The 144,179-nt window shown below is 41.2% G+C and overlaps 1 protein-coding gene across 4 annotated transcripts; it reads left to right on the top strand.

Annotated features, from left to right (window-relative positions):
• Positions 1–54,038: 54,038 nt before the first annotated feature.
• Positions 54,039–122,521, top strand: LOC138739120 (palmitoyl-protein thioesterase ABHD10, mitochondrial-like). 4 transcript variants are annotated; one of them, XM_069890617.1, is made up of 9 exons: positions 54,143–54,223; positions 59,947–60,114; positions 71,934–72,114; positions 75,362–75,473; positions 85,041–85,178; positions 89,886–90,138; positions 102,335–102,418; positions 119,234–119,283; positions 122,433–122,521. In XM_069890617.1, exons 2-8 carry the CDS (start codon positions 60,072–60,074, stop codon positions 119,245–119,247), a joined length of 825 nt encoding a protein of 274 aa, XP_069746718.1. In that variant the 5' UTR covers positions 54,143–54,223; positions 59,947–60,071; the 3' UTR covers positions 119,248–119,283; positions 122,433–122,521. The 4 variants fall into 4 exon arrangements, with proteins under 4 accessions (XP_069746720.1, XP_069746717.1, XP_069746719.1 ...); XM_069890616.1 differs by lacking the exon at positions 59,947–60,114 and having other exon boundaries at positions 54,045–54,223; XM_069890619.1 differs by lacking the exons at positions 59,947–60,114; positions 85,041–85,178 and having other exon boundaries at positions 54,039–54,223.
• The last annotated feature ends 21,658 nt before the right edge of the window (positions 122,522–144,179 follow it).

Below are 144,179 nucleotides of genomic sequence, written 5' to 3'. Positions count from 1 at the left end.
AATAGTGGTTTCACTGGATGCAGAGAAGGCTTTTGATAGAGTTGAATGGAAGTTTTTGTTTAAAGTACTTGAGAAATTTGGTTTTGGTTCTTTATTTATTGGATTGATAAAGGCTTTATATAATAGTCCGAAGGTTAGAATTGCTGTCAATGGGCGGATTTCAGAATCTTTTAATTTAACAAGGTCTACTAGACAGGGATGCCCATTGTCGCCTGCTTTATTTGCTATAGTTATTGAACCTTTGGCACAATTAATACGCCAAAATGAAAATGTTAAAGGTATGAGAGTTTTGAATGAGGAATATAAGATTAATTTATTTGCTGATGATGTTCTATTATATTTGGTGGATCCAGGTATTTCTTTACCAGCAATTCAAAAATGTTTAGAAAACTATGGTCAATTATCTCATTATAAAGTAAATTGGGCTAAAAGTGAAATTCTATCAATTTGTAAAGATGATTATTCAATATATAAAAGTATTACCAATTTGAAGTGGACTACACAAATTAAATATTTAGGAATTAATGTTAATATGGAGTTTCAAGACTTATATTCAATTCATTATCTTCCTTTAATAAAAAGGATTAAATTAGATTTGATTAGGTGGAAGGATTTACCTTTGGGTTTATTAGGGAGGATTAATACTATAAAAATGAATATCTTTCCTTGAATACAATATTTATTTCAATCAATTCCTTATTTTTTAAATAAAAGGATTTATATAAATCAATTAGAGACTTCTTATGGAAGGGAAAATTTCCGAGGATGGCGATGAGAAAGTTGATGTGGGATTTCCAATTTGGAGGTTTGAGATTACTGAATTTTCAGCATTATTATGAAGCAGCTCAATTTAAATTTCTTAGTGCATTAATGAATATAGATGATCCGCCCAGTTAGGCAAAGGTAGAAATGGCGGTTATTTTCGAAAAATCTCCTCATGAGTTTTTGTTTCAATGGAATAATAATTTATTACGAACTTATGATGTACCAGTATTGAAGCATTTATTGAATTTATGGACAAGTAAACTTAACAAATTGGGGCTCAAAAATAAATGGTCTGGACGATTGCCATTATATAATAATCAACTTGTTCCTTTTACGGTCTCCAATATCACCTTGAAACAATGGGAAAGGAAGGGAATAAAGAACTTATCTGATTGTTTTTCTGAGGGATGTTTTTGTTCCTTTGATGAATTACAAAGAAAATTTGGTATTAGTGGAAATTCTGTATTTGTGTATTATCAATTAAGATTTTTTGTAAAACAGATATGTGGTCGTCATATGATCTTATTGCCTGATTCTAATTTTGAGGAATATGTACTTTCAATACCAAAAAAGGGATATATATCTGATTTGTATTGTATTTTACAAGAAACCGAAAGTAAAAAAGATTGGGATAAAGATAAATTGAAATGGGAAAAAGATTTAGGTTTTACAATAGCTGAAGAAGCCTGGATGGAAATTTGTCAGAATAGTATTCAGAAATTAATTAATGCTAGATTAGCAATGATTAATTATAATTTTATACATCAGTTATATTTAACACCGGAGAAACTAAAAAAGTTTGGCCTTAGTAAGTCGGATTGCTGTTTTCGTTGTGACCAGGTGGCTAATCTAATACTTTTTTGCATACTGTCTGGCTTTGTGATCAGTTGCCACAGTTCTGGAAAGGTATTCAATCTATACTTAATAGTTTATATAATATCCGTCTTGTATTAGATCCTAATATATTTTTATTAGGGAATATGCAATCACTAATTGATTTAGGTTTAAAGGATTATCAGATTTCATTTATCTATTTAGCTTTAGCTGTGGCCAAGAAATGTATAGCACTTACTTGGAAAGATAGAAATATATTAACTTTAGATAGGTGGTATTTGGAGATGAAATCCTGTTTGACCATGGAAAGGATATCTTTTTCAATTCAGGATAGGATGTCTTTTTATAGGTCAAAGTGGACTCCGTTTGTTAAATACATGCATTTAACTTTGCTTTAAATATGTTTTTAAGTGTGATATTTTAGTATTGATAACTTTTTTTTGTTAGTATCTTTACCTGTTATGTTTTATCTTTCTTTTTGTAATGGGCTTTTTTTTTTCTTATATATAATATTGTATATTTTATTAACTCTTCACTCTTTATTTGGGGGGGGGGGTTAGACTAATTTTAAGTTAGGTTATTAATGTGGTGTAATAATCATTGCGGGGGGGGGGGTTAGTTTATTTAGTTTACCGATGTGGTACTGTAATTTTATTATCTTACTTTTATTCTTTTTAACTGTAATCCTTTATTTTATTCATGTTATAAAATCTTAAATAAAGTTTAAAAAAATAAAATTGGCAGTTCAAAATGCTGGGAAACAACAAGGCCCATTAATGATTGGAAATAATAATGTTCTTCTATGCAGATTTGAGTACTGCCATTGTTAAGAGAAGGAAATAATTGAATCCAGCAAAATCAGTTTTATGGTTGAAAGGGTACAAATTTGCCTTTTAGTATCCAGCAGTTCTTAAAGTTTTCTTTGGAGAAATTAATCACATTTTTTTGCAAATGAATCTTAAGCCTTGGAATTTGATAATTCTCTACCTATTAATAAGCAGGGTCTGGATGACAGGAATTCCTCCGAGCTCATGAATGAGATGGTGGCCCTAGCAGATGGGCACAGCGACGGTTATTCTTTCCAGCAAATGAGGGTGAGTCAAGACAGATCAAAAGAAGAATCTTCAATGGGTTGTTGAAAATTGACTGAAATGTATGACAATCAAGTGAAAAAAGATCTTGAAGAAGCTTACCATAAATGATGAACAGATTGACATTTATTTTTGATATTCTGTCTGGGAGAGGTGGGCATTTTTTTCTGTTTTCTCCTTCTGAGGCTGTGTGCCATCAAGTGGCATAGGCAACATCACATAATAAGGGGGATTAGTGCTGATCTTATCAGTACTTTTTCTGGGGGGGGGGTATCTTTTTTATATATTTTCTCTTTTTTGGGGATTTCTTGCTTTTCTATATTTGGAGATGTTTTTTGTTTTTAAAATTAGCTGTGGAGCTGAGGTCTGCCAGAGCGGGAAATGAGAATTATATATTCTTAAAATTATATTATGGTGGTAAATAATTTGAATTATATAACATTTAATATGAATGGGCTCAATAACACAATTAAGAGGAAGAAAGTTTTAGCTTATATTAAAAAGTTGAAAGTTAATTTTTTTTGCAGGAAACTCATTTAATAGAGAAAGAAAATCAAAAGTTGAAAAGGGAATGGGTTGGTCAAGTTATTGCTTCATCTTTTAATTCTAAGGTGAGAGGAGTAGTTATTTTAATTAATAAAAAAGTTTCTATTTAAATTCCAATCACTGGTTATTAATCCTGTGGGAAGATTTGTTTTGGTGATTTTTCAAACTTATTCAGAGTTTTGGACTCGTGAATATTTATGCATCTAATATAGATGATAAGAAATCTATTCAAGACACCTTCTTTTATCTTGCAGAAGCAAATGGAGATGTAATAATTGTTGTTTAGATTCATGGTTAGATAAATCACAAGAATCATTAACTAAAACAAAAACTGCAAAAAAGAATTTTGGCATTAATGGAAGATTTAAATTTAGTAGCTATTTGGAGAAAATTAAATCCAACGGAAAGAGATTACTTACTTTATTCAACTAAGATTAAGAAAGATTGCTTGAAATAAGTAGACAAATTAGAGAAAAAAATAGGGATTTTAGAGAAAAATTTACAAAAAGGCCCATCTGATTAAAAAAATATATACAATTAATAGATAAGAAAATGTATTATAATTCAATGCAAACATGTAGAACAGAGAAATTAATTGAGAGAAAGAAACATTATGAATTGGGAGAAATAGCACATAAGGTTTTGACCTGACATCGAGCCCTCATGAGGTTATGGTGATTGTGGGTCTGGACAGCATATCAGCCCCCATGCTGGACTTGCCTGTGATGTGGTGAATGTCCATGGTGTACACTGAGATGTAGGGGAGGTGACACTGTTGCCTTGCTGACCACAGGTCTGAGACCTTGCTGAGTGCATAGGTTTGTGGTCTGTGTAGGCAGTGAAAACCCTTCCCTCTAGCATGTACCGGAAATGCTGTATCGCCAGGTACAAGGGCAACAGTTCATGGTCGAACACCCTGTATTTTAGCTCTGGCATTCAGAGATACTTATTGAAAAAAGCAAGGGGGCGCTAGTGCTCGTTGACCCATTACTCCAGCACTGCGCCCATTGGTCTGTCTGACGCATCTGTTGTAAGGGCCAGTGGGGAGGTTGAGTCTGAGTGTGCCAGCATCGTGGCCCTTGCCAGTGCCGTTTTCGTGGCATGGAAGGCTTCTGTGGCATCTGGCATCCACTGGAGCGTCTTGCCACCAAGCTTGATGAGGTTGAACAGGGGCTACATGAGGGTGGCCGCACCCAGTAGGAAGCAATGGTAGAAGTTTACCATCCCCAGGAACTCCTGCAGGCCTTTGGTCGTGCTCAGTTTGGGGAAATTTTTAATGGCCTCTACCTTGTCTGGCAGTGGTGTGGCTCCCTCTGGAGTGATGTGGTGTACCAAGAAGTCTATTGTCTTTGACTTGAACTGGCACTTGGCCGGGTTTACCTTGTGCGCAAACTGCTGTAGTCTGTCAAACAGGAGGGTCAGATGTGTCCTGTGAATGCTGGCATCAGGGCTAGTGATGAGGATGTCATCTAAATAGACGAAGATGAAATTGAGGTCCTTGCCGACCACATCCATGAGTTCCTAGAACATTTGGGCCACGTTTTTTAGTCTGAAGGGCATCCGCAGGAACTTGAAAAGGATGAAGGGTGTAATGATTGCCATTTTCGAAATGTTGTTGGGGTGTACTGGGATCTGGTGGTATCCTTTGATGAGGTTCACCTTGGAGAAAACTCTGCAGCCATGTGGTCTCATTGTGTAGTCCTGGATGTGTAGATGGGGTATCTGTCTGGGACTGTTGCCTCATTCAGCCGCCAACTGCCGGAGCTTTTCTGTCCCATGTGGAGTGGGGAGGCCCACGGGCTGATTGAACAGCAGACAATCCCCAGTTCTTCCATGGTGGCAAACTTGGCCTTGGTTTGTTGGAGCTTGTCTTGCAGGAGGCACCAGGCCTGTGTGTGCACTGGGGCCCAGCAGTCTCTATGTGACGGGTTAGAGTCATGGAAGTTGGGTCCAGTGAGGTTGGGTACCTGGCCAGAAGACAGGCATACTCACATCGGTCTAGGACATGGATCCCTAGTGGCAGGAAGGAACGTTGCTGCAGAGTGAGGGGCAGAGACTGGAACGTGGTAGCATTCACTAACCGACATCTCATCATGTCCACCAGCAGTTCGTGTGCCCGTAGGAAGTCCGTTCCAAGTAGGGCCTGTCCCACGGCCACAATTGTGCCCTACCACTGGAAGACCGTGTCTGCAATGTGGAGGATGGCCAGGTGGGTCCTATAGCTCAGGATCGAGGATCGGTTGGCTGCTTACAGGGGGAGGCCCTTAGAGTTGTGTCTAGCCTTGAAATACGTCAACGGGACAAGGATGATTTCTGCACCTGTGTTGACTAGGAAGTCCCTCTTCATCTGTTGGTCTCTGAGGTAGAGTAGGCCTTTCAGAGTCAACTACTGAGGCCCCTATCAGCAACCAGCTTTCCTGTTATCTGTCGCTGGTAGTCGGGTTGAGAACTGGGGGGGTGCACCGCTGGGCGTTCTGGCCCCATCGGTGGTGTTAGAAACAGTATTCACCGTACTTCTCTGTGCGTCTGTCGCATTGCTGCTGTGCCGCAGCCACTATTGGGGTTTATGGTGGGCTGGTTATGATGGCAGCACCAATGGTGTAGACGGGCTGCATGTGGAGGGAGTTCTCTGTAGGGTGAGGAAGAGTCTGTCTGCCTCCTTGGCTACCAGGTGTGGGGCGCTGAAATCCATGCCAGAAACCACTGAGGAGACGTGTACTGGCAGCTTGGAAAGGAACAGGACCTCGAAAAGGATGTATGCCCATCTGCTAGGGCCACCATCTCATTCATGAGCTCGGAGGAATTCCTGTCATCCAGACCCTACATGTTTAAGATCTGTATTTTATCCTTTGTTGAATAAATAAAGTTTAAAAAAACACACACACATAAAAACATATTGGAAAAGCACTGAAGGGACAAAAACACAGTTCAAAAAACTAACACCTCAACCCAGCACAATATCTCACTGCTGAGTGTGTTAATCCTTTAAATAGTGCACAGCAAAAATTGCACAAATCAGTGAGCTCGTGCCAGCTGAGTTCTAAGAAGTCGAGAGGGAACCTCCAGAATTACTCATACTTATGCTCCATTGGCAGGTTCTCCATAAAGGAGCTTACTTTGGCTTGAGTGGTGGGGTCCAGAGAGCTGACAACGTGCCAGCATTTGGTGTCCTCTGAGATGATTCCCCTGATGTGGAATTGGGACTCAGCCAGTTGCAGCCAGTTCTTGGGCTGATTTGCCCAGAAGGGCGGTAAATGCACGCCCACCGCATTGGTCGCAGCTGTAGTAGTAGCTGATTCTTGCATTCTGATGCATTCGATGTGGGTTCCAAGACAATGGAACCGTTGGGGTCACCACTGTAGCAACTGCTGCGGCAGTGCTACGGAATGAAGGAACATCCACACGGTATGATGGTGAATAAAAAAAAAGACTTCTGGAAGCCTAACAATCTTTTTTTAAATTTTTTTTATTTTTCACACTATGAACCATATTAACCAAAATACACAGAAACATTTCCCTCTTGAATATACAGTGTCAATTTTCCCCTTTCCCCCTCCCTTCCCTCCCCCCTTCCCACCGCCCTCCCTACCCACTAAACGTTCAACATATATAATACAATAAACCCATTAAACAATGTCATCACACAATGAAAATAAACAAGAAAATTGTATCATCTACTTTTACACACTGGGTCAGTTCATTTTGTCTTCTTCTCATTCTGTCTTTTTAGGGGGTGGAGGTCCACGGTAGGCCCTCTCTGTTGAGTTCCATGTACGGTTCCCAAATTTGTTCGAATACTGTGATGTTATTTCTTAAATTATATGGTATTTTTTCCAATGGAACACATTTATTGAGAGTACAGCCATGGTACATAGAAATGAATAGAAGCCCAACAATCTTGATGTTATTGTGATAACTCTGGTTGTTCAGCCACTCCATCTTTTCAATTTCCCAACCGGTAAAGGAGTCCTCAATATGATCCATTCTTTCCTTATACTGATCCACCTGATCTTTACAGTCAAAAAAAGCTTCTGCAAACTTAAATTTATCTTGCACATTATCAACAGCCCTCAAACATTTATTAACATCCGTTTTAACTGTCGAGCCATCAGATTTCACTGTTGAAAATTCACCACATATATCATTGAAATGTATGGGTTTGGAAATATAATATTTTTTTTAGATGGGATTGGCCTTCTCTGTGGCATCTAATTATTAATTATTATTGATTTATATGTATTTTTGCTCCATTTTTGTTTGTTTTCTTTTTGGGGAGCAGATATTAGTGGGGGGAGGTCGGGAGGGAGGGATGGGGAGGGGAAAGGGGCTATATCGGGAGAAAATCTTGTAACGATATACTTTAATTTTTATCTGTATTTTATCCTTTGTTGAATAAATAAAGTTTAAAAAAATACACACACATAAAAACATATTGGAAAAGCACTGAAGGGACAAAAACACAGTTCAAAAAACTAACACCTCAACCCAGCACAATATCTCACTGCTGAGTGTGTTAATCCTTTAAATAGTGCACAGCAAAAATTGCACAAATCAGTGTTTCATTCCAAGAATGACGCACATTAACAACCAAGTGGCGAGTGAGTGAGCAGCATTAACGTTACTCCCTCCCATAGTTACGTTGGACACACACATCATTTCAGCATTGAGAGGAATGAGGTGGGGGGGGGGGGGAGAACCAGTAATTGACCTCACCATCTCACTGCTCTCCATGTGGCCACTACCGTGATGTGCCCCTCCTCCTACAGTATGAAGGCCAGGGCCCCCAGCACATTTGTTCCATTGCCCACTCCTGCCCAGGGGACCTGAGGCCACAAATACCTCTAACAGTGTTAATAGTCCCTTTCTCTGAATGTATTCTAGGATCAAGGTTTTAAAGGAACAGTCCCTTTATATTGACAGGGGAAAGTTTACATTTGGGGCTGCTTGGGCCACAATTGTTGATGGGACAGCCAAAAGGGAACCAGTTGTTGTCCCCCCCCCCCCCCCCTTTCTAAGATTGTCTGTAGCCCACAGTATAGACCCTGGAACAAGAATGCCTTCCTTTCCATTCCATTCCTCCAGTTCAACTCATAAGAGCAATTTGGAGTTACTTGGGACAAGAGACAAGTCACATTCCCCAGTTTAATCTGCTGCAATGTCCAACCTATTCAACCTCTCCCAGAGATGTCCATTGTCCATTATACCATTGTTTCAGAGGCCCTTTACATGCTGATCTTCCTCAGGAACCAGGGCTTGTTCATTAATATTGAAAAGGTGCAGTGCTCCAGCCAGAATGCCCTGTTTCTGGGAATACAATGGTGCCCAGGCCAAAGAGATATTTCTGAGATGGCCAAGAATGAAACTTTGAATTTTGCCAACCCCTCAAATAAAACCAACACCCAGAGCCTCGTGGGCCTCCTAAGTCATTGGCAGCAGCACATACTCCACCTTACCATACTCTTTAAACCACCCTATAGAGTCTCCCATAAGAAACCCACATTCCTATGGGGACGAGAACAGGCTGTTTTTGACACAGCAAAGCAAGCTTTTGAACAAGCACTGCCACTCACTCCCCATCAGGTAGGTGTTCCTTTTAAATTACAGATCTCGGCCAGCGAGGCGGTCGCCGATTGGAACCACTGGCAGAAGATCCAAGGGTGCAGAGTACTATTAGTCATCTGGACAAAATCTCCACCTGGTGCTGCCGCTCACTAAAACCCATTTGATACTGGGACATTGGCCAACACTTTCCTTAGGGTCGCTTATGATTTTGCTAGTGCCACCGAACTAACTACTGACCATCAAGACAGTTTGTCAGGTATTATGCAAAAAAGTCTCAGCAAGAAGACAACTGTTGCTATGGAAACTTTATCACTGGATATTCTATCCTATCAAGCCTTTGTAAAAAAATTTTAATGGCACTCTTAGCTGTGATTTTTACTAAGAATAATCTCTAAGCACACTCAGAGAAACTGAACATACAATTTATAGGTACATAATCACAGTCTGAGGATGCAAAGTTACAGTTTGTAAGTTGGTCACAGTAGGAAACATTGTATATATTTTGTTTCACAATGACATCATCACCCCAGAACTCCCATTAACTGAAAAACAGCTCATGGGGTGGAAGCTATGGGACCCTTTATTTAAAAACACTAAATTGGCTAACTTTACATCCTGACTCCTCCTGGCTATCGTTACAGGGATCCAACACCGGCACTTGGAACACCCGTTGAAAGAGAATGTGAGAGGGAACAGCATCCTGGTGTCAGACATCAGCCCAGAAAAAAGAGCACCCAGGTACATCAGGTGGCCTGTCCCCACCTCACCATGGGGAAGCACAGTGACAGGCATCTGGGCTCTGTTCGTAGATAGCACCCAAGCATGTGGCCAAGACGTGGGATGCGCAAGCCAAGAGAGGGCTTTGGCATGTGGTGGATGACCATGCACTGCCTGCTTGCAGACATTGGCAGTAGGGGTGCTCACATTTGCTAGCTAAGCTGGAGAAACCAGGCATAGGAGTCAGTGACCAAATAAATTCCTTTTTCTATCCTTCCCTCTCACACTGGGGAGCAGCTCCCACAACACCCTGCCCCATTGGTAACACCACAACCCTGCTTGATCAGGGGTGAGGGGACTGGTGAGGTGTTGTGATTGAATTTGATTATGTGCTTTGTCCAGCATTTGGAAGTCACTGGTGTATATATTGATGCACTTGATTTGTATTGATTTTTTAAATGTCTTTTGTTTTTACTTATAACATATACATGGAGTTATTGATTGTCTCATGATTGGTGATTGTAACCTCTGAGGGGTGGATTGTACTGGGAAGGGTTGTGGCTGTCATGTGACAGCACTGCCCCTATGGGGGACACACAAGCTGCCAATCAAAGTTTGGTTCCACCCCACCCATTAGTGCACATCTTGCTGTTAGTACCATGTAAATAACCTGGACTGCACTCTCCAGCCTGCCTGTACTTGACCTTGGGCCATTGGCTGTTGTAATTGGATTAACCCTCCTTGCACTGAGCCATTGGCCCCTGGTAAATCATCTGGGCTTGTCCCTCCAGCACTATAAAGCTGTCATGTGCTCTTGGTTCTTTCTCTTTACCATCTTAGTACCACCCTGCTTCACTACAGGCCTAAAAATGTGGAAGGTTGCTGAAGAAACTGTTGGTAAGATGTGCACCGTTCAAAGGGTTGGGAGTGTCCCTTGTAGCATAGAGTTGTGCCTGCACTGAGTCAAGGGGTGGTGGAGTATCGTACTGATTTTTTTCTTTATCATTGCATGTACCAGTTCATTGTGTGTGTGTGTGTGAGTGTGCTCGCGCGTGCATGCACTGCATCAGTTACCATTTCCCACACTTGCCTTCTGTAAATGAAATCCTTCACTACAAAAAAAAACTGTTTTCAGAGTGTTATCTTTGAGACCTACCAAACCTGTTTCATCACTCACAACAATAGGCCCCAAATAGCCCTCGGGATACTGAGGAGCAGTTAAGCAGGCAGATTTTGGAATGGTGCAGGAAATGCAGGGTTGCAGTTATGGGTAATTTCAACTTCCCTAATATTTACTGACACTTCCTGACTGCAAAAGGGATAGATGGGATTGAATTTGACAGGTGTGTTCAACAAGGATTCCTGACACAATATGTGGACCAGCTGATGAGAGGAGAGGTCATGCTGGATCAAATTTGGGGTAAAAATACTTAGTCAGCCTTTCTTGTACGATAAAAGAGGAATAGAGTTATAACACCTGCTGTATCTTAGAGATACCTCTCTTTGTCCTGAACCTAGCAGCATCAGGCCAATCAGGGTATTAGTGTAGCTTATGTGCATGATGTAGAGAAGGAACCAATTAACAATAAGCAGTCAGCCATGGATATACCTTATGTCCACAAGCAAAATAAGTTTTATTGTATGCAGTAAAAGTTTGACATCAAATTTCTCCCAGCTTGGTATGGTATATAACATTTAATAGAAGATGTCATGTTATATCCTGCTGGCCTCCACATGTTTCTGTTCTTACTTTCACTTGTCTGTAATCGGTTCTGTCTCAAGATCCATTCTAACACTTCCTGCATGGGGTAGGGGCTGTGTCTTGAGGGGATATCTCCCATTGAGTTGGTTGGAATATGGGAATAGATTCAACGGCAAGAAACATTCATCTTATCAGCATGTAAGTAATATGCATGTAAAAAGGTTTTATGCTGCCACCCAAAATTACTCTTCATTCACGACTCTGGCATTCAGTTCAAATATCAAGATATTTTAGCTAAGCCTTTCATTTCAAATTGGTGTATCCAATGAGGCTGTCCTTCAAGGTTTATTGTGGTCAGTGTTGCTAACAGGACTTGAATGGCCCTTTCCACCAAGGTCTCAAGTTCCTCCTATCCCAACTCTTTACAAGGACATAAATTCCAAGCTCGAAGTTAAGATATTCACCCCTTAGATATGTTGGATCACCATCCTTTAGGTGGGCTTGGTGTACCTGTGAATGCACAATTCAAGGTTTTAGTTAGATTATTCAAATATTTACTCATGTAATCGCCTGGTGATCATAAATCCATTCCTACTGGCAGTGTGGGCTTTTTCCCCCCAAGGTGTCCGTATTGGCCATCCATAGGCTATCTCTGCAGTAGATAGCCCAGACTTAGCCTGCGGTGTTACCTACATATTAAACAATGCTAGGGGTAGCACTTTCAGCCAATTCAACCCTGCTTTCTCAGTCAATTTTGCCGGCTTATTTTTAATATTCCATTCATACATTCCACTATCATTGCCACCTGGGGCCAATGGGAGCAATGGAATGCTAGATCCCGAATTCCTTATATAATTCTTCATTTATCCTGGCTACAAAGTGAGGACCATTATCTGAACTCAATGCCTCAGGCAGTTCACAGCAGGGAATTATTTCTCTTAACAAAATCTAACTTAACAGTCAACCCAGTATTGTTGGGGGTTGGGTTAGCCTCCATCCACCCATTTCCCTAGATTCCCAAGTTGATGCCAAAAAGTTACACATTACTACTAATTTAACCAATTTTTTTGCAGACATTGAACTTTTTACTACACTGTTAAGATCACTTTATCCATATAATATGTTGTTAACATGAGCAATGTGAGCAATGTTCTTACTGACAAAACTACTCATCACTTTCTCATCCTCTCTCATTGCAATTGTTTATCCGATATCTGAACTGCCTACTGCTGCATTTTGTCAATATCCCTCAAATCATTTTCATGTTCTGTCTAGGAGTCAAAGTCATATTCAGTTTTTACTCTTAATTGTCTCATTTGTCCTCAAAACTTGCTGCTTTGCTACTTCGACCTATACAGATCCTGTTCTCTTTGGTTTTCTCGTCTCCTGTTGCTGAGTTTGCTGCATTTTAAGGACTGCCTGTCAGAAATAGTATGACCTTGTTAAAGTAGCAGTAATGTTCCACTTAACTACTTACTGATTGGATTACCTTTAACAGTTTGCAGGAACTGCAGGTAATGACTGAATGTTTGAAGCTCTATTTGAACTAGGTTTATGCTTCAAAGGAAAATAAACTCGAGCTTAAAAGGTCACCATCATAAAGAAAATTGGTGTTTTTACAAAAACAAGGATTTAAAAGTGAATATTCTCAGATGAAACAAACAGCAGTACAAACCTACACTGCAGCATGCATTTTGAAATGGAATTTTCTCAACACATTTTGTAGATACTTTCAAATTGCAGCACCCACGTAGCCCTCCTGGGTGGGACCCGGGTGCAATTACTGGGTCTTGGGTGTAGGATACACCTTTCAAATCAAAGGGAGACCTGCCTGTTAAATTGCGAGCCCAGCAATTTAAGGGGGATCCCACCCCCACAATGATGCAGTGAATGATGTGTCGTGCACTCACCGGAAGTGCAAACGGGAAGGATGTTGAGATGCTGGTGATGCAACTGTGCAGTGCTGTTGCACAACAGGCAAGTATTTTGACCACCTCTGTCAGGTGCATGCTGCAATCAATTGAAGGACAGTAAGGTATAATTGCTACGCAATTTAAGAGATGGCTGCAAGAGGATGAGGATAGCCAGACTGAACTTGTCATACGGAGATGTAGGGGGGTGGCTTATGTGCACTTCTAGCAACGCATGATTGAAACCAGAGTGAGGAGGAAGATGGATAAAGCACAGGGGCCAGTACTGTGGGGGAACATAGAATCTAAATTTGATAACGTAGAGTGACGGACGCATTTCCGAATGTCAAAAAGCACCTTCACCTTCATTTGCAACCTAATGTTTGAGGTGTCAGGTGACAAACTTCAGAAGACTTCTGGAACATCATGTCCAATTTGCCATCATATTGTGAATATCGCACCATCGGTGTTCTTTTCGGTGTTGGTTTATGCACTGTGTGGATGGTCGTGACATAGGTGACTTGCACCTTGAGGTTGATCCTCATGAAGCATTTCATTCAGCTACCAAATGAGACACACCTGCAGGAAGCTATAAACAGGTTTTCAGATAAAGAATATCCAATGTGCGCTGGGGCGATCAACAGCATACATATTCTCATCATGGCCCCACAAGATTATGAATCATCCTTTTACAGCTGTAATGGGTGACACTCTATAATCCTTCAAGTTGTCATGGACAGTAAGGGAATTCTGCTCTCTTTAATAAGTATCTGCCTGTGGAAGTAGGTGCCCACAGGTTGTCACTCATTGAATTGTGCTGTTTGCTTTCAGCTTCACAGATGTTTGTGTTGGATGGCCTGGCTGCACTCATGATGCTTGGGTGTTAGCCAACTCGCCCTTTACAGGAAGACCGAAGATGCAGGTGGATATCTGTTCCCACAGGAAGTAAATATCTAAACACAATGGGCAGAAAGTCTGCGTGGCTGAAACAAATAAATTGGTCCACCATGACACACATGCACAAAGTGGATGTTAAATGTGTGCATGTAATAACCCACACTAGAATGCTTCCATCAGCTCTGTCTCCGCTCCATCCTCAACATAACATATAATATAACATAACAATTACAGCACAGAAAAAGGCCATTAGGCCCTTCTAGTCTGCACCAAACCAAACAATCCTCTCTAGTCCTACCTACCTGCACAATGACCATAACCCTCCACCTTCTTCTCATCCATATACGTGTCCAGCTTTTTCTTAAATAATAAAATTGACTCTGCCGCCACTATTTCTCCCGGAAGCTCATTCCACACCGCTACCACTCTCTGAGTAAAGAAGTTCCCCCTCATGTTACCTCTAAACCCCTGCCCTTTAACTCTTAACTCATGTCCTCCTGTTTCAATCTCTCCTACTCTTAACGGAAATAGTCTATCCACATCCACTCTGTCTATCCCTTTCATAATCTTAAATACTTCTATCAAATCCCCTCTCAACCTTCTACGCTCCAAAGAATAAAGACCTAATCTGCCCAATCTCTCCCTGTACTCTAGATGCTTAAACCCAGGTAACATTCTGGTAAATCTTCTCTGCACTCTCTCCACTCTGTTTATATCCTTCCTATAATTAGGCGACCAGAACTACACACAGAACTCTAAATTAGGCCGCACCAACGGCTTATACAATCTCAACATCACTTCCCAACTCCTATATTCCATGCAATGATTGATAAAGGCCAGCATACTAAAAGCCTTCTTCACCACCCTATTCACATGAGTTTCTACCTTCAGGGAACGATGTACCATTACTCCTAAATCCTTCTGCTCTTCTGTATTCATCAATGCTCTCCCATTTACTACGTATGTCCTATTCTGATTCTTCTTACCAAAATGAAGCACCTCACACTTATCAGCATTAAATTCCATCTGCCATTTTTCAGCCCACTTTTCTAAGCAGCCCAAATCCCTTTGCAATCCTTGAAAACCTTCTTCATTATCCACTATTCCACCTATCTTAGTATCATCTGCATATTTACTAATCCAATTCACCACCCCATCATCTAGATCATTAATGTATATAACGAACAACAATGGGCCCAATACAGATCCCTGAGGCACACCACTGGTCACCGGCCTCCAAACTGACAGACAATTTTCCACTACCACTCTCTGGCCTCTCCCTTTCAGCCAATGTTCAATCCATTTGACTATCACAAAATTTATACCTAAAGACTGCACCTTCCTAACTAACCTTCCATGTGGTACCTTATCGAAGGCCTTACTGAAGTCCATATAGACAACATCCACCGCGTTACCCTCATCCACATTCCTAGTCACCTCTTCAAAAAATTCAATCAGATTGGTCAAACAGGACCTTCCGCTCACAAATCCGTGTTGAGTGCTCCTGATCAGACCCTGTCTATCCAGATATTTATAAGTACTATCTCTAAGAACTTTCTCCATTAATTTACCTACCACAGACGTCAAACTTACAGGCCGATAATTGCCAGGCTTCCTCCTTGAACCCTTTTTAAATAACGGAACCACATGCGCAATATGCCAATTCTCCGGCACTATCCCCATCTCTAATGACATTTGGAAAATTACTGTCAGAGCCTCTGCTATTTCCTCCTTTACATCTCTCAATATCCTGGGGAAGATCCCGTCTGGTCCTGAAGACTTATCCACCTTTATATTCCTCAAAAGCCCTAACACTACATCTTTCATAATCACTATATTCTCCATATTTACCCAATTTGCTTTTTTTATCTCACATATCCCAATAAACTTCTCCTTGCTGAATACCGAAGAAAAGAAACTGTTCAATATCTCCCCCATTTCTCTAGGCTCCACACACAGTTTTCCGCTCTGATTCTCTAAGGGACCAATTTTGTCTCTCGCTTTCCTTTTACCATTAACATATTTGTAGAACCCTTTTGGATTAATTTTCACCCTGCTTGCTATAGTCTCCTCGTACCTTCTTTTAGCTTTCCTAATTCCTCTCTTAAGATTCCTCTAACATTCAATGCATTTTTCAAACATCTCCTTAATTCCATGCTTCTTATACCTAATGTACGCCTCCCTTTTTCTTCGAACCAAGTTTCCAATATTCCTTGAAAGCCACGGCTCTCTCAAACCTTTTGCCCCTCCTTTTAACCTAACAGGAACATAAAGCTTTTGCACTCTCAAAATCTGATCTTTAAAAGACTTCCATATCTCTACTACATCCTGCCTATAAAACAAATTGTCCCAATGCACACCCTGTAAGTCCTTTCGCATCTCCTCAAATCTAGCTTTTCCCCAATTAAAAACCTCAACCTTTGGCCCTGACTTATCTCTTTCCATAATGACATTGAAGCTCATGGCATTATGATCACTGGACCCGAAGTGCTCGCCAACACTAACCTCCGTCACTTGACCCATCCCATTTGCCAACAGTAGATCTAACACTGCTCCTTCTCTGGTCGGCACCTCTACATATTGTTATGAAAAACTATCTTGCACACATTTCACAAACTCTAACCCATCCAGCCCTTTCACAGAATGTGTTTCCCAATCTATATGTGGAAAATTTAAATCTCCCATAATTACAACCCTGTGCTTATCACAAATATCCACTATCTCCCTACAGATTTGCTCCTCTAGGTCTCGGTCCCCTCCGGGTGGTCTATAATACACCCCTACATGTGTAACCTCTCCTTTCCCACTCCTCAGTTCTACCCAAATAGCCTCCGTGGACGAGTCCTCTAATCTATCCTGCCTAAGCACCGCTGTGATATTCTCCCTGACAAGCAATGCAACACCACCTCCTCTTGCCCCTCTGACTCTATCACACCTAAAGCAACGAAACCCAGGGATATTCAGCTGCCAATCACATCCCTCCTGCAACCATGTCTCACTAATCGCTACCACATCACACTTCCAAGTATCAATCCACACCTTCAGCTCATCCACCTTTTTTACAATACTCCTGGCATTAAAAATATATGAATTTCAGAGATTTCCCAATTCTTAATCCCTGTTTTCCCTCATCTTTAATAACAACATTTTTTCCTTTTCCTGCCAATAGCCCTTCATCTTCTTCCAGAGCATTTCCTTTCTCTATCACCTGCCCATCCATATTCAAATACTTACTACAAACTTTCTTTGTTTGCATTCTAACCTTCTCCTTACTGCTCTGTACTATTTTGCTCCCTCCCCCCAACCATTCTAGTTTCAAGGATCCTGAGTAGCCCTAGCAAATACCCCTGCCAGGATTCTGGTCCCCCTGGGATTTAAGTGTAACCCGTCCTTACTGTACAGGTCACATCTTCCCCAAAAAAGGTCCCAGTGATCCAGAAACTTGAAACCCTGCCCCTTACTCCACCCCTTCAGCCATGTGTTAATCCTCAACCTCATTCTATTTCTATTCTCACTGTCACATGGCACAGGGAGTAATCCAGAGATTACCCCCTTTGCGGTCCTTCTTTTTAACTCCCTACCTAACTGCCTGTACTCACTTTTTAGGACCTCTTCTCTATTCCTCCCTATGTCATTGGTACCTACATGTACCACGACCTCTGGCTCCTGTCCCTCCCACTTTAGGATATCCGGGACACGAGCAGCAACATCCCGGACCCTGGCACCAGGGAGGCAAACCACCATCTGGTTCTCCTTGCTGCGTCCACAGAATCCCCTATCTGTCCTCTTAACTATGGAGTCCCCTACCACTATTGCCCTCCTCTTCCTTTCCCTATCTTTCTGAGATACAGGGGCTGACCCCGTGCCAGAGGCACAGCCACTGCTGCTCCCCCCAACTTTGATGTCCTCCTCAACAGTACTCAAAGAGGCATACTTATTGCTGAGGGTTACAGTCATAGGGCTCCTCTCTGGCACCTTACGTTTTTTCTGTCCCTCTCCTAACTGTTACCCATCTTTCCTCCTCCCGTGGCCCTGGCGTGACCACCTGGCTGTAACTCCTGTCTATGACTTCCTCTGTTTCCCTAACCAGCCTGAGGTCATCGAGCTGCAGCTCTAGTTCCCTAACACGATTCCTAAGAATCTGCAGCTCGACACACCTAGTGCAGATATGGACATTCATTGGAGTGACTTCATCACCAACATTGAAGTACTCGAGTCCGCAAGCATCGAATCCACGCTGCTGAAGACCCAACTGTGGTGGGTGGGTCACGTCTCCAGAATGGAGGACCATCGCCTTCCCAAGATTGTGTTATATGGTGAGCTCTCCACTGGCCACCAAGACAGAGGTGCAGCAAAGAAGAGGTAAAATGACTGCTTAAAGAAATCTCTTGGTGCCTCCCACATTGACCACTGCCAGTGGGCTGATATCACCTCCAACTGTGCATCTTGGCACCTCACAGTTCGACGGGCTGCAACCTCCTTTGAAGAAGACCGCAGAGCCCACCTCACTGACAAAAGACAAAGGAGGAAAAACCCAAAACCCAACCCCAACCAACCAATTTTCCCTTGCAGCCACTGCAACCGTGCCTGCCTGTCCCACATCGGACTTGTCAGTCACCAATGAGCCTGCAGCAGACGTGGACATACCCCTCCATAAATTTTCATCCACGAAGCCAAGCCAAAGAAAGAAAAGAAGAAATAACCCACAAGCTATATGCGATACTCACACCTCTTCATTGGACTGCTTACAGGTGTCCACGCATGTTGACAGCATTGAAATTCTATCACATCTGGTCGGGGACCATGTCTAACCCTTCAAGAATTGGCTTATTAAGGGGTTCACACAGCATCATGCTCTCAAGTGGAAATACAACCATCATCTGAGCTTGGCACGGATAGTGGTTGAGAATGTCTTTGGTTGCCTTAAGGGGAGATGAACGCACTTCAGCAAGCTGATGGGCATGAGTGCATCTTTCCTTTCTGACGTTGTTATTGCCTGCTATATCCTGCATAACATTTGTGAGATTAACTAGGATCACTACCTGCCTGAGTGGAACATCACTGCAGAGAAGGCACTCCCTCAACCAGAGAGAAATCTTTTGCATGATTCCACAGTGCGTATTGCCCATGCTATCCATGATGCTATTGTGTCAACTATGTAAAGATCAGGGATATTAAACAATGTAAACTGCGACATAATGTCAAAGATCAGCTTTATTGAATTACTTAACAAGGCAGGTAGTTCAATGTTAAAATTTTGCCAAAAAAAACAGCTCAATAATTAGGTGTCCCAGCACATTGCAGAATGTTAAAAATCAACCAGTGCAAATTTACAATTATAAAGTGGTGTGGCTGCCTCCATTTTTTGTGGATTACTTACCACATGCATTAGTACCATCTATTGTAAACATAAGCTGATCTAATGCCATACATTCTTTAAGTGTGCTTCAAACTAAGATCTCAAATAAAAAGTTTCATCTGACACCCTCGCGTGACAGTCTTTTAATGCAACAAAACTGTAAACATTTTCCTTGCAATAATGCCCTATGCTGAACATCAGTAAAAATGATACACAAGGCAATAAATAGCAATCTCACATATATTATTTCAATCCATCGTTAGCAATTGCTTATGAACCTCTGTGCATTCATGTTGTATGCAGCAATGTAAGCTAACATAAGACAGCATTGGTTTATCTAATACCCCTGCATGAAAGACTTCCAACGTAAACATTTCACCTGCCAAAAATGAGCGTCAAAAAAATATGATGGACTGTGCAATGAAATACAAAACCCTCATTTACTGACCAGTTATAGTATTGCATTAGAGTAAAGGATGAGGAGGAGGGGAAAGGAAATACACAATCTCCCCTTGGAACTGGTTGCTCTCCACAGTAACGGGATGGTGCCCTTGCTATGGGTTGGCGTGAAGATAAGGGGGGATATTGTAGTTGGGCCTGCATCAGGTGAAGTGTAGAGGTGTAAGGTTGCTGGGAGGAGTGGCGTGAAGGGTAAATAGTGGTTGTGTGGCGGCCCCTCGCAGTCCCCTCACAGTCCCCTTGGGGTGCCTCAAAATGAAGGATGAATGCGAGGATCCACCAGGCTGCAAGAGGCCTGCAGTGTTACCCTCCAATTGGGCACAACTAAAGAAGCCTAACTGGGCGATCAAGTGTTTCATCTTGTATTTGTATGTGTGAGTTCTTAAGACAACACATGGATGAAGGAAAAGGTTCTTTACTTTTAAGTTGTTATGAACAGCACGTGAGGCATGTCATGAGGCTTCAAGTCTCCATTACAGATCCGCATACTGTGCTTCTCCTGCTCTGTGTCAGCCCCTGGTGGCAGCCAAGTCTAATCAAACAGTAAGGCATTGCTAGTTGCCTTGCAACCACGCTCACTATCATTACATCTCCCTTAAAACAAAAGTAGCTTACTTTTAACTAACATGTTTTCTTTGTATAACTCTGCAATTTTAACATTTAATACCAAGAACTTACATTTTCATTATTATCAACATTATTAACATTTTTTAAACTTGTTTTGTGTGTTCACATTTACATACACTAAAACTTGAAGAGTGAATAAGATAGCACTACTTCATTCTATAACAGGAGTCTTTCCATTTGCTCAATGAGTCTCTTAGGAGGATTCACGTGTCTTGAAGATCTCCTAATTGATTGTCCTTGAATCTGAGTTGTGCCTCAGACGATGTCTTCTCAGACGTGCATTCAATTTGTTCAATAGTATCCATCTTTCCATCTACTGTGGCTGGTCCCATTTGAAGATCTCGACGATTTCTTCACAGAACAGTACCTTCATCTGTCTGAATGGTGTATGATCATGGTTGGACCTCACTAAGGCCAGTTCCCTCTGAGTTCATAAGTTTGTTTTATCTTTTAGCCTTACTTAGTCACCAGTGTAGAGTTCTGGTGGGTTTTTTTGTTCCTTTGTCAATTTAATACTTTTGCTTTTCTTTCTGTTGTTCTTTGAACTTCCTCACCTTTCTCCCCCTTTTTTATTTTTAGGAGATTCCCCTGAATGGGTAGGTTTGATCTTAACCTACGTCCCTAAGGAGTTGTGCTGTTGACATACCACACTCGAGCAACATTGTGCAGTATACTAGTATGCTCTGGTAGAAGTCTGTTCCACTGTCTTTTGCCTTGTTCATCAGTCTTTTCACTGTCTGTACTAATTTTTCCACTAGACCATTGGACTGTGGAAAATGAGGACTTGATGTGGTGTGTACAAAGTTGCACTCTTTGGCAAACTGTTGGAACTTTAAATTGAAAAACTGGGGTTCATTGTCAGTGAAGACCTCGCTTGCCACACCATGTCTGGAGAATATGGCTTTCTTACCTGTTAATACAGTATCTGCAGTGGTGGTGTTCAGTTTACACACCTCTGGATACAGGGAAAAATAGTCTGTGACTACAAGATAGTCCTTCCTTTGACATTTAAATAGGTCAGTCCCTACCTTCTGGTAAGGTCTGTATGGTGCTGGGTGTGGCTTTATTGGTTCTGCAGGATTGCTTGTTTGATATTTCCAGCATATTGTACAGTTTGACACTTCATTTGTTATATTATTGTTGATTCTTGGCCAGTACATAACCTCCCATGCTCTTTTCTTACACTTTTCGATTCCGAGATGTCCTCCATGGATCCTTTTTAGCATCTCTTTTCTCAGACTCTTTGGGAAAAGGATTTTGCTTCCTTTGTAGATGATGTCTTCAACCACTGATAGTTCAACCTTGCAGTTCCAGTATTCTGAAACATCAGATGAGCAGCCCTGCTTCATGTTGGGCCTTACATCCAAGATGTTTTTTCTCAGTTGTCTCAGTGTTTCATCTTTATAACTGTATAACAAGTACTTATGGCAACAGGCCATATCGGCCCCTCTAGCCCGCATCGATTTAAGGATCTCAGTCGTATCTTCGCTCAATTTGAGGTGGAAGCAGAAGAGCTGGATGCAACACACTCACTGGCCCCTAATGATCAAGTCCTCACTGGGCAAGAACATAAGGTAAGAGGAGTGCTTAGAGCGGTGAACCCAAGGAATGCCACCGGCCCTAATGGTGTGACAGGGAAGGTGCTGAAGGAGTGTGTGAACCATCTCTCTGAGGTCTTCATGAAGATTTTCAACAGGTCCCTGTCAAAATCTATCATCCCGCCATGCCAAAAGGCTGCTAGAAGAAGGTTATCAAAGGCCTCAGGCACTATCATCCAATTGCTTTAACACTGTTCATCATGAAGTGCTTCAAGAGGCTGGTTTTGCAGCATATTAAAGACAGTCTCTCATCCACCCTTGATCCATATCAGTTTACAGGGCTAATAGATCTACTGTGAATGTTATTGCCACTGTTCTTCACTTAACATTGACCCACTTAGAACAACAGGGATGCTATGTAAGATTGTTTTTTTATAGACTTTAGTTCTGCTTTTACCACTGTTATTCCAGGCAGACTGGTTGGTAAACTTGGTGACTTAGGATTTTCCAGGTCTATTTGTCTATGGATCAAGAACTTCCCAGACTGTAAAAATAGGCAATCACTTAGTACTGGTTCCCTGCAGGGCTGTGTGTTGAGCCTAATATTGTACTCTCGTTATACCTACGTGTGTGTCTCACAGTATTCGTCTAATACCACCATAAAATTTGTGGATGGCACTACTATGGTTGGGCTCATTTCAAGGGGCGATGAATCAGCCGAAAGGGAAGAAGTCCAGAGACTTCTTAGAAAACAATCTGGTATTGAATTCTTTGAAGACAAGAGAGCTTGTAATGGATTTCAGGAGGAACAGTATGGCCCCAACTCCATTGTATTTTAATGGGGACTATGAGGAAAGGATCACAACTTTTAAGTTTCTGCGAACATATTAAAACCACCGCTATAGTCAAGAAGGCACAGCAATGTCTCAAGTTCCTGAGAATGTTTAGGAAAATCAATCTATGGGAGAAGGTGTCCTTCTATCGCTGATCTATTGAAAGCATGCTGACTTACTGCATTCCTGTGTGGTTTGTTGGCAGTACAACGGCAGATAAGAGGGATCTTCAATATGGCCCAGAAGATCATTGGGTGCTTCTTGCCCCCTTTTCAGTATTTATTTTGAACTCGCTGTATCAGGAAGGCAGCCAATATCCTTAAGAATTCTACTTACCTGGGTCATCATTTTTTTGGCCTACAGCCCTTGGGTAGATGATCTAGGTCCATTAAATCACAGATGGCAGATTCAAGAACAGTTTCTATCCCAGAGCCATTCGAGAATTAAACTCAGCCAATTAGTATATTTTGGTTTTTTTTCTTTTGTTTTTATTGTTTTTATATGTTGTATTTGTGAGTACCATGGGTTGTGTTTTTAATTTCATTGTGTTTTCTTTCGCAATGACAATAAATTTCTTACTTATCTACTTATTTCTCTTTAAATATCACAATACATACTGCCAGGAATCTGCTTGAATTTCTCTTTTCCTGAACAAATCCATGCAGGTCTTCAAATGGGTGAGGTGTGCAAGATGATCTGCAGTCACTACTCTGGTAGCACATCACTTTGGCTTGGCTTCGCGGACGAAGATTTATGGAGGGGGTAAAAAGTCCACGTCAGCTGCAGGCTCGTTTGTGGCTGACCAGTCCGATGCGGGACAGGCAGACACGATTGCAGCGGTTGCAAGGGAAAATTGGTTGGTTGGGGTTGGGTGTTGGGTTTTTCCTCCTTTGCCTTTTGTCAGTGAGGTGGGCTCTGCGGTCTTCTTCAAAGGAGGCTGCTGCCCGCCAAACTGTGAGGCGCCAAGATGCACGGTTTGAGGCGTTATCACATACTGCACATACTGGAGGTTTAAAGGCTGGATCATGTCCTTTTCCCTAATAAGCATACAGTATGATCACACTTTAGCAGATGAATTGCTACAGATGAAATTCAGCAGCTACAAGTTCACTAGAAACATGTTTTAAACACTCGGTTAAATGATCGCCACTCCAGACTTCCCCCTCTATATTCAAAATTAATGCAACCGTGCTACCGTAGTGATGCACACATGCAAGCACTGATGCCACTGGAGTAAGTGGGTCAGCCATTTTTGTTTTCAAATTGGCCATGGAGGACACCTGGGTAGGTTTAACTGGGTTCCCTGTGCACTTTTGAGGTAGGTCAGGGATTTGGTTGGGTTCTGACCGGGTTGACCCGGTTGGACCCTTTCAAATTGCCACGTCACTGGGGCACTAACCATACAAATTGCCCTGTTAACCCCATTTTACATGAAAGGGCCTATTGTTATATATGTACGTCTCAATCCGAACCCATTCTTAATGTCCTCATTTGAGGCAGTCTGGGTCAAAACAACCAAAAAGAAAAAAATACTTTTCATCCAAGGCATTTCCCTTCAAAGCCCTTACACAAACAAAACTACAGCATGCAGTTAAGCTTGTAATGAAAGCGTACCAACTCTAAATTTGCAAAGTTGTCATGTTGCATTTCCAATGATCCCAACAGATCGACTGATATCAACATTGTTCTGGCCCAAATAATTAACATGAAACTTCTAACCCTCTGCTTTGAATACTCAATAGGCCCTTTTATAGAGAAAAAAAGGTGAATGCAAAGACAGAGATTCTCCATCTTTACATCGCTCCACTTCCTCCATAAAATGAATCCCGCTTTAATCGGTTGCAAAGGGGAGGGCTGATGATGTCACGATGATGCCATCAGCCCATGACCCAGGAGCACAAATTTTTTAATACCCATATGGTTAATAGAGGTTTTTATGTTGTGCAGGAGATCTGCCTAAGTCCAAAGACTGCTTGCACAGATCTCCACTAGTTCTCTTACCTGGTCTTTGCATGGTGTGGTGTGTAAGTTTGACATCATGATGGCAGGTGGCACTACTGCACCACTCGCCCCACTTCCCTCAGCTCTGGAAGCTGGCTCTCGACTCAGCTCTGCATAAAGGGACTGGGGGATCCGCCTTATAGGTCGTCATCAATAAAAGGTAACACCGCTTTTTTTTCCACGAGATGGCTATTATGCAGGGATTCAAATAAAAAGGCCTAAAGACTCTGCTTCTACTGTCATTTGACGAAGAGTTCCAAAGTAGTCAACCTTCTGAAACCAATAAATGTCTACTATTTTGAGGAAAAAAATTATTGCAGAAGAGCAAACCTGATGATCAGACAATGGTGTTCACTTTCTAACGTGTTGAATTAATGTATGACATTTTCAGAAGCAAAAAAAAATAGACACTAATAAATCAATTCTTTTTATATTGCCTAAAAAATTTCTCAATATTTATAGCAAGTGCTAGGTATTTTATCTGAAATGTTAATTCAGTCTCACATTTTGTCGATGCTGCCAGACAGCTGAATATTATCAGAATACACATGTTCCTTATTTCAATTTTAACCATTCTTGATTTTTAAATATCCCATTTAACTTTTATTCCAATATAGATTATAATTAAGTAATGCATATTACAGGGCTTCAGTTGTGACACTTGAAAGCCATCACTTAGCACCTTCTAGTTTGTCATCCAGCTTATCCAAATAACTTAGCTGGTTATTTTAAATTTGTTGAAATGTGTCCACTTGAACCTCCTATATCAACATTTTTTTGGTACAATTAAAGAGCAAAATATAATTTCAAACAGGCATTTGTTGAAAGTTGAAAATATATATTGTTACAAATACTGTATTTGTAACTCCTGGAGAAAAGTTTAATTTCAGAATCTTCAACAAAAAAATACTGCACAGGGGTCAGTAGATAGGGCGGGACCTGCCAATCATCATCAGGTTCACTATGGTTACCGAACAAAGTCAATATGCCAGACCTGTAATTAGAATCCCAAAGGATGTTCTTATTCTCTATTCCTTTTTCCCTTTCTTTTTCAGCTTATTGTGCTTTTCTCTCTCATGTGTGTTATTCCTCCTGCTGGCCAGCATAGTTTTATCACTCTTCTGAGCTGCCTTATCATTCATTTTTTTTTCATTTCTTTGCTACACTTAATTGTCCCTCCAATCGCCTGATTCTATATCCTAAGTTACTCCTTTTGTTTATGTTCACTTTCTTTTCTCCGTTGTTGTCTATCGTGCCAGCCACACTCTGACTGCAGTACCTGCCAAGTCTTTTGTTTTCCATCCTGAGTACATACCATTACCCTCTACAACTTGCATTATCCTTCCAACTTTTACTCTTTGCTTCTTCCCACTTCTTCTGGGCTTCTCCTTTCCATTCCTCAGTCCTTTTCTTCCATTTTTTTTGCTCCATCCTTTTTCCATAATAATGGCTCTACTTTCTCTATCACCCTCACAGACCATGTACCACTGATCAGCCATTCTTTGCTATCTAACCTTTTTATTAATGCTGCTGAAAATGGTCGATGTTCTTTTTGATATTCTAGGTGCAAATAAACACATTTGTTGCACCAGGATTCCCCCATCACTTTTATTTAATGCTTGTCCCATTTTCACTACGTGCCTACTATTTGAATGACAATGCTTTCCTCGCTGTTGATCGAAATATACTTTATCCCATGCTTTAGTTATTTTGTTCATCTTCCAGACAAACCCTGTAGTACTACTATAGTCTTCCAAACAAACTTATTCCAGACTGGGTTTACGTAACACATGGTCAACTGCCATTCCTCTATCACTTTTATCCATAGCCTGTCCTATTTCACTAGCCTCCTTTCCATATTGATCACTACAATTAAAATTTACCCAGGCTACAGGCCTATGTGACAAAACTCAAAACTCCAACACTTTTGTCCATAGTCTGTCCCATTCTGTGTTTGTATGAAGGATAGAAGGATGACAAAAATGAAGGTGCGGCCACGAAAGGATAAAGGAGGCAACATGTGCCTGAAGTGGAGGAGTTTTGGGAGGTACTAAATGAATATTCACAAGGCAAAAGAATCTTGATCAGAGTGAGGTCAGAATAGAACAGGCTTGTGTGTTGGACAATGTAGAGATTAAGGAAGAGGGAGTGTTGGATCTTCTTGATATGTCCGGGGCCGGATGCGATATACCCCAGGATGCTGTGGGAAGTGAGGGAAGAGATAGCTGGAGCTATGATCTTTGAGTCCTCTTTGGCCATAGGGGAGGTGTCAGAGGATATAGTCTCCTTGTTTAAAAAAAAAGGGTAATAGTGAGAATTGTGGGTATTATAGACCAGTGAGTCTTATGTCAGTGGTGTGCAAACTATTATAGAGGATTCTTAAGGATAGGCTCGATGAGCATTTGGAGAAGTACAGTCGACTCAAAGATAGTCAGCATGGCTTGTGAAGATCATTCCCCACGAGCCTAATTAAGTTGTTTGTGGATGTAACAAAATAAATTGATGAGGGTAGGGTGGTATAGACTTTAGCAAGGCATTTGACAAGGTCCTCCTAGTTCAAAAAAGTAATGAGTCATGGAATCTATGCAACGTTGGCTGTGTGGGCTAAATATTGACTTGCAGGTAGAAAGCAGAGAGTAGTAGTGGAAGGAAAGCATACTGCCTGGAGGTCAGTGACTATTGGAATACTGCAAGGATAAATGACCTGGGTGAAGAGGCAGAAGGATGGGTCAGTGAGTTTGCAGATGATACGAAAATTAGAGGAGTTGTGGATGGAGCTGAAGGTTGTCGAAGGTTACAAGAGGATTTAGACAGGATGCAGAGTTGGGTGGAGAAGTGGCAGATAGATTTCAATCTGGATAAGTGTGAGGTGATGCATTTTGGGAAGACAAAGCAGAAGGCTGAGTACAAGGTTAATGGTCAGTTACAGGTGAACAGAGGGGCCTTGGGGTCCAAATCAATACATCCCTCAAGGTCACCATGCAGATTGATAGGATAGTTAAGAAGGCCAGTGGGATGTTGGACTTCATTAATGGGGGATTGAATTCAAGAGTGGAGAAGTCATTTTCCAACTATACAAATCTCTGACTACACTTGGAGTATTGTGTTCAGTTCTGGTCACCTCATTAGAGGAAGGATGTAGAAGCTATGGAGGGGTTGCAGAGGGGATTTACCAGGATATTTCCTGGATTGGAAAATAAGTCTTATGAGGCAAGGTGAGCAGAGCTAGGACTTTTGGAGCATAGAAGGGTAAGTGGAGGCGCAATAGAGGTCTACAAGATTATAAGAGCTAGTGATAGGTTGGACAGCCAGTGCTAGTTTCGCAATGAAGGAATAGTAAACATCAGAGGACATGCGTACAGAGTGAAGGGAGGTAAGTTTAGGGGAGAGTTGTGGGAGCCTGAAATGCCTTGTCAGGGATGGTGTGGAAGCTGAAACATTAGAGGCATTTAGGAGATACTTGGACAGCCACATGGATGAAATAAAAATAGAGGGTTATTGTGGAGGGAGGATTTAGTAATTATTTTTAAAGAATATATGGGTTGACACAACATCGTAGGCTGAAGGGCCAGTTCTGCGCTGCAGTGTTCCATGTTCTGTGTTCCATGTCTTCAGTAGCATTGTATAAAATGTCTTCTGGCTGCTCCCCTTCTCTCTTGAGAATCTGAAACTGACTGGAGACATCCTTAATACTGGAATCGGGGAGGCAACAGTCTGCTCTGTTATTTACAACCAGTCTCACCCCTCCACAATATCCAAAATCATATGTGGAGGGGAATGGCCACAGGAGAATCCTGCAATCCCAGTCTATCACCTCTAACTTTCCTGGTGATCACTCAACCATCATCTGCCTGTACTGTCAGCATGAACATCCTTCAATTAAACTCTCAGAATCATACATACTCTTGAATAAATCTTCACGAAGAGTGCAGGTGTATCTGTGGAATTCATTGGCACAGATAGCTGTGGAGGTCAATTCATTGGGAATATTTAATTTAATTTAAAGATACAGTATGGTAACAGGCCCTTCTGGCCCACATGCTCATGCCACCCTTGTGACCGATTGGATTAGTAAGGGTTATGAGGAGAAGGCAGGATAATGGGGATGAGAGGAAGAATAGATCAGCCGTGAGTCAAATGGTAGAGCAGATGTGATGGACCAAATGGCCTAATTGTGCTCCTATGAATCATGGTCTTATAGAATACACCTGTAGCTCCAATTGCTTTGAAACATTCCATTTCAAGACTCTTGCACAAACAATATCAGAGAGATTGCTAAAGACAAACTTGTCAGTGATATTAGTTGATTATATTAAGACATGTATGTGTATCGTACTAGATATAAAGGATTAATAATGCATGAGGGAATCATCAAAGCATCTTATTACGCTGTAGCTGTGAATAAAACATGCTGGCTGTGACATTCCATACTTCCTCATAGGTATATTAATGTGAAAGTACATGAAGTACCATTGATTTTGTTAAGTGATATCTGTGAATTGCAATTCCATACAATCATCTTCCGTTCAATTAATCAAACAGCATATGTTTACTGTACATTTCATTACTTTTACGCACATTGCCTGACAAACAGGAAGTAGTGATCTCACAAAGTGTTATGCCAGACTTTTTTCATTTGTTCCTCTTAAGTGGTTTTGCTGGAAAAAGCACGGGTACATTCATGCTCAATTACCATTAGCCACATCATCTAAACGGATTAAGCATGGTTTGGCAACTAAATTCAGTTAAGTTGAGCTTTAGGATATATTTAAGACCCAGATCCTTTGGATATGTCCTGGAAATTTCAGGTCAGAACAGATTATGCTCAAATGCCCAAAAAGGATCATCATTTAAAATGGTAATCTGCTCAGTTAACAGTAATTACACAATAGAAAGTGGGTTTAATCACTACTCCCAGCTCCCTTTTAACAAATTTATATGACATTTATAGTTCTGTAATTTTTCAAGAAATGCTTGGTTTGCTCCTGGAAAGGCAACGAGTTTAAGCTGACAGTACAGGCAGATGATGGTTGAGTGATCACTAGGAAAGGTAGAGGTGATAGACTGGGATAGCAGGATTCTCCTGTGGCCATTCCCCTCATCATATGATTTTGGATATTAATATTGTGGTTTTGTTTTTGAAGAGGTTTCCACATGCTAGGCTGAACTCCGGGGAAACAGCCATTGTAGATTGGAGATACATTTACATTAGGGATGTCTAATCTTCCACTGTAAAATTCTTGCCCAAGTCCTACATTGAACTTGCACTGATTGAGATCTTGGCTTTTGGGGATTTTAGTGATCCAATTCCCTGAGTGGAGAAAAAAAACCTATTAAGCTGAAAATAGCTGAAAAAATAGACCATTTAGCATTGAAGCAACTTATTACCTTGAACCAACAAGATTGTACTCAATAAAGTCATAGAGTTGTAGAGAGTAGAAACAGCAGCCCACCATATCCATGCTAACCCTTTTTGTGTCACTGCATGAGAGATTGATGTTAAGGATGGAAGGAGAGGTGAGAACTTCAATACAATCATTATCACTTTAAAGAGGTGATGCTGGACAAATTAGTAGGCCTAAGGGTAATTAAGTCCCTTGTCCTTATTGAATGCATCCCAGGATCATGAACAAAAAGCAGAATTTATAGTAGAATTGTTTGAGGTAATCTATCAACATTCTCTGGACTCTGGGAAGCTCCTAGTGGATTAAAAGACAGCAAATGTGACACTATTATTTAAATAAATGAGGTAGACTATGGCAGGCTAGTTAGCTTAACATCCTGTGGTGAACTGCTATTAATCTGGTTCCACCCCGTCCTGTGACTGTACCCGTGGCTCCTCCCTCTTGACCCTGTATAAAGGCTCCAACACCACAACTCCTCCCCAGAAAGCCTGGGTTACAGCACAGTTTATTGTAAATGAAAGCCTATAGTTCCATAACTTTAGTCTTTGGAGTATTGATAGCAGACATCAATTTTATTTACAATAAAAAAAATTTCCAACAATGGAACAACTCTTGATGTTTGATAAGCTGGAGATCGACCCACAATCACCAGAAGCCCCTCAGAATGCTTTGAACTCTAGCTACGCTGCTTTGAGGTCTTCCTACAGAACTCCACCAGAGTTAGGGCCACAGGGGCAAAAAAGCTGCACCTAGTCTTCTCCTGAGTTGGACATCAAGGTTTCCCAATGATCAGGGACACCTCAACGGAGGCAATGAACATACACAAGGAGCAGTATAGGGAGGAAGTCGATGAGGTGTATGCCTGGCACAAGCTGGTTACTGGCAGTCAGTGACCAGGTGAATCGAGCGACGAGTTCCTCCTGGCTCTGCGGGGACTCGCATGAGCATACAACTTCAACATTTCATTGGATACCTCATGCCTTAATCTTCCAGACCACCCTATCTTGCACAATATCATCAAGTGCCTTACAGAAGTCCATACAGGCAATAACTCTTGCTGCATGCAATGGGGTTGGGGAGGTTATTGAAGATGTGCAGGGATTTCTTTTCACAGATAGTGCTAGGTGCCTGGAACAGCTTGCCAGGAAGAGTAGTTGGACCAAACACCGTTGAGACATTTAAGAGCATGAATATGAGGGGAAAACTGGTATCTGTGTCAAATGAAAGCAACTGAGTTTAACTTTAACTTGGGCATTTTGTTTCGCACACACTCTTAGGACAAAGGACCTCTTCCTCTGCACTATTTTATGTTCTATGCTTTAATTTGTGTATAATCTCTCAACTCATTGTCCTTCATGTCATCCTAGATGAATGCAGATGAGAAGAATTAATTTACTGAAGGTCCTTGCCTGGTTAAATACGGATTATCCATTTGGTTCCTAAGGGCACCCACTCTTCTCTAGCTACCCTTCTGCTCCTATTATACAATGACCTGGGATTCTCCTTAATCTTACCTGCTAAGGTTATTTCATGACCTCTTTTTCCCTCGTATTATTGGATATTTTCTATATTTCTCAACAGACCTAGATTGCATTGATTGTCAGGATGCAGTTAATGATGTCCTCAGGGATTTGCACCTGTTAGCAACCTTACATAATTATTTTAAAAAATAATTCAGATGAGGGATGTTTTTCTGAATTTGTTAGAAGAACTAAATTACGTGGCACACTGAAGAGTACAGCTACATGCATTTATTGCACACTGGGAAATTTAGTTCTTTGTTATGTATGCATAATACACACCCGCTCTTCTATCTTCCCTCTAATTTTTGCTTCCTTGTATGCCATATCTTTTGCTTTCACATTGGCTTTTACTGCTGTGACATTTTTCAACTTGAATATTTCCTCTTTTTTCATATGTATTTATCTTGGACCTTCTCATTTCTTGCAGAAACCCCGTCCATTGCTGCTCTGCCATCTTGCCTACTAGTGCTCTCTTCCAATCTACTTGCCATTGTATTTTCCTTTGCTCCACTGAAATATTGACACATCGACTCCTTGTTAAATCTCAAATTGAATGTGATTACTGCCCCCTAATGTTTCCTTTACTCTAAATTCTCTAATCACCTAGGGTGCTTTATACATCACCCAATCTGGTACAGCCGATTCCCTCATGGGCTCATCAAAAAGCCATCACAGGCATTCTACAAATTCTCTCTCTAGTGACCCAGTCCCAATCTGGTTTTCCCAATCTACTTGCATGTTAAAATCCTCCATGACTACCATAACATTGCCCTTCTGTCCCACCTTTTCTATATGCTGTTGCAATTTGTTATCCACATCACAGCTAAGATTTGGAGGTCTGTGTAAAATGGCCAAAAGTGGGTTTTTTTTTACCCTTGCCATTTCTTACCTCAACCCACTATTCTATATCTTCTGATACCATGTCAACTCTTTCTATTGATGTAACATTATTCCCTACCTACAAAGTCACATCACCTGCTTACCTGCCTATCCTTTTGACATGCTGTGTATCCTTGAACATTCAGCTCCAAATGACATCCATTCTTTAGCCACAACTCCATAATGACCACAACATCATACCTGGCCTTGTGTAGCTGTACTACAAACTCATCCACTTTATTTCTTATGCTGCATGCATTTATATACAAAATATTTAGCCCTATATCTGTCACATTTGACTCTGTGTCCCTGTTGCATTGCAATGCATCCCAATGGCTGCAATTTTGTCCTATCTGTCCTTTCACACAAACTCCTACCAGCTGTCCCTATTTGTGCACCAACAATCTCTTCCCCTGCTTCTTCACTTTAGTTCCCACCCCCCTGAAAATCAAGTTTAACCAGCACCCCACCCCCACCCCCAAACACCCCTCTCCCCCACAACATTAGCAAACCACCCTGCCAGGATATTGGTTCCCGACAAGTTCATGTACAACCCGTCCCATTTGACAGGCCGCTCCTTCGCCATAAAAGGTTCTGATGATCCAAGAATTTGAAACCCTGCCCCCTGCACCATCTCAGCCACACATTTGTCTGCACACTTTTTCTGTTCTGACCTTCCTTAGCTCGTGGCACTGGGACTAATCCAGAGATTACCACTTTGGAGGTTCTGCTCTTCAACCTCTTTGGTAACTCTCTAATCTTATTTTGCAGGAACTCTACCCCACTCCTTCCCATGTCATTGATACCAATATGTTCCATGACCTCTTTCTGCTCAGTCTTCCCCTTAAGAATATTCTACACCTGCTCAGAGACATCTTGGATCTGAGCACCCACACCACCATCCAATCTGGTAGCAAAACACTATCCTGGAGTATCTTTAGCGAATGCAAAATCTCCTGTTGTTCCCTTGACTATCGAAATCCCTATGATAATTGCTCTGCCTGACTTCATCCTTCCCTTCTGAGGATCAGAACGAACCATGGTTCTATTGGTCTGGCTGTTTCTGCCTTGCCCCAGGGAGGTCATCTGCCAGCAATATCCAAAGGGGTTACATGTGGCTGAGGGAATGGACACAGGGGTACCCTGCACTGCCTGTCTCTCCCCTTTTCTTATCCTGTTACCTAGCTACCTTCCTCCTTCCTCCTAGGTGTGATTGCAACACTATAATTCCAGTCTCTCACCCCCTCAGCCTCCCGAATAATCCGGCATTCATCCAACTCCAGCTCCAATTCCCTTACACAGACCATCAGGAGCTGCATTTGGGTGCACTTCTCGCAGATGAAGTCATGAGGGATAGTGTTGGCTTTCCTGACATAGAAACATAGAAGATAGGAGCAGGAGTAGGTCATTCGACCCTTCGAGCCTGCTCCGCCATTCAACGAGATCATGGCTGATCTTAAAGTTCAGTACCCCGTCCCCGCCTTCTCTCCATAACCTTTAATACCCTTATACTGAAGAAATATATCTAATTCCCTCTTAAATATATTTAATGAATCTGCCTCTACTGCCCTCTGTGGTAATGAATTCCACAGATTCACCACCCTCTGGGTCAAGAAATTCCTCCTCATCTCGGTCCTAAATGGTTTGCCTATTATCCTCAAACCATGGCCCCGGGTTCTGAATTTTCCCATCATTGGAAACATCCCATCTGCATCCATTCTGTCCAGTCCTGCCAGAATTTTATATGTCTCTATGAGATCCCCTCTCAATCTTCAATCTGCATTCTGCAAGATAAGCATGTCCCTGCCCTGTAAAAACACAATGCTAGAGAAACTCAGCTGGTCAAACTCTGGTGAGTTTCTCCAGCATCGTGTTTTCACTTCAACCATGATGCTGCAGACTTCTGTGTTTAACTTCATGTCTCTGCCCTGGCTGCCATTTCCACTGTCTATTAAGGAGCAAAGAGTTAGAAAAATCTGCCCTTGCCTTGCCTCAACTCTTACACCTCCACATCACCCTCTGCTCAGCAAAGCTTCTCTAACCAAAGCCTCAAAGTCCCACTCCTACACTGGGCCGCTCTACACAGGCTGTTCTGCTTGAGATTCCCCTCTTTTTATTGACTACTATTAATTAGCCAACGGAGAAACTTAAGCGAGTACCTACCTTTCCTGCTGCTTTTCAACAGCTTTTAAATTGCTTGCTACATCTCTCACACCAAGTCCTATCACACAGTCCCCAATGAGATTTATAACCAACATTTTGGGCCTGAGCCCTTCATCAAGATATAAGCAAACAACAGGCAGGTACCTGAATAAAAATGTAGGGGGAGAAGGGAAGAAGGGACAGTACATGAGGCCATGGACAGACAAGTCAGCATGGGAATGGAGCATCCTCTGCAATTTTCACCAAGAATGTGATCCCACCACCAGACAAATCCTCCCCATCTGCAAGAACCACTCCCTTCATGACTCTCTTGCCCACATTCCTTCCCACCAATTTCCCCTTGGTACCTTCCCCTGTGACTGCAGAAAATGCTACACACGTGACCACACCTCCTCCATCACCACCGTTCAGAGCCCAAAACAGTCCTTCCAAGTGAGGCAGCCCTTCACTTATGAATCTGCAGGGTTCATGTACTGCATAGTGTGCTCTGGTTATGGTCTCATCTATGTTGGATAGACTGAACACAGATTGCGAGATTATTTTGTTGAGGACCTTTGCTCTGTCCACTGTAATATGGGCGAGTCTTCCAGCGGTAACCCATTTCAATTGCCTAAAGATGAGCACTTAACGGCACCAGGACAGCTTCTTCCCCGCTGCCATTTGATTCCTGAATGATCAACGAACCAAAGTCACTGCCTTACGTTGACTTTCCGTAACCTATTTTTATTTATTGTTGTAAGGTAATTGCGCTCTGATGCTGCTGCAAAACAACGAATTTTGTGACTTGTTCGTGACAATAAATTCCTGATTCTGAGTAATGTATATTCTCGTGTAAAAGTCAATTATTTCGGACCAATTTTTCAGGTCAAATTTGTGTGGGGGTCGACTTTTACATGGGTTATACTTTTGACCGCGTTAAGAACCTAAATCATTCAAGGTGTCAGGAGCTTGGATGGCCAGGACCATGTGGTAAGTCCTCATTCAGGATGTCGAGAGCTCAGATGGGTGGGCGACCTAGAAGAGAGCCTGTGGCTGGGGCATCAGAAGCTCTGGTGAACATCTGGAACTACTGGAAGATCACCATATCCTTGAATAATGCCCTTTAGTCTGCCTGAAACCTGTTTGTCTTTGAGCACATGGAGAGGGTGGAGCGGGAATGCTTCTGACTCACACATTCCAGTTTGAGGGATGTACTCAGCTTTGGCGCACACAACACAAGGGCACTGTGGGGAAGGACCAGGGACTAGAGTCCTTTTGTTACTGGACTTCAAAGGACAGACAAAAAGGAAGCCCATCAAAAGGGGGAGTAACAACAAAATGCTAAGGTGGTGGCAATGATGCTAAAGAGAGTGAATATAACAACGTACAGTGATGAAAATGTATAGATACAACACTAAGACTTAACAGTTTTCCTTTTGCAAATAATTTATAGTGTGTAAAGTCCACTTTGGTCAAAAAAAATTGAGTCCAAGAGTCAAGGTGTCACGTTACAACTGTAAAAGGGATTGGTGAGTTTGCATCTGGAATATTGGATATCATACAATAGGAAAGATGTGAATAAGCCAGAAAGGGTGCAGAGAAGATGAACAAGGATTTTACAAGGACTTAAAGCCTTACATTATGAGGGGATTTAGGAAGGATGATTCAGAGTGTTCTTGTAGAATTTTTTTTAATCATCAGGGTTATAGATCGGTGGAAGATCACAATCTCTTCTTACAGTTTAGAGGAATCTTAAACAAGATGACATAGGTGTGATGTTGTAGCGGCAAACCAGCCCTGCTCGTCACGCGTGGTCAGCGGGGTAGTCATGGCAAAGATAGCATCGTGTGACCTTCTCTACCTGTCCAGACCCGGAAGAGGACCTGAGCACTTGTGTCAGCATCACACAAGCTCCGTAACACAAGGGGCGAGCCAGAGATAGCCTTAAAGACTGCAGCGTGGATTTCAAAGTAAAGCAGTTGTATTACTTGAGCTCTCAGCCTGTTGTCTCAGTCTTTTCGCTGTGCTCGCACAAAACTCGCTACAATGTTTCTTTTATTGTAATAAAGAAACTTGGGGTCTTTTAAAACAACTAAACTTTATTAGCTAAAGTACAAGAGACAGTGTGGAGGCAGTCATCTTGAATCCAACCCAAACTAACACCAACTAGTCTCCAACTCCCTCAGAAGGATCACTAGCACTCTATCATTACATCCCTTTCCTTGAGATATTTAATCTAACGACATGACATACTAATACAGTATTCATTTCAAATTAAAATTCAACATAAATGTAAACACAAACATGAGCAACACAAACTTTTTGAGTGTGCAGTTTTTTTTTTCTTTTAGAGATTCAGACTGTTAGGTCCTTTGATAACTCATGTAGGTCTTCTTAACACAGGTTCTTGTGTCGGCTTTGTAGGTCCACTACTGTTTAGCACTGGTGATGTTTCCTCTGTTGCTGTGCAGGCTGGATCTTCTGCATTTTTCTGTTCCTGCAGTGTCTCTTGCATTTTCAGCAGGCTCTTTCGATTCCTCCTCAGTATTTGACCATCCTCTGTTCTGACAGTGTAGGATCCTGGATTTACTTCCTCCAGAACAGTGGCCTTTTTGTCCCAAGTGTTGGAGTCTCTGAGTCTCACTGTGGCTCTAAGCTTCTTGCTGACTTGTCATAGTTTGCTTTTTGTCTCCAATGCAGATGCTTTTGTTTCCATTTCACTTCTTTGATATCTCTGTTCTTGCCTGGGTCTGTAGGGTGGGGAAGTGTGGTGCATAGACTATGTCCCATCAGAAGCTCAGTTGGGACATGCCTTGTTCAAGTGGCAAAGCTCTGAAACTCAATAGAGCTAGATAAGGATCTGAGCCCCTGTCTAGTGCTTTCTTAAGCAGCTGTTTAACTATGTGAACTCCTTTTTCTGCTTTGCTGTATGACCGTGGATGCAGAGGACTTGAAGTCACATGTCAAAAATCATACCCTTCTGCAAAGTTCCAGAATTCTCTTCAGTTGCAGCATGGTCCATTGTCACTGTAGATAATTTCTTTTATACTTTTTTTTATTGAGTTTAATATATAAATCCTTCATAGAAAATCTACAATATAACAAATAGCATGTCATATCATATACATATCATAAATTAAGATAAATGTAATTCAAAAAACCTATCCATATTTGTTTATTTAACATTATTTCTTAAAAATAATTCTGGTTAGAGGTCATGTAAGTTGCATTATACAATCTTTTGGTCAAGACACAGAGCAATTTCTGTCTAATTTGATGATATGATCTAAGACCACCATAATTAAACCTGTATATAACCAGTTACCTAAAAAAAAGACAAACAAAAAGAAAAAAAAACTCACTATAGACAATTTGAGGGATTCCATGTCTTGCAAAGATTGATTTCATATATTTGATCACACAGACATATCCGGCAATCTCCGGATAGTTCAATAGATAATCAATAACCAGCAAGTAATTCTTTCCATCCACGTGGAACAGATCAGTCCCAACTTTCTGCCATGATTCTACTGGTAAGTCAGTTATTATCATGAATTCCTTTGGCTGCTTTGTGTGATGTTTCAAACAAGTTTCACAGCTGGAAACCATCCTGTCAATGTCAGCATTTATCCCTGGTCAATAAACAGCACTTCTGGCCCTCTTCTTGCATTTTTCCATTTCAAGGTGCCCCTTATGCACCCTTTTCAGCACCTTTTGTCGCAGGGATTGAAGAATGACAATTCTGCCCATTGAAAACAATCAGCTCAGCACTGATGTTGTAGTATTGCATATAATTTGCACTTGAATGTCTCTCCATCTTTTTGTTGTTTCCTATATCACATTTTTGTTATGTGTGTGAACAAACACGGTGGCCATGGCTATCCATTCATTTTCACTGGCTTTTGCAATATCACCGAACTTTTTTGCCTGCTGCAGAACTAATTCACTGGCATGACAGCTCCAGCTAAGAAGCTCTGTCTCTCGCAGCAACCTCTCTCTCACTTTCTTGTCAATTATCCAGAACACAGTTTGATCCCGGATCATTGAATCTTGCAGCAATCCAAAATTGCATGTTCTTGCTTTCAATTTCAAGTCTGTAAAAAAGCTCTCTCCCTGCAACTGAGTGCTCGAGCAAAACACATATCTCTCAAACGTTTCATTTTACTTTGGTGAACAGTGTTCACCAAACATCTTGATAACATACACATGTAAAACAAATAAATAAATGTAAGCACATAAATAAATATAAGCAAACTGACTGTGCAATACTGAGAGAATTTTTTAAAAAAAATCAATAAAGTGCAAAAGTAAGAGTCCATAAATGCTCAGGGCCATTGATGCCCCTATACCAGACATGATGCAGCCTGTCAGAACACTTTCCACCGCATAGTTGTAGAAATATGCCAGAGTTTCTGATGCTTGATTCATTTAGTTTTTTGAGCATTCTATGTTATGTTCCAGATTCACGCATTTGCAGAGACTTGTCAGCGAACTATTCAAATACATTTTATTCCAGATCTTCAAAATAAATCTATTTACACAAAGCAGGCTGCAAAACAAGAACTTATTTGTATAATGTAAAGCAGGCTTCCCAAATTTTTTAGCTCATGGAACCCTTTTTGGGAGCACTTGAAAATCACAGAACCCCGTAGTTATGAACCTGAAGCCAACCAGAAGTAGAATAGCATCAACTTCCGGTTCGAACGTGGTTGAGTCTAATTTAAATTAAATTATTTTTCTTAAACAGTAAGCAATCTGAGGCAGTGCTTGCAAAATCCCATTTCTTCAGAATTTTATTATTTTCTTTCAACTGAATATTAACCAAATTACAAATACAAAAATCACCGACCTCCCAGACCCCCAATGCCCTTCAACTCCAGAAGCGGGTTTCCAGCCCGTCCCCAGACGCCCATAGGCCGGATTTCCCAATGCCTCTGATGCGGGTATCCACCTCAGCTCCGGCTGCCTGCAAGTTGAGCTCTTGATGCCTCCAATATGGGTTTGCATTGCAACCCCTGCTGCTCAAAGGCCTGAGCTACCAACATCTCCATTGCTAACCCCTGTCCCCGCCAACCAGGTGCTGGAACCACTGTCACCTCCTCCGGTGATCCCAACTGCAAACACACAATAGCCCCGACGCCTCTATCGATGCAGGTCGACCAACACCATTCCGGCGCCCACATCCCTCAGCGAGAGGGAGCAAGAGAGTGAATGAGAAAAGGAGTTGAGGAGGAGGTAGTTTAAGTTTTAAAAATGTGGCCAGCCTCACTCCAAAAAAAATCTGAGTCTCATTGGTTGAAAATGTCATCTTGAGGCCTGACATCTGTGCTAACGTCTGTGCTGCTGACATCAGGCCTTAAGGCCCCATTTTGTTTTGTTAGCATTGAGGCAACTGTTTAGAAACACAGGAAAAAATAATTTAAATTTAACTTAAATAAAAAGTTATTACAAGTTCCACAGAACATTGTTTGGGAAACGCTGATTTAAAGGAATATTAACATATTATAATTATAGATAAAATCATACATTTGAATCTGTTTAACAACTATTTCAGCAAAAATATTGCCAAACAGCATTTTCTAGTTTTATGACAAATCTTCAGCATGTTTTTGCTTTTTGACCATTCATGACTAGTTTAGTTTAGTTTATTTATTTATATAGGACATTTAAAACAACTCATGTTGACCAAAGTGCTGTACAGATCAAAAAGATATCACAATTATGCAACTATTTAAAGTACAGAATAAAATAAATAAGAGTTTAGAACACAAGGTAACAATCAGGTGCATGAGAAGGATTCAAAATGCTAGTGAATAAAAGTACTTCTTCAATCTGGATATAAAAGAGTTGATGAAAAGAGCCAATTTGATAAAAGGAGGAATGTTGTTCCACAGTTTGGGTGCTGCAATAGCGAAGGCACAATCTCCTCTGAATTTACGATTTGAGCGCGGAACAGCCAAGTGCCCCAAGTTAGCCGACTTGAGGGGTCTTGAAGTGGAATAAGGAGTTAGGAGAGCCATGATATAAGATGGGGCTAGCCCATTAAGGGCTTTATAGACAAACAGGAGAACTTTAAAATCATTTCTGAGCTGTACTGGCAGCCAATTGAGGGAGGCCAGAATAAGTGTTATATGGTCCCTCTTGGCACCTGTCAGTAGTCTGGCTGCAGCATGGGATAATGCAGACTGACTAATCCCAGTATATAGAGAGTTAGCATAGTCTAAATGGGAGAATATAAGGGCATGGATAACTTCCTCAAGATCTTTAAATAAAAGGAATAATTTTATTTTGGCAATAGTGCGAAGCTGAAAAAAGCTAGCTTTTACTACCGCATTAACTTGTTTGTTGAACTTGAAGGTGAAATCAAACATCACACCAAGGAATTTGACGTGTGGTTTAATGAAGGTGGATAAGTTACCAAGGGTACTGGAGATAATTTTGGTAGAATTAGGGGGAACCAAATGGGATAACCTCAAATTTGCCCTTGTTTACCTCTAAGAGGTTTTGAGCCATCCAACACTTTATGTCCTTGAGACAGTTTAGTAAGACTGGGTATCTTTGATTGGTCATTAGGTTTCAAGGGGAGATAGAGCTGAGTCTCATCAGCATAGCAGATTTTTTGAATGATATGACCAAGGGGAGGCAGGTATAAAGAAAAGAGAATGGAGCCTAGGATAAACCCTTGTGGAACCACGCAGGAAAAGATAGCTAAAGAAGATGAAAATTTACCCATATTAACTGATATTAACATATCATTAAGATATGGTTTAAACCAGTTCAAGGCCATGCCATTGACACTGACCCCCATACTGGAGATGGTCTATTAAAATAGTATGATTTACAGTATCAAACGCTGTTCTAAGGTCCAGGAAAATTAGAATGGTAGAGCCACCTGAGTCAGTAGAAAGCACATAATTATACACTTTTAGGAAGGCTGACTCATTGCTATGGTGGGCCTTATAACCTGACTGAAATCTTTTTGATATGTTGTTTGGATGTAGGTGGGGCAACAACTGGCTAAGAACAACTTTTTCAAGGATCTTTGACAGGAATGGAAGTTTAAAAATAGGTCTGTAATTTTGGGTGGGGTCTAAATTGTTTTTTTTTCAGGAGGGGATGGACCACAGCATGCTTGAAACAAACTGGAACAGTACCAGTGCCCAGGGAACTGTTAATAATAGAGGATGCTAGGAACGGCTATGTGGAAAACATCCTTCAGGATGGAAGTAGGGATAATGTAGAGGGGGCAGGTTTTAGGTTTCATGGAGGACACAAAGTTTCTAAGGGTGGGTAGTGTGATGGAGCTAAAACAGTCCAGGTTAGGTGAACAGAACTATGGTACAGTTGGGTTATGTTTTGGGGGTGGGAGGGGGGGGTGTGGGAATATTTTTCCTGATGCTCTGAACTTTGTTTATCAGAGTTGGTATTAGGTGTGGGACCAATGACTGAGTTGATGGTACTGAACATGACCTTGGGACGATGGAAGTTGTTGGAAATTAGGTTAGCAAAATATTTTTCACTTTTGGCTTTTACTGCTTCCTGGTATATGTGCAGGTTCTTTTTCAAAAATTCTGGGGAAATTTATAGTTTATCCCACTTCCACTTTTGTTCAACTATCCTGCACTCCTCCTCAGAGCTTTGGTGGTATTATTAAGCCAAGGCACAGTCTTAAGTTTAGGGTTTTTCCACTTTAAGTGGGGCTACGGGATTCAGGATAGAAGACCAGGTGGTATTAAATAGGGAAGTAAGTTCCTCAATGTTGAGGTGAGGAGGGAATGGCTCAATAGTGGAAGTATTTGGAGCCACTATAAGAGCCTCTGAGAACTTATTAGCAGTCCACAATTTGGTTAAGACTGTAGAATTTTGATACAATATGTTAACTGTGAGATGTTTTAGCACCTGCAAATTGGAGAAGCAATACCTAATATTCCATGTGGGCACTCTCCAACCGGATGGCATTAACATCGACTTCTCTGATTTCATTAGGCCACTCCCCTGTCTCTCTCTCTCTCTCCCTCTTACTCATTCACCTGTCTCCTTTCCTCCAGCTCTCCACCCCTTTCCCTCTCCATTCAGAGAGCCATCCCTTCCCCCATCACCTTAGCTTTTTTATTCCTTTATGCCCTCTCACCCATATCTACCTATGATCTCTTGCCTGTGGGCCTGTGCTCCTGCCCCTTCCCCCACCAGATTATTCAGACATCTATCTGTGTTTTGGCTCGTATACTGATGAAGGGCCCAGGGCCGAAACATTGGTTATTATGTATTTCTTTATCATTGCTACATAAAGAACACTGAGTAACTTGCTGAGTTTCTCCAGCATTTTTGTGTGAACTACAATCGAAGCATCTGCAGTCTTTCTTGTTTAACCCTTGTTTTAGCATTGTGCCCACTTGTTCCAATAATTTCACGGAAAGATGCATCTACTACAGGTGATTTGTGATGGCAAGGTCAAGTAGTTAACGTGTTAGTACACTCACTGTTATTACCAAACCAGCCTGGCCACTATAAGCTTCGAAACTCATCCAGAGTGCTACGAACAGAATGTTGGAAATGAACTTTGATATTGTTTTAGAATATGTTCTGTGCCATTGCCTCTTACTCATCTGTTGTTGTTAAATGTTTTTAATGTGGGCAGGAGAGGGTTGAGGAAGAAGAGCAGATAATATGCATGAAATGCTTTTGAGGCTACATCCACCACTTGGTAACCATCAAACCATTCTTTGATGTGATCTTATCCATCACATAAACATGCCCTTTATTTAACATAGTCATACTGACCTCGGCCCATTTACACTAATTTCGTACACCTGCATTAGATCCATAACTTCTGTGTCTTGCCGATTCAAATGTCTGACTAGTTATTTCCCATTGAATCTGATTCATCACTTCCTTTTGCAGCATGTTTCACATGTCAACAACTCTATTTTAAAAAAAAACTTCCCCTCAAATCCTTCTTCTTACCTTAAACTTATGACTTCTTATACCCATACCCATATCATGGGAATAAGATTTTGACCTCTTAAAAAATTTATATCCTTCTATCAGATCACCTTCAAACTTCTTTGTGCAGGGTAAATAACCCCAGTGTATCCCATCTCTTCCCTCAACTGAAATCCTCCAATCCAGAAAACATGAGCTATATGTGTGTGGGGACAGGTCTACCCATGGATTTCACGTTGGTGTCTGTTTCATTGTCTGTAAGATATGTCTGCAAGAATGACAATGTGATGATGTTGCTTGATAAGTCTGTGGGACAGCTTTCTCTCTTTCAATACATATTGGTATGGAGGTGGGAGCATCTCTGATATGCCCAAATTTGGTGCCAATTGATCCATCCAATTTGCTTTAATGTGATTATGAAACAACTGAGTATCTTGTGCCACTTCATTGTCAACTGCATTTCAGAATCAATCCATGTGTGATTCTTTACTGATGCAAACATATATGGGCCAGTGGACCAGTCCCCTCATGGATGGCAGATTTCTACATGTCAAACAATTTAAGAACTGGAAGGATTTTTGCAACAATACAGCAGTTTTGTAATTTGAATTTGTTTTTTGTGTGTGGTAATTCCAGTTATTAAATTCCAGGAATTGAAGGCTTAATGGCATAGTGCCAGAGAGCTCACTTCAATCCTAGCCTTGGGTGCTATTTGTGGAATGCGCACATTCTCCCTGAGTTTCTTCCCACATCCTAAATACATGCAGGTTAGTAGGTTCTGAATGGGCAGAGCCAGCTCTCCAGCGCATGACATCCTGTTTTGCGGAAACTGCCAAAATGTTTGGCCTGGAAGTCAGCCTGAAGAAAACTGAGGTCCTCCATCAGCCAGCTCCCCACCATGACCACCATCCCCCCCCACATCTCCATCGGGCACACTGAACTCAAAACGGTCAACCAGTTTACCTACCTCGGCTGCACCATTTCATCTGATGCAAGGATCGACAAAGAGATAGACAACAGACTCGCCAAGGCAAATAGCACCTTTGGAAGACTACACAAGTGTCTGGAAAAACAACCACCTGAAGAAGCACACAAAGATCAGCATGTACAGAGCCGTTGTTATACCCACGCTCCTGTTTGGCTCCGAATCATGGGTCCTCTACGGCTCCTAGAACGCTTCCATCAGCGCTGTCTCCCCTCCATCCTCAACATTCATTGGAATGACTTCATCACCAACATCGAAGTACTCGAGCTGGCAGAGTCCGCAAGCATCGAATCCATGCTGCTGAAGACCCAACTGCGCTGGGTGGGTCACATCTCCAGAATGGAGGACCATCGCCTTCCCAAGATCGTGTTATATGGCGAGCTCTCCACTGGTCACCGTGACAGAGGTGCACCAAAGAAGAGGTACAAGGACTGCTTAAAGAAATCTCTTGGTGCCTGCCACATTGACCACAGCCAATGGGCTGATATCGCCTCCAACCATGCATCTTGGCGCCTCACAGTTCGGCGGGCAGCAACCTCCTTTGAAGCATAGGATTAATGTAAATGGGTAGTTGTTGATGGTTGGGAGGAACTTGGACTGAATGCCCTGATTCTGTGCTGTACAACACTGTTAACATAGTACCTTTGTTTAATAGAGATTAACATTACAAAAACAGGTCCTTCAACCTTAATTCATCCATGTTGACAGCAATGAGTAATATAATGCAAAGTTATTGTCGTATTCATACATGCAATGCACAGATGCACCAAAACTCTTACTTGTTGCAGCCTCACAGGTACGTAATATACAATTTGCCATGACAGGAAAAGAGATATATAATGATAGATAAATAATCACCAGTTGACTTAAGGCAAGAAGAGAAAAAAGGCATTTCAATAGTGTAATGCTATACTGGTGGTCCCAGTATAGTTTAGTGTTAGGATTGGGCTCGTACAGGGACATTCAAGAGTCTGATCATGGTTCGATATAAACTGTTCTTAAATTGAGCTGGACTTCAGACTTTTGTACCTTCTGCCTGAAAGTAGCCACCCAGCACTGATTGCTTTTTTTTTGCATTAGGGTTGCATCGCTCTATTTCTTTCCTATCCAAGTACCCAATCAAATGCATTTTAAACATTGCAATTCTTTATATAACTACCTCTCTATGGAAAAGTTTGTCCCCTTAGATCACCTTTAAATTTCTCCCCTTAGCTTAAAACTATGTTCTCTACTTTTATATTTAATACCTTGGAAAAAAGTCCATCTATGCTGCTCATAACCTCAGAAACCTCTACAACAGGGGTGGCTAAACCACGCCTCGCGAACCACATGTGGCTCCTTGACATGAATGCGCGGCTTGCAGATGTAGATTGGCTGTGTAGTGTTAGTTGACGTAACCTGCAATCGCGTGATTGTGGCTCGTGTTGAAATTAACAGAGTGTAAATGTTATCCAGGCTGCCCACACATCCGAGCTCCAGACGCCCTGGTCACTTTCCCATCTGAGCTCCCGAAGCTACGACCTCCCTCCAATCCGAACTCCTGACACTCCGACCGGTCGCCCTCCGATCCAAACTTCTGACATCACGACCGGCAGCCTGCCCATCTGTATTTGTGAAACGTTGTGCCCTACCTAGTTGGAGGACATACCAGCTACCAATCAAGGTTTGGATCCACCCCACCCATTAGTGCACGCTTTGCTGTTGTACCCATGAAAATTACCTGGACTGCCTTCTCCAGGCTGGCTGTACTTGACCTTGGGCCATTGGATTAACCCTCCTAGCACCAAGCCATTGGCCCACTCTAAATGATGTCAGCTTGTCCCTCCAGCACCATAAAGCTGCCATGTGCACTTTGTTCTCTCTCATTGCCAGCTTGGGACCACCTTCTTCACTCTAGGCCTAGAAATGTGGAAAGGTGCTGGAGAAACTGTTAGTAAGATATGCACTGTTAAAAGGGTTGGGAGTATTTAATTAGTGTCCCTTGTAGCAGAGGGGTGGTGGGGCAACGTAATGATTTTTCCTTGATCATTGCACGTACCAGTTCATTGTACGCACGCGTGTGCATGTATTTTGTTCCCGTGCTATTTTCCCCACGTTTGTTATTACTTGTCTGCTATTTCTTTCCCACGGCTACTATAAACTCTGTGTGTGTGTGTGTGTGTGTGTGTGTGTGTGTGTGTGTGTGTGTGTGTGTGTGTGTGTGTGTGTGTGTGTGTGTGTGTGTGTGTGTGTGCGCGCTGCATCAGTTACCATTTCCCACACTTGCATTCTGTAAATAAAATACTTTGCTACAAAAAAACTGTGTTCAGACTCCTTGCCTTTGAGACCTACCAAACCTGTTTCTTCACTAACAACACCATTCGAGCTCCAGAAGCCACGACCGACCACCAACCCTCCAAAGCTCACGATGCCCCAACCCCAACCCGGGCTGCCTGCCCACCCATCAAAGCTTCAGATATTTTGAGCACGAACTTATCCCGACCAGTCACTCATTAATATCTATAAATTAAGCTTTTATAAATAAAATAGCCAGAAATTCTGGAGGCTATAAAGTGAAACTGTTTGGATCAAAGCCCTTTGTATACACTAGAAAGTCAGAGATGAAATGATATAATGGTATTTTCAATGGTGAAATGCAATTCCAATTCCAAGTGCAAATGTGAAAATGTAGCTTTTGTCCATTTCTTCCCTAATCTGTGTTATTTGTTTAAATAAACAATTTAAACCTATTGTTAAAATACATCAGATGAGGTATCATGACACATTTTAGAGATCCCATAACTCTTATAAATGTGAAACTATCCATAACCCACATCATTCATCCTTGTGGTTTCAATTGAATTTTTATTTCTGAATAATTTGAAATTTCTAAGATTAGCATAGAAGATCACAGACTTCTAAACATCAAATTATATTCAGTGCAACTGAAGTTTCTTTACAATTAGTTTAATACTTTACAATAAACTTGGTGAGCATTTTTAGGTGAAATCCTTGATTAAAAAAAAAACTCTTACGTTTATCAATCACCTCATGAAAAATTGCAGTGATTACAGGGAGGATTCTCTGTGGAGAGAAGCCAGAGAAACAGCAAAGCTCACACACAGTTTTGCTGCATGTTTTGAATTTTGAGAAGAGATTAATCCTTCTGTGAAAATATTTTTCACTGGTGAAAGTGCATTGGTGCCAAAATCAATGAGAAGAGGATTGCATAGTTATCATCTTGATTCAGAAAAGTTGTTGATGGATAGCTCATAAACTAAGATCTTTTGTGTAGGTAGCAGATCTCTTTATGGCTGAGATCACAAACTACCCAGTGAAACACAAGGATTTTTTTTCAACCACAAAATATTAATGTTTGTCTTCGTCTCTTGGCATCTGGGAAAATATGCCAACAACAAAGTTTGCTTCCAGCTCAGCTCAGACAGGAGAACACTGCAAACAATTGCAAGGCAATTGAAACTAAAACTTCAACCAATATTAACAGAGAATTGAAGATAATGTAAAGCAACTGCGTAACTAAAGAGAATTTATCCCTTTAAATTTAAGGCTTAAACCCAAGTTATGTGGTATTGTGTTTGGAAGAGAATCAGGTTCATTGAGTTCAGAGAGAGATGAGTCTGAACACAAGTGTTACAATTACAGGTAACTTTAATGAACACAAAGGAGACAAACAGGGGAGAACATCAAACAGTACTCAATTACTATATTCTTTGGCTTGGCTTCGCGGACGAAGATTTATGGAGGGGGTAAAAAGTCCACGTCAGCTGCAGGCTCGTTTGTGGCTGACAAGTCCGATGCGGGACAGGCAGACACGATTGCAGCGGTTGCAGGGGAAAATTGGTTGGTTGGGGTTGGGTGTTGGGTTTTTCCTCCTTTGCCTTTTGTCAGTGAGGTGGGCTCTACGGTCTTCTTCAAAAGAGGTTGCTGCCCGCCAAACTGTGAGGCGCCAAGATGCACGGTTTGAGGCGTTATCAGCCCACTGGCGGTAGTCAATGTGGCAGGCACCAAGAGATTTCTTTAGGCAGTCCTTGTACCTTTTCTTTGGTGCACCTCTGTCACGGTGGCCAGTGGAGAGCTCGCCATATAACACGATCTTGGGAAGGCGATGGTCCTCCATTCTGGAGACGTGACCCATCCAGCGCAGCTGGATCTTCAGCAGCGTGGACTCGATGCTGTCGACCTCTGCCATCTCGAGTACTTCGACGTTAGGGATGTAAGCGCTCCAATGGATGTTGAGGATGGAGCGGAGACAACGCTGGTGGAAGCGTTCTAGGAGCCGTAGGTGGTGCCGGTAGAGGACCCATGATTCGGAGCCGAACAGGAGTGTGGGTATGACAACGGCTCTGTATACGCTTATCTTTGTGAGGTTTTTCAGTTGGTTGTTTTTCCAGACTCTTTTGTGTAGTCTTCCAAAGGCGCTATTTGCCTTGGAGAGTCTGTTGTCTATCTCATTTGTCGATCCTTGCATCTGATGAAATGGTGCAGCCGAGATAGGTAAACTGGTTGACCGTTTTGAGTTTTGTGTGCCCGATGGAGATGTGGGGGGGCTGGTAGTCATGGTGGGGAGCTGGCTGATGGAGGACCTCAGTTTTCTTCAGGTTGACTTCCAGGCCAAACATTTTGGCAGTTTCCGCAATTACTATATTACTTCAGCGCTTGACGTCCTGCTTTGCGGAAACTGCCAAAATCTCTTGGTGCCTGCCACATTGACCACCGCCAGTGGGCTGATATCGCCTCAAACCCTGCATCTTGGCGCCTCACAGTTTGGCGGGCAGCAACCTCCTTTGAAGAAGACCGCAGAGCCTACCTCACTGACAAAAGGCAAAGGAGGAAAAACCCAACACCCAACCCCAACCCACCAATTTTCCCCTGCAACCGCTGCAATCGTGTCTGCCTGTCCCGCATCGGACTTGTCAGCCACAAACGAGCCTGCAGCTGACGTGGACTTTTTACCCCCTCCATAAATCTTCGTCCGCGAAGCCAAGCCAAAGAAGAATATTAATAAACAAAGAAATAGACATTTATATCGGACCATTTTGGACTCCGATACCAGTGGCCACATATACTAAACAAGCTCACACACATGCACACACTCTAAAGTCAGGAATTTTCTCACTCACATCAGGTTCCCTGTACAAATGGGGGTGCGGCTTTCTGAAAATACTGATCTATTGCAGTACTACGGTTCAGTTAAGTGTAGTGCACACCTTACATGCGACACTTCCAGCGATGTCCACAGTAGCAACCTGGCTTCCAGCGACGTCCAAGGCTTGGACCACAAGGCAGAAAGAATGTGCCATGCATTGATGTCATACATAGTTCTGATCTGGGTGCCCAGCCAATAATAACCCTAGGTAATTTAAACAAGACAATGGCTTGTGCACTATGAGTGGCCGCATTCCAATCTTGATTGACAGGTGATGTGACTTCTGAATAAGTTTCAGACAGGAAGGACACTTGACCACTTGCAATCCACAATATTCCAGATAGGCAGGGAGGCCATGTATTTCTCCATAATCCACAGATAACATATGGTACAAATTCAAACCATGAATTCACAAGTTTATGGAAAGTTAGTTATCAGACAGCTGTTGCAATCCACATCCTCTGAGGTGATAATCCACACTACAGTTCTAGGTGCCATCTGAGACAGTGTGAAAGATATTTTTTGATTGAAGCTAGTGATGCTAACATTCGTATAAACCCTGTTGCTAAATAACACATCCACAAGTTAATTGTTCATCAACCTGAAACTGCTTACAGACATTGAGCGAGAGCTAAATTATTGTAAATTGGAGACTAAGACTGAACTAATCAACTAATCTGCAGGGCACCTACTCTCTGCCCACAATGGTCACCTTGAGTCCACTCATGCATGCCATTCCCACACTGACCTGTCCCTTCTCCATTACTAGGATGAGATCCAACACAAATGAGAAGGACAACACCTAATAAGGGAAGCTAATAGGAGTTGATGAAGAACAAGAGACATTCAATGAGGGGAATGACAATGATGTGTCAAAAGGCATTTGACATGTTGCTTGATGTCAATCAGTCTCCTGAATGAATTGCATAGCAGCACGATCGTGCTGTCCTTGTTTGGTACTATTTATCTCTCTTCTCTATGAATTTTAGTTAATTTGTTAGTCTGATCATAGAAGGACCCTTCTCGCTGTACCAAGTATTTTGTGACAAATGAAAGAGGGGTGTATTAACTTGTTTATCCCCAAATGTGAAGTCACAATGTGCAATTGAGGCAGTAGTGAGGGATGATATGAGATCTAAATAGCATAATGTTGAATCCATTTGGGTAGGGATAAAGAATAACAAAGGGAAAAAATTATTGGTGAGTGTTATCTATCGCCCACCAAATAACAATAGTTTAGTGGCACAGGAAATAAATAGAGAGATAAGTGAGGCATGTAATAATGACATGGCAGTAGTCATGGGCGACTTTAACTTCCACATAGATTGGGAAAATCAAGTTGGTCGTGGGAGTCTGGAAGAGGACTTCATAGAATGTATCCGCGATAGCTTTCTTGAGCAGCATGTTAAGGAACCCACAAGAGAAAATGCTCTCCTGGATCTAGTGTTGTGCAATGAGATAGGTAGAGTAAATGATGTAATAGTCAGAGACCATCTGGGAAATAGCGATCATAGTATGATTGAATTTCTCATTCAGATGGAAGGGGAAATAGTTAGATCTAAAACTAATATATTATGCTTAAACAGGGGTGACTACCATAGGATGAGGGAGGAATTGGGCAGAGTGGACTGGGAGCACAGGCTAATTGATGAAACAGTTGAGGAACAGTGGAAGATTTTCAAAGAAATATTTTGTAATGCTCAACAAAAATATATTCTGGTCAGGAAAAAGGGCAGCAAGGGAGGGAAAAATCAACCGTGGTTAACAAAGGAAATAAAGGAGAGTATAAAATTGAACGTGCAGGTGTACAAAGCTGCAAAGAGCAGTGAACAGAAAGCAAAAATTTTTATAAATATATAAAATGGAAGAGGGTGGCCAGAGTTAACATAGGACCCTTGGAGGATGAGAAAGAAAAACTGGTAGCAAAAAATGAGGAAATGGCCGAGGCATTGAACACATATTTTGTGTCAGTCTTCACGGTGGAAGACACGTCCAGCATGCCCAAGTGCGGAGTTAAGGATGCAAATGTTGGGGAGGGCCTTGATAAAATAGTTGTTACAAAGGAAGTAGTGATGGAGAAACTAATGGAATTAAAGCCAGACAAATCATCTGGTCCTGATGATATGCATCCAAGGGTTCTGAAGGAAATGGTAGAAGTTATAGTTGATGCATTGGTGGTCATATACCAAAATTCTTTGGATTCTGGGCAGGTCTCGGCAGACTGGAAGACAGCAAATGTCACGCCACTTTTTAAGAAGGGATGTAGGCAGAAGACTGGAAATTATCGGCCAATTAGCTTGAAAAAATGCTTGAAGCCATCATTAAAGATGAAATAGTGAAACTTTTGGAACGTAAGGGTTTAGTCAGGCAGACGCAGCAAGGTTTTAGAAAGGGAAGATCTTGCTTAACAAACTTGTTAGGATTCTTTGAGGATATAATGGGTGCGGTGGATAGAGGGGAACAGGTTGATGTTGTATATTTGGATTTCCAGAAAGCGTTTGATAAGGTGCCGCACAAGAGACTTATCAGTAAGTTACAGGAAAGTGGAGTTCGGGGAAGTATATTGGCCTGGATTGAAAATTGGTTGTCTTACAGGGGGCAGAGAGTCGGGATAAATGGGAGTTTTTCAGGTTGGCAGAGAGTGATAAGTGGGGTGCCGCAGGGGTCAGTGTTAGGCCCATCATTTACATTGATGACTTGGAGGAGGGGACAAAATGTGGTGTAGCCAAGTTTGCGGATGACACCAAAATGAGTGGAAAAGCAAATTGTAATGATGATGTGGAGAGTCTGCAGAGGGATAGAGTTAAGCTGGATGAGTGGGCAAAGGTCTGGCAAATGGAGTACAATGTTAGTAAGTGTGAGGTTATCCACTTTGGCAAGAAAAATAAAAGAGCTGAATATTATTTAAATGGTGAAAAACTACAGCATGCTGTTGTGCAAAGAGACTTGGGAGTGCTTGTGCATGAATCTGCACCTTGCAGGTGCAGCAGGTTATTAAGAAGGCAAATGGAATGTTGGCCTTCATTGCTAGAGGAATTGAATTCAGGAGCAGGGAGGTAATGTTGCAACTGTATAAGGTACTGGTGAGACTGCACCTGGAGTACTGTGTCCAGTTCTGATCTCCATATTTGAGGAAGGATATACCGGCTTTGGAGGCGGCCCAGAGGAGGTTTACTAGGTTGATCCCTGGGATGAAGGGGTGATTTATGATGAAAGATTAAATCATCTAGGATTGTATTCGCTCGAGTTCAGAAGAATGAGAGGAGATCTTATAGAAACATATTGGATTATGAAGGGTATGGATAGGATAGATGTAGGAAGGTTTTTTGAGCTGGCCGGGGAAACTAAAACGAGAGGGCACAGTCTCAAGATTCGGGGGAGTAGATTTAGGACAGAGATGAGGAAAAATAGTTTTTCCCAGAGAGTAGTGAATGTTTGGAATTCTCTATCCAGGGAAATGGTTGAGGTTGCTTCATTAGACATATTTAAAATTCGGTTAGATAAATTTTTACATGATAGAGGAATTAGGGGATATGGGGTGAAGGCAGGTAGGTGGAGTTAGGTCATAAATTAGATCAGCCATGATCTTATTGAATGGCGGAGCAGGCTCGATGGGCCATTTTTGGCCTACTCCTGTTCCTACTTCCTATGTATATATCCTAGGAGAAATCAAAAGCTGACCAAATGATTAACAGGATGAGGAGTGAAGTGAGTGGTTGTTTCTTGGATTCAAGGGGCGTGCACAATGGGTCAGTACCAAAGAGAACTAAATTAAATTGCAAAACGTGAAAGGCACAAAATCTGGAGTTACATTAGTGTTAGTGCAAGGAAATATAAATAGGCTTCAACATTTAGCAGGTAAAATTTGATGTGGAATGCTAGATGCTGGCGAGAAGAGTGAATACCAAAGTTTTCCACAGCTATAAGATGACCTGCTTACTCGTATACATTCTCTTCCCATCAAATGTTCCACATCCCTCGAGTTCCATCACCGACGAGCATAAACCCTCACATTTTCACCCTCATCGGGAATTCCTGAAACGGGAGCCGGCGGGTCAGACAGAATTAATCAACCTGCCTTTCAGGGTCGCCCCTTTCCTTCAGGATCATTTCCCCTCATTTGATATCCGGGTCAAAGCAAACCCGGATGTGAGGGTGATCGCGCATTCAACGGATCCGTCTGTGATGAATATTAATGTCCCCCCCACCAGGCCAGCTCATTAGCATGTCGACGTCATGAATATTCAGTGGCTGCCACCCCTCGACGCCGCCGTATCATGGCGGCCGCCGCCGCGTGCTGTCGGTTGCTGGGCCAGGCCAACGTGAGAAGCGCCGCCCCGCGGTGGGCTCTCAGTGTTGGTAAGTTGCTCAACGTCCTTCTTCAGGATTGTGTGCTAATTTGAGGGGGGGGGGGTTTATGCCGACAGTTGCAGGTTGTTCGCGCTACAATACTAACCCCCCCACCCCCAGGAGGCTTCTTGAGCTGGAGCAGTAATTTAGTGCTGGGTTTGCAGCGTTGTGGCTCTTTTTTTTCCTGTGGGTGCTCTCATCCCTCTTGAAATGTGTTTTCTGGTGATGACTGGCAGTGTCCCTTGAACGTTTGTTAGCCTGCTGTTCACCCCCCCCCCACCCCAACCCCACCCCAGCCTTTACACCCACCAGATCCCACCCCAGCCTTTACACCCACCAGATCCCACCCCAGCCTTTACACCCACCAGATCCCACCCCAGCCTTTACACCCACCAGATCCCACCCCAGCCTTTACAACCACCAGATCCCACCCCAGCCTTTACACCCACCAGACCTCACATGGTTGCACTGTGGAAGACAGCATTGACTTTGCTTGGGAAAGTTGTACAAAATAAAACGAGACCATTCACCAATAAAACGATTGCCTTAAAGTTACCTGTTTTCCTTCTTGGTTAACCTCTTTTAATTTTCAGATCTCTGATGCAGATTTATTGTAAGGGTAAAACCCTGAGATTCCTTTTTCCTTACCACTAATTGGAAGTGCAAAAAAAACTGCACAGTGTAAACATGTAAACAAACAACTGTAAACCGATAACAAATGTAAAAAAAAAACTGTGCAAAACAGAGAGAACAAAAAGAAAATCAATAAAGTGCACAAGTACCAGTCCTTAAATGAGTCTCTTAGTTTTTATTTTAGATAGAATTTGCATGATTTTACCAGTCTGAAGAATGTCCGACATCTCATCGTTGGTCGTTCACACACTAACTGTCTATTTTCATCTAGAAAGTTATGATATTTTAGACTTCAAATGTGAAGTCACAATCTGCAATTGAGGAGAAATCAAATGCTGACCATACTTGTACCTCATCTTCGGGAAACCTTTCATTCTAAATGAACACAAAGATGGTTGATAAAAGTCAACAGAGAAATTGTATCTACTGTGATGTTTTCTTCACATTGTTACCTTTGCAAAACTTTAACTTTGTCACCCAGAGAGTGCTTTCTTGTTAATTTTGCCTCATGCAAAATGAGGTGAATTAATTGGTGTCAGGCCAATCTTTTGCAGAATCTTGGATAGCCATTTCTTCAAAGACATCACTTAAAACCTGTAAAGCAACTTTGTATGTGACATTTATCAATTTCTTGTGACAGTTATGTAGCCACAGGGTCATTTGACTTATTTTCGTCAAAGTATGTGATGAGTGCATCAATTTTTTAAAAATTATTGCCTGCAATGCAGTATCTAGATAACCATATGACTTAATTCAGTGGTTTGAAACCAATAGCTTCATTTTCAGAGGGCTCTTCATCTTTTTAACTGTAGATCGAGAATACACTATAGATTGTTCACATCAAAGTTTCAGTTTATTTTATTAAGTTGACTTTCATACATTACACATCCTCAGATCTTCACAGTGTGCTACAGTGTTCCTGAACTAAGTGTGGAATGTCTTGCTGCAACGCCGTTAACTCTGGCCAACATTACTGATGGTCCATCAGACGTAAACATCACTACTTTATGGAGGTCAAGTTTCTTCCATGTAAATTGACTATGGTGCACTAATTCTATCATTGCTGACACTCATTACAGATCTGGAGTACCTGATCATTTAGTGCAGGTCTTTTTATCTACAAAAGAATTTGTGTTTATCATTGCTGTAGCAGTTTATATACTTCTGGATGTGAATGCTAAAGCAGCCATGAAAAGCTGCTATCAGCAAGTTGCAGACATTACATCCAGAAGGAGCCTTTATTGTGGGTGGAGACTTTAATCACTGTAACTTACGCACTGCACTTCCAAGATTCCATCAAAATGTAACATGTAATACGAGGGGTAATAAAACCTTAGACCAGGTTTGTACAAATGCAGTTGATCCTTACAAAACCACTACCCCTCCCTCACTTGAGTCAGTCTGACCATTTCTCATTGTCTGTGGTCCCCAAGTACAGACCAGTCATCAAACAGGTAGAACCCACAACTGCTAAGATCTGGCTGGAGGTGCTGACTTTGTTCTTCAGCAACATTTCCAACATACCAACTGGAGTGTGTTTCCTGCTCATGCTACAGCAGATTCTTAGGTTGAAATCGATTCAGTTCTTGAATATATCAACAGGTGTGTGGATAGAGTGATATCACAGAAGAAAATAAAAATATTTGCAAACCAAAAACCATGAGTTTCGTCATTTGCTCAAAGACATAGATTTAGCCTTCAGATTTGGTGTCCAGGAGACTTATGGATTAGCCAGGACCAACTTAAGGAGGGGAATCTCTCAGGCTAAACAAGTTTATAAACAAAAGATCAAAGAGCATTTCATTTCCTTGGACCCTCAGCGCATATGGCAGGGCATATAGATGATCACAGATTATAAATCATCTGGTATTGCGCCTCCTTTTAGTTGTGACTCCTTAAAATTCTTTGAGGATCTTAACTATTTTTATGCTCGCTTTAACTGAGAAAATCAAGGTGGATCTTTTAATCTGATGAAATACCTCTCTCAATCTCCATCATTGATATATGGGCCAGCCTGAGTAGGGGTGAATATACAAAAGGCAGTTAGTCCAGATGACATACCTAGTCGTGTGCTTAGACTCTATGCAGAATAGTTGGCGAGGGTTTTTATGGACATTTTCAATCTATCCCTAGCCCAGGCAGTTGTTCCAAAAAGCTTTAAGATTGCTACCATCATGCCTGTGCCGAAGCGCTCTACCACTCTGAGCCTAAATGATTACCATCCAATTGCCCTCACTCCCATCATCACAAAGTGTTTTGAGAGGATGGCCTTATCTCATCTGAAATCCTGTTTGCCTCCTGCCACTACGGATTCTCATCAATTCACCTATCATACTAAGGTCAACCGAGGATGCCATTTCAACAGTGCTTACCTCTGCTTTGACTCATTTGAACAGCTCTAACTCCTTTATTAGGCTATTCATTGACTATAACTCTGCTTTCAACGCTGTTGAACCCTCTAAGCTGATAATCAAACTTCGTCTGCATGATATCAGCCCATCCCTTTGTAATTGGATTTTGGAATACCTAACTAATAAACCTCATGCTGCTAACCTGAGCAATATTTTCTCTTTCATTCTTACCTTGAATACCAGCGTGCCTCAGGGTGGTGTGTTGAGCACCCTTTTGTATTCCTTATTTACCTCTGGCACTCCTGCAGCCTCATAGACATCAGTCCAAACCAATGGCAACCCGAGCTCCAGATCCAAACCTCCTACTCAATTAGGAAGCCTTCAGCTGCCTTGGTGCCCTCTGGTATTCCAGTTCCAATACTTGATACCCCTTCAGCCAGTCTCAAGCCAGTCTCCAGTACACAGCAGCCTAGTGTGAGTTATTTGACTGCAGTTACCAACAGCCTCAGCCTGCATGGCTTCATCACCGCAAGTCACCAATAGCCTGCTGACTGTGTGTCCTTCAACTGCAGAGCCCCTCACTGGACCGGCGCCATGGTCACCGTCCTGTACGGTCATTTCCTCTGCTTCTCTACCTTCTCATTAGTCAGGAAGGTGCAGCAGTGCCTACACTTCCTCAGGAAGTTGAGGAGGGTAAGGCTACTGGTCCTGTCTTGACAATATTTTATTTGAGAACAATTGAGGGTATCCTGTCTGGCTGTATCATTGTGTGGGATGGTAGCTGCAAATTATCGCTTCAGAAATTGATACAGAGGATCATTGAAATTGCCAAGAAGATCACTGGTGTCTCCCTTTCCTCTATTGACATTTACTGGGAGCATAACTCAAATAGGGCTGAAAGAATTATAGAAGACGTTTTCCAACCAGCACACAGTATTTTTGACCCACTACATGAAGGAGGTACAGGAGCATCAAAATCAGGGCTGCCAGGCTGGAAATAGCTTCTTCCCTCTGGCTGCGAGATTGATGAACAGCATCTTGTGACCAAGTAAATCATCCCAAAATATTTATATATTTATTTTAATTAAAATGTGATTATTATATACTGTGTATTGTGTTTGTATGTGTGCGCACTGTGGTCCAGTGAAACATTGTTTCATCAGGTTGTATATGCAGAGTCAGATTATAATAAACTTGAATTACATAAAATGCTCTGCATGGTCTAACCCAGTGGCTCTCAACCTTTTCCTTCCCAATCGTTTTAAGTATTCCCTATGCCATAGATGCTCCATGACAGGGTTTTAGTAAGGGTTTAAGGTGGTATGTAGGTGGTCTGTGATTAGTAAGGGATTGCTTAAGGTGGGATGTGGGTGGAAAGAAAAAGTTTGAGAACCACTGTTTTAATCGTCCCTCATTGATTCATTATGTGCACAGTTTCATAACTCCAAAGGAACTAGGCCAGTGACAATTTTTCTCAAGCAAAATATTTCAGTAACAATTGGGTCTAGAGCAGCAGTTCTCATCCTTCCCTTCCCACTCACATCCCACCTTAAGCAATCCCTTACTAATTACAGAGCACCGATGGCATAGGGAATACTTAAAGTGGGATGCGAGTGGAAAGTAAAAAGGTTGAGAATCACTGATATATATAGTACAAATGTAATAATCAAGTTTGCAGATGACACCACAGTGGTAGGCATGATTAAAGGGGACAATGAAACGGCCTATAGGGACAAGGTTCAGCTTTTGGCCTTGTGGTGTACTGATAACAATTTGGCACTCAATACTCAGAAGGCCAAGGAGATCATCATGGACTTCCAGCGTGCCAGAAGCCACATCCATGACCCGATATACATCAATTGAAAGGTGGTGGAACGTTTACCAAGCTTTAAATACTTGGCATCCATATCTCTGAAGATCTTTCTTCGTCCTTGAATTCTTCAGTTCTGATTTTAAAAAAGCACAATGGTGTCTTTATTTTTTTTTAGGAGCATGAGAAAGATAAACCTCTATCCCAGGATCCTGTTGGATTTGTAAAGATGCACAATTGAGAACATATGGTATTTCGGTGTGGTATGGGAAAGGTATTGCACAAGATCGCAAGGCACTCCACCGGGTAGTGAAAACTGCCCGATGGATTGTTGGAATCCAATGCCTTCCATCGAAAACATCTATAGGGAAAAATGTCTGTGCAGGGTGAGAAACATTATCAAAGATGCAACATACTCAAATCACAGACTATTCCCTCTTCTCCCATCGGGCAGATGCTACAGGAGCCTTGGATCACGTCCCAGTGGGCTCAAGAGAAGCATTTTTTTTAAATGAAGCTGTGACTATGCTGAACTCTGAATCACGGCGCGGAGTAGTCCTGCACAGATTGTAAAATGAGTACTTTTTAAACAGTTCATTGTAGAATCGTTTGTTGTTGGTTTGAATTGCACATGTTTTATGGTAATGGATATACCTGGAGCACTATTTTTTAACCCAGTTGATGCTGATTGTATTTCAGTGGTGGTTTACCGGTACAATGACAAGAAAATGAATCATCATCATACGACACAGGAACAAATCCTTAGGCCTATCAGTCTGGGTCGCCCATTAACCACCACTGGTGTTAAGTCATACATTAATCTCACTCTCCCTACATTCCATCAACTTTCTCCCAGATTCAACAATTCATCTATGTACTAGGGGTAATTTACAGTGGACAATTAACCTTCTGACTGCTTGTCTTTTGGGATGTTGGAGGAAAAAAAAAATCGCACCTCGAAGAACCCCGCACAGTCACAGGGAGAATCTACAAACTTCACACAGCGTCCCAAGGACAAGATTGAAACCGAGTCTCTGGCACAGTGGCTTCAGAAGTTCCATCAATGTGCAGTCTCTGGGATGCAACTAAAAATGATGACAAAGATGGTAAGGTAGCGAAATAAGCAAATGAAAAAAATTGTCTTCATATGCCAACAAAGTGATGATTAGAGTTGGGACATCATGATACAGTTGTATAAAACATTGGTTAGATCAATGGTTTTCAACCTTTTTTCTTTCCACTCACATACCACTTTAAGTAATCCCTATGTCATCGGAGCCCTGTGATTAATAAGGGATTGCTTAAGATGGTATGTGAGTGGGAAGGGAAGGGTTAGAATGACTGCTCTAGACCCAATTATTACTGAAATATTTTGCTTGAGAAAAATTGTCACTGGCCCATTTCCTTTGAAGATATGAAACCGTGCATATAATGAGTCAATTAGGGACGATTAAAACAGTGGTTTTCAAACTTTTTTTCTTTCCACCTACATACCACCTTAAACCCTTACTAATCATGGAGCATCTATGGCACACATGTCAAACTCTGGCCCGCGGGCCAAATTTGGCCCGCAATATAATTGTATTTGGCCCGCAAGATCATATTAAATATATATTAGAGTTGGCCCGCTGGCTGCCGCGCCAGTATAGCGCATGCACACTGAAGGTGAAAATGAAGACGCCGGAGGTGTGGAGGGATCTCAGAGTCCCGAATCCCGGGGATCGGAGCGCCGCACTCAGCCCGCCTGGCTCCCGGACACACAGACGCGGCTGGAGTTGGGGACCATCCTCGCTGGGTCTGCGCTTCAGCGGCGATGCCGGACTGAATGTCTCGTTGGCGATGCCTTCCCCCTCGCTCCGTGCGCGGTGGACCCTGCCTCCCACTCCTTTTGTTGGAGACGACCCCGGCGCCGTGAGATCGCAGTTTAATCCCTCTCCAAACATGGGAGGGGGGTGGGAGCAACGCACTCTTCTCAGCCAATTCCTCCACTGCCCCGAACGCCGGTGTTTCAACGGGGGGTTCGGGTGCCTTCGTCAGGCGACCGACCTGTTGGTCCAAGACAAGGGGAGAGCGTACAAACTCCACACAGACAGCACCTGAACTCGGGTGAACGTGGAGCTGCGACCCCACATTCCACATTAGGACTGTGTGTAAGATTGGGAGCAGTGAGACGGAAGCTTATTTTGTTCCTGTGATTTAAGCCTTTTTTGGGGTGGGGGGGGTCCTTCTCTGACCACTTGCCTAACAATTAACCTAATCAGATGTGGAGTTACCACAATACAATAGTTCTCAACCTTTTTCTTTCCACTCGCGTCCCTGTGCCATTGGTGCCCTGCAGCGAGAGCCGATGCCCCCGCACTGTCGTTGTCCAACCCGATCGCCCTCAAACCCCGCCCTCCCGCACACAGGCCTGAGTAAGGATTATGAACTTTAATCTCAGGATAAAACGATCTTCCAATAGTTTCATGTCACAGTGATAAATATATTCCTGGTTAAAAATGGTCCTGCACCTGGATACAAGCTCATTAGGCATAAAACTTGAAAAGTGTGTAAATCAAAGGATATCTGTACCAATGGAAAAAGGGCATGACAAATAACCCTGCTAGAGTTCATGCCCATAATCAGTCACCCATTTGATTGTTTCAGGAATCATGTTATTCTCCCACATTCTCAATAGCCCTCAGATTTTACTATTCGACAGCACACTAGCAACATTTGACAAATCCTCTATAGAGAAATATTATTTATTGAATATTTTTTTTTCTCATTTGTTAATGCTTCTGGGAAGAGTTTATCCAAAACTATTATTAAACATTTATTTTAATAAGAAAAAGTTTAACATTACATATGTTGAAAGAAAAGAAAACATGCAGATGTTGTTGAAAATTTTCAATAAATATTTAGTTCGGCCCTCGACTTAGTCCAAGTTTTTAATTTTGGCCCTCCGTGAATTTGAGTTTGACACCCCTGATCTATGGCATAGGGAATACTTAAAACGATTGGGAAGGAAAAGGTTGAGAGCCACTGGGTTAGACCATGCAGAGCATTTTATGTAATTCAAGTTTATTATAATCTGACTCTGCATATACAACCTGATGAAACATGTTTCACTGGACCACAGTGCGCACACATACAAACACAATACACAGTATATAATAATCACATTTTAATTAAAATAAATATATAAATATTTTGGGATGATTTACTTGGTCACAAGATGCTGTTCATCAATCTCGCAGCCAGAGGGAAGAAGCTATTTCCAGCCTGGCAGCCCTGATTTTGATGCTCCTGTACCTCCTTCATGTAGTGGGTCAAAAATACTGTGTGCTGGTTGGAAAACGTCTTCTATAATTCTTTCAGCCCTATTTGAGTTATGCTCCCAGTAAATGTCAATAGAGGAAAGGGAGACACCAGTGATCTTCTTGGCAATTTCAATGATCCTCTGTATCAATTTCTGAAGCGATAATTTGCAGCTACCATCCCACACAATGATACAGCCAGACAGGATACCCTCAATTGTTCTCAAATAAAATATTGTCAAGACAGGACCAGTAGCCTTACCCTCCTCAACTTCCTGAGGAAGTGTAGGCACTGCTGCACCTTCCTGACTAATGAGAAGGTAGAGAAGCAGAGGAAATGACCGTACAGGACGGTGACCATGGCGCCGGTCCAGTGAGGGGCTCTGCAGTTGAAGGACACACAGTCAGCAGGCTATTGGTGACTTGCGGTGATGAAGCCATGCAGGCTGAGGCTGTTGGTAACTGCAGTCAAATAACTCACACTAGGCTGCTGTGTACTGGAGACTGGCTTGAGACTGGCTGAAGGGGTATCAAGTATTGGAACTGGAATACCAGAGGGCACCAAGGCAGCTGAAGGCTTCCTAATTGAGTAGGAGGTTTGGATCTGGAGCTCGGGTTGCCATTGGTTTGGACTGATGTCTATGAGGCTGCAGGAGTGCCTGAGGCAAATCCATGAACACTCAGTGACTCTGAAGGGACTCTCTTTTGCTTCTCTTTCTCTGATTGTAAGGGGTGCTGGGTCATTACTGCTGATGGCAAATCTCTGTCTTATGACAAACTAAAGGCAATTTTGTGTAATATTACATCTGTTTATTACATGACAATAAAGCAATCTTGAATCTTGTGGGTCCAGCGTGGGTTGTCCTTTACATGCTCACCAAGGAACTTTGTGTTCTCCACTCTCCATGAGTCTTTTATGTGTAATGAAGAATGATTGATCTTTGTCCTCCTGAAGTTCACAATCATCTCCTTTGTCTTGTCTGCATTCTACAAGCCTTCAAACCTACCTCTGTAAGCAAACTCATTATTGTTGCCAGAGGCCAACTACTGTTGTATCATCTGCAAATTTGATTATTCTGTTTGAATTGAAGTTGTGAGTTGGTAGCATGAACAGTCATGGCTGAGCACACAGCCCTGAGGTACACAAGTGCTTAACATGATGGAATTTACTATTAATGCAGACTGACTGTGGTCTTTCACTCAAATACAGAATCCAATTGCAGGGATGGAGTCCCAGTCAGAACAGTTTATCCACCAACCTCTGAGGTATAATCATGTTGAATGACAAGCTGAAGTCAATGAACAACAGCTAGTGTATGAGGCATTGTTCTGTTGGTGGGTCAGGACAGAGTGGAGGGTCAAGGCTATAGCATCTCATCTGTGGACTGCTTTGAAATGGGTTCAATGTTGCTGGAATGTACAATTTGATACATTCCTTTTGCATTTGCTCAAAGCACTTCATGATCGTAGAGGTACCACTGGGCAGTAGTCATTTAGTTCAGTTACCATCATTCGCTTGGGCAACGGTAGTTGCCTTGAATCCTTTGCTACAGTGGGATGTTGAAGATGTCTGTTAGCTCCTCCATCAGCTGGGCCACACAACCCTTCAGCACCCAACCAGGTATGTTTTCTGGTCTTACTGCTTTGTTTCAGTTCACCACTGAGCTATGCAGGGTGCGGATTCTCCATGGGGAGATGAGGCTTTCTTTGGTATCACATTGTTTTTCTCATCGAACCATGTGTAGAAGGAATTCCATCCGTCAGGAAGGGAGGCATCATTGTTGCTGACATACAGGGTTGGCTTATAGTCACTTATAGTCACATGCTCCTCATTTTGCCAGTATCACACAGAGACAGATGAAAGAATGTAGACAAAAGAGTGCAGAATGGGAGAATGTACCCCACAGGTCAGGTTGGTCATGCCCTCCACCCGCAGAAGAAAATAAATAAATAGAAAGCTAGAAAGCGGGGGGATCAAACAAGCAGAGCTAAAATCACCAATGGATAACTGATACATACAGAAATGAGAATGAAGTGCAATAGACTGCATGGTGCCCAGATAGGAGATGTGTCGTTCATTGCATTTGCATTGGACCTTGTTGTCATGGTACAAGAGATCCACAGACTGATGATCATACTAATGCACCATCAATTACTCAAAAGACTGTTGTTGAGAAACCAACAGGCTTTTATTTACTTTAGAACAATGGCCCATCCATACTGTTTGACTGTCCTGCACTGAGAAAAGGGCTGCAGAACAGTCACCTATATACAGGAGCCTGTGGGGAGGGGCCACAGATACAATCGGCCAATAGATGTGCCTGACCAGACAATTAAACATAACAGTGGTTTACCACATTCACCCCTTGTTTTTAGAAAGAGTCCAGTGGAGTGAAGTGAAACTTATAAGGTTACAATTCAAAGTCACAAGTTCAGTCTTTCAGGTGGGACCGTCATAGTATTGGTTGTAGCAGCAGTGGGATTCTGGACGGTCTTGGATGTCCATACATACTCATCAGTGTTGTGCTGGTGGGTAGGCGCCAATGAGTCTGGTGTAACCTCCCTCACGGCAGAGGTAGGGTACAAGGGGTCAGGTTCATGTGTGTTCAACAGAGAGGGAAGGGGGTGTGGGATGATCACCAGTGGTCTCCAGGGCCCCTGAGGGAGCCAAGTCCCTGTCAGGGACAGTGTCTTCGTCTCCATCAGGGTATCCCACATAGGCATATTGGGAGTGGCATGGAGGAGGTGGACCCTTTCGACTAGGGGGTCAGACTTGTGGCTTCTCACATGCTTCCTGAGTAGGACGGGCCCCGGGGACGTCAGCCATACCAGTAGTGTGGTCCCTGTCGTAGATTTCCTGGGAAAGGAAAACATACGCTCATGCAGTGTGGCATTTGTGGCCATACATAGCAGGGACCTATTAGAGAGGAGTGCTTCCGGGAGGACCTCTTGCCAGCATGAGATCAGGAGGCCATTAGACTGCAAGGCTAAGAGGACTGCCTTCCAAACCATAGCATTCTCCCTCTCCACTTGCCCATTACTCCGGAGGTTGTAACTAGTGGTTCTGCTCGTGGCCCTAGCCAACAGGTACTGGCACAGCTCATCACTCATGAAGGAAGGCCCCTGGTGACTGTGGATATGACTGGGGAAGCCAAACAGAGTGAAGAGGCTGCACAGGGCCTTGATGACTGTGGCAGGAATCATGTCCGAGTGGGAAATGACAAATGGAAAACGGGAGTATTCATCCATTGTGTTAAGAAAATACATATTGTAGTCAGTGGAGGGCAGGGGTCCTTTAGAATAGACACTGAATCGCTCAAAGGGACAGGTGGCTTTAATTAATTGTGCCTTGTCTGGCCAGTAGAAGGGAGGCTTGCACTCAGTGCAGATCTGGCAGTTCTTTGTCATAGACCTGATCTCATTGATGGAGTACGGCAGGTTGTGTGCTTTGACAAAATGAAAAAACCTGTTAACTCCAGGGTGACAGAGATCATTGTGGAGATTTTGCAACTGTGCACTGGCACAGGTCCTGTGGGACAGGGCATCTGGCGGCTCATTAAGTTTCCCAGCTGATACAAGATATCATAATTGTAGGTGGACAGTTCAATCCTCCACCTCAGTATTTTGTCATTTTTGATTTTATGCACTGCTGATTGTTAAACATGAACACATCTGTGCTTTGAACAGTCAGCAGGGTGAATCTCTTACCGGCCAGGTAATGGCACCTGTGCTGCACTGCCTTGACAATGGTTTACGCCTCTTTCTTGACCAAGGAGTGTAGAATCTCAGGGCCCTGCAGGGTACGTGAAAAAAAAATGCGACTAGCCTGCCTGCCTGGTTAAGGGTGACTGCCAGGGCAAAGTCTGACACATCACTTTCCATCCGAAATGGGGTGGATTCATCCACAGCATGCATTGTGGCCTTGGTGATATGTGCTTTAATGCTGTTGAAGGCTGCATGAGTCTATGCCGTCAGAGGGAAGGATGTGGATTTGATGAGGGGGCGGGTCTTATCCACCTAATTGGGGACCCATTGATCACAATAGGAAAAGAACCCAAGGAACTTCTTCAGGACCTTGAGGCTGTGTGGAAGGAGAAGTTCCAGGAGCGGCCATATGCGGTCAGGGTCCAGGCAAATGGCTCCATTCTCCACGACACAGCCAAGGATGGCCAAACAGGTTGTGTGAAACACGGTCTTGGTCTTATTATATGTAGGGTTAAGGAGCTTGGCTGTTTTGAGAAATTTCTGGAGATTGGCATCATGGTCCTGCAGATTGTGGCCACAGATGGTGACATTAATTGAAGCATGGGGAAGCAGCCCACAACTCATACTGATCTAGCATTTGGTTCATCTTTTGCTGGAAGACCAAGACACCATTGGTGACATTGAAGGGGACCCGCAGGAGGTGGTAGAGGTGGCCATCCACTTTAAATGCTGTATATTGGCAGTCCTCTGGGCTGATATGGAGCTGGTGGTATGCGGACTTCAGGTCAATGTTCAAAAAGACACGATACCTGGCAATTTGGTTGACCATGTCAGCCATGCGTGAGGGGGTGGTTATGCATCCATTGCATGTACCTGTTGATGGTTTGACTGTAATCAATGACCATCCTGTTCTTTTCCCCATTCCATACTACCACTACCTGCGCTGTCTCGGGGCTGGTGCTAGTTTCAATAATCCCCTCCTTGAGTAAGCACTGCACCTCTGTCTAGATGAAGGCCTTGTCCCTGGCACTGTACCACCTACTTTTAGTGGCAATGGGTTTACAGTCAGGAGTGAGGTTGACGAATAACAATGGGGGGGGGGGGGAAGAAATTTTAAGTGTGGAGAGCCCACAGGTCATGCGTAGTTAGTGGTTGGGCTGTTGGCCGTGTGTGTAGGGGATTGCGGTCGGGGTAGGGGGGTAGTGCGCGGTGGTTGGTTCAAAATGGCCAGTTATACACAGTGAGGTGTGGATGGGGCCCAATGAAATCCATTGTCACACTTTTCATTGTGACGCTAAGGTAACACTGAAAAACTAGTTCCTATAGCACAGCAGCACAGAGCTACAGCATAACCATCAGCCTAAAGTCTTAATATTTAGGACCCCACACCATTAGAGTCACTACACAGAAGCCTTGGACATCCATTGACTTGGATGGCAAAGAGACCTTCTGGTTCACCAGCAATACCATAAAGGAAAGGCGCCGCACTGTCTCCGGGTGTATAAAGCTCTCCACGCTCCCACTAACGAATAAGCAACTCATCTCATGGCTGTTTACCTGAATATCCATCATCGACCTGGTGAGTTGATGTGGACTGTCCTGGTCAAGTGTGATGGAGGCCAGTGTGGGGTTGCTGCAACTGCTGCTGTGGAAGACAGTGGTGTCCAAGATGGCGGCCCCCAGGCCCTGTACGCGGCGCTGCTGGATTCAGACGATGGCACCCAAGATGACAGCCTCCATGGCTTTCACATGGCATTGCTGGGTCCCCAAGATGGCAGCCCCCACGGATTGCACATGGCGCTGCTGGCCCCCGGTGATGACAGTATCCAGGACGGTGGCCCCCACAATCTGCACGCGGCATGCTAGGAAGAGGTTTCGACTTGCACGCTTTGGCATAGAAGCCATTCTTCCTCCAGCTGAATAAAATTGAATCCTTCGCTGGGCAGCATTTCCTCTGATGCTTGTTCAGCCACAAAAGAAACACTTTGGGTGCTCCCGTAGCACCAAGGCTGTGGTCGGGTCGCCACCGGAGCCGGACGAGAGTGATGGGAGATGGTCACAGAGCACTGCTGCCATGGTTGAGTTGCTAGCGGAGCGAAGGGGTGGCGGCACGTGCCATGATGGTAGTGCCTGGGGTAACCACAAGGCGGCTGCATTGTTGGTCAAGTTGGCCAACTCGAAGAGCCACCTCCAGCGAACCTGCCAACTCGACTGCTCTTCGCAGACTGAGCTCCCCTTGTTCCAAGAGTCTCATTTAGACGTAGGCATCCCAGATCAAGTCGTCTGTGTACTCCACGGTGGACATGGCCTTGCATTCACAGGCCCTGCCAAGTGCTTGCAGGGCCTGAAGATATTGGTGTTGGATTCACCGGGTTGTTGTTTGCGGGTCACTAGAAAGTGTCTGACATAGACGGCATTGATCTTGCGTAGGTACTGTCCTTTGAGTATGTCCATGGCTTCCTGGTTCGATGCAGCATCCCTGATCATGGAATACACCAGGGTGCTGACCCGGGGGTGCAGCACTTGTAACTTATTGGTCTCTGATCGCACGATAGTGGAGGAAGCCTGCAGGAATGCTTCAAAACATCGCAGCCAGAACTCGAACTTGATGGATGCCTCAGGCGATTGAGGGTTGATCTCCAGCTTTTCTGGCTTCAGGATCTGCTCCATTTTATATATATATATATATATATATATAAACTAAGTGAATAAAATTGATGCACCATCAATTACTTGAAAGACTGTTGTTGAGAAACTAATAGCCTTTTAATCACTTAAAAATAACAGCCCATCCATACTGTCGACTGTCCTGCATTGAGGAGGGGGCTGTGGAAGAGCTACCTTTATACAGGAGCCTGTGAGGAGGGGCCACAGATATAATCAGCCAATAGATGTGCCTGACCAGACAATTATACATAACAGTTGTTTACCACATATAGTAGGGGATGGAAGATTAAACCACAAGCAATGAAAATCTTAGGATTGCCCCTGTAGACAGAATGCAGGTGCTTTATAAAGCAATCACCAATCTACATTTGGTTTCTATATTACAGAGGAGGGACATGTATCATGAACACCAAATACAGTATGCTAGATGGGAAGAGGGACGAGTGAATGATTTCAATCTGAAGCATCAGCTCAGTTCTCTTCCCAAAGGTGTAGCCTGGTTTGATATTTCCAGAATTTTCAATTTTATGGTTTATATTTCTGGCTTCTGCAAATATTTTCCCTCTTTTCTCTTTTCATAATTCCTTAATTAGAGGGGTTTTATTTGTCACCTTCCAGGATCAGTGTAAGAATGCATGGAAATTTAGAAGATGTTAACCAGATTAGCAACCGTCTTCATGTCACCCCTTTCAAAACATGGGGATGGCAGTTGATGGATTTTAATTTCATTAATTGCATCAATCATTGTTTTTACACTAACATCAATTTGTTTCAGAGGATAATGGGGGCCTAAAAAAGTAATTTGATTCAGTCTTCAGCATCTTTAGTCTCCTACGTGACCATATCTGTTCTGTTTCCAGGTTTTCTGTGTCTTCATTATGACTTCAGATGTAAAATATTTGTTTAATTTTTCTGCCTTTTCCATTTTCCATTTCTCCTGTCTCATTCCACATGATTTGTTGCTGTTAACTATTTCTTTTTGGATCTCTTCCATAGCTTTTCTATCTTTTTCTGTGATGAATGTCAACAGCTCAGTAGTTAGTGCTCCTCCAATGACCTGGGGTAAATCCCAAGTGCAGGTGCTGTTGATGTTGAGTTTACTCATTTTTTAAATCCTGTGACTACAGAGATTTCCTCAGCTGATATGGTTTCCTTCTCCATCTCAAGTATCTACCCACAGGTTAATAGGGAACTGTAAATTACCTTTGGTATGGTGGGGGGGGGGGGGGGGTGGGGGAGAGGGGAATGGAAGGTGGGAGTGGTCTGCTGAGCATGCAAGAGTGAATCATTTACAATGAAATAGGAAATGTAAAAGCTTCAGATGTTGGAATCTTGAGCAGACAAAGAATTTCTGCTGGACCTCCATAGCTATGGGTAAAAATGGTCAGTCAAAATGTTGAGTCTGGACCAGAGGAAATGGGATGCATTTTCCCCTCTTTCCCCCCATTTTCTCCCCCACCCCAAATGGTTTCTTACTCCCAATTGTCTCTCCGCCTCTCACACCTTCTGTGCTATCACCTTGGGTGCTCCCCTAGCATTTTCCCTCTTTATACAGTAATATATTTCCCACTAGTCTTGTCAAATAGTCCAGACTTGCAACATTGACTGACCATTTCTACCTATGCATGATGTATGACCTGTCTAATTCCTCCAACAATTCTTTGTCTGAATAAGAGGGATGGAACTGTTATTTGATGAGCTTGGGGACTTGCCTTTTGAAGGTAGTGGCACAGATTGATGGGGTAGTGAAGAAGACATTTAGTATGCTTGCTTTCAGAGGGTAAGGAATTGAGTACAACAGTTGGCCATTGTGGTGCAGCTGTGCAAAATATTGGTGAAACTGCACTTGAGTATTGTATGCAGTCTGGTCACCACATTACAGGAAGAACTGGTTGGAGTAAAGTGATATGTTGAGGTTTGTTTTTCATTTTGGAGGCCTGTCCCCCATTGAATGTTGCAAAGGTCTGCTTGGTCTCCTTTTGCTTGTTGTATATGGTAATAATTTGGATGGGAATGTTGGTGGCACAACATTACAGATGGCACCAACTTTGATGGTATAGTCAATAATGAAGAAGATTGAAATTATAAAAGGATCTACATCAATTGGGAAGGAATGGCAATATATTTAAAGCAAGTGTGATTTTGGTCTTCTGAACCAGAGCTGGACGTGTGCAGCAATTAGGGCCTTGGAGAGTGTTGTAGATCAGGGAGACTTAGGGGTACAAGACGTAGTTCCCTGAAAGTGGTGACGTGGGTAGTTAGGTATGTGAGTGGAAAGAAACAGGTTGAGAACCACTGGGGTAAAGCTTAAAGGGATACAATTCAAATTCTGCTAAATGGTATGAGCTCAGGTTGGTATCTTGGTTGGCAATGATGAATTGGAGTAAAGGGCCTGTTTGTATGCTGTATAACTCAATGATGCTGTTCGTGGTGCTGACATGGTCTTAATGCAGTGGGTGGAAAGAAAAAGTTTGAAAAGCACTGTTTTAATCATACCTAATTGACTCGTTACATGCACGGTTTCATAACTCCAAAGGAAAAGGGCCAATGTCAATTTTTTTTCAAGCCAAATATTTCAGTAACAATTCAATCTCGAACAGTGATTCTCAACCTTCCCTTCCCACTCGCATACCACCTTAAGCAATCCCTTACTAATCACAGAGCACTGATGGCATAGGGATTGCTTAAAGTGGAATGTGAGTGGAAGGAAAAGGTTGAGAACCACTGTATTAATGGGTTAATTAGCCTGTTTTGTTCCAAATTAATGAATAAATGGCTACAATGTTTATTTGTACTTATTGTCATTAATTATACTTGCATTACATTTTGTCTTTTTTTTTTTTTACACTGACTATTTGAATCTTGACCTCATCCTGACATGAACCTCAGGTTATCATTGTCCATTTTGCTACTCTACACTGTTACCTATAACTAGAATAGCCATTTCTCCTTCAGTGGTGTAAATTTGAATTGATTTTAGATGTGGTTAGAGTTTAGAGCAGGCAAAGATAGAAAATTAAAGCAATGTTTCAAAGATGAAAGGAGGAGGCTAGAATGCAAGCAAAAGCAAAGCAAAAAAAAAAAAGAAATATTAATAACAAAATAGGAATAACATTGATAATGCCATATTTAAAGAGCACTAAATATGTTTAAAAAATTGATCACCTATTAACATTGGTTGTTGGCCAACAAACTTGACCAATTTTGTTTTTAGTTTAATGCGACTAATGTTGATTCATGATTTTCTGTTCCAGGGTGCCGAAAGCTATCAAGCCAATACTTAAATCGTCCTGATCTACCTAAATTAGCATACAAGCGAATAAAAGGAAGAAATCCAGGAGTTATTTTCTTGCCTGGTTTTGCATCTTCCATGAAGACAGAAAAAGCATTGGGCCTTGAGGAATTCTGCAAGTCACTTGGGCATTCATTTATAAGGTACAATCTGACAAGTTGACAGGAATCTTCTGTAATATTTATTACACTTCTATAAATGCAACATTTCCTGATGTTGGACTTGTGTCCAAATGATTGTTTAGTTGATCTCAACTTGCCTTGTGTAATTATAATTTCTCCTCCATTCAAGAGGTGCACAACATTTTTATGTGAGGAAGACAGGTTCTCTTGTATACCCCACTTACAAGACACTATCAAAAGGATTTTTTTCCAAGATTCCTCTATGGTCATGTAATAAATCAGGTGTAATATTACACAAAAGTGATATTAGTCTGCTGTAAGGCAGACAAAGATTCACCATCAGCAGAAATTGCCTGGTGGCCTTCACAGTCTGTAAAAAGAGAATCAAGAGAGAGTTTCCCCCAGAGTCACTGAGTGTCCATTGATTTGCCTCCAGCACTCCCACAGCCACTGCAGCCTCACAGACGTCAGTCCAAACCATTGGCAACCCGAGTTCCATATCAAACCTCCAACACAATCAGGAAGCCACCTTTGCCCTTGGCACCCTCTTGCATTCTGATGCCTTGTACCTCTTCAGCAGTCCGCAGCATGATGTGAGTCCTTTGACTGCAGTTGCCTGTTGTCTGTGTAGGTTCCTCACCTCAAGTCACCAATAGCCTGTGTGTTCTTCAGCTGCAGAACCTCTCACTGCTCCTATGGTTACCGTCTTATTGAGTCGTCTCTTCTGCATCTCAAATGGTATGGAGGATGGGGGGTAGGGCGTCTCCCTGTTTTCTGGTGCACTGTACCAGTCCTCTTCTTCCCTGCAGTCTGCAGTCCCTCAAGGTTGCTGAAAAATAAAGGCACCACCATCTTGGGCGCAGACTCCGTGGCTCCTTTAACAGGCCACTTAGAGTCTTTATAGAGCTGTCAGTTGTTGGATTGTGTGGTAGAACTTGCGAAGGAGTGTTGTGTCTCCTCTCCCCACTCTCTGTGGGTCCACACCAGCGGCAGAGCTGATGTCACAGCAAATTTTATTTTAACTATATATAACCAGTTACCAATATTTTGAACGTGAACTTGCTCTCATTGACCAGTATTTTCCTCCAGCTTCTTGTGTCTCATCTCAGCTCTGGGCCCCACCCTCCTGCCAATCTAATTTAAACCATCCAAAATGACACATTTCATGCCAGGGTATTGGTCTCCTTCCATTTAAGATGCAGCTTGTTTTTCTTGTAAAGGAACAAGAAGGTATCTTAATGATCCAAGAACCTGAATCTTTATACCCTGCACCAGCTCCTCAATCACACATTCATCTGTTTTGTTTTGTAAAAACTGTGCTTTAACTCCCTTTTTAGAAAATAGGCCAGTATCATTTTTTTAAAAATATATGCATTATTACAAGATAATTGTTACAACTTTTGTGATATAGTTTGTTCTTTTAATCTCAGGGAAGTTAAACAATTTTTCTTTTTTTTTTAATTATTCTGACCCTGCTCTTCTACTTTCCCCTTTCGCATCCAAACATTTCTTTTGCTCCTTTTTTTTCTTTTTGGCCCATACTTCCATGCAATTCTCTGCTTAACTATTTTACATACACTTTCCACCATAATGAGCATTGCCTGTGTGATTACATTTCCTTAAATTCATTAATCAATTTACTGCTGAACTGTTGTAACAACTAACTGCCAACATCCAGTACCACCCTATGTGAAGCTAATGTTACAGTGATTCCCAAAGTAGGTGCTGCTACTCCCCTGTGGGCAGTGGAAAGATCCAAGGGGGCAGTGAGAGAAAAGGGGGCAGTCAGGGGATGGTGAGTGAAAAGTGGGCAGTCCAAACCTTCAGTCTCATTATTATTCACTCTACTGAAAAGTTTAATGAAGTGGCCAGGGCTGTAAATTTTCTGCCCCAGTGCAGGGTGACAGTAGTGAGCAACATAAACAGCAACAAGGCATTCTTGTGAGAGCTGGTCTCGGTTGCTGCCATGTTGTACTGGTGCCACTATTCCCCCCTCTTGGCACCACCAAACCCCCCCCACCGGCACCATTGTATGGGGGTGGGCGCTTGGGATGTGGCCTGGAGATCAAAGGGGCAGCAGCCCAAAAGAGTTTGGGAACCTCTACTATAGAGTTATACAGAACAGAAATAGGCCCTTAAGCTCACCACATCTATGCCAACCATCAAGTAATTCCTTTTACCAGTACTTGGTCATCCCTCAGATTTCTTCAAAACCTTATTCTTTACCCTAAACAATGTTCTCTCCATTATCACAGGGAAAAGTTTCTTACTGTTATACCTATCTATATTCATAATTTTTACACCTCTATTAAGTATCCTTTCTGCTTCCTCTGCTCCAAGGAAAACACTACATTTTTCAATCTGTCCTCATTACTGAAATATTCTATCCTAGTCAACATCCTGGTGAATCTCCGCTGTACAATCTTAAGTATAATCATGCTTTTGATGACCAGAATTGTATGCATTATTCCACTGAAGACTAAAACAATGTTTTAGAAAGTTTGTGGACCTCTACTTGTACAACTTTCAAAATCTTCACGTCATTTGTATAATATAGAACTGCTCTTTCCAGTCTGCTAATCTGAATTACATCATTTAACTTCTACTCATTGTGTTCTATTTTAAAACCATCTTGCTGTAATTTCATACATATCCCAGTCCCTTGAAAAATCTAAATGTACTTGATCCTTGTCTAGTCTTCACATTACTCCTTGAAAGGATTCAATTTGATGAAGATTGACCCCTATATTATGAATGATTATTCATTTATTATAGATTATTTTTCATATTCTATTTTAATAATTGAATATTTATTCTTGATTTTGCAACATTAAGCTATTTAATCTATAGGTCTCTGGACATCTGCTTTGTATGTAATGAACTGGTTTACTACAGGAATCTTAATTGGCAGATTAATCTGAGACACTTGTTCAGATGTGCAGATTTGTGCAAAGGTGTCAATGTTTCATAAATGTTTTTAAAATCAGAAAATTAGCCATAATTTGAATAATCAAACTAATCTAATCTAAGGAGAAACAATTAACATGTCAGATTAAAGACCATTCACCTTACATTAGATCCTGCCTGACCTGCTGACAGTTACCATTTCCAATTTCAAATTTCCAGCATTTGCAGTTTGATTTTTTACAATGTATTCTAAAGGTAGCATACAATTGGAATAATGCACATTTTTGATATTTCTGTAATTATGACAAAAGTTGGCTGTTTCAGATGCATGTCTTAAAGTATCTGTTTTTTCCTCTATAAGGTTTGATTATACAGGATGTGGCACATCCGGTGGAAACTTCAGTGAGTGTTCAATAGGCCAGTGGAAGAAGGATGTTTTATCTGTACTTGATGAGCTCACAGAAGGACCACAAGTAAGACTTTTAGAGCCAAAATATTGGGCACCGATTTGCTTTTCAATAAGATCAGAAGTATTTATAATTTATTTTAACTGTAAAGCACAAATGTAGTCAAAGTGGAAAAATGAGAATTACAGCTTCAAACTCCTCTTGTACTTTTGGAAAGCTATATTGCAAAAGTTATAAAGGGGTCAAAGCCATTTCTTATGAAGTGACTTCACTGATTATTCAAAAAAATTCTGCTGTACATCATTCAATACCCTTGTCCACAAAAGTAGCTAACCTTTAACATAGTTTTGTAGTAGCATGTTATTTGCAAATGTGATGCATCTCCAGCTTTATTTCTTAATCATCATTCTCTCTATAAGAAAAATGGTTATTTTCACTTCAATTTAGTTGCAGTTGATAATGTTGAGTTGAGATTAGCTCGGGGTTCAGAATGAAATGAGTCGAGAAACAGGGAATGGATAACTAACTAAAGGATTTATTAACACAAACAAACAGGTTGGCAACCCCAGGAACACAGTGGCAGATCAGAAGCAATTAACAGCACAATGCAAAGGGGAGAATGCAACTGTCTTCTGACCCCAGAATACATCCGTAGGGAAAGGGGATTCTGACTACGGAGGGTAGCCAACACATGGACTACCTACAGGGGTATAATGCTCTCATACCCATGATAATTTGTAGCATAGCTACAATACCAATATCAGTTGTGTCTACAGCAATACCCTGGTTAGCTTAAGGGGTTGCTAGTCCCTTACCTGTAACCACATGGCAAAGAGAAAGTAAAAATGAGGTGCTGCAGTTTATAACTTCCCTTACAGGGCTGGCCAATGGGAGTGTGTGCTCTGGCTGGAGCACTCACACCTCATTGGCAGGCTGGAGAAGTTGGGCATTGCCACAATGCTGATGGACAGCTGGATGTGGCTTCAGACATAACAGGAGATGGTTACAGTCTATGTAACACTCCACCCCTTCGAAAGTCACATTAAACTGGACAGGAAACATGGGCACAGGAGAAGGACATGCACTCTGAGTGTTGGAGGAGGCACGTAGCGGTGGTCAATGGTAATGCCCAAGTTCCCCCTCAACCAAAAGCAGTTGCTGGGTCCCAATGGAGTGGAGTGCTGTGGGAGCCACTCCCTACTGTTAGGGGGAAGGTTGCCAACTCAGGAGCCTGGTTTTCCCTGCTTAGCTGGCAAATGTGAGCACCTTTACTTCTTGAGAGCAGGCATCCACTAGGTGTCGAGCCTCAATCTGGCATAGTTTTGCCCTTGCAGCTGGGTATCACCCAAAGTACAGAGCCCAGATGCACCTTTCCACCCTATCTTATGGTGAGGCAGGGGGCAGATTGGCAGGCATGCATCCAGGGTGTACCTGAAGTCCCCCTTCTTCTTGGGTTGTTGTTGGGCTCCCGGGATGCCATGCCTGTTTGGGTCTGTTGACAGGGGCCACAAGTACCTCTGTGTAATCCCTTGTGAGGATAGCCAGGATGAGCTGGGCTGACAGCTTTCAAATTAGTTTAAACAATGGCTCCAGAAGTCCTCACCCCATGACGGGTTTTAGAATGGGAGGGAGGAATCTGGTGTGGCATTGTAATAAGGTATTTTAAAGAGGGAAAAAGCAATTATGGACATGGACATGGAATTTCCCACTAATCAAAAGTGGTGATTGTTAAAACAAATAGATAAGCAATGCAATAATACAATGGGAGGGAAGCAAGGGATTAAAAAGCAAACACAGATACAGGACCAGACAGACAAGCAGTGGTTTGTAGGAGTTCTGCGGACTTGAATAGTCCATCTCCTGCTATCACAGAGGTGCCTCAATGGGGTGGGGGGGGGGGGGGTAGTGAGGGAGGGGAGAAAACTGAAGGTTAGTGGTGTGCACTTCCAGTGTCCCAGTTGGCCACCTCCACGGTTTGACCTGCTTGCAAATGGGGCAGTTGCCAACCACTGTGTGCCTGGTTCCGGGTGAGGGCCATCCCTAAACCCTCCACTCAGAGGGCAGTATTGGAACCTATGTGGCTACTTTTGTGGTGAGCCCAGGTGGCCAGAGCATCACAGTTGTAATGGAGGTGGAGGCTCTGCAAATTTGGGCAGCCTGTCCAATGCAGAATCGTGGATGGCTTCCGCCGTGTGCTTATTTGTGTGGGCTTCCACATGGTTGACAGTGATGGTGTGATGGCCGGCCTGTTCCCGATGCACTGCCAATGTTGCTGCCCTTAAAGTGGGCAGTTGTGAATTTTTCAGCCTGTTTCGTGCCACCGGGGCATCCAGACTGCCATCCCATTAGCCACGGCCCAGGAATCAGTGTAAATATGTACCAGGCCAGTGCTGGATCTGATGGCTAAGGCGATGGCAGCCAATTCAGCAAGCTGGCTGGAATTCCCCCCCACCCCCCCAACCGGCCCTTCAAGAAATACAGTCTTACCTGTTGCTGGCTGTATGGATGCTGCTTGCCAGAGTTGGCTGCCATTATTCCAGTGGCTGGAGCCATCGGTGAACCAGACGTGGTGTTGTTCCTGGTCTGAGAGGAAATTGAAGGGCTGACCCCAGGCTACTGGAGAAGAGGGAACTGGGAGAAGCTCGGGCAGTATTTCCTGGCTAGTGGGAAGGGATATCACCTGCTCATGGAGTCTGCCAACTCATTTTGGCCCTGGTTGCACCAAATCAGTAACGTACCAGCACCATTTTAGAATGGAGGAGTGTTGTATGCACCCATCCCTCTGAGAGGCATCGGCGGACTTTATCCAGTCCATGATGGGGTGGTGAGGTCAGAGGATGACCATCTCTTTAACCATCTGGTGTTTAGTGGGAAGCAGGGCTAAATAGCATGCCAGGAGCTGATGCTCGAAGGGGGTGTAGCAGGAGACAGGTTGGGGAAAGGACTCAGTCCAGAAGCCGAGTGGAACTCTGCAGCTATTGATTTTCTGCCAAAGGCTCCACTGGTGATGATAGAGACTTGGAGTTCAAATGGGACTCTGGTCTGGTGGGGGGGCTAGCAGGAGCACACATTCAACATCCTGCTTTGCGGTGTTAAAAGCAAGCTGCTATTCAGGCCCCCAGTGGAAGGTGGCCTTCTTCCTGGAGACTGCATAGAGTGGGCGCAGCAGCATAATAAGGTGGGGAATGTGCTGGCGCCAGTAGCCCAGAAAGCCAACAAAACTTTGTTTCAGACTTGCTGGTGGGTACTGCAGTACTGAGAATTTAATGTTCTGCAATCTCTGGGATATCTCTCTGCTCTTAGTGCCACTGGATACCCAGGAAGAGGACAGACTGACTGGAACCCTAGACCTCCTCCCAGTTGATGGCCCAGCCCCAGTCACAGAGGCCCAAAATGAGAGAGCCGAGGGCCTGTGCCACCATCTCCTCGGTGGATCCCTGTGCAAGGACATCATCAATAGAGTGGGACACAGTGACGTCGGGAGAGAGGTTGATGCTTCTCTAATTCCAACTGACTACTGAGAGGCCCCAAAGTGGTCATCCACTATGGCCTGGCTGGATGAACCCCAAGAATATCTTCTCTAATTGGTACATTGATGTCCTCGCTAATAAAAATGCTAATCTCCCTCTACTCTTACTTGCACTTCTATCTCATCTGTAGCATCTGTACCCTGGAACATTGTGCTGCCAGTCCTGCCCCTCTCGGCCATTTTCTTTTATGGCTACAGTATCCCAGTCCATGTACCAACCCATGCCTTCAGTCCATCTTCCTTGCCCATCTGGCTTTTTGTTCAATTCTCATCTCTGTATTACTAATACTTGGATCTCATTCCCTTTCTAGACCAGTTTAAACTTAATCATGTAACAGCAGGAATGCTTGGGGCACATCCTAGCATCCAGTCTGGACCAGTCACTTTCTGCAGGTTCACACTCCAAAAGGCTGACTTGTACTACTGCACCAGTCACTGCTGCTAAAGTCATGTAGTAGTTGATGTGTCACCTTCTTGCTGGCTTTCTGATCAGAGCAAGTTTAGAACTCTAAACTTTTAGCTCATTGACTAGTGTGGCATTGATGCTGCTGGACTCTACTTTGTACTCAATGCATGCTCTGCCATAATTGCCATGTGTTTACGTGGTTCCTCTGAGAATTGACTCAGATGCAGTATTGTCTCTCGTCTTCCCTAGTAGCCTTGCAAAGATTTGGACTTCTTGTAGCAAGCAGGCTGGGTTTCCTGACTGGAATACCTTTAACCTGGCCTTCGGCAGCAAGTTGCCTTTATGATTCATCAATAGTTTGAGGAATACCTTTATGGTCTTCTGCACACTTACTGATTAAGTATGTGGCAATGCATTTCACGGAGATTATGTGCTGAATCAATGAATATGGCCTAATCGACCAACTCAAAGTAGTCACGCGGATGTACTCTATCTGTGGATCCTCATTGAATGAATTCCTCCACTGGGCTCTCCTTCCTTAGTTTCCACTTCAATCCAGGTATCAGCAGCACCGTCTGATGATCTGTCTTTGCTAAATCGTGGGCATAGGATGGATCTGCAACAATTCTTCATGGTTATGGCAGTGGTGAACAGTTTTAAGGCCTCTGGAGGAGTCTTGAGATAGGTTGATAGAATTCTGGTTGTTTGTTATTGAGCTAAATTTGGTTGAAGTCACCAATGATAATGAATGTACATGTATGATTTTTATGTGCTGTGTATTATGTGAATATGTATGCATATATTTGGGACATTTCATTTCAAGATTGATGTTAGAGGTTAATTATTCATCTATCTTTACAATCACCTGGGTTAGTATGCAATTAATATAAATGACAGTACAACACCAATTATCCAAAATGGTCAGGACTGGACCCATTTCAGATAAACGATAGTTTTGGATAATGGGTAACGGCCCAGTAGCAACAACAAATCATTTGTAACCGTGTTTAAGCAACAACAAACAAGGGACAGCTTTTTAAGCATTAAATAATGTTTAATTCTCACCAAAACAACCTGAACAAAATAAGATAAATCCAACACCAAAAACCTTCAAAATTCTACTCAGGTTTTTCTAAAAAAAATTTTCAACCTGTGATGTCGGTTTGGCTTTGAAAATAATTTCAGATAACTAAGGATTGTTTCAGGATATCAGAGGTGAAATTTCAGATAAATGATGATTTTTGATTTTTATGAAATCCTCAATTATCAAAAAAAAAGAACCGAACAAACATTTCTGGGTCCAAAAGCACTCCCAGATAACTAAGGATTTTGAATAATTGGAGTTGTACTGTCCGAATTTCCATGGCTGATCATTGAGACTGCACTTCAACATTAGGTATTCCGGGTGCAGGAGCTCACCAGAATTGTCAGATCCAAGCACTACTCAGTGTTGATGAGAAACCGGATGCCGTCACCCATGTCTTTTTTTTTGAGAGCATTGTGTGGTCAACCCCTACCCTTGTGCAGTTTAGTCAGGAGTTGAAGGTATGATCTATGCCTCTTTGAAACAGAGCACACAGCATTCTCTCAACTCCCTTCAAAAGGCAAGTCCACTTTCGTTCACCCACCTTGTTTTCTAATGGTTTGGACATTGGCCAAGAGAATGCTGGGGGTGGGGCCTCAATACCATTCCTTTTGATCCTCATCTTCATCCCTCCCTTCTTTCTAGGTCAATGTCTGTCACGAGTCAGGTTCTGAAGTTGGCTTTTTCTAGTCAGTTCAGGGATGTCTCGAGTTCATATCACTGGGCTGGTTATGTTCGAAATATTCACATTGAGGCTATTAATAAGATCATTGCAGAAGATGAAATCTGATGTAGTAAGTAACACATGGACATGTTTACTAGTTTACCAGTGAACATTAAAAAAGACAAAAGTGGCTCATTTTCTGTCTGCCAAGATATAGTGAGTGGTAACCTCTTTACAGTTTGAAGGCTCCAAACATTCATTGAAGCCTGCTTTGGCTACCAAGCCCACAATGCATCTTTAGATGAAACACATCCATGGTTCCATGGAAATTAGACGAGATCAGTGCTTGAGTGCTAAATTAGCAGATGACTGTTTTTAAAATATCCATACACATTTATGTATGGCAATATTAGAACCACAGAACATTATAGCACAGAAAATAAGCCCTTCCAGTCTGTGCCAAAATATTATTCTGCCAGGTCCCACTGACCTGCACCTATTCTATATCCCTCCCATCCACGTATTGTCCAAATTTTTCTTAAATGTTAAAATTGAGCCCACATTCACAACATCAGTGGGCAGCTTGTTCCATACTCCCACCATTGTGGATGTGAAGGAATCCTCCTTAATGTTCCCTTTCATTCTTGACTCATGTCCTCTGGTATGTCACCTAACCTGAGTGGAAAAAGCTTACTTGCATTTACTCTGTGTACACATCATAATTTTGTATATTTCTATCAATTCTCCCCTCATTTGACTATGCTCCATGGAATAAAGTTTTAACTTGTTTAACCTTTCCCTGTAATTCAGTTCCTCAAGTCCCAGAAACACCCTTGTAAATCTTCTCTGCACTCTGAATCTTATTGACATCTTTCCTGTAGTTAGGTAATCAAAACAGCATATAATACTCCACATGTGACTCAATATATTACACAGCTTTACCATAACATCTATACTCAATACTTTGATAGATGAAGACTTTCTTTATGACATTATCTACCTGCGACATCTTTCAGGGAATTGTGTATCTGTATTTCCATACCCCTGTTGTAATACACTCCTCAGTGCCTGTTTATCAAATGTATGTCCTATCTTGGTTTGACCTTCCAAAATGCAAAACCTCACACTTGTCTGGATTTAATTCCATTTGCCATTTTGCAGCACATTTTCCGGCTGATCCAACCTTCCTCACTGCCACTACACCTACAATCTGTCAGCTAAAAATTTGCTGATCCATTTGACCACATTATCAAAATTAGAATTTATTATCACGAACATGTCATTGTTTGGCAGCAGCATTGCAGTTGCAACACTTACAGGTACAAATATTAAAAGTATAAATTACATTTAAAATAAGTAAGTCCAAAACAAATAGAAAGTAGTGCCTGTGGATCATTATCTATTCAGAAATCTGATGGCAGAGAGGAAGAAACTATTTCTGTGTCATTCGGTGTTTTCAGGCTTCCTGACGATAGCAGTGTGAATAGGGCCAGACCAGTGAGGGTCCATGAGGATAGAGGCTGCTTTCTTAAGACACTGCCTCTTGTAGATGTGCTTGAAGGGGTGAAGACTGTTGCCCTCAATGGCCCTGGTCAAGTTCATAAATCTCTGAAGTAATTTTCTTTGTCATGTACATTGTTACCTCCATACCAGATGCAACCAGTTAAAATGCTCTCCATGGTACACCTGTAAAAATTTGGAAACCTTTTGTGACATACTCCTCAAAAAGTATAGCCACTGGTGAGATTTCTTCATGATTACATCAACATGGAGGCCCCAGGACAGATCTTCAGATGTTGACACCTAGGAATTTGAAGTTCTGAAGCTGTTCCACTGCTGGCTCCTCAAAGGGACTGGTTAATATTCTCCTGATTTCCCCCTCCTGAAATTCACAGTCAATTCCTTGGTTTTGCTAACGTTGAGTGCAAGGTGTTATGACCCCACTCAACTAGCTCAACTCACTCTTGTATGCTTCCTCATTGCCATCTGTGAATCTGCTGAAAACTGTGGTTCATGGTCAAATTTGTATTGTGGCCACTGGAATCACAGTGGACATGACAAGCAAACAATCAGGGTTGAAGGTACTTGCGGGGATTTACTCTCCAACACCTGTGGTAACTACACCAAGATGAGGTATCCATGGGCTGCTTGCTTGTCTTGGGAGTGACATGCTAAGATCACAAGAGTAACACGGTCAATATTGGAAGGATTGGTTGTGCAGACTTGTCTTTCCTTGCTGTGCTTTTTTAAGAATGCCTGCCTCTGCTGCTACAGCCCTTGGCTCTTCAAATGGACTTGGTTAACAAGAGCCTAATATCACTTGGCATTCGCTCCAAAAAGGGCTGCTCGAATAACATATTGGGCCTTCCACCAGCATTTCCTCCATTAGTTCTGAAGGGGCGTGGTCTCCCAACCTATCAAAATATAGTTTAGCTGCCTTTTCCCTACAGGACATACCATATACATGTATTAAAAATGCTTTTAAAGCATCACACATGCTGGTGTGGTGGATCCCGCAGGAAATTGTTGACCCTCTGAGCAACAGACTGGACCATGGCACTGACAAGATGGTAATAACAAGTGGTGTCCAACTCGACTTTGCGAAGGTGAAATTGTGCTTCAACCTGTTGGAACCACAGTTCAGGCTCAGCTGTCCAGAAAGGTGGCAGCTTCACAGCAATGGCTGCAGAGTCCATGTGTGTCCAAAAATACGTTTTTTTGTACTCGTTGGAAACAATGGCCACAATGAAATAACCATACAAGGTGTTTATAATGAGTCAAACTGATTTACTCTTCTTCGCCCATGAACCTTTTAAAAGGCAGAATCACGTGCTCAACACGCACTGATGTCACATGGCTGGTTCGATGCCTCCTGGGAGTTGATGTGCCACCATAGGGCTGCTACGGTATCATCCAGATCATTGATTATAAATGACAAACAATGGATTTAGCTCTGATCTTTGAGGCACACCACTAGTCACAGGCCTCCAAAGGCAAATCAGCCACTAAAGCCAATGTCTAATCAAGTTTACTATCTCATCTTGAATACAGAGTGACTGAACTACCGAAGAGCCTCCCATGTGGGGCCTTTCTAAAGTCCAGGTAGACAACATCCATGGCCTTTCCTTCAACTTTCCACGTAACCTCTTCAAAAAAAAACTAGGATTGGTTAATTATCTACCACACAGAAAGCCATGTTGACTATACCTAATCAGTCCATGACTATCCAAATACTTGCATATCAGGGCTCTTCTAATAGAATAGAATGTTAATCCATAAAGTTGGGCAAAGTCAGGCTTCAAATTAATTGCCCTTGATTTTAGTAACATTGTACCCACTCAGTGCCTATATTCACCCTTGCCTGAAAATAATCTGCTTTGCCATTTTCTGTTATTTGAAGAGTTGAGTAAATGAGGCAGAGGAAGGAGAAGCAAATTCTTAATAGAAAAAGGTAGAACTATTCAGCAGGTGAGGAAGTATCTTTGGATTAGAGAAATGGTATTAATATTGCAGGTTAAACAACCTATCAAAATTGGGAAAAGTTATAAATCAAAATTTGAAGTGCGGAAGGGGAAGAAATTGAAGAAAATAAAGGGAAAATCTGTAATATAATGTCATCCAAGAGATATTGAAGGGTACAAGTGGTGGTCAGCTGATTGATACAGCTGATTAATCAGCCTGGTCATCATGGTCGCAGGCATTCCATTTTTTTTTTTCACCTCACCCCAACCCCTTCCCTGCAGCCCAGATCAGGTTTGATTTTGAAAGTTTGAGTTTGGATAGATGGTCATTAACTTGAAATGCTCAGTCTGTTTCACTATTTATAGCTGGCGACGGGCTTGCTGAATATTTCTCACATTTCTGTTCTGATTACGAGGATATGCAATATTTTGCTTTCCAAGAAGCAAATTCTTGTTCAGTCCAAGTAGTAAACATTTCCTTTTCCTCAGATTCTGGTGGGTTCCAATATGGGTGGATGGCTGATGCTCCTTGCTGCAATAGCACGGCCAGAAAGGGTAGCTGCACTCGTTGGCATTGCTACAGGGGCCGATTATTTGGTGACTGCTTTCAGGCAGCTTCCTTTGGAGGTAAATGGACTATGTTTAAAACATTATTTTTCCTTTAAGTAATGTTTTGAAAGAAGGGAAGGTCTGACCTTCACAGAAGGTAGTCTTTAGTCAGTATGAGTCACTTCACTAGTTGTAGTCAAATAGTTGAGTGCACTGAATACCATACAAGGCATGATGACACACAACATCAGGAAGCAAAATTTGCTCTCCAAAGCTAGCCACACTTCTAGACAGGCAGTTCCAGCACAGCCACAACATATGCATCTTCAGGATATCATGGGAGAAGCCCATGAATGGCTTATTACAAAAGCAGAACAATATAAACTGGTTCATTCTTGGCATGTCAGTCTATTGTCAATCAACTAAAAAGTACATCAAGAAACCTGGTTTGAATTTAACCAGAACAACCAAACTGAAACTCCAATACAAGCTTGGTTCAAACAAGACTTTGGGAAAAGCAGGATTTTGGGAAAGAAACTGAGAAACAACTCATAGAAGAGCTCCGGAAAAACTAATATAATTGGTTTCACAGGAATTGATCAAGTTTGATAATTTTGTGGTGTGTGGTAGATCATATTAAAAGAGAAGGCTGCTACGCTTGTGAAAGATTGAAGGATTGATGAGGATTTATCATTGTATACATATGTAGTGTACAGACGCGACAAAATTCTTGCTGACTACAGCAAAAGGTACACATACTCCAATAAACCATGAGGCCATAAGACATAGGAGCAGAAATGGGCTATTCGACCCATCAAGTCTTACTCTGCCATTTAATCATGAGTGGACCCATTTTCCCCACAGGCCGGCCTTTTCCCCATAACCCTCTATGCCCGACCTATCTATCTCTGCCTTAAATAAACCCATTGACCTGGCCCCCACAACCCCTATGGCAACAAATTCACCATGCTCTGGCAAGAGGTTGGTCATTTGTTCCATGTGGATGTCCTTTAATTCTCAAGTTGTGCCTTTTCTTTATTCAAGACACTCCCACCATGGGCAACAACCTTTCTACATCTACTCTGTCCATGTCTTTTAATGTTTGAAAGAAGTTACCCCCCCCCCCCCCCAACCCAATTTCTCCCAAATTCCAATGAGTACAGAGCAAGAGCTGTTAAATGCTCCTCATATGATAACCCTTCAATTTCTGGAATCATCCTTGTGAATCTCCTCTCAAATTTCATCAATGGCAGCACATCTTTTTTAATGAGGAGCTCAAAGCTGCTTACAACACTACAAATGAGGTCTTACCAGTATCTTATCAAACCTTAGTATCACATGGACATAGCTCTGATCTTTGAGGCACACCACTAGTCATAGGCCTCCAGTCAAAGGCAATCAGCCACTACCATTTTCTGGCTTCTCCAATCAAGTCAATATCTAATCAAGTTTACTACCTCTTGCATATTATTCCTCTTGAAATGAATACCAGCATTGCATTTTCCTTCTTCCACACTGACTCGACCGGTGTTTACTTTCAGGGTATTCTGCGTGAGGACTCTCAAGTCCCTTTGAATCTAGGGGTTTATAATTTTCTCCACATTCAGAAAATAGTCTGCCCATTTTTTTTTCTACCGAAGGGATGACTGTACACTTTCCAACATTCTTTCATTTGCCATTTCTCTGCCCATTCTCCTAATCCAAGTCCTTCTGCAACCTCTGTAATTCCTCAACTCTACCACCTCCTCTACCTATCGTCATATCATCTGCAAACTTGGCCACAAAGCCATTCATTCCATAATCTAAGTCATTAACATACAACAGAAATAGAAATGGTCCTGACACTGACCCCTGTGGAATGCCACTAGCAACTGGCAGCCAACCAGATATGATCCCTGTATTCCGAGTCTCTGCTTCCTGACAATTACCCAATGCTCTATCCACACTAGTATGTTTCCTGTTATCCCATAGGCTTTTATCTTGTTAAGTAGCCTCCTATGTGGCACCTTGTCAAAGGCCTTCTGAAAAACCAAATACACAATATCTTCTGCATTTCCTTAATCCCACCTGCATGTCACTTATTGAAGTAATTCCAATAGGTTTGTCAAGCAAGATTTTCCCTTGAGGAAACTGTACTGACTTTGGCCTATCTTGTCATGTGCTCTGTAACCTTATCCTTGACTATCTACTCAACATATTCACAACTACTGAAGTTAGGCTATAATTTCATTTCTGCTACCTTCCTCCCTTCTTGAAAAAGTGAAAAATTTGTGATTTTCCAGTCCTCCAGGACCATACCAGAATCCATAGATTATTACAATCTCTACCCCTACTTCTTTCAGAGCCAAAGGATGAAATCCACCTGGTCCAGCAGACTTACCCACCCTTGGACCCTTCAGGTTTCTGAGTACCTTCTCTCTTGATAACTAACATCTGGCACGCTGCTGATATCTTTCACAGTGAAGAAAGATGTAAAATTTTCTTAGTTCCTCTGCCATCTCCTCGTCTCCCATTATTATTTCTTCAGTGTCATTTTCTAGTGGTTCTTTATTTACTCTCACCTCTTAATTCTTTATATACTTAAAGCTTTATGCATCTTCAGATTATTTGCTAGCCTAGTTTCTTACATCATCTTTTCCTTTGGTAGTTTTATTTTTAAATCACCCTCTGCAAGTTTTTACTTTCTCCTTGTAAAATCTCAAATCGAACTCAATCACATTTTGATCACTGCCCCCTCTAATTCTTCATTTACCCTCAGCTCTCTAATCACCTCTTGTAATCTAGTACCACAGAACCAGTGGGCTCATCAACAAGCTGCTCTATTTAGGGTAAGGAAAAGTTAGAAAAAGCAGTCCTTACCTGTGCCTTCTTGCAGATTCCTTTTTGTTCCTCAACTCCTGCACCACCCCCTAGCCTTAACCTTTCGAAGTCTCTTAAACCAAAGCCTAAAAATCCCACTCCAACGTGGGGACACTAACACAATGGCTGCTCCACTTGTTTCCCTTACTTTTATTGGCTAGAGCTAATTAGCCAATGGCGCAATTTAAACAAGCACTTGCCTTTCCTGGTGCTTCTTAAATGCTCCTCCCGCACTGTCACGGGGAGGATGTACAAACTCCTTACAATCAGCGATGGATTACAATCCAAATTGCTGGTGCTCTAACCATGCTGCTTTTACATTTGCTTTGATGTTTAGGTGCCAGGAGGTCCTCTGATAGGTGGACTCTAAAGAACTAACCCTCTCCACTGCTGTCTCTCAGCCTCCCCTTCTTAAACTCCATGTTCAATTTCTTGGTCTTGTTGATATTAAGATCTAGGTTTATATTCTAACATCACACAAGCAGATTCTTTATCCTATACTCTGACACAATTTCCCATTATTTGGCCAATAAAGATGGGAACATCAGCACATTTATAGATTGCATTGACCCCAGCTTGGCTACATAATCATGAATGTATTGAGAATAGAACAGAGAATGCAGTCAGGAGGTGATCACTAAGGAGGAGCAGATTGGGATCTGCTGATGAGGAAATATAGGGTCCGGTGGCAAAGAGATGAACAGTGTCCAAGCTACCCAAATGTGATACAAGTTTTGCAGGTAGGATGGTGTTAAATGGCAAGCTGTAGTCAATAATCAAAAGCTTGATGGAGATATTCTTGTGGTCCATGTTTTTTGATGCAGAACAGAGAGCAAGAATGCAAGTTCAAAAAATGTGCAATTTAAATATAATTAAAATTGTGATAGGGTTTCAGTAAGTAAAATAAATATTGGCTTCAAATTGCAATTCATTCTATATACAGTTTGCTAGTCAATTTGTGTTCCAAGGGAGAAAACTAGCTAAATATAACTGATGAAAAATTAAAATTTTGTAGAATAAAATATTTTGCTATTTTCCCCAGCTAGAAATACTATTTTGAAATGCTTGGCTGTTTAAAAATCAGCCATAGCTGAAATTTCCATCAAATTACCAGCAAGACTGTCAATGAATTTGGTTTGAACTTGCATCTTTAAGGGGCAACTTAGTTAATTATTTTATAGCATATTAGAGAAAAGGGTCAAATAAACTAACAAATAAAAATTAACAAAAAGCTTTGTGGTTTTTATAATTCATAATTTGCTGCAGAGGTAGCCAGAATTCTGTAAAATTAAAACAAATTGCAAATTACTGTCCTGTTACTAGAATTAGAAGACTATTTTAAACAAAGACTTAAGGGATTTCACAGTGTTATCTTGCAGAAGATTCATGATTTAAATTGCAAAATGAACTGCTGAGGTAACCAGCCCTTTTCCTTGGTTAAAGATTAAGAAAATTACCAGTCAAATTATGAATTAATTTCATTTCTCCATACAGCTCATCTTGAAAAGAACTGGCTATTTGCAGTTTGAGCCTCATTAATCAACTGGGTGGTGGACTCCCATTTGGAAGAATGTGCCAGAGACCATGCTAGGAAAAACAGCAAGGTCTGAGGGCAGTTGATGTACGAGTTTGGCCAGTGAAAGATTAATTAATGTTAAAGAAATCAGTTGCAAGCATATTTTCAGTAATAACTATTATAGGCTCAAAATTGTATGACATTTCTAAGAATTATTTTTCTTTTGTCTCATTGGTTGAGGCTTAAAATTACCAACTTAAATTAGAAATAAAGATTTTCTGTGCAGAATATCTTTGTATATTCTACATAGTGAAACAAATGATTAGGTATTATCTTAAAAGAGAATACCTTTCATCATCCATTATGATAAACTGTATTCACACTTTCTCATTTGCTTGTGGTTTCTGTAGACAAAGAAAGAAATAGAAGAGAAAGGTGAATGGTATTTGCCAAACAAGCAAAAGGAAGAGGGATTTTACAAGATTCCCTACTCGTTTATTAAAGATGCTGAAAATCACTGTATCTTGCACAGCACCATTCCAATAACTTGTCCTGTCAGACTCATACACGGCATGAAGGATGAACACATTCCCTGGAAAATCTCTTTGAAAGTAGCTGAAAACGTTCTTGGATCTGATGTTGACGTTATCCTGCGCAAACAGGGTCAGCATAAAATGGTTGAGAAAGATGATATAAAATTAATAGTTTACACAATTGATGATCTTATAGACAAACTTTCAACGCTGACATAAATTAATAGAATCAGAAATGTGTATAATCAGTAGTCCACTGAACCAGTGGAGCAGTTTTCATTATTGTTATTGTAATGTAAGTAAACTGTAGAATTTCAGGTATTTTGAACATGTGCTCTAAGGAGAAAAGTCAATTACTAGAAACAAAAAAAAATCACCATTTTGTTAGCAGAAGCATTTATAAATGCAAGGCAGTATCAACTGTAATTATACGAATGCTGCATTTAAGATTAATAATATTTGGAAATTGGAATACTAGAGGTCTCAAAATGAAAATAATTCCATATTGTCACCTGATGTATTTAAAGTTTCAAGTAAAACATGAAAGTCTGCAGACACTATGGTTGAAGTCATCTTTTGAAGGGCTCAAGCCCAAAACATCAGTTATATATTTTATATTTGCTATATAAAAGACACCTGCTAATTTCTCCAGTATTGTATTTTTATTTAAAGTTTCATTTCAGTATTATTTTCCTGTATATGTTCTCCTTTTATTTGGAAAAATATGATTATTCTATGGTGTATCAGTCATAGATCTCAAAATTGCCTTGACAAACATGTTTTCTAATATGACATACTTCAGAACTCCCATTATAAAAGTAAATTGGTATAACTAATTTCTTTATAAAGATGCTTTGACAACTCAGGGGAAAAAAGATTTATTATTGATTGAGTTCTTCAAAGCTGTTATATTAAGGAACCATTGAATTGAGAAATGGGTTGTAAAGCCATTTACAATGAAAATTGTGTTTCATAATGCCAGTCTGATATTGAACAAAACAGTAAACCGTTAAACATTTTAGGATTAAAGTATCAACTGTCTTAAGATACAAAGAGCTAATATTCACCTTTTTCCAATGTGCTAGTCAAATGAACAATTGGAGGTCAGCTGCAACTATTTCTGTTCAGCGATGAAACTTTGATTAACAAGGAGAATGTTAATAGCCCTCCGTGTGAACTGGGTCAGCCCTGATGAAAATATATTTTTAAAGAAAGATTTGCTTTATAACATTAACATATAGATTAATTAATGTAACTTTAAATGCATTCTGAAAATAGCAAGTTAATTTGTTTGCATATTGATAGATGTAATATTTATAACTACTCCAGCCTTGACAATGGAGTTTTGCTACTCTTTCCAAACAATTAAACTGAAGAAAACACAAAAGTTGCACTGATGCCTTTTTTCCTGTTTGCTTTGTTTTATAGAATATCAATTTTATTAGTTCATGTATACAATGTGTCTTTTCAATGCCAAATTTGTAGAAGGAAGAATATTATGTATGCTTAAAGCTGGATAATATTTGGATGAACTGCAGAGAAAAATATCAATTGTATGGGTTTGTTGATACGAAGTATATCTGGCTCTCTGCCCCTTTAATTGCTTCATTATTTTTAATATAATTGAGTCACAGTAGTGATGTTTTGCACCACTGAAACGGCCACTTCACCCTTCTGTTCTCAGGATTGATGGGACCCATCTACATTCATCCCTTTTCTTGCCACTTCAAGATTCAGTTTATTGTCATAGTAATAAAGCAGTGTCCTATTACATGAAATTCTATTTTCCCTGCTGCAAAGCAGACAGATTAGCCACCGGCAGAAATTGCCACTCCTCTTACATTTCTTAGTTAGAAAGAGAAGTAAAAGAGTCCCCCAGAGTCACTAAGTGTCTGTAGATTCACCTCCAGCGCTTCTGCAGCCACCCAGAGCCCAGTCCAAACCGTTGGCAACCCAAGCTCCAGATCCGAACCTCCAAAAAAAAACTCAGGGACACCCTCGGCACCTCAGTTCCAATACCTGATACCCCTCCGGCCATTTCGAGCCAGTCTCCATCAGCTCGCAGCTTCCATGGGTTCCTCACCTCAAGTAAAACCCCACAGTCAGCTTCCTCAATGGGCCGTTCAAAACCTATGCAGAGCAGTCAACTGGGCAGCTGGACCCTGCAGGAGCGCTGCATCTCTGCTCCCTGTGGGTCCCCCACTTGGTCTATCACCAATTACACCTTGGTGATTGAAGTGTTATTCCACATTGTTCTTGCTTATTGTTGAAGCACCTTGCCTCCATCACCTTCCTAAGCAGCTGCTACCAGATTACAGTATCATCTATATGAGACAAAAATATTTTTGTTGATCCCTTCTTCCTCCTGACCTTAATTATGTATTTTCTGATCATGGAAGTCTCTGCCTTGGGAAAGTTTCTTATCTATACTCTAACCATGTAATTGTGCAGCCCTCTATTAGGTAACCCTGCAGTCTATCTAGTCTCTTCTTGTGATTGAAATATTCTACCCAAGGCCACATCCTCCTGAATCTTGTCTCTCTATTAATATTGGAAAAGTTAAACTCTGTCTTCTCTGACAAATGCCCATTTTTCTTAAATCTCTCAGATTTGCCAACGTTTCTACTCTTCTACTTCTGCTGACTGTTAGGAGATTCATAGAACAATCCCAGAAGTGATTAACATTGTTTTTTATTTGTAAGTGTTACAAGCCCAAAGGACCCCAAAACCCAGCAGCAATAGATATTCACGACAAGTAGTTACTTAAACAAAGTTGTTTTTAATTATCTTTAAACATGAAAACAGAATCAAACTTTAACTTATCTCTATTAACTTAACTAAACCCAACTTAACCCCTTCTAATTCTAAGCTCACGTGTATGTAATGTGTGTGTAAATTTAAGAAAAGTTCTTTGGTTCACAGTTCAGTTTCACTTCTTATTCTTCCAAGTTCACTGGTTGCAGTCAATTCTTATTTGACATGTATAACATTCACAAGGCTTTGGTGCTCAAAAGGTAAATGTTTCCCACTCAGGAAGGTTCTTGTAGGTTTGCAGAGAGATGTGTGTTGTTCCAGGATTTCCACAACAGGTACTACTATTAGTCACCTCAATGTCTTACTGATGAAACTTGCCCCATCAGGGTTCTCCAGATGATTACCTCTTTCTTTCAGGCTATCACAGAGTCCCTTTCTGTTCCACTTATTTCAAGAGAAACATCAGACAGATAACACTTCCAGCCATCTGCCACTCTGGAGCTTCTGTTTCAGTTCCAACAAGCTTTTCCTGGCTTGTTACAGTTTACTATGTCTCTTTTTCTTTTACTGTGATTCAAACTGCCAGCCACATGTCCTTCTCTCTCTCACTTGCAAACCCCCCCCCCCCCCCCCACCTCAACCTTCTCCAGCAAACAATAGGAGTTAGCCTTCTAGTCCATCTGTTGCTTTAGGTAAACAAACCTCTCTATGACCTCTGAGTGAGCACTTTGCAGAGGTCAAAAGCCTTGCAAAAAGGTCCAACACAGACAACTTGACTCCAGGTTTTCTTCCAAGATAATAGCCATTCATTTCATGACATAATTTCAATTAGTACCTACTTGTGAAATGTGCAAAGCATTTTTCATCATTTCTGTAAAGTCATTGAATATGAATTCTTCAGTATTTCAAATAAGATATGTTTTAAAGTGTGTGTATATGTATGTAATCTCTAATTTTAGCAATTTATCTCCCAAAAACATCTCCAAATATTCCATCACAGTAAGTACCATCCGCATGGCCTCATTTGAGAAACATATTTGAGACATCCTCCTCATTATTGCATGATCAATGCTCCCTTTTTTTTAAACATGAACCTGAAACATCTATGCCCTGGTAAGACTTGAAGCTACTATGACACAAACCAATCTCCCTCTATTGACTGACTGCACTTCAATCTTGGTAAAGTAACCAACATATTAAAAGATCCTACCCTGCTCACACTTCTCCCTCCCATTGAGCAGTAGAAACACAAGTTTGAAAATACAGAGTACCATATTCAAGGACAACTTCCTTGTTTATCAAGCCATTGAAAAGCAAACTGATGCTTTTATTACCTGTTTTATATTATGTCCTAGTTTACTTTCATAATCCATATTGTTTGCTTTGAGCTTTGGTTGCATTTTTGTTTTCCATATCTAATTTCCCCATACTCACCGACTTTATATGCTCCAGCTATTAATTTGATTCCTTCCTTTATAAATTTTACTTGAAATAAAGTAGAAGCAGATTCCAGCCATTTAAAAGAGTCCCATGCAACTTTGGCTTGGCTTTGCGGACGAAGATTTATGGAGCGGTATGTCCATGTCTGTTGCAGGCTCGTTGGTGACTGACGAGTCCGATGCGGGACAGGCAGGCACGGTTGCAGCAGTTGCAAGGAAAATTGGTTGGTTGGGGTTGGGTGTTGGGTTTTTCCTCCTTTGTCTTTTGTCAGTGAGGTGGGCTCTGCGGTCTTCTTCAAAGGAGGTTGCTGCCCACTGAACTGTGAGGCACCAAGATGCACGGTTGGAGGCGATATCAGCCCACAGGCAGTGGTCAATGTGGCAGACACCAAGAGATTTCTTTAAGCAGTCATTGTACCTCTTCTTTGCTGCACCTCTGTCTCGGTGGCCAGTGGAGAGCTCGCCATATAACTTTATAATTTTCATAATGTATACTTTATAATTTTTACTTGAAATAAAGTAGAATCAGATTCCAGCCATTTAAAACAGTCCCATGCAACTACACCCAAATTAACCCATAGCCCCATATATGGAAAGAAACTGGAGCACCTGGAGAAAACCAACACAGACAGAACATACAAACTCCTTGCACACTGGCACTGTAATAACATTATGCTGACAGCTATGCTAACCATGCCTGTCTGCTTATGCACAGCTGCCTAATCACTAGGCCATGGGAGCAGAAATAGGCTATTCAGCCTATTAAGTCTGCCCAGCCGTTCAATCACGGGCTGATTGATTTTCTCCACTCAGCTGCACTGCCTGGCCTCCCCACAACCTTTGATGCCTGAGCTAATCAAGAAACTACCTCGCCTTTAATACACCAAATGACTTGGCCCCCAGATCTGCCGGCAGCAACAAATTCCAGATTTACCACCTTTTGGCAAAAAAATCCTCCACATCTGATCTAAGTGGACACTCTTCATTCCTGAACTGGTGCCCTCTTACCCTAGCCTCTCCCACATAGGAAACAACCTTTCTACATCTAGTCTATGCCTTTCATCATTTGAAATGTTTCAATGATATCCCCCTCATTCTCCAAAATTCCATTGAGTACAGGCCAAGTGCCATTAAATGCTCCTCATATGATAACCCTTTCATTCTTTGAATATCCTTGTGAACATCTGAACTCTCTCCAACATCAGCACATTCTTAAATGGGGGGCATGGCAAGATGGCGTAGAGTCTAGATGTGTAATCTCAACCTCTCTGGCCAGACTTTTAAGTACCCATTTTTAACCCTTTGTTTTCAAGTTTAAACTTTTAAAATTTTAGTTTAAAGTATTGAGGAATTATTATGGCCATTAATGGTAAAAAGATTAAACCTCAAGTGCAGAAGAAGTTACATTTTCAAAGTGCTGAAGATTTGGGGCCTAAACGACTTGATATAGCTTCAGGTTTAATTTCTTCAGTGTCTAAACCACAAAGACTGTCTGTGGGAGCTGGAAAAAAAATGTCTTCTACTCACCAAGTGAAGGATGGCGCTGGAATTACCCGTTCTCTGGAAGAAGGTGCGTGTTCCCAAGAAGTGGATCCTGATTCTGGAAGCCTTTCGATTTTAACAGAGGGAGCACACAGGACGACGATTCCATTGTTTGAAATGCATCAGGAACCATTTCAACCTGAAGATATTGCTTTCCTCTGTGATTTTGCGAAAAAAAAAGAACTGCGGGGGGGGGGGGGGGGGGGGGGGGGAGACCAGCGGCAACCCCCTGAGGAAGTCGGAGTGTCGTCGCTGGGAGTCCAGACCCACAGTAAAACTTTTAAAATGCCTTTTGTTGTGTTGCAGCAGGAGCTGCAGTTACCTGGTTCTGCCACTATGTCAGAGAAAGCAGGGCTGAGCTTTTCTGAGTTACAGTGTAAGCAACTAAATGCAGTCATTCAGCCTTTAATGAATGAGATGGCTCAAATGATAAGTTTAGAATTGAATACAGTTAAAGCACGTGTGGATGCATCTTATGAAGAATTTTTAAAAATTCAGACTGCTTTTTTAGACTGTAAACAGCAAGTGGTTTCTAACAGAAAAAGTGTTGAAGGTTGAAAAATCTGTCATAGAATTGGGAGAACATGAGAAGGAGTTAGAGAGGAAAATAGACTACTTGGAGAATCAAAGTAGAAGGAATAATGTGAAAATCGTTGGTTTGCCAGAAGGTATAGAAGGACAAGATCCTCTTCGTTTTTTTAAAGACTGGATCCCACAAGTATTAGGGCAAGAATTTTTTTTTCTGGAGGCTTGGTACTGGAAAGAGCTCATAGTGCTTCAAGAAGAACTCCTTTACCTGGTCAACCACCGAGACCGATAATAATTCGATGTTTGAATTATCTGGACAGAGAAGCAATACTTCGACTAGCAGTGTAAAATGCGAGACAATGACAAACTCCGTTTGTCAGAATAGCAGAGTTTTTTTTTTAAATCCTGACTTGAGTCAAGAGGTCATTCAACGTCGACGTCGATTTAATCCAGTTAAAGAAGCTTTGTGGCGTAAAGGTTATAAGTCTACTTTTCGCTACCCAGCAATGTTGAAGATGTTTTATAGAGACCATCAATTTCGGTTTTTTGAGAATGATTGTGAAGCAATGATTTTTGTTGATTCATTGCCAGACATAAGAGGACAAAGACGTAATCCACCATTGTCTCCTAAAGAAAAATCTGCTTGTTCTGGAAATGGAAGAAATGGCAAAAATGGGAAAAACTGGAATGGAAAGAGTCCAACTTTTTCTGAAATGGGATCTTCAAGATTGGAATCTCTTGGATGAATAGAAGAATTTTCTTATTCTTGTTTTACTTTTTTTGTTATTATGATATTTTGAGGTTATTCATTGTTTGGCTGGGGAGGCAGTGATTTGCTCTAAGTTGTTTACTAGTCATCAGCCACTGGTGGGTGACCCACACCCAATTTTTGTTTAGGGATTACTACCTTTTGGTAGTTTATTTTAATATTCATTTTAGTTAGCTTTTAATTTGTGATTTTTTTTCTCCTACTAGAGGGCCTATATACGTTGATTTGAGTTTTCATATAAAGATATTATTGGTATTTAGTTACAATAGTAGATATGTCAAAGTTGAGGTTTGATACTTTTAATGTTCGAGGTTTAAACAGTCCGATCAAGCGTAAGCAAGTCTTGGCGTATATAAAGAAAATGAAAATTGATGTTGCTTTTTTTACAAGAAACGCATTTGAATCTGAAGGAAAGTATGAAATTAAAGAGGGACTGGGTTGGGCATGTATATTCTTCTTCATTTAATCCTAGGGCTAAAGGTGTAGCAATTTTGATATATAAAAATTTATCTTTTGAATTACAATAAATGGAGGAAAAGGCAGGATGTATTCTTAAAATGAATTGTAAGATTTTTAGTGAATTTTGGACGTTATAATATTTATGCCCCAAATGCAGATGATTAAATATTTATTTCAGATGCATTTTAATGTTTGGGTCAGGCTAATGATAATATTTTAGTTGGTGGTGATTTTAATTGTGTTTTTGAACCTTTATTAGATAAATCTCCGAAGAAAGATAAGAAATCCAAGATGGCAGTTCAGGTTCAAGCATTGATGAAAGATCTTAATTTAGTAGATATTTGGAGACATCTTAATCTGACAGAGAAAGATTTCTCCTTTTATTCATTTAGACATGAATCGTTTTCAAGGATTGACTTTTTTTAGTATCGGCACATTTACAAGGGAAGATACAACAAGCGAAATATAAAAGTAGGGTGATTTCAGATCATTCTTTGTTATATTTTACATATGCAACTTCTGAGGAAATTCAAGTGGCCTATTGTTGGAGGTTTAATACTATGTTGTTAAAAAATACGGAATTTATTGATTCTTTGAAAAAAAACAAATTAATTTTTTTAAAGAAAATTCTAATTCTGTTCAAAGTAAGTTTGTATTATGGGATGCTATGAAAGCTTATTTGAGAGGACAAATAATTAGTTGTACTTCTAAAATAAAAAAAGAATCGATTAAATCAGAATCTTAAATTAGAGAAACAGATTGCTGAGTTAGAAAAGGAATTTCAGAAAGATGCTACAGAAGATCAGAAAATAGAATTATCTGGGTTGAAATTGGAATATAATACTTTGCAATTTAATCAATTTGAATGTGTGATTAATAGGACTAAACAACGGTATTATGAATGGGGAGAGAAAGCACGTAAGGTATTGGCATGGCAATTAAAGAAAGAACAGGTTTTGAGGACTATTAATGCTGTTAGACGGAATTCTCTTCTTACTTATAAACATCGTGAGATTAATGATGAATTTTGTTCATTTTATAAAAAGTTATATACATCTGAAGAAAAACAAGAAATTGGATTGATTGATCTTTTTCTATCACAGTTGAATTTACCGATATTAGAGGATGCAGATATACAAGAGTTAGAGGAACCATTTACTGATTCGGAAATTAAAATGGCTATGATGGAAATGCCGAACGGTAAATCGCCTGGTGATGATGGATTTTCGTTTGAATTTTATAAAGTTTTTTATGATGACCTCTCTACAGTGTTTGGGGATGTATTACGTTAAGTTGGAGAACATTATGAATTACCTGAGTCTTGTTCTAGTGCTTTAATTACAGTAATCCCAAAGAAAGATAGAGATCATATAGACCAATTTCATTGTTAAATGTAGATTATAAAATAATAGCTAAAATTTTAGTGAATAGATTGGCTAAATTTTTGCTTAAGTTGATTCATATAGATCAAACAGGTTTTATAAAGAATAGATATGCTTCAGATAATATTCTGCGCGTGATTAGTTTGATTAATAGATTTCGACAATATTCAGATCACCCAATGGTGATATCTTTAGATGCAGAAAAAGCATTTGAAAGAGTTGAGTGGAATTTTTTGTTTAAAGTTCTGGAGAAATTTAAGTTTGGTACTTCTTTTATTGGTTGGATTAGGGCTCTATATAGTAAACCGATAGCTGGAGTATTGACGAATGGTTTGATTTTGGAATCTTTTAAGTTAACTCGATCAACTCGTCAAGGTTGTCCTTTATCACCAGCTTTGTTTGCATTAGTGATTGAACCTTTAGCACAGCTGATAAGTCAAAATACACAGAGAGAGTTTTAGATGAGGAGTATAAAATTAATTTATTTGCTGATGATGTATTGGTGTATTTAATAAACCCAGCTCAGTCACTTTTGCACTTGAAGGAGTGTCTTGCTGGATATAAAGTTAATTGGGAAAAAAGTGAAATATTACTGGTAAGTGAAGGAGATTATTCAGTTTATAAGAATATTATTAATATGAAATGGACTGATCGAATTAAATATTTGGGTATAATTCTGAATGTTGATTATCAATCTTTATATAAATAAAATTATGTTCCGTTAATAAAAAAAATTAAAACTGATTTGATTAAATGGAAAGATTTACCTATTAATTTATTGGGTAGGATAAATATAATTAAGATGAATATTTTTCCACATATGCAATATTTGTTTCAATCTATTCCGTATTTACTTGATAATTTTTTTTTTTCGAGATTTGAATAAAATGGTTAGGGAATTTTTATGGAGAGGTAAATTTTCGAGAGTAGCTTTGAATAAATTAACTTGGAAATATGAATTAGGGGGATTATTTTTACCACATTTTCAAAATTATTATGAAGCAGCCCAACTTAAATTTATTAGTTCATTGATGGATTTGGAACGCCCTCCTAGTTGGGCCAAAATTGAGATGGCAAATATTTCTGAATTTGAAATACATCAGTTTTTGTTTAGATGGAATATAAATTTGTTACAGCAATATAATGTGCCTATACTAAAACATTTAATGAAGCTATGGATTAAGAAAAATAAAATGATAGGCTCTAGGTGTGAATTATCGGCTTTGATTTCATTGTATAATAATCAACTTATTTCTTTTTCAATACATAATCAAAGTTTATTGCATTCGAGATTTAAAGGTGTGAACAATTTGGGAGATTGTTTTAAAGAGGGTAATTTTTTTTATCTTTCAATTAGATGAGGGACAGTTTTGGTATTGATAAGAATTCTTTGTTTCTCTATTACCAAATTTGATCTTTGGTAAAATGTACGTTTGGAAGAGATATGATTTTACTTGAAATTACTAAATTTGAGATTTTTCTTATGAAGGTACCAGAGAAGGGTTATATTTCATCTATGTATCAAATATTACAGGATGGTATGGATAAAAAGGGTGGGATAGGTCTAAAAGTAAATGGAAAGCGGATACTGGTTTTATTTTTTCCGAGGATGATTGGTTAGATATTTGTTATGATAGTGTAACTAGATTGATAAATGCACGTTATGCAATGATTAACTATAATTTTTTTTACATCAATTATACTTAACACCTGAAAAATTAAAAAAGTATGGTTTTCATGAATCAGATTTGTGTTTTAGATGTGGTAATTCTGTTGGAACTTTTTTTCATGCTTTTTGGTTATGTATACATATACAATCTTTTTGGAAGAAAATTCAATTGTTTTTAGAATACCTGTATAAGATTAAAATACTTTTAAATCCGACAGTGTTTTTATTGGGTAGTTTGCAACCTTTGAAAGGTTTTGGATTAAATAAGTTTCAACTTGCTTTTGTATATTTAGCTTTATCTGTAGCGAAAAAATGTATTGTTAGTACGTGGAAAGATACAAATATGATTGATATTAATAGATGGCATAATGAAATGAAATATTGTTTAATAATGGAAAAAATTACATATGTTTCACGTGATAATTATAGTTTTTTATTAATAAGTGGTTGTTATATTCAGAATATTTACATTTCAATTTAAATTGATTAGATCTTAATATGTATGCTTAATTTTTTTTCTTTTTTTCTTTCTTTATGGCTCTCCTTAGGAGAGTTGGCGAAGGGGGGGTTCTTTTTTTATATACATATATATAAAAAAATAACATTCATGTTTAGGGTTAATTGTTGTATATGTTATGTACTATTTGTTTTTTGAACGAATAAATAAAGTTTAAAAAGAAAAGCACATTCTTAAATGAGGAACCCAAAACAGTTCCAAATTAAGCCTCATCAGTGCATTTTAATGCTTCAACATCAAATGCGTGCTGTGATACTGTGACAGATTATAGACATGTTTTTGGGAGATAAATTGGGGCAGTGTTTTTTTTTAAGTGTAAGTCACATGCAAACACTTTAAAACAGATCTTATTTAAAATACTGGAGCTCTGATCATGCTAGACAGGCCAGCTCCAAGAGTCTTTGCAAAAGCTTTGGAGAATACCCAAGAGACTTCACTAATAGATTGTTGTTTACAAAAAGGCAATAGATGAAGGAACTCGAAGCCACAGGCTGTCTGGAGTGGAACTTGCTGTTCTAAGAGGTTCATGTGGTTTTGCAAGCAGAGAGAGAAAAACAGGCTTTCAGAGAGAGAGAGAGAGAGAGAGAATTCAGTTTTGCAGTGCTACAGTCAGCCGCAGCAGCTGGGACTGGAACAGGACAAGCTGGAAAGCTTGTGGAAAAACCCCATTTGGAAGACAGGTTGTGAGTACTTAGTTCAGCCTGGTCAAAGCCCTTGTGGTTCATACAAGAAAAGAGGATTTACTGCCTAATGTTTCACTTGAAATAAGGGAAACAAAAAGGAACTCTGTGGTGTCCTGAAAGAAAGCAGTTATCATCTGGAGAACCATGATGGGGCAAGTTTCTTCGGCAAGACACTGAAGTGGCTGGTTGCAAGGAATCAGTTGTCCAGCAAGCAACAAATCTCTCTGAAAACTGACAAGAACCTTCCTGAGCGGTAACTATTTGCCTTTCAAGCTCCAAAGCCTAGTGAACTTCATAAATGTTAAATTCTATGCACAGTATAAGAATTGCCTGCAACCAGTAAACTTGGAGGAGTGAGAAATGAGATTGAACTTTTCTGAACTTACATACACATGTACTTAGAATTAGAAGGGATTTAGGTTAGTCAAGTTAATAGTGATAAGTTAAAGTGTGATTCTGTTTTCATGCTTAAAGATCATTAAAAACAATTTTTGTTTAAGTAACCATTTGTCTTGGTGAATATCTATTGCTGCTGGGTTTTGGAGTCCTCTGGGCTCATAACAATATTCTATTCCCCTTGATAGGAATGCCAGCATTTCATTTGCCTACTTCACCACTAACTCAACCTGCATGTTCAACCTCAAGCTATTCTGCACGAGGATCTGCAGGTACATTTGGGTATTTTTAATTTTCTTCCAATTTAGAAGATAGTCGACACGTTTTTAAAAAAAAACCTAATTGTATGACCATACACTTTTGACATTTGTATTTAATTTGCCACTTCTCTGCCCATTCTCCTAATCTGTCTTCAAGTCCTTCTGTACCCTCCTAGTTTCCTCAACACTACTTGTTCCTTCCCTCTTAGCATCACCTGCAAACTTGGCCACAAAGACATTCATTCCATAATCTAACTCACTAATATGCAACATAAAGAGCAATGCCAACACCAGCCACTGTGAAACACCACTAGCAACTGGCAGCCAACCAGAATATGATCCCTGTATTCCAACACTGCTTCCTGCCAATCAGCCAATGTTCTAACCACATTAGAAGATTTCCTGAGAAACCATGGGCTCTTGTAAATTTGCCTCATGTGTGGCACCTTGTGATAGGCCTTCTGAAAATCCAAAACATACACTGCATTTTATCTATCTAGCCTGCTTATCACTTCCTCAAATAATTCTAATAAGTTTACCAAGAAAGATTTTCCCCTCAAGGAATCCATGCTGGCTTTGGCCTAACTATTCAATCCCATTGTGGACTGCCAAAGGGGGCGGGGGTGTGTGGGTAGAGAGAGGGGATTTGCTGTATAGGAGCAGGGAAGCCTTTATAAAGCAGTGGGAGAGGTAGGTGCTCGTCAATCCCTCCATTGGCAAATTAGCTGCTACTGATAAAAAGGGAAGTTCAAGTAGAGTAGCTGGTGCAGGAGGAGAGGCAGAGGATGTAAAACAGACAGGATGAGGTAATAGCATAGGTAGTGGAGACAGTAACTAGGGCAGTGGAGTGCTTCAATTCCAGGATATGAGAAAGCTGGGAGAACACCACCATCCCCGATGACTACAACTGCAAGAGGTGCATCCAGCTGCAGCTCCTTACAAGCAGAGTTAACAAATTAGAGCTGGATGATCTCAGGATTGATCATGAGGCAGAGGGAATGATAGACAGAAACTATGGGAAGACAATCATACTCAAAAGTCAAGAGGCACATAACTGGGTGACTGTTAGGAGAGGGAAGGGGATTAGACAGTCAGTGTAGAGCATCCCTGTGGCTGTTCACCTCAACAATAAGTATACAATTTTGGATACAGTTGTGAGAGGTGGTATGGTATGATCTATGAGGGTCAAGTCATAGCGGTCAGGTCTCTGGCACAGAGTCTGACCCTTCAGTGAAGAAAGGAAAGGGGGAGAAAAGAAGATCTACAGTATAGTAATTGGGGAATTGATAGGTGAATAGAGGTTCTGTGAACAAGAAAAGACTCCTGGAAGGTGTGTTACCTCCCAGTTGCCAAGGTCAGGGACATCTCCAATAGAGTCCACAACATTTTCATGCAGGAGGAAGAACAACTAGATGTCATCATCCACATTGTTGCCAATGACATAGATAATAGTGAGAAGGCCTTGAGAAAAGAACATAGAAAGGAAGCAGAGAAGCTTCAAGGGTGGTCACCTCAGGACTGCTGTCTGTACCATGTGCCAGTGAGGACAAGAATAGGAAGTTGTGGCTGAAGACTTGGTGCAGGGTGTAGGTTTTTTGATTTGTAGATCATTAGGAATTTTTGACCTGTATAAAAATGACAGGCTGCACCTGAATTGCTGGAGGGACCAATAACCAGGTGGGCATGTTTGCTAGAACTGTTGGGGAGTTTAAACTCTTTTGGCAGGGAGATGGGAACCAGATTGTGAGGGTAAAAGTTGGAAAGGATGACACAATTTGTTGTGGGGTTGTGAGGAAGGACAGGCAAAAGAATAAGCACAAATGTCAGGTGGAGGTTTGAAATGTGTTTGTTTTAATAAAAGGAGTATTAGAAATAAAGGAGGTGAACTTAAGAGCAGATGAACTACAGAGACATAGCTGACACAAGGACAGGATTGGCTCATGCGGGTACTGAGGGTTAGATGTCTTAAAAGTTTTAGGATGTGGGGTTAAAGTGGGGGGATGAGTAGCATTACTGTTCAGGGATAGTACTGCAGCTGCAGAAAGGGAGGATTTTGTGGAGAGAGCGTCTAATGAGTCAATGTGGAAGTCAGAAATAGGGGAGCAATAGCAATCTCTATATTGTGAGTAGACTGTATCACTCAAATAGTACAGTAAAAGTCCAAAAATCCAGATGCCAGAAATCCAGATCACCTGAGAATCCAGACTCTCAAACTTTAAATTTAGCAGGCCTTCAGGTGCGTGCATGTGTAAGCATGACAGATGCACAGCAGCACCAAGCGGCCATGCTTAATACAGGTAATTTTATCACGAAGAAAGTAATTTGACTACTATATTTTTTCTTTTACAATATTAATTCTTCAACACAATTTCAAGCACTGCACACTTTGTTTTGTAGTGAGAAATGTTTGTTTACACTTTTGTCAAGTGTTGACTTTTTCTTTAAACTGCTCATTTTGATGAATGAAGCATGCTGTATTTGCTAATGAATAAACTATCAAAATTTACCTGTTTAGTTCTTTATTCCTCCTAAAAATTTAAATTTTAAAAGTACTTCCAAAGAATTTGAAAAATCCAACCCTGTTGCATTGTAACTCATCTCCATGGCTGCAATTTTGCTCTATCTGCTGGTCCTTCTACACAAACTCCTGACCAGCTGTCTCCACTTGTGCACCCGGCACATTTTCTTCTGCTTCTTCACTTGGCATCTACCCACTTTCCATCGCTCCCCTCCCACAGCATTAGCAAACTTCCCTGGCAGGATATTGGTTCCCCTCAAGTTCAGGTGCAACCCATCCCACTGGTACATGTCACACTTCCCCAGAATAGGTTCTAATGATCCAATAACTTGAAAGCCTGACCCCTGCATCATCTCCTCAGCCACTCATTTGTCTGCACTCTCTTTCAGTTCTGACTTTCCCCGGCTCGTGGTACCAGGAGTAGTCCCAAGATTACCAACTTGGAGGCCCTGCTCTTATGCCTCCTTGACTCCCTAAAATTACTTTACAACACATCTACCCCACTGCTGTCTATGTCATTACTACCTCTGGCTGCTCAGCTTCCCCCTGCACCCACTCAGAGACATTCTAGACCCAAGTACCTGGAAGGCAACACGTTATCCTAGAGACCATTTTGCAGCTGCAAAATGTCCGATCTGTTCCCCTGACCATGGAATTCCCACTGACTATTGCTCTACCTGACTTCACTCTTCCCTTCTGAAGCTCAGAATTACCATGGAGGTATTGATCTTCCCCAAATAGGTCATTCTCCCCCCCCCCCCCGATTAGTATCCAAAGAGATATACATTGCTGAAGGGAAGGGTTTATAGGGCTACCCTGCACTACCTGCTAGTTTCCCTTTCCCTCTCCTGACCACCACCCAGCTAACTTCCTCCCGATTCCTTCCTCGCACTCCCTCAGCCTCCCAGATGATCCTTAGTTCATCCAATTCCTTAACAGTTTGTGAGGAGCTGCAGATGGATACACTTCTCACCAATGAAGTCATGAGATACACTGTTGACTTCCCTGACTATCAATGAGAAAAATCTGTCCTTACCTGTGCTTCCTTGCTTAATTCTTTTGCTCCCTCAACCCTTGCACCACCACCAAAGTCCCACTCCCACAACAGTCAATTAATTTAAGATCCCCTTCCCTTTATTGGCTCCAGTTAATTAGCCAATGGAGAAATTTAAACAAGCACTTAGCTTTTTGAACTCTCCTCCTCTCATTCACAGTCCCAGTTGTGTAATCCCCGACAAGATTTAAACCAGCGCCCACATTTCCCGGTGCTTTATAAACCATCATCATCTCATTTGTAGTCCCATGCTTGAGTCGCTGACAAGATTTAAACAGGCACCTACCTTTCCCTTACTCCCCTTGCTTTTAACTGGATACATTGGGATGGATGCTGAATGCGATGTGCAGAGCTGTTGGTTAGTCCTGTTTTTAAAAAAAAAATCACACTAGAGCCTACTTTCCAGCAAAGGCTTGAAATCAAAGAGGGAAATAATCTGATGCAATAGCTGGTCACTACCTAAACTCCATATTGATTGAACATTGATCAATGCACAGCCACTCAACCAAGGCATTTGGGAGTGAAATAAGGAAGCATTTTTTTTTCCTGCTTGATTGCTAATACAGAATTAATTAAACATTTTTGTACTGTTATCTATAAAGTTTTAAGACATTTTGATGAATGAGGTTTTATCAAGTATCATGTAATAACAGAATGGTATAGGCTTGAAAGTTATACTCTGTTCATTTGGTTTTGTACATAGGCTATTCAAATATATTTTCGACCTCAGTGCAGCTGTGTGGTGGGTGCAGCTTAGAGAGATGCTGGTTCACAATTACAGCATTTTTCAGATTTAAACCTGATTTTGAGTGCTGTCAGAATTTTATACACTTTAATGAGACTGTGGATGCCCTCCTATTTCCCAAAGACATGGGTTTGTTGGTTAAATGGCTAGTGCCCTCGTGTGTAGTAAGCAGCATGGACACAGGGGCAGGTGGTAAGTCTAGGACATCATAGAATAATTGTAATAAGTAATAGAATAATCATAGGGGAAATTAAATGAGCAATGGGATTGCTCTGAGATTTGGTGTAGATCTGAAGAATTTAATGGCAGCCTCCTGTTTCATAAGGAAATGTTTGTCCTGATGATTCCACTAACTAAGTGATGGAGCCAGCTTCCACTCTGGCTTCTTGTAATGTGACTGAATGCTCTCAGAGACAAGTGAGGGGTACAAACACACTTTTAATAGCTTACAATCAATGGCCGGTAGATACAATAGTCCTCAGGTGAATCTGAGGTAAGGCGGGAAAACCAGGGTTTATATTGGGGTAGGTGAGAGTGTGGCCAAGGAAGAAGCCAGCCATCAGAACAACACATACGCAGTGAATTCCAGTTCACTGCATTCACCCCTTCCTTCAGAATTGGGCTGTGGGTGAAAAACAGAGTCCATTCATTCAAAAAAAAACTAATAGTTTACAAATATTTACAAGTTAAGTCTGTCAGGGAGTCTGGTAATTCTGGTTAAGTGCCACAGTACTAGAGGACTTTGGGCTTCCCAAACTTCCTAGTCCAGGTTTAGTGGGTCTCGAGGGCTCTGGTTCAGGCCATGGGGTGAATTGGTCCACTTCCCAAGTAGTATCCTCCAGGACCCTGAGTGGGGTACTCGGTAGTTCCTGACTCACTTTAGGCATTGGATTCTCAGTTCCGGCAGGTGCCAGGTCTCTGATTGAGACAGTATCCTCTCTGCCATCAGGATATGCCACGAAGGCATACATTGGATGGGCGTGCAGCAGGTGCACCCTCTCTTGCTCCTCCTCACGTGCTTTCTCAGCAGTGCCATCACCTAAGCCAGGAGAGTAGTCCCAGACGTAGATTTCCTCTGGAACATAAATATAAGCTCGTGAGGAGTTGCGTTGGTCACCGTGCAGAGGAGTGACCTTATGAAGTGGAGCGCCGTGAGTAGGACTTCTTCCCAACATGTGTCTGGAAGGCCTTTGGACCGGAGAACCAATTTCATGGCCTTCCTTACAGTCACATTCTCTTTTTCAATTTGTCCATTCCCCAGGGGATTATAGCTAGTCATCCTGCTTGAGGCAATGCCCCTTATGAGAAGGTACTGCATAGCTTTTCGCTCATAAATGATAAGCCCCGGTCGCTATGGATATAGCTGGGATACCTAAACAGAGCTACGTTAAAGGCATCACTTTCCAACTGGAAGGGTGCGTTCCACCGTATGCATGGTGGTCTTTGCGATGTAGCTCCAAACATAGTTGAAAGCCACCTGGGCTTTGGCCAACAATGGGAAGGAGGTGGACTTTAAGAGGGTGTGGACTTTATCCACGTAGTGAGGAACCCACTGGGTATTATAGGAGAAGAAGCCCAGGGACCTCCTTAAGGCCTTCATGGTCTTTGGGATCAGGAGGTCTAACGGGGCACATTCAATCAGTGTCAGGGCCAATGATGCCATTTTCCATCACATAGCCAAGGATTGCTAGATGGAAAACATACTTACTGGAGTTGTACATGATGTTCATGGCCTTGGCCATGTGGAGAAACCTCTAGAGGTTTCCAGAGAGTGTCCATAAATGATGACGTTGACAAAATAAGGGAAGGTGGCCTTCAACCCGTACTTGTCAACCATTTTGTCCATCTGTCTCTGGAAGACTGAGACCCCCATTGGTGATACAAAAAGGGACACTCCGGAACTGTTAGAGCCATCCGTCTGCCTCAAATGCTGTGTAGGGGCGGTCCTCGGAACGAATTGGTAACTGATGGTATGCAGCTTTCAGGGCGATGGTCAAATAGACCCAGTACTGTGCAATTTTGTTTACCATTTCCGAAATTCAAGGGAGGGGGTACACGTCCAGGAGTGTGAAATAATTAATTGTTTGGCTGTAGTCAATCACCAGCTTGGGCTTTTCTTCCTCATTCACGACCACCACCTGGGCTCCATGGGCTGTTGCGAGGTTCAGTGATTTTACTTTGAGGCCGCTGTGTCTCTACTGTGATAAATTCCTGATCCCCCACACTGTATCGCCTGCTCTTTGTAGCTATTGGTTTGCAATCGGGAGTCAGGTTTGGATGGAGAGATCGCATGTGGTGTCCGGCTTTTATGACCCTTCGTTCTGCACCGTGATTGGAGGAAGTGGGCCAGAGTACTCCATGGTCAGGTTTTTAAGGTGACACAGGAAGTCCAGGCCCAGCAACACAGGAGTGCACCAATCCTTCAGTTCATACATTCGGAACTTACACAATTTCCCCCCGCCCCCTTTTACAGTTAGATGTACTATACGATACCCCTGGATCGTCGCAGAAGCTGGGAAAATATGATAGTCCATCGGGTACACTTTTAAGTTGTACCCCAGAGCTGTCACAGAGTTGATAAAGCTTTCAGTGGAGCCAGTGTCAACCAAGCAATCAGTCAAGTATCCATTTACGCTCACTTCCATTGTCAAGTTATTCAACTGGTGAGGTATTGCCTGATCCAAGATGACTGATGCCAGTGCTCTGGAAACCCCGTCACTCCCCATGCTGTTGTTGACTCTCTCCTCTTAGATCGCAGGCAGATAAGATGGCGTCGACCACGAGGTGCGGCAAGATGGTCGCCCTCCATCTTGATCCGACGGTGGACTTTGTGGTGCCAATCTCAAGGCGCAGCAAGGTGGCCACCACTGCTTCCCGCAATGCTTCACTTCCGGTGGCGGGTCTCACCATGAGGCACAGCCAGACACTGGTGGCGAACAGCACAGAGAGGCAGAGGCCAGTCCTTCAGGACTTGGGCATGGGTCGAGCAATGATTTGGGGGTTGCACACACGGTCACCCTCTTTGGGTTCCCTTTAGCCCAGCAGACCTTAACCCAGTGCCTTCGCTCACCACATCCTGTGCACATGGAGTCCTTTGCGGGACATCGGGCGCAGGTTTGCTGTGCCTGTCCACAGAAGTAGCATCCCTAGTTGCACATGGCCACAGCATCCCTAGTTGCACATGGCGGGGTTCACAGGCACTCCAATGACCTGGTCCTCTGAAAATGCGCCGCTTTACCCGTGAGGCTGTCAGCTCCCAGTTGGGCCTGTTTGAGTACTTTTGCCAGCTCCAGGGTGCTGGCCAAGTCTTTCTTCCCCAACTCCAGCAGCCGCTTCCTCATGTACCTCGACCTCATTCCTGACACGAGAGTGCCCTGGATTTGTTTTCCTCTCTCACCCAGGGCTTGGCTGCTTTGTAGTGGCATTTTCTGATCTGGGCCCACAGTTCAAGAGCATAGTCGTCCAGTGACTCACCTAGATGCTGCCGATATTGAGAAAGTCAATGCCTCACTAGCATGTCATTTTGGGGCCTCATATAGCTGACTCAAAGATAGCTCAGTCTCTGATGTCAGCGTACCCTTTGGGGCCAACTCGAGAGAGATGGCGATCTCTGGAGACCATCCGAGTGAAAACATCTTGTATGGCTGTCAGGTGGGACTGAAACACTCCAGCCAGTAGGTAAATTCCTCTAGGGCCTCAGGGGACAGAGGGTCGATGTGGATCATGCCTGGCTTCAACAAGGCTTCCATCCTATTTCAATGTTAAGCTATTAAAATTGTAACGTGACTGATTGCACTCAGAGACAAGTGAGGAGTACAAACAAGCTTTTAATAGCTTACAATCAATGGCCGGTAGACACAATAGTCCTCAGATGAATCTGAGGTAAGGTGGGAAAACCAGGGTTTATGTTGAAGTAGGTGAGAGTGGGGCTAAGGGAGGAGCTAGACATCAGAACAACACACAGACAATGAATTCCAGTTCACTGCACATTTGTGAATTGAATTCATGGACTGAATCTGAAACAACAATCAAAACTCAAATAGAAAGGACAGCCATTCTACAGGAGATTTCCCTTACCTACTTTGTTTAACTGTGACATCCTTTTACAACCATTCACAATCTCACCTTTGGTCAATTTCCTTTTGAGGTTATCATTTTCTGAAAAATGAAGCTGACATGAAGACTCAGACACCTCTCTGCTACAACTGTCCTATCACTGAGGAAATGTATACAGAATACATGAAATCTGCAAAGCTCATTCCTCCTTTTCTGCTTTGCATTGGATGGTTCATCAAGTTGATCATCTGGATTAGGTGCAAATAAGGAAAAAAGAATGGTGCTTTTTGTCCTCAGTATTTTTGATGATTTTTGGCAAAAAAAAATCTGCTTTAAATTTTATTAATAGTTTAGTTATTCCACATTTTCTTCATTTGAATTTTTTAAAAAGAAGCTGATCCATTTTTACTTTTCAGAAAAAAATCTATTTGCCTTGGTTTAAATTACCAGCTCATTGAAACAATGTCACTTCATGACATATAGTGACAGAAGAAGGCCATTTAGCCCATTGAGTCTACTCTGGCATTCCATTTTGAGCCAATCCATACTCTCACTCAGTCCTACTCCCCTGCATTTCCCCATAACCTTTTGATATCCTGACTGTTCAGATACCTATCAATCTCTGCCTTAAATACACCCAATGACCCAGCCTCCACAGTTGCCCGTGGCAGCAAATTCCAGAGGTTCACCATATCAAAATTCCTTTCCATCACTATTTTAAATGGATACCATTCAATCCTGAAGATTTCCCTCCTGTCCTTGACTCCCCAACTATGGGAAATGTCACCATATCTACTTTGTCCAGATCTTTCAACATTCAAAATGCTTCCATAATGCTCCCCCCCCCCCCCCACCCCACCACTCATTCTTCTGAACTCAAAAGACTACAGTCCATTAACTAGCAAACGTTCCTCATGTGCTAATCCATTCTTTCCAGGAATCATTCTTATGAATCTTCTCTGAGCCCACACCAATGCCAGCACATCCTTTCTTAAATAAGGAACTCAAAACTGTAACCCCTGCTCCAAATGAGGTCTCACCGCTGCCTTATAAAGCCTTCTTCACCACTGACTCCACCTGGTGGTTAACCTTTAGGGTATTCTACACAAGGACTCCCAAGCCCCTTTACATCTCAGAATTTTGAATTTCCTCCCCATCCAAATAATAGTTTGCCTTTTTATTCCTTCGAAGTGCATGACTGTCCACTTTCCAACATTGTAATTCATTTTCCACTTCTTTCGACATTCTCCTAATCCATTTCTTCTTTGTATCATCTGCAAACTGAGCCATAAAAACCATTTATTTTTCAATCCAAATCATTAACATACAACATACAAAAAAGTGGCCCCAACATTGAAGCCTGCAGAATACCATTGGTAAATGGTAGCCAACCAGAATAGGATCCCCTTATTCCAACTCTCTGCTTCCTGCTGATCAGTCAATGCTCTCTCCATGCTCGTATTATTCTTGTAATTTCATGGGTTCTCACTTTGTTATACAGGCTTATGTGTAGCACATTGTCAAAGCCTTTCGAAAGTCCAAATTTACAACATCCACTGCATGTCCTTTGTCTAGCCTGCTTGTAGCTTCTTCGAACAACTGCAGTAGGTTTGACTAGCAAGATTTTCCCGAAAAGAAACCATGCTAACATTCGCCTATCTTATCATGCACCTCCAGGTACTCTGTCACCTCATCCTTGACAATCGACCCCAACAACTGCCCAACCACCAATGTGAGGCTAACAGATCTATAATTGTCTTTCTGCTGCCTCCCCTTCTTTAAATAGCAGAGTGACCTTTGCAATTTTCCAGTCCTCTGGACCCATGCCAGACTTTATTGATTCTTGCAAGATAATTACAAATGCCTCCACAATCTCCATAGCAACTTATTTCAGAACCCAAGTGTACATTCCATCTGGTCCAAGGGACATAGCTACCCATGGACTTTTCAGCTTCCCAAGCACCTTCCCTAGTGATCATGATTGCACTTCCCTCTCTCCCTTGATACCCTGGAAAATCAGTTGTACTGCTAATGTGTTCCACAGTGAGAAATCATGCAAAATATTCATTTAGTCCCTCTGCCATCTCTTTGTCTCCCATTGCAATTTTTCCAGCATCATTTTCTGTCCGTTCTTTCTTTACTTAATAAGCTTAAAAATTCTTTTTGTACACTTTTTGATATTATGTGTTGGCCTCCTTTCAAAATTCAACTTTTCCTTCCTAACAGCCTTCTTAGTTGCTTTATGTATGCTTGTAGAAGCTTCCCAGTCCTCCATCTTCCCACTAATTTTTGCTTCCTTGAATGCCCTCTCTTTTGCTTTTACTTTGGTTTTCACTTGTCAGCTACAGTTGTGCCATTTTCCCATTCAAATATTTCTTATTTTTTGGAACATACCTGGCCTGCGCCTTCCTTACTTTTTGCACAAACTCCAGCAGTTGCTGCTCTGCAATCCTCCCTGCTGGTGTGCCCTTCCATTTAATTTTTTTTCCAGTTCCTCTCATCTTCCTCTGCTGTCCCCTTTATTCCATTGGTGTATGGACATCTCTGAGTTAAGTTTCTTCCTCTCAAACTGCAGTGCGAATTTGATCATATTATGAGCACTGATTCCTAAGTGTTCCCCTACCTTCAACTCCCTTATCAACTCTGGTTCATTATACAAAACTCAATCTGCAAGTGCCATTTCCATGTTTGGCTCATCCATAAACTGTTCTAAGAAGCCATCCTGGAGGTATTCAATAACTTCCTTCTCTTGGGATCCAGTACCAACCTGGTTTTTCCAATCAGCCCGTAGATTTAAAGCCCCATGACTATTGTAACATTGCCCTTTTTTCATCCCTTTTATATCTCCTTTGTAGTTTGCACGCCACAGCCTGGCCACTGTTTGAAGCTCTGCATAAAACTCCCATCAGTGTCTTTTTACCCTTACATTCATTGTACCCAGAGGGATTCTCTATCTTCCTGTCCAATGTCTGTTCTCTCTTCAAAGATTTAATTATATTTTTAACCAGCAGAACCACCTCACCCACTTTGCCTACCTTCATGTCCTTCCAATGCACTGGGTATCCGCAGATATTTAGATCCCAGCTGTGGTCATCTTTTGGTCATAACTCAGTGATGGCCACAATATCTGCCAACTTCTAGCTGCACTATGTGATAGTACAGATTCTATCTGTAGGATGACTGTGATTGGCTGAGAGTGTAGCCACACCTACTGGCAGGCCTTAAAGGATTGCTCCTAGCCAGACCAGGTCATTCTGGACTGGTCAACCTACTTGTGATATGCTCCAGTCTTTTAGTTAATAAAAGCCTTGGTTTGGATCAACAAGTCTTTGGTTCTTTCGACACGCACTACGCACTACTTGACCCATCATCCTGATTTCTTATACTGCAGGCATGGAAATACAAGACCTTCAGTGGTGTATTCATCACCATTTTTAATTTTGTTTTCAAATTAGCCCAAATCAAATCCCTAATCTTACACCTTCACTTTTACCCTATTGACTGCCTATCCATCTTTACAATCTCACTACACGGTGTATATACTTGTGTATCTTCTGCCTCATTCACTGCCCTCTCATTCTGATTCCCTTGCCCTTGCCAAATTAATTTAAATCCTCCCCAACAGTTCCAGACCTGATCACCACAATATTAGTCCGTCATTTCCCCCCCCCCCCCCCCATTCAGGTGCAACCCATACACTTTTGTACAGATCATGCCTTCCCCAGAAGAGATCTCAATGATCATGGATCTGAACCCATGCCCCCTGCTTGAACAGTTCAGCCATGCATTCATCTGCCATAATACTGGCAGCAATCTAGAAATGACCATCCTTGAGGTCCTGCTTTTGAGCTTCCTTCCTATATTCCCTCATTTCTTTTCCTACATAGAGTGTGTCATTGGTATCAAAGTGGACCACAATATCTGGCTGCTCACCCTCCCACATGAGAATGCTGTAGATTCAATCTGCAATGTCCCTGATCTTGACACCTGGGAGGCAACATACCATCCAGGAGTCTTGATCTTATTCACAGAACCTCCTATCTGTCCAGAAATGCTGAAGGAACTCAGCAGTGTTGAAAGGAGCTAAATATATATTACTGACATTTCAGACATGAAAAGTCAGTAAATCAGTGTATCTTTGCCTCCTATGGATGCTGTGAGATCTTCTGAGTTTCTCCAGCACTTTTGAGTTTTTACTACGATCATAGCACTGGCAGACTTTCATGTTCCACTCCTATCTATCAAATTCCTAATCACTACAGCTCTTCTCCTCCCCCCTTCCCTTTCCTTTCTGAACTGAAGGGTCAGACTGTGCCACATACCTAACCTCTACGACTTGCCCATGGTAGATCATTCCTCCCAACAATAGTACACTTAATACCACTAAAGCAGTATTCTTATTATCAAGGGGAACGGCCAAAGAGTTGCCCTGCACTGACTGCCGATTTCCCCTTCCCTCTCGTCAGTCATCCAGTTACTTGTCTCTTGCCTCTTGATGTGAACTGCTCCCTTATAGCTTCTGTCTTTCTCCCTCTCTGCCTCCTGAATGATCCTGAGATCATCCATCTTCAGCTCTAGTTCCCTAACAGGGTCTGCAAGGTGCTGCAGCTGAATGCACCTCTTGCAGGTGTAGTAATCAGGAACATCTGTGCTTCTTTTTTAAAGATTATTTAAAATTTTTCAAACAAAAATTTTACAAAATCCATGACATAAAAATTAAAACTAAAACTAGAACTATCCCACCCCTACCCCCCTCAACAAACAAAATCCATAACATAAACGTTAAAAGTAAAACTACAACTATCCCCCTCCCCCCCCCATCAACAAGGAAAGCAAAAACATTTATCACAATTTAAGATATTATTGTTCATACATCTCAAATAAGGCAACCACAATTTAATAAAAATCATAATTATCATGCAAATTATGTTATTTTTTCCATATAAATACAAAACCTCAACTCATTATGCCAACGATTTACATTTATCTCAACTTCATCTTTCCAAGAAGTTGCAATACATTTACATGCCACCGTCAATGCTAAATGCAAAAAGGCTATCTGAAACTTATCAAATCCCAAGTCCAAAAATCGAACAATAAAGCCCAGCAAGAAAATTTTGGGATCTAATAAAAATTGAATTTTAAACAAATTTTGAAGTCCCTAATTTTATACCAAAATGATTGTACTTTATCACAAAGCCAGACCGAATGTAAAAAAGTTCCAACACATAATCCACATCTAAAACACAACTCTGAATTACTAAATCCATATTTCCTCAATTTCTCAGCAATTGATATAATTGATGTAAAGTATTATAATTAATCATACTGTATCTTATATTAAGCAATTTATTCACACCTTCCAAACACATCCTCTCCCAGTCAGCCTGCTCAAAATCACAAGTTAAATCATTTTCCCATTTAATCCTAGATTTATCTAAGTTTATTTTTTTTCCATTGTGTCTTGTAACAAGGCGTACATCTCTGAAATAAAATCCTTCTCCGAAAAATGAAAAATCATAGACTGAAATTTTGTCAACTTAGGAATTTTCATTTCTCTTCCAAAATGTTATTGAATGAAGATCTACTGGGACCAATGGCTGAAGAGGGCACACAAAATCGGTGCAGACTCGAAAGGCCAACTCCGTAAATGGTTATATGTTCTTTTACTAACACTCTGTCCCAGGTTTCCCAAGTTTTGCAATTGCCCTAGCCGCCATTGCTACAACCTACTCTGGATTATTACAAAAAGATGTTACCTGTACCTGTAGTGCATTCACAGCCTCTGCTTCTCTCTAGCCAAAGCCTCTAACTTTCCACTCTTAAACTGGGCCACTCACACACTGACCACTCCAACAATGGCTGCTTCACTTGTACCTCCTTTATTTCTGCTAATGAATCACAATCTGATTGGTCCATTAAAGCACCATGCCCCATGTATGCTCCTTTTTTACTCTCTTCTCCCCAACCTGTGTGTAACTCTCTCTCCTTGCGAATTGATTGGTCTGCTACTGACACTCTCAGTAGTGAGTATATTTCAACATATTCTTGTCAGGTCCCCATGGATGGAGTGAAACACGAAAGTCTGCAGAGAATATGATTGAAGTTAAAGCACAATGCTGGAGAAACTCAGTGGGTCAAACAGCGTACTTTATACAGCAAAGACAAAGATACACCACCAACTTTTCAAGCCTGAGCCTTTCATTAAGGTATGAGAAAAATGTAGTAATTTGATTGTATTTTTCAGCAAGATCACCCACCATTTCGCAATGCTTCACTATTCGCTGTTTCCTTCAGTGAAGTTATTCCTCTTCCTGTCACATCAATTCCCTTTTCAGATATTTTATGGGAGGTTTTTTCTATTATTATTTTTAACTTCTACACATTGCCTCATTAACCTTGCTTGAGTTTTATTCTTCGAATGTAAATGCATCACCATTAACATTCCATTTATTCTCTGATTCATCTGCTGTCCATGCCAACATTTTTCCCATACCTTGATGAAGGGCTCAAACCCAAAGCGTCAGTTGTGTATCTTTATCTTTGCCATATGAAATACGCTGTTTGACCTGCTGAGTTTCTCCAGCAGCGTTTTTACTTCAACCACGATATCTGCAGACTTTTGGTTTTTTACTGCTGTCCATGTTTGTTTGTTTGAGCTAAAGTATTTTTAAAACATTTCAATACATTAGCTATGATCTCATATTTGCAGAGAGTACTTAACAGTGGCACTCACTACTGGAGGAGATGGTGGAATTATATAAAATCACTGTGTTAATGCACATTATGGTAGGGCCTTGTGCTGTTTGCTATTTCCAAAATTTATTTCCATTGGTTTAACCATAAATATTTGAAAGGAATTTATATAATACATTTTTGGAGCTGATTCATGCTCATCTGACTAAAAGGGAAATGCTTCAGGTCCTAGAAAATAACCTTTTTCTGCCGAGACTACTTATTTGAATGCTTTTTAAAATTCATTTTTCACGTTCTCGGCAACAGTAGCACCCCTACAATTAAGCAGTTACTGTTTAAATGCTCAAAGGTCTCGGTGACACTGTTAGTAGAACCCTGCCTCAGAGTGCCAAGGACCCAGGTTCAATTCTGTTCAAGGCTGCCATCCACATGGAGTTTGTACATTCTCTCTGTGATCGTGTGGGTTTCCTCCAGGTGCTCTAGTTTCTTCCCACATTGCAAGGACATGAGGATTGGTAGGGTAATTGGCCTGCGTGGTAAATGAAAGAATCTGGAAAGAGTTGATAAGAATATAGGGAGCATAAAAATGGGATTAACATAGGATTAGATTTAATGGGTGGTTTAGTGTCAGCCTAGACTCATTGCTGTATTACTCTATGATTTATCTTCCTGAACATCTGAAGTCTTTCTGGTAAATTCTAAATTGTTTTATTGTCACCTATGCCAGGTTACAGTAAAAAAAAGTTTGTTGTGGAATCCAACTGATATCAGGTATACAAGAACGAATGCAAATAAATCAATAGATAAAGTAGGTAGTGTTACAGTAGACAAACCATGTAGGGTGCAGAGAAAAGAGTACAATCATAGCGAAGGAAATGGGGGAAAGTACAAGTATAAAAGATGGTGCAAAGGCATCAGATTTTGCCAGTGAGAGTCTTTTCGAGAGTCTGACCATCGGAAATTAGTGGTCCTTGAATCTGGAGTTTCAAATTCGAAAACACAAGTATCTGCTGCTCAATGAAAGAGGGGAGAAGGGAGAATGACTGGAATGGGATGGGCCCTTTAATATTTTAACAGCTCTCCCTGGAAAGGGAAGAATAAGAGAGTCAATGGAGGGTTTTCATGATTTGCTTCCAGCGTTGTATTTTTGGTCTGCAGTTTTCTACTCTGTCAGAGCAGCCTGGCGATAAACAAGCACGTTTAAACATCATTCCAGTTCGAAATTATCCCGAGGATTTTCTATTTAAATGTCATATACATATCAGTTCTCTCTTTTAAAGTCGCACTTCAAGTCATTGGGATTTTAACTATTTCTCTGCCGTGTTCTAAAGCCACCAGGACACTCAGCGACTTGACCTTGTTTTCCCCTCAATCTCATTTTCCAAGGCTAATATGCCAGCGATGCCTTGGTCTCCTTGTGAACCTTGGAGCTTCATTCAGAGGGAAGGAGCGACATCGGCGCTCTTTTTCTGATGTGGTGAGTGGGCAGGGGCAGGGCAGCTCAGAGCCGCGCCGCTCTTCGCAGTGGAACCCGCCGAGGCTGGTGTCCCAACGGGTTTTCGCAGAGAAGTTAGGCGTCCGCTCTTTCTTGCTCCGAATCCACGCATCGACAAAGCAAGTAAGTAGCCCCAAAGCAAAGAATAAAGCCGCTCCCTTCTGCAGGAATCTGTGATAAAGGCAATAAATCTCTTGTCTGTTCAGATTTTGGTTCATAGCTTGTAACGTCCCCAGTAAAATGTCTTTTGCTCTTTCTCCTAGCATGTCGTTCGTGATCATCGATCTGACGCTTGTAGCTCTCCTTACTTATGGTAAGATTGGCTTCGTTATGGATTCCGCTAATCGCCGTTGTTTTGATGCTCAAACTCAAGGGCAATTGCAACCACCTACAAATGTCCTCCGAATTCATAGGAAACTTATCCAAAGTCGCATAAAGTCTTGGCTCCTTTCTTTGTGCCAAGACCAACAACGTTCTTGACACCAAAATAATGCCTGATATCACCAAAAGGTCTTAAAAGATTCATCAGAAGTTACTTCGGGTTGGTTGGTAACAGTCGTTTTCTAAATGATCTATGCACTGATTGATAGTTACGCATTTAAATGTGTTGTGGGTAGCTTTAACTACAATTAAAACTTGTTTTACTTCATTAATTCTTTGATTTGAAATTTAGGTTTTTTTTCTGGGCCATGGGACTGGCAATTTGAACTTGAAATTTTGAACCACTCATAAATAATATGTAGTGTCCCAAGAGCCCCCTGTGAATGCTGAATCAGAAGGTACATCCAAGGCTGAACTGGATAGATTTTCGTCCAACTAGAGAGGCAAGCCTTTTGCGATGGTCCAGGAAAATAGACTTAAAGACCAAAATAAGATGAGGTTTCATTTTACAGACAGAATCCTGGGTGAGAAGAATTCCAAGAACATTCAAGAATCTCAATACTGTTCAATTGAAAGCAGTCCATTTGAGACCCAATCTACCTTCATTCCCTCTACCATATGAGTTAGAATGCCCTACATAATGTTTGGGACAAAGACACTTGTTTTCCTTAATTTGCCCTTGAGCTGACAGTTTTAAATTTGTAATAAAACAAATTAACATGATTAAAGTGCACAGTCCAGATTTTATTCAAGGTGATTTGTATCATTTTGATTTGACCAATTAGAAATTATAGCACTTCTTATCCACAGCTCCCCTCATTTCAGGGCACCATAATAGGGACAGAGTCATGTTTAGTCCCTTGTGCATATCCTTTGCATGCAATGACTGCTTGAAGTCTGTGATTCATAGACATCAGCAAGTGCTGAGTATCTTCTCCGATGATGCTCTGCCAGGCCTGTATTACAGCCATCTTCAGCTTGTTTCAGGGGCTTGTCCACACTTCAACATATAGAAGACATGCTCAATTAGATTTAGATCGGGTGACTGATGGCCGTACAAGAATTTTCCAGTTTTTAGCTTTGAAAAGCTCCTTTGTTGTTTCAGCAATATGTTTAAGATCATTGTCTTGCTGCAAGGTGAAACTCTGTCCAGTGAGTTTGGAAGCATTTGCTGGAACTTGAGCAGATAAGATGGTTCTATACACCTCAGAATGCACATCAGCAGTTATATCATCAGTGAAGATAACTGCACCAGTACCTGTGGCAGCCATACATGCCCAGGGCATAATACCCCCACCACTATGTTTCACAGATGATGTGGCATGCTTTGGATCTTGGGCAGTTCCTTTACACCTCCACACATTGTTCTTGCCATCACTCCAATATAAGTCCTTTTTCCAGAATTCAGCAGGCTATATTAAATACTTCTTGGCAAACTGCAATCTGGCCATCCAGATTTCTGTGGCTAACTAGTGGCTTGCATCTTGCAGTTTACCCTCTCTATTTCTCTTCATGGTCTTCTGAGGACAATGGTCATTGATACATCCACACCTATGTCCTGAAGAGTGTTTATTATCTGTTGGACATTAATTTGGAGATTTTCTTCATTATGATGAGATTTCTTCTCTCATTAGCAGTGGAGGTCTTCCTTGGAATACCAGTCCCTTTGTGATTACTGAGCTCTTTTTTTCTTAATGTTGTTCCAAATTTGGTAATCCTATGGTTTGGCGATGTCTCTTATGTTATTCTTAAGTTTCATCCTCATAGTATCTTATTTGATTTTATTGGCACAACTCCGATCCTCAAGTTGAAAAAGGTCAACGGCAGATACCAAAGGTGATCAAAATCTTAGAAGCAAGCCTAGTTCTCTTTTACCTGCACCAATGAAGCAATTAAACATACCTGAGTACTCACAAACACCTATGAAGCCTAATGTCTCAAATATTATGGTGCCCTGAAATGGAGGAACTATATTTGAAAAGTGCTGTAGTTTCTACATGGTCAAAATAAAATATATATAAATAACCTTTTATAAAATATGCAATTTAATCACGTGAACATTTTGATTACAAAGTTCACACTGTGGAGCACAGGGGAAAATAAAGGAAAAAAAATGTATTTGTCCCAAACATTATGGAGGGCACTGTAACTTCCAGATACACAACAACAACTCACCAAGCATCTTCCTCTGACACTCTCATATCTGGAGCTCATGACATCAAGGGCAACAAGCATTAGCGAACACAAATATTTCTAAGTATCAGCAACCCTGCCCAAGTCTAATACTGTTGCAACTCAGAAATGTATCATTATTATCAAGTCTGAATCAAAATCATGGTGCTCTCTGGTACCATGGGAGAGCCCTTACCCTCGGACACAACCTCTTCAAAATGGTGGTTCTGCAATATATTTTCAAGGGTATTTGTGGATGTTGGTTTTGCCAATGGTGCCCACATGTGAATGAAATAATGATCAAACATATTTTGGACACATGATAATTTACATGACATGATTACATCATTTCAGGGAGGAAATCACCACTGTAGCAAAATAAGTGTGTGGACCAGAATGTGAACTTCTTCACAACTCTACCTACTCTAACAGCATAATACACTGAAGGCTTTACATCCTGATGATTAGGTGTGGGATAACCATAAGAGCATTAAAAAAAAAAGCAGGAAGAGGTCAATCAGAACTTTGTGCCTGCTTTGCCATTCCCTCAGATCATAATGTTATTTCATCTCAGTGTCATTTTCCTGTCCTAATCCCATACCCATTGATTGCTTTAAGATCCAAAAATGTAAAGATCTCTATCTTGAATATACTCAATAAGTGAGCCTCATTAACTCTCCTTTGGACAAAATTCCTACAATTGTTTTACCTTGGGAATGAAAAAATAGTTTTATCTCAGTTCTGAAAAATCTGAGACTTTGAGTCCCGTTTCGCCAGCCAGGAAAACGCGTCCTAACAATCCTAACATTCTCTGCCTCCACATCAGAAATGCTGCTGGATTATTTTGCAAGTCTCATTTTGATGATTTTAATCACAGGATCAAAGTCAGCAATATTTTCTTTTTGGCAGGGATTGGGGCTGCACCATTTCTGCCTGATGAAGAAGCCCATCAGTTCATCCGAAACAAAAGACAAACAAACATGATGCAAGGATACTGGGACCCAAATAGTGCAAATAATGTGTGGGGTATCACCCCAGCAGAGCAGGTAATATGTAAATTTCATGGCCTTTCAGATTGGGTAATATTGATTGCAAACTTAGTGAATAATTATCTGTCAATTGCAATTAAAATCAAACCTTCAATCTTTATGAGTGTAATTAAATTTTGAATTTTTTTTTTAATTTGAAAAAAAAACTTTCTCCTTTACCTTGACACACAAGATGTCCCATGGACACTCCGAGACCAGCTGAGCTCCTCCAGCACCCCTGTGCTTTTACTACAATCACAGCATCTGCAGACTTTCATGTTTCATTCCAATACAGTCAGACCAGGAAGGCAAGTGTTGAATATTGCCATATACGCACAGCAAAGGTAAATGTGGAAGAAGTGTTTGTACAATCTTGTAGCATTGCAAGTAGCTGATCATCTCTTTCAAGTGACTGTAATAAACCACACAACATTGATTTCCTGCATGAGTCTTTGGAAATCCTTATTGCATTTTAGTTTATTAATATTTTGGACACACTCCATTTCCTTTTAGGCTTTCATTTCTATCGTTCATACCATCTAAATTAGCAGCCACTAAGAACAGTTAATACACCAGTAGTCAGACTTATGATAATAATTGCAGAAATGAAACCTCCTCAGGCCAACAGACCTTGCCATGAGCCGGTGTATAATTGTCCTCTGTTGGAAGGGAAACTAAGCTAATGTTTCAGACTGAAGATCCTTCGATGGAACTGGGAAAGATGTAAAATATGCCTTAATGAGAGTGAGAGTAGGGCATGTTCCTAATCAGTTAAAACCAGAGTGACATAAGCTGTAAACAAGATGTTCTGATCATTAAGGGAATGGGAGCAGTTCGAGGATGAGAACACAATCAAAGGAACACAGGTGGAACAAAATACAACAAAACCCTTGGTATCTGGCACCTTATGGGGATTGGTAAATTCTGGATAAGTGTATTTTCCATTTGCTTGAGACTTACTTTTACAATGTCTGATACACCTTCATTAAGAATAAATGGTTTAAAAGGCAAAAGACAAAAATACATTACTGCAGGTTCTTCCTCCTCCATGGAGCCATCCAAAAGATGAACAATAATTAGCTCCACCCTCTCCCAAATTTACAGATAAAGCCTCTGTGATAGATTCTATCACCAATGTGTATATGTACAGATTGTAGTGTAGGATGACTGTGATTGGCTGAGAGTGTAGCCACACCTACTGGCAGGTCTTAAAGGATTGCTCCTAGCCAGACCAGGTCATTCTGGACTGGTCGACCTACTTGTGATACGCTCCAGTCTTTTAGTTAATAAAAGTCTTGGTTTGGATCAACAAGTCTTTGGTTCTTTCAATGCACTCTACAGACTCTGACTGGGTCAATTCTTACTAAGCATGGATAAGGAGACACTTTAAGAGAGACACCACAACCGTGAGTGGCATCAACCAGCTCTTCATCCTGGGTGATACCATTGCTGTTTCACTCAACTTTATTCAAACAGCTGCTATGAGCAAAGCATGACCATGGCACTATGCTGGCTGAATATTTACTCCCATCTTCACCAAAATTTTATATGTTACTTTGGAGAATGTTAACTTTTACAATTTTAAAGTTGTATATTTTTACCTATTATTTTTATTTATTTTTTTTTTATTTATTTTCCTCAATTTTTTTGCTGGTTGTGTGAGGCTGCTGGTTGCTTCAATTCTGGATAGCAGGAGTTTTACTGTATGAGGAAAAATGGCAGACAGAGCAAGGAGAGGGTAGGAGAGGATAGAAGGTAATAAAGGTGGAGACTGCTACTGAAGGAAGGATAGGTGGATCTAGATAAAGGAAGGATGGAATCAATTAAAGAAGGGGAAATGGTGGGAGAGCTGTGTGGGTGGTGGATTGGTAGAAAAGGTGATAAATGGGGGAGGAAATGAGTAACACATGACTGGAGGAAGGAAGAAGGTATGTGAGTGAATTTAAGTGAATAAGAAGGAAAGAGGAAAAGAAAAAAAGTTCTTTCTCTCTCTCTCTCTCTCTCTCTCTCTCTCTCTCTCCTCATTCAAATTATGTACTTAAAGGGGGTGTGGCCTGATGGCGAAGGAAGAAGTGTAATTCCATCTTACCCCAGTTGGACTAATAAATATCCGAATTAAAATACTTTAAAAAGTCTTGAAAGTTTGCTCTGAAGTTGTCTGAATGTTAAAAGACTACAATGGCTGTTAATACAAAGAAATCGAAAGCACAGATTCAGAAGAAACTTCCTTTTAAGAGTATAGAAGAAATGAGGCCTACTTACCAAGTGGAATCTACGGAATCGATTAGACAGCCACCTAAGCAGCAGCACACTCCAGCTCTTGCGAAGGCGCCGGGTGCTGGGCTTCCAATTTTTTTCCCCTTATCTTGATCAGAGTGCCTGTGATGTCAGGTGCACTGTAGAATCACCGGAGTCAATAGTGTCGAGCCCAACACACGACACCGTTGTGGGTCCCGGCTGCGCGGAGCCCCGAGTCAGAAGATGCGCGTGCACGGGCTCCAGCGCTGCAGGGCATGTGCGGTGCATCTTGAATCCGCAATCTTTTGGACAGGGTCTAGGCTGTCAGTGAAGTCAGCCAGCAGTGGCCTGAACATGTCGGGTCTGGGTCTGTAGGCATGCAAACCAGAAGTAAGGTGATGAAATCGATGGCAGAATCAAAGGAATAACAAGGAAAAGCTTCTTTTCAAACTGAAGAAATGGAAGAAGAATCATTGACTGTTACTGAAGTGAAAGAAGGTCGGCCTCAAGGAGAGACTAGTGATACTACTTTTGATGTTTTTTTACAATTTTGGAATCTATAGCTCATCAAATGGGTAATATGTCAAGACAAATGTCTACTCAGATTGATCATGGATTTATGAATATGACTGAAAAAATGAATAATATTTGTGAAGAAGTTTCTTCTGTTAAGAAAGATATTTCTGTCATTAAAGCTGATGTTAACAGATGCTTGAATATGGTGGATACAGTTCAAGACAATCTTAAGAAGATGGAAGGTACCTTTCAAGTTTGAAAGAACAAGTTTTCAAACTTTCGACATTGGACACTGTTGTCAGAGAGCAGCAGCAATTATCAAGGATCCACACCACCCAGCGCATGCTCTGTTCTCGCTGCTACCATCAGAAAAGAGGTATAGGTGCCACAAGACTTCATCACCATGTTTGCTACCCCTTCACCCTTAGTCTCCTCAACAACAAACTCAATCAGGGATTCATTTAAGAGCTCTTACTTTTGCACTTGATTGTTTTTCTTTCCCCTCTGTATTGCACAGTCAGTTATTTACATGTATTTGTTGACATGTGCACATTTTTTTTTCACTACCACAAGGGGTAATTCTGCCTCACCCATAGGAAAAAGAATCTCAGGTTTGTGTTTGATGTCATGTATGTAGTCTGACAACAAACCTGAAACTTGAAACCTGAATCTGATCTTTAGAATAACATAACAAGAATTTGTTTTGTAATTAAGGGAGAGGTAAGAAAGCTCAATTAACATCTCAAAGACTAATACTACTGCCTGAAATAAGGACCAAATCAAATATGCACATCAATCAAGCCCTTGCTGATTCCCGGACCCAATCATGAAGATGTGCTCTATGCCCTTGGTCTTGCTTTTAGGTTTTATGCAGCAATATTGCCTATGGCCAGACCTGCCTCCATCTCTTCCTAACTAATAAGGAATGAAATCTCATTGGAGGCTCAATGGAGCAGACAACTTGCACTGTTAATAATGAGCACCTCCCCTACACAGATATGCCTCAACCAGTTTCACACAGAACATACATTAGATCTGCAGTTGCACAAGGTTAACTTGTTAGAACATGGGCTGTTCAGACTATGCTTGGAAAAAAATTGCTAGGATTGATTATTTCTTTATTGATACTCATCTGGATCCCTTAGTAATAGAAGAAGAAGATAGGAGCAGGAGTAGGTCATTCGACCCTTCGAGCCTGCTCCGCCATTCAACGAGATCATGTCTGATCTCAAAGTTCAGTACCCTGTCCCCACCTTCTCTCCGTAACCTTTAATACCCTTATACTGAAGAAATAGATCTAATTCCCTCTTAAATATATTTAATGAACCTGCCTCTACTGCCCTCTGTGGCAATGAATTCCACAGATTCACCACCCTCTGGGTAAAGAAATTCCTCCTCATCTCGGTCCTAAATGGTTTGCCTATTATCCTCAAACCATGGCCCCGGGTTCTGGATTTTCCCATCATTGGAAACATCCCATCTGCATCCATTCTGTCCAGTCCTGCCAGAGTTTTATATGTCTCTATGAGATCCCCTCTCAATCTTCTAAACTCCAGCGAGTACAATCCCAATTTGCGCAATCTTTCCTAATAAGTCATTCCTGCCATTCCAGGTATCAGTCTGGTGAATCGCCTCTGCACTCCCTCCATTGCAAGAACATCCTTCCTTAGATAAGGTGACCAAAACTGCACACAATACTCCAGGTGTGGTCTCACCAAGGCCCTGTACAGCTGCAGTAAGGTATCCTTGTTCCTATACTCAAACCCTCTTGATATGAAGGCCAACATACCATTTGCCTTTTTAACCACCTGCTGTACCTGCATGCTTGCCTTCAGAGACTGGTGTACAAGTACCCCTAGATCTCTCTGCACTTCCCCATCTCTTAATCTATTGCCATTCAAATAGTAATCTGCCCTCGGTTTGTATTACCAAAGTGGATAACCTCACATTTATCCACAGTAGTGCATTTGCCATGTATCTGCCCAGTCCCTCAATTTATCTAAATCACATTGGAGCTTCCTGACCCCCTCTTACGTGCACACAACCCCTCCTAGCTTAGTGTCATCTGCAAATTTGGAGATATTACATCCAATCCCCTCATCCAGATCATTAATGTAAATTGTGAACAGCTGGGGTCCCAGTACAGATCCCTGTGGCACCCCACTGGTCACCGCCTGCCACTCAGAAAACGAGCCATTTATCCCAACTCTCTGTCTTCTACCTGCCAGCCAGTTCTCAATCCACATCAATACTTTGCCTCCAATCCCATGAGCCTTGATTTTGGAAGCCAGTCGTTTATGCGGGACCTTATCGAAGGCCTTTTGGAAGTCCAGGTACACCACATCCACAGGCTCTCCCCCATCTATTTTACCTGTCACCATCTCAAAGAATTCCAATAGATTTGTCAAGCACGATTTACCTTTTGTAAATCCATGTTGACTCTGTCCGATCCCTTCTCTGCTAGTCATATGCTCGGCTATTACATCCTTAATAATGGATTCCATCATTTTGCCCACTACTGATGTAAGGCTCACCGACCTATAGTTCCCCGCTTTTTCTCTACCCCCCTTTTTAAATAGCTACCCTCAAATCCATGGGTACTGATCCTGAGTCTATCGAGTTCTGGAAAATAATTCTTAAAGCATCTGCTATCTGAATGGCCACTTCCTTAAGTACCCTAGGATGTAGATTATCAGGCCCTTGGGATTTATCTGTCTTCAATCCCATCAATTTCCCCAAGACCATGTCCTTAGAGATACTGATTTCTTTCAGTTCCTCCCTTGCATTAGTCTCTATGTTTCCCAACATCCTTGGGAGGTTATTTGTATCCTCTCTTGTAAAAACAGAACTAAAGTAAGAATTTAATTGGTCTGCCATTTCCTTATTCCCCATTATATATTCCCCTGATTCCGACTGCAAAGGACCTGCTCTGGATTTCACCAATCTTTTCCTCTTGACATATTTATAAAAGCTTTTGCAGTCGGTTTTTATATTTGCCGCAAGCTTACTTTCGTAATTTATTTTTGCTCTCTTGATTAATCCCTTTGTCCTCCTTTGCTGCATCTTGAACTGCTCCCAGTCTTCGGTTATGGTACTTTTTTTGGCCAATTGATATGCTCTCTCTTTGGACCTAATGCTGTCTCTAATTTCCCTTGTTATCCACGGTTGAGTCACCTTTTTTTGGTTTATTTTTATGCCAAACCGGTATAAACAATTTTTGCAATTTCTCCATTAGATCCGTGAATGCTTTCCATTGTCTATCCACAGTCAACTCCCCCATAAACACAACAGCTCCAATGGACTGTGTATATGATACAATTGCTGTTGCCAATCATGTGTCCTTGAAATTCTCTTTTAAATTTTCTGATTTTATTCCCAGAGCTCAGCAGTGGCAGTTCAATTCAACTTTACTTCACAATGAGAAGTTTGTGGACTTTATTAAAGAACAAACTTCTCTTTTTTAAATCAAACTCAACTAAGGAAATGTTGAGCCTAACTGTTTGGGATTTAAGGCATACCAGCAAGAACAAGTAATTTCTTATGCAGCAGGGTTAAGGAATGTACAAAAGAACAATTGTTATTCCTGAATTTTAAAAAAAAAAAAAATTTATAGAGAATACTTGAGGAAACCTAATATAGATCTTTATATTAGGTTTGAGTAGAACTTCAAATGCAATATGATTTACTATTAACATATCCTACTGAGAGACAATTTTTAAATCAAAAAACCAGTTTTCTGTACATGGAGATAAATCGGGTAAATTATTAGCTGGCCAATTAAAGGCAGCTATGGCTAAAAGACAGATTCCTAAGATTCGTAAAGGAGATGGCAATATTGTATACGATCATGATGAAATTAATAAGGTATTTCAGGATTTCTGTTCTGATTTATATACATCTCAATTCTCTGATAATACCATAAATATGGATAGGTTCCTGCAATAATTGAATATCCCTAAAATTTCTTCCAATTATCAACTTGTATTGGAAGCTCCAATATCAAAAATGGATATTTTTAAAGCAATTTCCTCCCTTCAATCTGGAAAAAGCTCCAGGCCTGGATGGTTATACTTTTGATTTTTTTTTAATGTTTGCTAATATATTAATGCCTCAGTTGTGTAGGATGTTTAAATCTCTTAGAGGTTTGCCATGGACATTTTATGAAGCATCAATTTTGTTAAATTCCTAAGAAAGATAAGGACCCTTTAGTATGTGCTTCCTATAGATCAGGGTTTTCCAACCAGGGGTGCTATCTTGCACTCCCAAGGGGTGCAAGATAGCATTCTGGGGGTGTGAGATAACATTTCAGTTTTTCTTTATAAATCCATACTCCTTCAATTTGGATAATATGTTGGACGATGAAGAGCTGAAGGAAGATCTTATTGAATTGTGCACAAATCGTGTTCTTGAAATGCAGTTTGAAAGCAAAACTTTGGAACAATATTGGTGTTCGGCAATGGACGTGTTTCTAAGACTTTGTGAAAAAGCACTAACTGTGCTCATCCCATTCGCGACGACGTACTTCTGCGAGTCTGGATTTAGTGCCCTTTTGTCAATCAAGACAAAATCTAGAAATCACTTGGGTGCACAGGCAGACGTGCGGATTGCTATCAGCAACAAAGTGCCACGTTTTGAAAAACTCTTAAGCAATAAACAGGAACAAAAGAGACATTAAATTTAAATTGGCTTATGAACATTTGAACATTAGTTCTTTAATTTTTTTAAAGAAATTTCATGCATAGATGAAAATTTAATTTTTTGTAGCATTTATGCAACTTTTAATTTGTTGTAATATTTTTTCTTTTCCACATGTTTCATTTTTGTTTATATTTTATTAAAAATTAATTATACAAATGTGTTTTGGTCACCTTCACCTTTATTCTTAAATAAATTATTACTTTAAGGGGTGCGAGAACATATTAAATTTTTTTAGGGGTGCGGGGCATAAAAAAGGTTGGGAACCACTGCTATAGAACAATATCATTGTTGAATGTTGATTCCAAAATTCTTCCTAAGATTGTAGCTTTTAGATTGGAAAATATTCTTCCTCAGATAATCCCTATGGACCAAACAAGATTTATAAAGAACTGTTATTCACATTTTAATATCTGTAAGTTAATGCATATTATGTACTTTCCATCAACTAAAATTGGACAGATATTTTCAAGATTTTGTCAATTATATTGGGTAATAGATTGCAACCTAATCCATTGACTGTTATTTTTGGAATTATAGATCCAGAGGTGGATCGAGTTCCCACTTCTGCACATTGCCTTTACTACACTTAGCCAGAGAGCCATTCTATTTAAATAGAAAGGTCCTACTTTGATGCAATGACTCTCTCAAATTATGTCAATTTTAGAAAAAAAATTAAGTTGCACTTTTGATACCTCCGTTAAGTTGGTAGAGACTTGGTGTCCTTTTATAAACTAATTTGTATGAGTTAATCTGTATTTTGACTTCACCTCCAGACTGTTTTGGACTTATGTCGTTTTTTTTTATTGGCAAGGACCAGGTCAATAGTTTGTACTGATCTGTTGTAGGAGTGAAGTCTCTGTTTATGCTGCCCAGCCTTTGTTTTCTTCAGTAGATTAGATGGGGGGGTTAATAAACAAAAACTTTCTTTTTTGTATATTCCAAATTGAGGAGAAAGGGATAATATTGTTCAATATGTTATAATGTTATATGTATTGCAATATATTGATGCTTATGTTTTTACTATTCGATTCTGCATTCTATTCTCCTCATTTATTGTTTACTATATAATGTTTAATAAAAAGAATAAAGAAAAGAAAGCAAATGAATTGCACCAACCACTACACACTAGTAACCCCATTGCCTCTCTTTATATTCCCAGCACAAGTGACCTGCTTACCATCAATAGAAACTTTGATATGGAGACCTGATGTGTGAGGGTGAAATGTGACCCCCCCCCCTGCCTATCTGGAATGTGTGTACTGCAGGTGGTCACATCTTCTTCCTCTCTGGAATGTACTCTGAAGTCACATTCCCTGTTAGTCAAGGTTGGACTCAGGCTACTAATTAGTGCACACCTTGCCGCTGGCTAATTCAAATCACAGTGTTACTATTGGCTAGGCTCATAGATTAGCACTGTATTTAGCACCAACACAGAGCATAATTTGCTCTCTCTGTCTCATAGTCCGAGCCCTGGACACCACTCTATGCCAGGTCACTACTGTGGGCATCACATGGAAAGGTCACATGTGAGATGAGCTGTAGTATTGCTATAGATCAATATGTGCAGTAAAGCTGCACCTCCTTGAAGCTGCCTCCCAATGATCAGGGGTCTGGGAGGATGTGTATTGCCTCTACTTATAGTGTATGAATGTCGGCACCACCTGTGTGAATTAGTAACTGTGTACTAATTAACATTTTCCCATGCTCTTTTTTTCAATCATGCGTATGTGTATTTTATTCCCATTACGATTTTCCCATTCTCTTTTATAAATTGTGTGCGTGTTAATAAAAGCTACGTGTGATTGCAAACCTTTGTGTCCAGACTTGTCTCTCTGTCAACCACTGAATCCGATACTCTTTCTCAACCCAACAAAACCCAAATTGCCTTGCTGAAAAATTGAGAAAAGATGAAGATGTCCCCATGATACTTGACTGGATCTCATAGAGTCATGGCACATTGATAATGAGGCTTATGAATTGCTGCACAATAATACTGATAATAATATATGTTTCTGTAACCATAGAAAAGGTATAAGCTATTTCTAAGCATATGCTCACCCGATGTATTTGTTTCTTAAAATCTTTCAATTCTGCATGACATATATTATGCATATTTTAACTGTATGTTTCACAACATTTAGGCAAGTGAATACTGGACATCATTGAGAGATTCAGCACAGTACTATTTTGGTTTGAGTTCAATCGGTTTTGCATCAGATCCTTCTGTGGTACAGTGAGTAAAAAATCAACTGTTCTATATTATGTATTACATATCATGCAGAACAATGATACAAATAATTTGACGCAAAAAGGGAACTACAATATTCAAACAAATGTGGTAAAGAGACAAATTTTCATTTAATTTTGTGAAGTGTTCAATCTACTATGTACCAAAAAACAGTGAGTGTTGGAAAAACTTGACACATCAGTGGAAAGTGAAATGGAGAATGGTTTTTTTTAAATTCCAGATTTTGCAACATCAGCAGTTTTAGTTTGCTCTTCAATACCTGCATGCAATCATTTGATGGTGCTTATAGCTGACATCTAGTGAGGTAAATGGTCTATTGTGATGCTCAGCAGTGCTTTGCCTGCAGCTTCGTGGTCAAGGGTGATGGATTGAAACATGCACAAAACATGAACTTCCAAATACATGGGAGGAGCACTTCTAATTCTGGTCGTTTAATCACCAGTGAATGTTGACATCTTCAGACCCACATTATTTACATCAATGAATTATAATTGGACCCAAACTGATTTCCTAGCTATTATGAAGCACTGCTGTTCATTCATTGAAGTTTTTAATCACATGTTCCAAACATTAGCAAACTGAACCTAGAAGCAGATTGTCAGGATATCCTTTTGCTTGGTAAACCGATATCTTCTTACCTTTAATGTTACCTAACTCTTCATTTTCATTGTATTTTTGTAGGGAGCATATCAGAAGCTACATGGACTACCTGCGACAGACAAGTGCTCATCTTCAACAACATTCCATGCAGAAATAAAACAAAAGGCTAAAAAAGATCATCTCGAACTTCTTGTCATTAATTCCGATTAGGCAGTGAAGATGTACACCAATATTTCTGTTTCATGTAACTACCCTCTTCTTGTAAGACAGCTCAGTGAGTTTGCAGAAAGAAGGGATAAGCTTAAAGCATTGCATATAAAATCTTAACAAATAAAGATAAAAATTTTCACTCAGAATTGTGATATTACTTATCTGAACATAGCATCTATCATATGTATTGTTTGTTGATATTTTAGAATTAAATATGCTTTTTAGGGAAGAATTTGTACTGGAATACATACTGGATTGTACATATAAACTATACAAATTTAAATCCCAGCATCAGTCCCTTTGGCCAATCAAATAAAGAAACATGCATCAAAACACAAAAACTATAGGTGCTGGAATCTTGAACAAACAAGAGATAGAATTTGGGAGAAGTTACTAAATGTGAAGAAAATATCGGTTACATGGGAGGCAATAAAAAGTGAGGTAGAGTAAAACCCCTGGTATCCGGGACCAATGGGGGCTGATAGATACTGGATAACTTAATTTTCCAGTTGCTTGAGATTGTGTGCTGAGTGATTGGCAAACTAACAGCAAGTGCACCAATTATGAACTTCTGTATTTTTTTAACCTATTTATTTTCTGCATTTTTTTTCTTTTTTGCCTTTTGCTTGAGTCTGCTGGTTGCTTGAATTCCAGGTAACAGGCGTTTTACTGAAGTGAGTTCAGAGTGAGCATAACTTGCAAGGGTAAGATGCAGAAGATGGCAAGTTTAGGGAACCTTTGTGAACAAAGAATATTGAAAGTTTGGTCAGGAAATAAAAGGAAATGTAAATTGTATATAGCAAACAGGTACTGAATAGGTCACTTCAGGTTTATAGGGGATACAGGAAAAAACGTGAGAAAGAAATGAGGAGGGCACAAAGAGGCTATGAAATGACCTTGGTAAGCAGCATTAAGGAGAATCCTAAAACCTTTTCTGGGCATATTAGAAGCAAAATGTAGCTAAGGAAAGAATAGGCACCCTCTGTGTGTGGTGTCAAGGGATAATGAATGGGGGATCCTCAATGAATACTTCTAAGTATTCAACAGGAGAAGGACATGGTGGCTGGAGAGTTACAGGAGGGGAATGCTGATATTCTGGAGCACATCTGTATCAAGAAGGAGAAAGTCCTAGAAATACTGGAGAACATTAGGGTGAATATATCCCCAAGACCTGATGCATTTCATCTTTACCGTGCAAGCATGGTATGAACTATAAATAAAGGTAGCTTAACTTGGAAGGAAGTGATGGCACTGGAGAAGATGCAGAGGAGCATATCTGTTATGAGATCCTAGCTCTGCTTTCCCTGGAGGAGGACCTGATGAGAAGTAGGCTATGGGAAACATTTAACAGAGATTAATAAAATTAAGACATAAATTTAGGGTAAGTGGTAAGATTTTTAGAGGGGATATCAATGCGACTTGTTCACACAGAGAGCGATGAGAACCTGGAATGCACTGCCAGAAAGAGTGGTGGAGCACAGTTGCCAACAGCATTTCAGAAGGATCTGGACAGGCACTTGATCTGCCCAGGCATTGAAGGTGCAGGCAGAATGTATACAGATGGAGTAGTTGACTGGAATCAGACCCTTTTACACTGAGCCACTAGATGGAGTGATCCACCACAGCAAGAGCTGAAGGTCAGCAGTTTGCATCATTCCTTGGAAATACCTTGATGAGCTTCAATTATTTCTTTTGCATATCTCAGTTTTGATAAGGTGTTGACCAAAATTTGCTTCATTCAGTCTCTCTTGGTCTTCATCCTATTGCAGATATCCCCTTTGTCTTCTTCATTTTGGTCTCTTGTTTGATGTACAGGTTTTGTCAGTTCTGGTGTAAAATCATCAACCTGAAACATTGATTCCATTTTTCTCTCCGAGGGTTCTGCTAAAGGCTGTTGCATGCTTCCAGCATTCTCTTCCTCATTTCCTATTTCTTCCATCAATTTTTGCTTTTCAATCTATGTCTAGATTTTAACTTCACTCTGAATTTGATCAATAAATGGGTTTTGTGTGTAGCTCTGATATCTAATTGGGAAATAGACCCTCCAGCAAAAAGAGAAAAAATTAAGAACTTTTTTTTTAATATTGTTTGGATGGTTTTCACAGTCATTGTTGATTAGAATGTGAAATATGCAAATGCCTGCAGAAATTGTGGTTCCTGCATCTTTGCCCACAGAAATAATAGGAAGAAGGACACAGCGTTGAAGAATTCTCACCATGACTGCCACAACTGAGCAGCATAAAGGCTGCCATGAAGGTTATGGAACATACAGAAGTGGTAAAGTGTAGACACACTTGAAACATATGGCCAAACCACCCCACTCCTCCATAAAGTTTCTTAGATTGAATCCTGTGCCATGAAAGACCATATGTAACATTTGAAGCATTAGCTGGTTGTTTAGGCATAGATTATAGCAGAACTTTTCAGTTGTTCAATTGCCTTATATGTCTCTTCCTGGGTGAGGACCTCATCCAGCTCTAGCCTTAGGAGCTGTATAGCACCTTTGGAAGACTACACAAAAGAGTCTGGAAAAACAACCAACTGAAAAACCTCACAAAGATTAGCGTATACAGAGCCGTTGTCATACCCACACTCCTGTTCGGCTCCGAATCATGGGTCCGCTACCGGCATCACCTACGGCTCCTAGAACGCTTCCACCAGTGTTGTCTCTGCTCCATCCTCAACATTCATTGAAGCGACTTCATCCCTAACATCGAAGTACTTGAGATGGCAGAGGCCGACAGCATCGAATCCACGCTGCTGAAGATCCAACTGCGCTGGGTAGGTCACGTCTCCAGAATGGAGGACCATCGCCTTCCCAAGATCGCGTTATATGGTGAGCTCTCCACTGGCCACCGTGACAGAGGTGCACCAAAGAAGAGGTACAAGGACTGCCTAAAGAAATCTCTTGGTGCCTGCCACATTGACCACCGCCAGTGGGCTGATATCGCCTCAAACCGTGCATCTTGGCGCCTCACAGTTCGGCGGGCAGCAACCTCCTTTGAAGAAGACCGCAGAGCCCACCTCACTGACAAAAGACAAAGGAGGAAAAACCCAACACCCAACCCCAACCAACCAATTTTCCCCTGCAACCGCTGCAACCGTGTCTGCCTGTCCCGCATCGGACTTGTCAGCCACAAACGAGCCTGCAGCTGACATGGACATTTACCCCTCCATAAATCTTCGTCCGCGAAGCCAAGCCAAAGAAAAAAGATAGCAGAACCACTGTGCAGGATTATAGGTCTAAAATGAACATCGCTAGACCACCAATAATGAAAACGAGTAAACAGAATATGGAAAACTTAAGCAAGAACACACAGACAACAACATGGCAATGACCCATTTGGGATCTTTTAATTCACATTTCCTTACTGAATTACTGAGACAGTCTGCTCCTTCTATAACTAGAAAATAAAAAAAAATAAAAGTTGAGGGTTGCACGTTGTTCCTGCAAGTTAGTTGGAAATAAGAAATGCTCATATTGATGATATCATCACACATGCTGCCATCTCCAGTAAAAACAATTGTGTTAAAATAAATAGTTTGTTGAAATTCTGTGTCTTTTTTTTGCATATGGGTAACTCCTGTGTGAGAAGTGGACTCTGTCATTCAAAAACCTGCAACAATGGCATGCACAAAATTTAAGAGCCAAACTTCAGAAAGAATAAAAATAATGAAACTTGCAAAGTAGTTATGGCCATTTGAAAGTAAATATCCTCACAACTTTGTTTTTAAACTATGAGAAGTACATAAACAGGGCCTCCATAATGTTTGGGACAAAGATTTTTTTTTCCTTTATTTGACCTTAAGCTCCACAGTTTTAAATTTGTAATTGAACAATTCACATGTAATTAAAGTGCATATTCCAGATTTAATTCAAAGTTATTTGTATACATTTTTGTTTGACCATGCAGAAATTACAGCACTTTTTATACATAGTCCCCTCATTTCAGGGCACCACAAAGTTTAGGACATTTGGCTTCATAGGTGTTTGTGAATACTCAGGTATATTTAATTGCTTCATTGGTGTGGGTAGAAGAAAGCTAGGCTTGCTTCTAAGCTTTTGATCACTTTCAGAACCTGTAGTTTCCATCTTTCAACATGAGAACTAGATTTGTGCCAATGAAAGTCAAGGAAGCCATTATGAGGCAATACCTGCCTCCTGAAGAGAATTTCTGATCAAACTGTACATTTGGGGATTTTTCTTCATTATGATGAGAATTCTTCTGTCAGTGGAGGTCTTCCTTGGAATACCAGTCCCTTTGCGATTACTGAGTTCACCAGTACATTCTTTCTTCATTATGATGTTCCATACAGTTGATTTTGTTAATGCTAAGGTTTGGACAATGTCTCTTACTGTTTTATTCTTGTTTTTCAGCCTAATAATGGCTTCTTGGTCTTTCATTGTCACAACTCTGGTCCTCATGTTGAAAAATGGCAGACTCCAAAGGTGATCAAAAGCTTAGAAGCAAGCTTAGCTACCTTATACTTGCACTAATGAAGTAATTAAACATACCTGATTATTCACAAATGTCTGTGAAGCCAAATGTCCCAAACATTATTGTGCGTGCATTGAGAGAGATGAAAATGTATAAAAAGTGCTGTAATTTTCTACATGGACAAACCAAAATGTAAACAAATAACCTTGAATAAAATCTAGAATGTGCACCTGAATTATATGTGAATTGCTTGATTACAAACTTAAAACTGTGGAGCACAGGAAAGAAGTGACTTTGTCCCAAACATTATGGTGGGTACGGTACAGTATATGGAATCCGTGCAGCAATGTCTTATGGTTGAAAAGAATGGATCTAATTTTGAATGTTTTTGTTCCCTTTCACTTCAACCAAAGTACATAGTGTAATTTGTATGCCATGTGTGATGACCTTGCCAACTCTCAATCATTAAATGATGAGCTGACAACCTTGGCCAGGAAACCAGCAGGTTTAAAAGAACTGCCTACCCCTGTGGGACCAAAAATTGTTTGCTGTACAAGCAAAATGTGAATTCAGAAAAAAAAAGTAGACATTTTGTCCAAGGTTGTTCTGGATTCAAAGATTTAATGATTATATTTCAGTGTATTTTTTTTCCAAATAATTTCCTCATTCAGGTATTTATTCCCATTCAACTTTACCCAAAGCAGCAACTCTTCATGACGCTGACCTCATGGTGATTCACCGATAAAAGCATTGAAGCAGGCTAAAAATACAGCAAGCTATTCACCAAACAATACCAAAGAAACACATCAACTGCAGAAACTGGAATCTTGAGCATAGGAAAGCAGAAGGTGACTCAACAAAGCAGGAAGCATCATTGTCAATGTTGGGGATCTTGTTTTCAATAGTTTCAAAAAGTTTCTAGTTACAAATATATGTTTTTAAAAAAATTAAATGACCAGCAGCATTATTTAATTTGGGAAAATAATGGGTATCATATTTATCTAGATTTGTAAAAACTTTTGGGATTTATATTTACCTTTACTCCAGGACTGGAGGGATTGAATTTTTGGGTGAGATTGGATAGGCTGGATTTTTATTCCTGGAGAATGGTAGGCTGAGAAGTGACCTTTCTTTCTTTGGCTTGGCTTCGCGGACGAAGATTTATGGAGGGGGTAAAAAGTCCACGTCAGCTGCAGGCTCGTTTGTGGCTGACAAGTCCGATGCGGGACAGGCAGACACGATTGCAGCGGTTGCAAGGGAAAATTTGTTGGTTGGGGTTGTGTGTTGGGTTTTTCCTCCTTTGCCTTTTGTCAGTGAGGTGGGCTCTGCGGTCTTCTTCAAAGGAGGTTGCTGCCCGCCAAACTGTGAGGCGCCAAGATGCACGGTTTGAGGCGTTATCAGCCCACTGGCGGTGGTCAATGTGGCACGCACCAAGAGATTTCTTTAGGCAGTCCTTGTACCTTTTCTTTGGTGCACCTCTGTCACGGTGGCCAGTGGAGAGCTCGCCATATAACACGATCTTGGGAAGGCGATGGTCCTCCATTCTGGAGACGCGACCCATCCAGCGCAGCTGGATCTTCAGCAGCGTGGACTCGATGCTGTCGACCTCTGCCATCTCGAGTACTTCGACGTTAGGGGTGTAAGCGCTCCAATGGATGTTGAGGATGGAGCGGAGACAACGCTGGTGGAAGCGTTCTAGGAGCCGTAGGTGGTGCCGGTAGAGGACCCATGATTCGGAGCCGAACATGAGTGTGGGTATGACAACGGCTCTGTATACGCTTATCTTTGTGAGGTTTTTCAGTTGGTTGTTTTTCCAGACTCTTTTGTGTAGTCTTCCAAAGGCGCTATTTGCCTTGGCGAGTCTGTTGTCTATCTCATTGTCGATCCTTGCATCTGATGAAATGGTGCAGCCGAGATAGGTAAACTGGTTGACCGTTTTGAGTTTTGTGTGCCCGATGGAGATGTGGGGGGGCTGGTAGTCATGGTGGGGAGCTGGCTGATGGAGGACCTCAGTTTTCTTCAGGCTGACTTCCAGGCCAAACATTTTGGCAGTTTCCGCAAAGCAGGACGTCAAGCACTGAAGAGCTGGCTCTGAATATACCTTTTTTATACCTTTACAGGTATATAAAATCACAAGGGGCATGGATATAATGAATGCTCATAGACCTTTCCTCAAGGTAGATGATTTTGGATTGATAATGTGTACATTTAAGGGGAGAGATTCAAAGGGCAACCTTTTCACACAGAGGATAGTTCAAATCTGCAATGAGCTGCCAGGGGAAGTTATAGAAACACATATAATTATGGCATTCAAAAGACTCTTGGGCAGATATATCATAGGAAGGTTTTGGAAGGATATTGGACAAATGTAGGCAAATGGAACTAGGTCAACGTGGATGATTTGGGTTGAAGGGCCTATTTCATGTTGCTTTACTCTATGACCTAAACTTATACAGCCAAACATTTATTCAGTTGAAAAATTAAGACCTTTTCTTCCTCACACTTCACCACAATCTGTACTATTAAAAGAATGATCAGCTGCTTGTAGTTTGGTTCCTGATTTTGTTTTTTAAGGTGTTGATGCAATTTTATGCACTTCACATGTTTTTTTTTACTTGTCTTAACAGTTTCAGTCGTCTTCAGGAGCTAGATTTTTTTTTCAATTTTTCAGATTTTAATCAATTTCTTCACAAAAATCTTATTTGTAATTAGTTTGCAAATTGTCTGATTTTAGCCTATTCTGATTACATATAACACATGAATAAATCTGCATTTGCATATATATGCTTTCTCATCTATCATTGCCATGATTAATATCTCATGAATGATTGTATGACACATCTTTTTCCCAGGGTGCAAATGTCAAATAGCAGATGGCATCATTTTAACTTGGGAGGAGGAAAGTTTAACAAAGATGTGAAAGTCAGGTTTTTTCACAGAGTCAGTGGTAGGTGTGCGGAGCACGCAGCCAGAAAGGTGGGTGGGGGGGGAAGATGTTGGGAGCAGATACGATAGTAATATTTAAGATGAATTTAGACAGGCACATGAAGGGAATAGAGGGATATGGATCATAAACAGGGAAATGGGATGTTTAACAACACCATGGCTAGCACAGAATATGGGCTGAAGGGCCATTCCTGTGCTGTACTGTTCTACTGTGCTCTATGTTTTTCAGCTTAAACCATGGATAAATCACCCAAATGTTTTAAAAATGAATAAATAACCATGCAGCCTAAATATTTCAAATGTTATTCTTTTTTCTTGGTTCAATACTTTGGATCATTTTTTAAAAACATGCCAACTCTGCTAAACTAATGTTCCATAATCTTGGCTAGATTATCTTTTTCAGATGCTGATCAACCTGCTCTAATTTTCTTTCATAATATCTTGACATTCTTTTTAGATTCACTAAAATAAAAATAATTCTAAAGTGTATCAGAATGAGACGGTTTTATTTCCTTTCCTTCCACCCTCCTCATAGGTCAGAACAACTCGCAAAATATTCAAGTACTGTTTCCAAGTCAGGTTCCTAATATTTAAAGTGAATGCTTTGTGCTTTATAAGAATCAGAATTTATTCCCGTGAACTTGTGTCATGAAAGTCGTTTTGTGGCATTATTACAGGTACAAAGTGTTGTGCACGTCGAAAGAACCAAAGACTTGTTGATCCAAACCAAGGCTTTTATTAACTAAAAGACTGGAGCATATCACAAGTAGGTCAACCAGTCCAGAATGGCCTGGTCTGGCTAGGAGCAATCCTTTAAGAGCTGCCAATAGGTGTGGCTACACTCTCAGCCAATCACAGTCATCTTACACTACAACCTGTACATATGTACATATACACATTGGTGATAGAATCTGTACTATCACACAAAGATTGTTATAAATTATATTGATTAAAAATAAATTAGTTCAAAAGAAGAGAAAAAGTTAAATAGTGTGTGTGGTTCTTTGTCCATTCAGAAATCTGATGGCAGAGGGGAAGAAGCTATCTTTGTACTACTGGGTGCTCATCTTCCTGATGGTAGCAGTACAAAGAGGGTCCTTGATTATAGAGGTCCTTGATTATAGAGGCTGTTTTCTTGAGACACGGGTCTCTTGTAGATATCCTTAATTCTTTGGCTTGGCTTCGCGGACGAAGATTTATGGAGGGGGTAAAAAGTCCACGTCAGCTGCAGGCTCGTTTGTGGCTGACAAGTCCGATGCGGGACAGGCAGACACGATTGCAGCGGATGCAGGGGAAAATTGGTTGGTTGGGGTTGGGTGTTGGGTTTTTCCTCCTTTGCCTTTTGTCAGTGAGGTGGGCTCTGCGGTCTTCTTCAAAGGAGGTTGCTGCCCGCCAAACTGTGAGGCGCCAAGATGCACGGTTTGAGGCGTTATCAGCCCACTGGCAGTGGTCAATGTGGCAGGCACCAAGAGATTTCTTTAGGCAGTCCTTGTACCTTTTCTTTGGTGCACCTCTGTCACGGTGGCCAGTGGAGAGCTCGCCATATAACACGATCTTGGGAAGGCGATGGTCCTCCATTCTGGAGACGTGACCCATCCAGCGCAGCTGGATCTTCAGCAGCGTGGACTCGATGCTGTCGACCTCTGCCATCTCGAGTACTTCGACGTTAGGGGTGTAAGCGCTCCAATGGATGTTGAGGATGGAGCGGAGACAACGCTGGTGGAAGCGTTCTAGGAGCCGTAGGTGGTGCCGGTAGAGGACCCATGATTCGGAGCCGAACAGGAGTGTGGGTATGACAACGGCTCTGTATACGCTTATCTTTGTGAGGTTTTTCAGTTGGTTGTTTTCCCAGACTCTTTTGTGTAGTCTTCCAAAGGCGCTATTTGCCTTGGCGAGTCTGTTGTCTAGTGAAGATAAATGTCCATGATGGCATTGGCTGAGTTTTTAATTCTGTGTAGCATTGCCACATTCCTACCAGACATGATGCAACCAGTCAGAATGCTCTCCAAAATTTCCTGTCGGAATTTTCAAGATTCTTTGGTGACATACCAAATCACCTCCATCTCTAAACAAGGTAAAGCCACTGGTGAGCCTTCTTCATGATTGCATCAATGTGAAGACCACAGGATAGATCCTCAGAGAATTTGCAGATGAGGAACTTGAAGATCTTTACTGTTTCCACTGCTGACCCCTCAATGAGGACTGTGTTCTCCTGGTCTTCCCTTTCCTGAAGTCCACAATCATTTTCTTTGTTTAGCTGATCTATCTCATTCCCTGTCTACTTCCTCATTGCTGTCTGTGATTCAGATTTATTTCAGATTTCAGATTTATTGTAAGAGTACATGCATGACATCACAAACAACTCTGATATTCTTTTTTCCTGAGGGCAAGGCAGAATTACCACTTATTGATAGAGCAAACAAAAACTGTACATAATGTAAATATGTAAACAAATAAAGGAATGTAAACAAATTGAATGTGCAACACGGAGAGGAAAATAAATCAATAAAGTGCAAGAGTAAGTCCTTAAATGAGTCCCTGATTAAGCTTATTGTAAGGAGTGATGGTGGAGGGATAGTAGCTTTCCCTGAACCTGGTGAAGCAAGTTTTGGGGCACCTGCACCTTTTTCATGATAGCAGCAGTGAGAACAGAGCATGTGCTGGGTGATGTGGATCCCTGATGATTACTGCTGTTCTCCATGTAGATGTTCTAGATGGTGTCCTGGGCTGTGTCCACTACCTTTTGCAGGGCTTTAAGCTCAAGGGTATTGGTGTCCCCATACCAGACTGTGATGCAGCCAGTCAGCACACTTTCCACCACACATCTGCAGAAGTTAGCCAGTGTTTCCGATGTCATACCAAAGCTCTGCAAATTCTTGAAGAAGTAGAGGGCTGACGTGCATTCTTCATGATGCCATTTATGAGTTGTGCTAAGGAAAGATACTCTAAGATAGTGACTCCCAAGAACTTATATTTGCTCATCCTCTCCACCTCTGATCCCCAATGATCACTGGATCATTTATCTCTGATTTTCACTTCCTGAAGTCAACAATAAGATTCTTGGTTTTGGTGCACCATTTAGCCAAATTTTCAATCTCTCTCCTTTATGCTGATTCATTTCCCCTTTTTAGACAATCCACTACCATGGTATCATCAGCGAATTTTGATGCCTGTGGTAATGGTGTCATCGGCATATATGTAGATGGTTTTTGAATTGTATAAATAGAGTACAGCAATGGGCTAAGCATAAATCCTTGGGGCGCACCTGTGTTGATTGTCAGTGAGCAGGAGACATTGTTACCAATTTGTACTGTGACAGATTATGTTGTGTATGATTTTTTATATAGATATGTTTTTGGGAATTAAATTGGGGCAGGTTTTTTAGTGTAGGTCACATACAAACACTTTAAAACAGATCTCATTTAAATACTGGAGCTCTGCTCATGCTAGACATGCCAGCCCCAGAGTCTTTACAAAAGCTTTGAAGAGTTCCCAAGAGACTTCACTAATGGATTGTTGTTTACAAAAAAGGCAAAAGATGAAATAACTTGTCGGAGCGGCAGACTGTCTGGAGTGGAACTTGCTGTTCTAGGAGGGTCATGTGGTTTTGCAAGAAGAAAGAGTCAAACAGCTTTTTTTTCTCAGAGAGAGAGAGAAAGACAGACATACAGAGATCAGTTTTACAGTCAACAGCAGTAACTGGAACAGGACAAGCTGGCAAGCTTCTGGAAAA

Source organism: Narcine bancroftii, chromosome 7 (assembly GCF_036971445.1).
Source record: "Narcine bancroftii isolate sNarBan1 chromosome 7, sNarBan1.hap1, whole genome shotgun sequence".
Lineage (NCBI taxonomy): Eukaryota > Metazoa > Chordata > Chondrichthyes > Torpediniformes > Narcinidae > Narcine > Narcine bancroftii.
Note: the sequence above shows the minus strand (reverse complement) of the source record. Positions and strands in the feature narration are given on the sequence as shown.

Bases quoted from the DNA above. Each gene is read 5' to 3' on its own strand.
- LOC138739120 (XM_069890616.1), top strand. From the start codon at position 54,142: ATGGCGGCCGCCGCCGCGTGCTGTCGGTTGCTGGGCCAGGCCAACGTG. The intron at 75,474-85,040 runs GTAAGACTTTTA...CCTTTTCCTCAG, and splicing joins AGCTCACAGAAGGACCACAA to ATTCTGGTGGGTTCCAATAT. The intron at 85,179-89,885 runs GTAAATGGACTA...TGGTTTCTGTAG, and splicing joins TCAGGCAGCTTCCTTTGGAG to ACAAAGAAAGAAATAGAAGA.